Source organism: Puntigrus tetrazona, chromosome 6, assembly GCF_018831695.1.
Source record: "Puntigrus tetrazona isolate hp1 chromosome 6, ASM1883169v1, whole genome shotgun sequence".
Taxonomy (NCBI): Eukaryota; Metazoa; Chordata; class Actinopteri; order Cypriniformes; family Cyprinidae; genus Puntigrus; species Puntigrus tetrazona.
The window spans coordinates 5814339-5936838 of record NC_056704.1 but is presented as its reverse complement, the minus strand read 5'-3'; the positions used below and the strand labels follow the sequence as shown (position 1 = coordinate 5936838).

Genomic DNA, 122500 nt, shown 5'->3' with positions numbered 1-122500 from the left:
AAAACATTAACTAGAGGAGCCTGGGCGCTCTCTTCCCTCTCCATCAGCCTGACCATCTGCTCCTGGCTGTTTCACACAGGCTCACATTGAGTCACCCTGGACTCCATATCTCTCAAGTCAAATTCATTCAAATAAATTACCATCACTACCCCAACACTTCTGGGTAACAAACACATAAAGCCATTCGACACGTGCGGCTGTTATTAGTTTGGCAGCGAGCACAGCAGTGCTGCGTTTTCCATACAAATGCATTAAATCAATTAATACAGTGTGAGGCACATTGTTTTCTTCCACATCTGTTGCTTCTGTCGAGCCCTACCGCGAAGCTCACAGGCCGCACAAGTGCAATAATAAGACAAAAGCAGTTTTGCTGAAAGCGACACACTCGTTTATAGCAGATGTGAAATCAGAGAGCTGTTATTAGATCACAATTTCGTGTTCTGCTCTGATGATGCCGAAGGTTACCTCCACTAAAGAGGCTCCAGGGGCCATGTGTTTCAGCCGAAGATCATTACAATACCACTAATGAAATATGCAAGTGCCTTCAGGCCGCCTCACAGCCTGCGATTGGAGGGAGAAAGTATCTTCAATATCACCAATTAGACTCAGAAATAGTGAGGTCAACATTCAATGTGCCCAAAGCAATTAGAAGGATCTTTTGTTTGGACAGTTTACTGACTGATCTGGCAAACAAACATAAACACACCTGCGCAGAACACATGGACACGCACACAAGTCTCATTTCGCAAGACGTTTAAGCTACATTTTAAAATGCACGAATATAATTACGCTTAATATTTTATATACGCGTTAAATGTATTTTATCCCAGGCAATTGTTGATACAGTTTATTGTGAACTCCTGTGACGGTTAACCCCCAGCCGTTATTACGGTCTTCGGTGTCACATGATCCTCCATAAATAATTTTAATATGCTGCGTTTAAAAAAATGATGGAGAATACGATTGTGCTGCTTAATATTTTTACGCAAACTGTGATACACCCCCCCCGCTTTGGATTCCGTGATGAATATAAAGTCCAAAAAAGCATTTCAAACGTCAAAACGGTCTATTGCACGATTAAGGTGGTGTATTTAACACACGAATACACTGTGAGTAACAAAACATGCATGTGACAGAAACACACACAACAGCAAACAAACAAAAAAAACCACGCTAACTACGCACACACACACACTCTCAAACAAAGACGCTGAGCGAGAGTCACAGCATATTTGTTGGTGATGCAGATGTCTGAGTTTGAGCTGTCAGGGCCTGTTTTTCACACACAGAACAGGATTAGTTTCCATGGTGCCGGTGAACATGTGGCAGGTGGTTTTGGCTCTCGGCTTTGTACTACAAGCAGAAAAAGCCACCGGTTTTGTCGCCGTCTATGAGGAAATCCCAAAACGACAGCCATAACACAAAAACTAGATTTCGGAGAAGGACGCGTCTGCTATGCATCCGTTATCTATAAATATTATTTTTATATGCTAAGTTATTAATCATTTATATGTGCATTTATTCTTTCATTCCGGTAAACATATCCATACTGCAACCTCTTTGTCTGTTGCATTTACATAAAAGATAGAATCTTTAAAATGAATGCAAATGAGAAATTTGGCAGTGAAATTGGTCTAACTGTTGCGCTGCGTGTCTGTATGGTGGATATTATATTCAAGGTGTGTAAACTTCACCGAATATAGTTCCAAGGACAGGTGACTGGTTAACAGCCCTGGAGATGTGCGTCATTCAGGCGGCTCTTGTTTTCCAGAGCCTACCTGACAACATGAGGATGCTAATGCCAACTCATAGAGACACAGAAAGAACAGGAGACGAAGAGTGTTACCATGGAACAGATGGATTTATGAAAGAGACGCACACACACGCACGCAGAGCTTGCATACTAACTGACCCCGTCGTTCACACACGGAATGAGATACACACTAATAAACATTCATCACACACACACACACACAGGTATAGGGTGTAGCACGCAGACAGCAGGAGTGGGGGCAGATGTGTAAACACTACCTGTTTGTTCTGTGTAATGGCTGAATGACCGGGGAAGTGAGAAGCAGGTGATGGTCCTGGGGACTACATGTGTCAGGCTAGGGATTCTCTCCAAGAGTGGGTGGAGTGAATGAGTCTCAGGGGAATAAGAAAGGGTTTTATGTATATTATGGATTGTTCTGCAACTTTTGTCATGTTTTTGAAAGAAGTCACTTTCATATGCTCACAATTTATCTCATAAAAATCCAGTAAAAACTGTAAAATAGTATTCCATTTTAAAATGTAAGCCATACCTGTGATGTTTCCACTTTAAGCAGCAAAACTGTAAAAAAAAAAACATTAAGCAGCGAAAAAAAAAAAACAATAAAATAATTTCTTGCACACCGACTTTAAATTGAAATGATTTTTGAAAAACAAATGCTAAACATTCAGTTAGATTGATATTCATATATACAATAATATATATATATATATATATATATATATATATATATATATATATATATATATATATATACTACTTATATACTGTATATATATATACAGAAATCAGTTATTTTAAAATGTATTTACTAATATATATATATATTTACTAAACTATATATATATATATATATATATATATATATATATATATATATATATATATATATATATATTTATTTTAGTGTTTCACTTTTTCACAACAAAAATAACAAAGATAACGGAAAAGAAAAAAAAAGGAATTACAATAATAAAATATAAATTAACCCAACACCCTATGACAGAACATGGAGGGACAAATGCATCCAAAGGCAAATTACAACTTAACTGGACAGGTAACACGTAGGCAGGATTCAAATTCGTAACTATTAAAAAGTCACTTATATGATATTCAATGATCAATTAGACATCAACGATGATATTGATGATAATTATTGCACAAAAAGGCATTATTCTGACGAACCGGCTGTCAAATAATACTTTAGGTACTATATTAAATACATTATTAATGTACACAGATCACGCTCTATTATTATTAACTTCTGTCAGGTTCATAAAGACCTGGCTGACTCAGTGAGCTGCTTTGAATGGTTATCTGTGTGTGTGAGAGAGTAAGCTGGCCTGTGATGTAAATGGACTGATTTTACTGTGAAATGAATGCAGTAGTGATGCAAGGAAAGATGTGATTAGCCTGCGGCCTTGACTAAGCCTGCCAACTCCTCTGTCTCACCAATAGAAGCATAGAACTGCTTTTATACTTATTTCTACTTCAGTTCAAGATCAAGCATCCATTTGACTGTTTCATCTTCATAATAAATTAAAAATAATATTAAAAATAAGTGTAATAATAATTCATATATATAATTATAAAAGCAAATGTAGGCCTATAAACTGCCCAATATGCACAATGTTTGTTGGTCTTGCATTTTTGGTTGGCTTGTGTAGATAAGAACCTAATTGATGCCTGTTCTGTCATTTAACATCTATTCATGTGATTAGAAACTTCACCACCTTACTGTAACAACGTCCAAAATTCATGCACGGTTGTGATTTTTAATTGATTTTTTAAATCATGTACATTTTGTGACTCCTTTGACTCATTTTATTTCATTAGCTGCATTTTATGTAGCCTAAGCCCACTTGGCAGAATTAAAGCTTATTTAAAAATGATACATGATTAAGCGAACTAACAAGAGAAACGTATATCGTTTTTTGATCCTTTATCCATAACAAAAGAGCTAATTATATATAGGTACAGTATTTTAGGTTTTAATTAGATATAGGTTTTAATGTGATTAATAAGTAAGATAATTTAACCCCTGGGACATAAAAGTTAAAGAAACCCCCATATAGCAGATGTATAAACAATAGCATGTTGTGTCCACCCAGAAGCTCATTTTTCCAAAGCACTTAAAAAGCTAAGAATGTGCTTGAAGAAATATTAAACATGAATATCTGTAGTCTATCTGTAGGTGGTACAATGGTTGCACCTCCACAAAAGATGAGGGCCATTGAACAACAATACCTTTTGTTTGGACTCTTACAATAGTGCATCATGTTCCTGAACCTCGGAGAGGGAACCGCTTCATGGATAGATGGTCCACTGTAAAAAAACCAAAACCAAAAAAAAAAAAATTTAATACAAGATTAGCCTTTTTGTAACACTTGTTGCTGGAAATACCTGTCAGCTATGATTGGTGACTTTGATATCTTTTCAAGCAGATTATTATTTCTACCCCTAAACCTGCGCGGCATCACCTGACAAGAAGCCAAACAATTAACAAGCTTCCCTGCGAACTGCAAAATCAGTGATTTGAGTCATTTTCTGCCACCGTTTTACTCTTTCTCGAGCGGACCCCGTGTCAGTCTGCGGTCGGTGGACGCTGCGAGGCCATTTAGAGTGTGTTAACGTGTCTGTGTTAAACTGTATGGCTGGGCCTTGTTTTTTTGATGAGTCAGAAAACTGAAGCTCCTGTTGGACAATAACAGGACTTAAGCTCTCTTTTGACAGCCGTTGCTGAGCTTGCAGTCCCTCTGCACATTCTGCAGTAACTGCAGTGACAGCGGCTATATAAACGGCCCGTATTGGACCGACCCCCAACGTTAATTACGCCAAATCTCTCCCACAAACTGCATGTGAGTATGGGTCGCCGTCACGCTGGCAAAAAAAAAACGACACCATAAACCTCATGAAAGCGGATTTAACCGTGAAAATGGATAAGATGATGCTCATTTCGGACGCAGTCATTACGGATCGTCGCGATTTCTGGAGATAGAGGCCTTTGTGAATCTTTCCATGGACTGAAAAGTCACCCATTTCTGGGGGTCGCTAAATGAATTTGCAAAGAAATGTTGGAATTGGGTCATTTCAGCCATTGCTGGATTCATAGGGCCACATTACCTATGATTGCAAACTTAAGCTATTTATTTCCTCTGGTTGTTTTAGAGCAAAGCGAGGACGTTGTCAGACAGGGGACATCTTGTCACAGTTAAACGGAGCGCGTCTAATTGTACAAAACGCATTAATTCATAACTGACAAACAAAGCGTCTCTTCCGTTGCCTGTAATCTTTCTTTTAATAACGTGACGCTAGCAGTAAAGCGCTGAATGGCCGTGTTTGAGATCTGTCAGGTGAGGCCAGGTGTTGTTGTATTGTTAACCTTATCCCTGTGTCGCCAGTAGCTGGAGAGAGCAGACAGGCGGCCATCATGAATCAGAGAGAGCAGATGGAGCAGCGGGGGCAGTGGAGGATCACAGTGTGGGAAGAGGAAAACTTCCAGGGCAAGCGCTGTGAGTTCATGCTGGAGTGCCCAAACATTCTGGACAGGGATTTCCATAAGATTCGCTCTATCAAGGTGGACAATGGCCCGTAAGTGTGTGTGTGGAAATGATTTTACTCAAGTGTTTCACATGCATGTCATTTTTTGATGATATGATAACACGTTGCTAATTATTGCAGCTGGGTGGGTTATGAGTACCCAGAGTATCAGGGTCAGCAGTTCATCCTGGAGAAGGGAGATTATCCTTGCTATCAGTCTTGGAGCGGAAACAGCAGCTACCGTACCGAGCACATGCTTTCCTTCAGACCCATCAAGTGTGCCGTGAGTTTTGCATTTATTTACACATTTATTTAGTATTGTTTTAAAATGACATCTCGCGCAACTCTCTCTCAAAACGCGCTTTCTGGTCCTGATTGTGGTCCTCTTTCATCTCCAGAACCACAGTGACAGTAAAATCACCCTGTACGAGTGTGAGGACATGATGGGACGCAAGTTTGAGATGTGCGATGACTACCCCTCTCTTCAAGGCATGGGCTGGTGCAGTAAGGAGGTTCCTTCTATGAAAGTCAACTCTGGAGCGTAAGTCGTCCTCCATTTGTATCGGTAGGCCTAGTTATATTTGCATTACTACTTTCTGCAAACAGATTTATCTCAATAACAATGTGTTTTTCTTGCACCTACCGCAGCTGGGTGGGCTACCAGTTTCCAGGTTACCGTGGATACCAGTATATCTTTGAGAGAGACAGACGTCAGGGAGAATACAGGAACTATAACGAGTACGGCACCCAGGCCCACAGCAATCAGATCCAATCAATCCGCAGAATTCAGCACTAAGTCCGCCCCCGCTCTTCTCCCATTGGCTACTGTGTATCAAGCGATAGCATGATATTGAGACGAAGTAGGCAATAAACGTTTTTTTTTCAAACTCCAGAAAAAAAGAGTGTGCTTGTCGCCATTCCTTTGATTTATCCAAACCGTGCCCAGACAACTTTACGTTAGATCGTTAAAAACTGGAGTGTAATTATTTTATAACAAATTGACAACAGCTTATAAGGCTACCCAAGCCTTTGTACTTACAGTATAAAGATTTAGCATATTGTTAACACAGCTTTTCAATTCACATTAGACATTTTTAGATTTAGATTTTAGATTGATTTTATTTTTTAGTAGATTTTTTTTTTCTTAATGTCAGACATAGAATGTATATTGTTCTTGTCGGATTGTATTTTATTTTCAATAAACAAAAGCACGAGATGACGGCTGTTAGTGTTTCTGATGTGTGCAGTGTTGCCATATCTATTCAATTTAAGCGTTTATTTGATGGTATAAATTTAGACAATACTACATATAAGTGGGTCATTTGATCAGATGTTGCGCATCACCTGTCTTTTAAAGCTGTATGATAGAGGGAAAGATTGACAAACCACTCATAATTTCTGAGAAAGATATTTCGTTCATTTCTGAACGTCACAGAAGTTTCCATTTGATTTTGTTAAGAGTGTTAAGAAAACCAAGAAGAATTAAAGAGAATATGAAAATGTAGTTAAGACGCATGACTGAAGCACAGCTACGGCGGCTTTAAAAACAGCACGACTCAACACGATCGGTTACAAAGGAAATGTAGTATTTTGATTAGCGAGGAACATTCAAATACTAAGAGACACACAAAGTGATCGTTTAGCGCCCTCTGCTGGTCGCCTTCATATACACAATAGGCGCAGACCGAAGTCTAGCAATCATTTAAAAACGTTTCTAACATTTTTATTGGTTTAACTATTTGCAATTTGCTTAAAAATCCTTAAAATATTCAGGAAAAATTACAAAAAAAAAAAAAAAAAAAATTATAAAAAAAATGATACAAAAATGCATACGACAGATACAGCATCCAGGCAGACCAAGAAATATATAGTAATAGTAAAAAAAAATATTACAGTAAAATAGCTATGCAAAAGGTTATGATTGGGACACCATTTCTGAATATATTAGTATTTATATTATATGAAATTGTAAAGCATATAATTTAAATTAATATTTCATTCGCAAATCTCCCGTGATGCCACACGATGGCGTCCTTGCTGTTTGCAATATTTTGTCGTGACACGTTTTAGATACAAAGATGAAAAGACGTTTTATTCCTTTTTATTACACTTGGTATACACTAATAAACGTGTTGTTAATTATAGCTACAACCAGTTTAGTGTCATTATGCAGGTGAAAATCAATTCAATATCTCAAAGTCAGTCTCATCATCCAACTAAATCTAGTTAAAATTCTGTTTTCAGTATTCTTCTTCAGCAGTGCCTGTAAATGAAGATTTGCTGAACATGTACTCACCCTGAGATCTTTCAAGACGTAGATGAGTCTCATTCTTGATCGGAAAAAATTTGGAGAATTCAGCGTTTCAAAACCTGCCCAGCATTAGATCAAATGCAGTGAATGGGTGAGAAAAACATTAGCTGCAATAACCTACTCCACGAGTAATTCAGATGACTTCAGCGCACCATTAGCTTCCTGTGAGGTAGAAAGCTGTGTGTTTGTAATGAACAAATCCATCCCTGTGACATTCAAACTGTTCAAACACCAAACTGTTGTTCTATACGGAAAGTTGCATTAACTGCAAAAATGATTTTTTTCTCTTGAATCAGTACAAATACGTTAAAGTGCCCCTATTATGGGTTACGAAAGGTTCATGTTTTGGTTTTGGGAGTCTCAAACAATAGGTTGCAAGTGTGCTAGCAGGGATTGAAATGAACGTTTTCACTCACCAGTCAATTTGGCTACTAAATTTCAAAATTGACAGCCATTCATAAGTTAATTAATTAATTTTGCTGAGTGTGTTATTGTGCTGATATCTTAAGGACTATTATGGCCAGCTGACTGATTTTATATCTGTATATACACACATACATACAAGGGGTTGGACGACGAAACTGAAACGCCTGGTTTTAGACCACAATAATTCATCAGTATGGTGTAGGGCCTTCTTTTGCAGCCAATACAGCATCGGTTCCTCTTGGGAATCACAGATACGAGTCCTGCACAGTGGCCGGAGAGATTCTGAACCATTCTTCTTGCAGAATAGTGGCCAGGTCACTACGTGATGCTGGTGAAGGAAAACATTTCCAAAGTGGCTCAATAATATTTAGATCAGGTGACTGTGCAGGTCATGGGAGATGCTCTACTTCACTTTCATGTTTGCTGTGTGTATTGGTACATTATCATCCTGATACTCGTTACCGCCTTCAAGATACAATGTTTGAACCATTGGGTGCACATGGTCCTCCAGAATGGTTTGATAGTCCATGGCAGTGACGCACCCATCTAGCACAAGTATTTGGTCTTGGGAAAGCCATGGTATAGCAGCCCCAACCATCACTGATCCATCCTCATGCTTCACTCTGGGCATGCAACACACCGTAACTCTCTTGGTTGTGGGAAAGACAGTGAAGGTGGACTCATCAGAGAACAATACATGGTCCACATTGTCCACAGATAAAGATGAACCACTGAAACCACAAAGTAACAGTAAATAACAACATCTTCAGAACACAGCTCTCTGATCTTCCCATGGGCAGCAATGTAAGGGTTTGTTCACTAAAAATTTAATTCTGTCATGAATTACTCATCCTATGTTGTGCCAAACTTAAAATTAAACAAAATAATATAATTTTGCTGAAATCGGAGAGCCATCTGACCGTCCATAGACAGCAATACAACCGAAATGATCCCAGATCTGGTAAAACAGGCCCATGTAATATTATTGGTTCATCTTTCGCGACGCTAAAATACTTTTTAAAATACTTTTTTACTCAAAGAAAACAAAAATAATATAATTTCCCCTAAGTTAAGTCTTTTCTAAGGCGTATTAATGCAGAACTGTTGCATAAAATCAATGTCTCATTTGTAACCATGCAGATTCTTAAAGAAAAAAAGCACTCTTTGTGATCTGTAATGAATGTGTATGTATAATAACAGTATAGAAATATAGAAATTTTCTGCTCACTTATCTTGAATTATGTGATCGTTGTTAATGCATATTATTACTAGACTGAATCATGCAGTGAAAGAAGGCACTCTAAACGCACGGCAGGCGTTGGCGGGTGTTCATTTCAAACCCTGAAAAAAGAATAACTCAAAAATCAAATCCTTCTTTTGACAGACAATAACTTTATACATGTGCACTTTCAGATTGAACACTTTGCAGGATGTGTTCATTTGCTAAGAGCTGTGTTAACTGTCTAACTCTCATTCTGACGGCCCCCCCATTCACAAATCTATATCGGTGAGCAAATGATGTAATGCTAAATTTCTCAGTATCTATTCAGAAGAAGGAACAAATGCTCTACGTCTCAGATGCCCTGGATACATTTTCAGCAAACTATTGCTTAAAATTGATACCCGAATGTCCTTTAAATGCCAAATTTAATAGAAAAAAACGCTTAACTGATTCAAATCAATCCTATTACACGTTCTGCTGTAATTTAAATGTCTGAAAAGCTTCCGAGGATGCTGATGCTGACTCATCGACCTGGTTAAGACAGAATGAGGCCTCTGCGCTTTAAAGATCTAACGCTGCACCTGTTGCTACACTTATTATCCCAGCCATTACACAAGTCTCTTCATCAGGAGAGTTTAATCAGCCGTAAACAACTCAGATCACCCTTTTACCAGCAACCTATCATGCCTAGCGCCCACCAGCCCCAAAAACCTACTCCGAAGCCTATTTTCCTCTCCGCCGTACATCCATCATTACACCGTCCCCATTCATGTCCTCATGTTCTGTTCTGTTCTGTTCTGTGCTCTGAACAGTACCAGACGTTCCCTCTTCTTCCAGCTCCTTCCCAGCTGCTAGTATCTTTCACTCTTTTTTTTCTGTTACTGCCGCTGCTGGCTGCCATGGCAACACTCAGGCAGTGGCGCTCTAGGAGGCAGAGACACTGATGACCCAACACGAATCACTCCTTTTTATGATTCTGTCATTCACTTTTCTGTCATCTACCAATTAACGGTAGTCAACGGAGCCATTTTTTAAATTCAGATTCAATTTAGCATTATAGATATGTACATAATTTCATCATTTCAGTATATCTCCTCAAAATACGGTCCAAAATGGATATGAAGGTATTATTATATCATATTATAAGCATCGAGGTTCACTCAACTCTATACATATGAAATGATAGGCTAAAAGTAGGCTAATTTCAATAAAAAAATTTACAAAATGTATCCAAATATTTTTATGTAAGTTTAAAATAAGTTTATATATGTGTTTTATGTTTGATAAAGAAATCTTTGTGAAAGATCATGTAAATCGATGAGATCTTTAAAACAGACTTTCACTTTATATTTCCAAATGATTTGTAAGATATTAAAAGATATTTTATGATGGGTAAAAACACATAGTGCAATACAGTGATAACTGAGATGAATGTTTCTAAAAAGCTTGATGCATCATATTTGCTACTCAGGTTTTAACATGATTTAAATTTTTAAATTTTATAAATGTATACACATGCATACAGATCCACAACCTAAAGAACCACTTTTAAAATTATACCAATACACCTTTAACTTTATCATATGATCAGGCGTGTACTAGATTGTGTCAAGATTTTTCAGTGAAGCTGTGATCATTTAGAGGCATTAGAACATCTTTAGAGGGTTAAAGACCTTACAAAACCCTTCCAAAAACACGCTCATGTAACCCGCTGCTCTGTCCTGCCCTGACTTGCCCTGTACATACAAGCTGAATCCTGAAGATGCTGAGTGAGCTTATGTTCAGGGCTTATATAATCATATCTCTCAGCTCTGAGACTTTATTCATAATTGCGCCAGGTGGGAGGAACAAGCCTAATCCCCATTGAGTCTCACTGTGGAGCATCGGGAATGTTCTGCGGGGTTCTGAAAGGCCACGATGAGGAGCAAAACACATTAACATGGTCACTTGACATGAAGAGAAAGGGACGTATCGGGGTACAGCTGGTGGTCTTTTCAATGCGCAGTGTTGAATCAGAGCTGGGGGTCCTTGAGTGCCACCTATATTATTAATGTTACCAAAGTAACTGATCTTTAATAATAACAAGTGAGTCTTCTGATTCAGTCCTTATCCTCATTTCTGTTTGTATGAAATCATCAAAGCTGCATTGATGACTCCCCCTCTTTCACATTATCTAATCATCGTGTGGGCGAGTTGTTTTTGTTGGAAGTCCTTGGCAAAGTTTCACAAATGTTGTGTCAGGAGACAAAAATGACTGTTGCACGGAAAAAGAGTTCGAATAATATAAATAATGTTGCCTCATTGTTTATTTTGCACGAATGCCTGCATCATGCATTTGTTAATAAAAGCTTAAATTTAGTCCAAAAAAAAGATGTGTGATTTCACGACATGGGCTAATGATAGCATGTAGTGGCGTATATATATTTGTTAGGTCTGTTTTGTTTGTTTTCAAACCTGTTTATGTGTTGACCCAGATGTTAATTTAATACTAGATGTGGATTACGTCTTCCACTCTTAGCTGAGTGTCTCGGAGGGGCTAACTGCATGCACAGGGAGAACAGAGTAATCTCATAGCCAAGATTAGCCCATACCAATATAGCCTGTGGAACAGAAAGAAATAAGACCCCTCCTGAATAAGGTGTGAGGCGCAAAAATATACAAACTATTGCTAATGCTGCGCTGACGACCTAAAAATTTTTTAACTCGGATGATATAAGATACGTCAGTCTCTTGTAAAATTACATCAACAGGGACATTCTGCTACGAGGATATATATCATAGCCCACTTGTGTCCTGCCTGCTTTTGGACAACAGATTTGAACAGCAAACAGCCGAGTTTACAATACAAAGCAATCGTTCACCCAAAAATGAATTTCTGTCTTCATTTGCGCACCCCTGAGCAGTTCCAAATCTGTATGAATTTTTGGTTCTGCCGAACCAATATTTCGAAGAAAGTTTGCAACCAGGCTGTTTTGGGCTTCCATACCATTGACTTCCATAGTGGAAAAAAATACTGCGAAGGTCAGTGGTGAACCAAAATATGTGTATGCAGAACAAAATTCATACAGATCTGGAACTACTCGAGGGTGAGTAAATGATGACAGAATTTTCAGTTTTAGATGAACTGTTCCTTTAATTGTTGTTTAGTTTGGAAGCATATGCAGAAACTTATGTCCAGTAATTCTATGTCAAAATTAGATTAGATTAGATTATTTATTTAAGTAAAAAAAAAAAAAAAAAAAAAAAAAAAATATATATATATATATATATATATATATATATATATATATATATATATATATATATATATATATATATATTTAAGCAATGATGACACAGAAAAAAAAACACAATTAACCCTGTTTGTTAGATATTGATTAAAAAAAAAGGAAAGTGAGTTGTCCCCTTGAACATCTATGTCCTGAATACATGTTGCTGGACATGGATTGCGTTAAGAGCAATACCTTTAGCTTGTTGTATAGTAGTTATCTAAAACTAGCAAAAGTATGACAGGTAAGTAGCCTGTGAATCCATTTATTTATTTATTATCATGTTTCAGTGGAAACCTGAATGGTTGGAACAAAGTGAATCTCCCTCCCTCTTGTCTATCTCTCCTACAGTACCTTCTGAACTCAGTATTAATCATGCTTCTTTACAATGTAGCCTATGGCTTTTTCGAAGGACCAATCCCACAAGTTATCTCTGGGACAGATACAAAGCCAAAGGAAACAGTGCGAAATATTAATTGTCGGCTTCGTCCTTTCTGCTGGCGTTTCCACGGCAACCACATTCCTACGGCAGCATCCGCCCGCGGTTGCCACGGCTCCAGCAGACAGCGGTACACGCTTACATAAACCTCTTACTTAACAAGAACGATCTTCACGTTGGAGGTTCATTCAGGAATAATGCTGCCTAATTCACGCTCGCTGCTGCATTTCTTCATTGCATACGGCTTAAGGGGCCATGCCAGCTCATTAACATCCACATCTGCAGCATCACCGCTTCACTGGCAAGAGCATCGGGCGAACAGGAAGGGCATTTGTGCACAGTAATAATGATAGGTGATATGTCATAGGCACTATATTGCAGCTAAAAAAATAACTCTAGGGCGTCCGGTTATATATTAAGAGACAGCTGTTGTACAAGATAGACATATCCGCGTTTCTCAGCCCACGCTAGATGTGGATCAGACCCTTTTACTAATATAGCCGTTGCCATAGAGACGGAGCGGAATGCGCCTGCAGAATTCCTATGGCCCGGTTCTGCAGCCTTCCGTCACAATGACACTTCTATCAGACTGCACCAAAATCCAGCCAATCAAATGTTCGAGCTCCCGAACCACGTGCTTTATTCACAAATTCTGGGGGTTCTCTCGTTTCAAACCAGCTGCTTCTTACTCGCTCAATGACTCGTGCACCCCTGAGGCAATTTTCACACTTAAGACGTTTCTCTTGAGGACTACCTGTACCGATAGGAGAAAGCGAAAAGTAGCCTATGTCAGTGCCCTGAGTCCAGCGGCGTCAGCATTTCTTTTCTAAATATAATCGAACATATTAGCCCCACCGAGAATACTGAGAACATTACTTTACAAATACTTTACTTAAACGTTATTAAAAGCAGGCCCTTTATTATTATCATTAAAAAATAAAAATATTTTGAATATATTTACAGCCTATCAAATATAGTAGTATATATTATGTATTAAATATTAAAATGATTAAAAACGCAATAAATGAATAGGTTAGATAATGTTAAAATTGATATTTAAATCCCGACTTTTATCGGATTGCATTGCAAACCTGATCATTTGATTACTGAGGTAGGCTAATCAAATCATCTCTTCGTGTTCGTTATGCGACGGGCAATTGTTAAAACTGAAAGACCAAGCAGAATATTGATTTTAAATTTACCGTAACCTCTGAAACGTGATATGTTAGAGTCGTGTAGAGGTTTGTAAGCAAATCGACCAAGTTCAAGGTCCCCCCCCCCCATATGTAGTCACGGACTTAGTTTCCATAGATACATAACCCGCATCTAAGGGGCCTGTTGACGAAAGTAACGAGTTTCAGCACCACGGCTAGCAACCGGCCATGAGTGAAAAAAAGAGCGGATACGTATTTTTAGTCACACTTAGTCACGAACGGATGATTAAATGTAGGTGTATGTTGTCCGGAATTAACATAAAGCAGTTTTGCACAGCTAGACGTAAAGTGCAAAGCCTCCGGTGAATCCACGCACTGGATTTACGCTGTTACTGCGCCGCTTATCCGACCGATTATCTTCAAGCATATGCGGTCCTTCGCCTGCACAGGAATGACGTAGACACCATCCCCGGGCTACGCTGTTGCTTGTTCTCGTGCACGATTCGAACTCGAATTTTACCGATGATCGAATTTTGCTAAAACATCAAAAAGCGATGGTTTTTAGTTCAACCAAACGAGCCAGATTTCCATCCGCGCGCAGCAGAGTCGCGCCAGCGCCAGTCAATGTCAGCAAAACCTCGTTCATTTATGCATAGATGAGAAACGCCAAGAGGAGACTTCAATCACGAACCGATGCGTCGGCTGTCCCCCTTTTCACCACCAAAACAATAAAGAAGCGGCAGAGAGTCTGGGGGGGGTGTATTTGTATTCATATATTTTCAAATATACAATATAAAACATTACGTTTTATACTATGACAATTGGCACATATGACTGTAGAGAATCGTTTTGTTGTAAAACAGTACATTCAACGTTCAGATAGATAGCATCAGGCGCCACAGGAGACGAGAGGAGAGTGTCTGTTGCAGGCCAGCACCCCGGACAGCTCAGCGTCGGTGACAGCATCGTTTCTCAAACTAATAGAAAAATAAGACCCCAACACTGACGCACAAGCTAATAATTTACATCTCTCGCTTTAGCTCGGCGCCAGATAGCGTTAATTTTTCTTCTTCTTCTTCTTCTTCATCTTCTTCAAAAACCACAATGGTGATACGAGTAGAATATTTTAAGCATGCATTAAGTAAACTATGAAGAAACCCCAGATCGCGCTCGTGACATTCACTGGGTCATGAAGGTTGTATTTTACACATGTATTAACGTAAACCCCCTCTCATGGAGGTGAGGCGAAATCCCCCTGTCCGTTTCCGAATAAACCAGCAATAGAGTGAAACGCTCTTCACACCTTCAGCAGTCGGGCCTTACATTCATTTCACCCTTGAAGGAAGGGTGTGGAGAGGTATCAGAGAGCTTCTCTCTCCCTTCGACGCGAGCCAAACTTAGCGGTCCAGGTTATTATTCCATCTCCCGTTCGTATCGCTCGAGCCACCCTCGTTCTTCAGGTCTTGGAAGACCTCGGTGAAGAAGTGCGGGTCGGAGTTGATCTGCAGCATTTTGGCACTCATTTTGTCAATGATCCGCAGGGAGCGCTCCCAGAACACCTCCTTGTTGGTCTCCACCAGGAAGGGCTTGAGCGGGTACGAGATCTCGTTGCCCATGTAAGAGTAAGCCAGGTACAGGCAGGTGAGAAAGGTGGCCTGCAGCTCGTACTCGCTGGAAATATCCTCGGTCACGGCCTCCCGGCAGAGAAGGTAGACGAACACCAAGTTGGCGGGAGTGATGAAACCCTGGTCCTGCCAGCCTTGGATGAGCAGCGAGCGATCGACGTTTCGGAACCACAGGATGATCTCATTCGGGCTCAGCTCTTTGAGTTTGTAGCATCTCCTGCACATGAACTCGCTCAGGCAGCGGAGGAGCTCTCCCGTGGAGGCTTGCACGATAACCCGTCTGGGCGAGATGATGGAGCGGCTGCTCGGTTGCCGCTGGACCGACAGGAGCTGCTTGCCGTTCTGCGATGTATTCTGGGTTTGACTGGATCGAAGGCTTTTATCCGGCACTGTAGGGACTGGCACTGCGAGTGGCCCGGGCTTTGTCTTGCGCTCGGAGCCCGACTGAGACTTCTTAAGATTCTCGGTGTTCAGTTGGTCGACGGGGTTAGCGATCTGAGAAACGGGTGGGTTCGGGTTCACTTTCTTGGCACTCTTCTTCTTGGCCGAGGCAGCGACCAACCGCTTCCACGTCAGAGCCGATATCAGCACCGAATGGCGCTTGAGACTCTTCTCCGTCTTGCCGCTAGCTCCATCCGTCTTCTCGTCCAGAATCCCTCCTTTTCTGGACGTGGGGGAAATCGACAGCACCGTGCCCATCTTTTCCACAGACGACCAACACCCACCGGCCCTTCGGAATGCGCTGTCTCGCCTGTCAGTGGTGCGACTTCAGAGTCACAGATTCGCGTCCATTTATGTTTCGCGTGACCACCGGGGATACAGCGGGGAGAAACAGCCGTTGAGATGATTAGGTTAGCGTACCTATAGGTGATAATCGATGCTCGCCTCGGTCACTCGCCCGCGCTCCGCCACTCCTTCTGCATCCCACTGCGCGCGCAGCCTCAGACAGCGGGAGCAATGGGCAGGACTTGTAATGTGTAGCCGGGCAAAAAAACTAAAGGTACAGACCTGTAAACCGGGATAAGCCTACTCCGTCTGCCAATCCCGACGCTACGTGAAACGACTGATGTCTGCTTTCACCAACCAGGGGAGCTCGAAACGCGTTTGCCCACATCTTATACGAGCGCGTATGTGGGTTAGACGGTCTCTTTCAGACTTCTATTTTTACACAAGCGCTTCAGAGAGTATTTGTGGAAAACAGTGCGTCTCATAATTACAGCTGTTCGACATTTTTATTCGTTCAGCCAGCAAGGTGGCTCACCAGATCTCTCTGACGGACACAGGCACTCAGTCGGTCCCCCAGATTTGTCTCACGGCTGCCTGCAAGTTGCAAATAAAACACATGAAACGCAGAGTTTTGCAAAAAGTCAGTCAGTGTTTGTGAATTAATTGTTATAATTAATAGCGATTTCTGAGTGAAAACGCCAACTGATTTTTACTGTAGAAAACCGAAAAGAGAAATAAGGACAAAAAGTAGATGATAACAAAAACCTTTTTTAGTTATATATTTGTAATTCCATTTCTCACTGCTGATTTAGATCATTCATACTTTTTTTTAAATCATTATATACACCGTTACACAAATATAGTGGTACAGGTGCATTGCTTACTGTAACCTCAGACACTTTTGCGGCATTAAAGAGCCAGGTTTATGCTCCACCTTGTGGACATTCACTCGTAGACAAGCATAAGATGACAAAGCACACTTTCACGTTGCTGTTATACACTGTAAAAACAGATAAACCCACAATTGTTACCTTAAAGAGATATTTCATTATTTATTTATTATTCTTTTATTGTGATGTTATATAGATTGTGAGTAAACATGGAGACAGTGTTTTCTATTGCTCTACAACGTATCGTTTTGAGTGATTTAAATTCTCATACATCTCATACACACACACACACACACACACACACACACACATATATATATATATATATATATATATATATATATAACATTTGAGCCCTCATTGAATCTATTAATATGTGCTTTTGTCAACATATTTCAGAATATCAAATATTCTAACATGAAACACATTTTTAGGTTACCATTTTTCAGTGTAGCCTACTATAAAATGTATGTGCAGGCACAAAAGAAAATTACAGGAAGATGCAAAACAAATGCTTCATAATTAGACCAGCACATATTCTACATCAGTCAGGTAATAACTGCATCTTTAGGTTTGCAAGGCACCTGTCAGTCAGGAGTTCAGCACCTTGGACAGTACTGTCACTGGGTCATTTTCAGATACCGAGGATACACGAACCACATCACTTTAACTTGGGAGTGTGTTAGAGAATGCTTGTATCTAAAGATTGTCAAGGTCAACAGTTTATGCAACGATTTTTTTAAAATGTAGCGAAATGCATTAATGCAGTAATTTTCTCCTAATAAAGGTCCAGCAGGTGGCAGTAAGATGTATTTATCGTCTAAAGCAGCTATGGCCAAGTCTACTTATTATTAACATCTTTGGGCTTGCCTTTAGTTTTAGGCAGTCAAGGGGTATGCTTGGAGTAGCTTATTTAAGCATTGTTTTCCCAAACCAGGTCTCCAATTTTTGGCTTTTTTTTTTTTTTTTTTTTTTTGCAAAACCTGGCAACACTGCTCCCACCGGACTTGCCGACTTCATATCGCTCAGTCTTGCGGACCATCCAAAAATGCACGTGAGCAAGAGGACGATAAGCACCTGCTTTCACAAGCCTTCGTTCTGCAGAAGACACTCCTGTACACGGGAGAGAAAGCAATCGTGCCCTTTCAGCTCAAACACAACTACTAGATAACGGTAACGGAGTGGACTTCACAAGCAAAGGCTGACGTCCTTTCTCACGGAACATCTCTGGCACTGAACCTCACAGCACCAGTGAAACCGACACTGACAGTTCTCCTCGTATTCCAGTGTGTAATCTGCGAATCCTTTCCCGCAGCACAGGCTCTCACAGCCTCCGTTACCTGTCTCTGTGCTGTTGCACACACGGCCCCGCGTGCCTTCAGTACCTGTCCTTTGATTGGCCTGACAGAAATCAGGTGACTCGGCTGAATAGATAAGGACATTAGCATCCAGGGGAGGGGTATCCGGGTCGATGGGGACAAGCGATTTACCATCATTCCCACCCATCACGCGGACGGCCTCATGGAAGCTCTGCATGAGGCAGTCACCGACCTGACGGAAGAGAGGGATCTTCCTCCAGCAGCTGCGGAGAGTGCAGGAACCGGAAAGGCCATGACATTTACACTCGGTCCGCATTTGTATCCGTACGGCCTGTGTGCACGTAGAACAAGAGAGAATCAAGAAAAAAGACGACATCTGCTCTGTTTATATGTCCTGCATTTCATCCAGTCTGATGTAAAGCAGCTCTACAAAGCTATTCAGCTCAATTTAGCTACAAATAACCGTATCATTTATGCAAAAAATTATGGCTTGACACCAAATTGCAGAACTACATTTATTAGCTGAAGAAATGATTGTGGGGTTTTACTATTGTTATCATTTATTTTGTTGTTAGTACAACATTTGTTAATTGTCTTTTTATTTTAAGTAAACTAAATGAATTACTAACAATGAATGAATAAATGAATAATGAATAAAAACTTATAAACCTGCATTAAGTAACATTTTGGCTTACATTTTTGGTAGTAATTTCTGTATAATAAATATTGTTTTCACTTTTTACCAAATGTACATGTATTTTGTGTCACGCACACACACACACAAACACACACAGACACAGACACACACACACACACACAGACACACACACACACACACACACACACACACACACACACACACACACACACACACACACACACACACACACACACACACACACACACACAGACACACACACACACACACACACACACACATCACATACAGGCACAATATGTTGAATGTTTATAATATATATACTATGAATACTACTTTTTTTAAAGGCTATATTATTATGGTGAAACTAAAATAAATAAAAAAACTATATAAAAATCAATTGCAACTAAAAAGCCATCAGGACTGAAACTGTGCTAATGTGCAATGCGAGGCATCACTGTCGATTCTGTTTTGTTGGCAGGATCAGCGGACAAAATATCTGGGAATATTTTGCCTAAAATGGAAGCGACTCAGTGTATTAGCCTACTGTTTATTAAACCATTACGCAAAAGCAATATTACACTTGTCAATGGCTGAATAATACTCAGCTGATCTCCGGAACAACAGCACTCTTGCTTTGTGTAGTATTGCTTAGATAAAAACAACACATTTTATTTGTCTACATAAGTGTAAGGACGAAAAGCGGTGGACGTGTTTGTAGTTAGTCAGTCACCGCAGTTAGAAACAGTAAAGCCCAAAGCTGAATGGACCGATTGGAAAAATAAAACTCATGTAAGGTAAGAGAACAGACCATAAAAGAAAAAAAAAGTGAAATCCTTCTGTGTTCCGAGGCAAACCCAGAAACGTAAGCATACCTGTCTTCCTGCCTCATTGTTGTGCAGGTCAATAAGGGTCCTGATGTCACTCTTGCCTTTTCGCTGCCTGGCGTCCATGAACTGACGAGACTTCTCGTAGCCAAAGTCCACATCATCTCCACAGCCCCCCCATTCCCAGTGCCCGTCTTGGACAGGTGAAGCCCGGACGACTACCTCCTCGAGGGAAGTTTCAGAGGAAGTCTGAAGGGTCACGCAGCCGCACTGTGGCAGCGCTCCCCGGCTGCAGGCTTGCGTTACTGCATGCAGCACTCCGGCAGCTGTGATAGCATACACAAATGCAGTTTCCCGGATATCTAGAGAACAGTTAAAGGACAGGGCAGAAATCTAAAGTTTGTCTGCATACAAATTTTATATTTTACCTCACGACCGTCTGAAAAGACCTCATGGTATGTGTTTGATTGCGATCTTTATCTAAACTCTTGTTTCAGGACAACACCCCCATCTTTACTTCTGAGATCGCTTAAATATCTGAGGAATTGCCACATTAACAATAACTCATTTAGCCAATTCACATTCCTCACACATCTCCGTTGTCTAGACCTGCCTCAATACACGTTGACCTGCCAAAAAAGCATTTTTCCCCTTAGTGTAAAGGATTCCACAAAGACACACTCGCTCTTGGGATCAGATTAACATGCACACAAGTCTAACTTAAAAATGGCTGTATTTGGCAATTGACGTGTCATGTTCGGATTTTAAAAAGTGCAAACATAACAAACGAAATGGGTTTATTGGCAAGACACCTCATCTCAGCCTCATATAGACACACGCTCTACAAGGTAAGACGACCTACTAACAAAATAATAAGCTCTGCTGCTTTTTTTCCTCGCTTTTTTCTATTTTCATGGTCAAATTGATACAATCATGCCCTCTAATGGTCATACAGCTAACTACATAGTGTTAACGAAGGTCATTCATTAAAGATACAGTTCGTCCAGAAATGAAAGCCCTGGCATCATTCAATCAGTTACCTAAATGAACTTCATTTAAATGTTAGAATGTTTTTATTGTGCGTGCAATGTTTTAACTGTATAAGTAAAAGTGGCGAGGAGCTTTTGTATTGTTCCTCACCTTGCTGCAGGATCTTGGCCAGGTTTCTGCTCTGGCTGGTGCAGTTCCATCGACGACCGAGGAACTGATGTTGGCATTCTCGCATTCCCAACCGGGCACCTTTGGCCACTTCTTGAATGATCTCAGGCTGAGACTGGCACATGTCAGCATGTCTGCCCACCACCGTTCTAGTCCTACGGCAGATGCTATTAGGATCCATCACTAAAGGGTTGCCACTCACCCTGGTGAAAGAAATAGGTATATATAACTGAATACACTTCCAACTACCCGAGACACGCTCACACACAAACACTGGGTTCAGTCTCATAGTACCTGAGTGCTTTCTGCAAATAAGAAACTTGAAAACTGATGACAGTTTGCCCTTTTTTTATTTAATGGGGAGTTTTCAGGAAATCTACAAAAATGGATTGATCTCTCTCTTCCATCCTCTCATCCTTTAAGTCTCGACCCTCCCTCTTAAAGTTATTTGCCATTAACAAACCAGTTTTTCACATCTTTCACTGCCTCTTGTTATTTAAAAAGGCCTGTTGAACCTGAATGCAAAGTCATAAATTCCTGAGTTCGTTGGTGCAATCTGATTGCCTCAAAACAAAACAAAAAAGTTTTCAGATAACTATATCTGAGCAGCTTAATAACAACGATATCAACCGGCCTTACCTTCGTTGCAGAGGCGCGAGGATCGTACTGAAGATAATAAGGAACGAGAGGGCTTTCTTTTGCATCGAGAGCATCATCCAGGGACTTAAATCCACAAACGGGTCAAATCTACCTGAAACCGTCCCACTGTTTTCGTGCCCGTGTCTTGCAGACGAGTCTTTGCGTTGGCATCATATCCAGCGGTGATTAAAAACAGCACGAAAACGTTTTGAATGCGCCGCCGAGATTAAAAGCGCGCGAAGACCATACGGTGCGCAAAGCAAGAGGACGAATCATCGCTGCTTTTAACTCAGTCCAAAAAAAGAGAGCAAAAAGCTGGCATCAAATAAGCATGTTTTCCGAGAGCCTTGACTGAGTAAAAGCGCGCGCCTCGCTTCTATCGTATCTTATTAACATCTATTGGCACGCGCGCATTCCACCTCTTGTTGACGTAGCGTCAGAAAAATCCCTGTCAAGTCAAAAAAAGTCCAGGAGTTTGTAAACAAACCCTACATGACACTCGTTCAGCTGATGTAAACCCGCACAGCCCTTGTTTGTTTTGGAAACAGAAACGATTCCCATGGATTAATGTCAACCAGAAAACCCGTCCCGCTTTGTTTTCGTTTTATTTCTCGTTTTCATCAGGCCTTAAATTTAAATGAGTGTTATGATGTCCAGCTGTCGTTTCTGATATGTTTTTCATAAAGTGTTCTCTCGCCTGTGTTGACCTTGGCGGTCCTCTTGGCCCTACAGCTATATCAGTATCCCTGCGTTATCAGCCAGAATTTGTCTGTTAGAACATTTTCGAGCCAAACGGAATGAATTTCAGACGTCCACGCCAAACCATCTCTTCACATTTCGGGAGCAGAGAAAAACTTAAATTGACTTGTTGATTTATCATCTTGTTTAGAATATCAAAATAAAACTAGTCTTTCTCTCAGGGCGATATTTGGATGCACTGGGAAGCCTTTTATGGCCATTGATGTTTTCTTGCATCTGCCTCTCTTTTTTTGCAATTAGCTGGAGAGCTTTATCAACTGGCAGACACACAATATAGAAAGGGGTGCTTCATTTACGAATTAAAAAGAATTGCTTAGAAATTGCTGATATGATATTTCTAAACCATATTTACAGCTTATTTTTTTCAGTATCGATGCAGTATGTTTTGGAAGCAAAAACAGAGAAAGGATGTATGGAAACTTGCAAGCGTTTCTCCAAAATGCTTGCTGTATCCTGAGCCAGTGTCTCTGGGTGAAATTCCAACATATCTGGGAGTTCAAATTGAAAGTACTTAAAGGAATAGTTCACCCTATTAAACGTATTCTCAGCTCATCCTATTCTTTTTAATCATATAATCAGATGTGGAGAATTTTAGCAGTGACTCGGTCAGCAAAAGTGAATGGGTGCCGTCAAAATGAGATTTCAAACGGCTGGAAATAGTAGGGATTTGTTTTCTTGATTCACAAGATGTTAACAGATGTACTTGTGAATGATTGTGATGTTTTTATCAGCTATTTGAACTCTATTCTTATCTGACGGCACCCATTCACTGCAGAGAATCCACTGGGGAGCAACTGATGTAATGCTAAATTTCTCCATGTCAGTTCCAGTGAAGAAACAAACTCATCCAAATCTTGGATGGCGTGAGGGTGAGCAATTTTTTTTAGCAACTTTTCGTTTTTCACTTTTAAAAGTTTGGTCCTATTTATTCAATGAAACAGATAACAACGGGTTTACAGCTATCTACTTGTGAACATAAAATACGCTTGTCAGCGATGAGCAGAGCATTCTATGCATCGTGACCTTCTTGTTTATGATATGCATTTACGATATAATCTTAATAATATTAGCTACAAAGGTAATTGGACACAGTTTGCTCTCGGAAAGGATCAGGATGGAAACCTAAAATAAAAGGCTCTATGTCAGTATGGCTTTTCAGAGTCCTGCAAATAACACTGGGCGCGTTGAAGAGGCAGAAGGCTCTGCGATCATGTGATCCGGGCTTTCCGAGGGAGGTGGAGGCATAGTGGCATTATTTAGTAAACTGCCATACATTCCTTGCGTTTATCCCAGAGACAGTAAACAGCCTCAGCGTTCAGATGAAAACTGTGAGCTGTGAATGAACAATGCCTGGCTCGGGGCCCCATACACTATGATGGCTTACTGTGAATACCACAAGTGTGTGCTTGGACAATCATCTCCATCCACTCGGAAAGGTCTTTGACCTTCAGATCCATCCCTATGGTTTTATTCATTGCGCATTTTTGGTTGAACAAGTGGACAGTCGGAGGGAAACGAACAAAACGGTGTCGTGAAGCCTGTGCGTAATGTGGTTTTTAGCTCGTAAAATATGGAAAATGAATAAAAATTCTTCTCAAAATAATTTAAAGCTCCCTCAACATATATCTGCCTTCGCATTATGCTTTAAAACAATGCAATAACGCAAAGTATAGAAGCTTCTCTGCAAAAGCACATCTATTGGAAATCACACAATTTAAAGAATCACTGCCACCTAGTGGAAGAATAAAAAGACTACATACTTCAGTGTACTTGTCAGTTTTTAATATTCCTTGATGAACTTTGAACTTTGAGAGCTTTATACACTATGTACAGCAGTTTTGAAAATGACAAAGCTGGTAACACACACACACACACACACACACACACACACACACACACACACACACACACACAATCACACCAAATATAATATTTCCATTAGGATTATATTGTTTCTGACTAAAGGCACTTTAAAAACAATAACCATTATACTTCCAAAGTATGATTACCCATGGGAGAAGACTTCATGCTCCGCTTCATCTGCAGAAAGTAAAAGCGTAACAAACCCAACCCGCTGTCAGAATATTTACTGTTTTAACAACCACATACAAGGAGGAAAATGTTTTCTCAGTAACAACCGTGGGACAGAAAGACAGCGCGGCGCAGCTCTGGGGAGACCGCTGTGTTCTTCGGTCGTAGCCGCAGGCGTCAAGTAGAAGGAACAGATGTGATGCTCCAGGGGAAGACAGAATGAAAGAGAAAGCAAGGTCTGAGCTGTGTTTTTCTGTATATTGCACCATGTATGTGCACATTTAAAGTCTGCGAGTAGTAGTTACTTGTCCATGAATTACAAATTTATGGGAAGATTGGTGTGTGTGTGAAGCGTGAGATTGTATATTTGGAGATAATGTGAACCTGATAATGATATAATGATAATGATAACCCCTGTTTTATAGGGACCAGAGGCTACTTGTTTACTTATTTAACAATCTTAATGCAGAAAAATAAACATTTCATTTTTGGTTAAAACAAATATTTAGAATAATTAATGTTCTTAGCTTTTTTAACGTAATATTTAAAATATTTGAAACCCAGGATGAGAGGGGTTTTTTGTGTTTTAATTTGTAGATTGGCTTAAATATACTTCTGGGGACTTAAACCTCAATACACAGAATACACACAGACTCACTGAGGTCCCCAGGTACAAAAACATATAAATCATACAGAATTATTATTAATTATTTATTTGAGAAAGTAAAAATGCAGAATGTTTCACGTAAGGGGTAGGTTTAGGTGTAGAACATGCATGTTGTTTAATATAAAAAACATTACTCCGCTACTAGTCACTACAAGGATAGCTGACCAGACTCTCTGTTTGTGTGTGAGTGTGAGTGTGAGTGTGTGTGTGTGTGTGTGTGAGTGTGTGAGAGTGTGTGTGTGTGTGTGTGTGTGTGTGTGTGTGTGTGTGTGTGTGTGTGTGTGAGTGTGTGTGTGTGTGAATGTGTGTGAGTGTGTGTGTGTGTGTGTGTGTGAGTGTGTGTGTGTGTGTGTGTGTGTGTGTGAGTGTGTGTGTGAGTGTGTGTGTGAGAGTGTGTGTGTGTGTGTGTGTGTGTGTGTGTGTGAATGTGTGTGAGTGTGTGTGTGTGTGTGTGTGTGTGTGTGTGTGTGTGTGTGTGTGTGAGTGTGTGTGTGTGTGTGTGTGTGTGTGTGTGTGTGTGTGTGTGTGTGTGTGTGTGTGTGTGTGTGTGTGTGTGAGTGTGTGTGTGAGTGTGTGTGTGAGTGTGTGTGTGTGTGTGTGCGCGCGCGCGTCCCTGCCTAAAGCGTCCACATGTAGGATTACATTCACAGCCTCAAACACAATAGTCGCCCTCTAGCGAGACAAAGAAAGATCATAAACTTTCCAGGTCAAACGCGGTTTCCTCGCAATATCCTAGGGCAAACGACCAAATTCGCTTTTACCCCTAAATTACAGCTCGAGTTAATGATAGGTTAGTCGCGGTCTTCCAGATGGCGCCTCCTCCGTCCAAGCCTCTGTCGAATGGCGGCAATCAGCGCTTAGAATTTGCATTGACTGACGTCTGGCTAGAAAAGGGGCGGAGTCCGGAGCGACGACACGTCAGAAGGCAGCGGAGACGGTCGCGCCTGTCTTTATAGGTGCGAAGAGAGAGAGAGAGAGAGAGAGAGAGAGAGAGAGAGAGAGCGATTCCTCAGCCTCGTTCTGCTGAAAGCATCCCATCGTTGTACTGAAGAGCGACTGAAAGCATGAGAATTGCAATGTTAGTCTCTCTCATCAGGCCGAGCGGGCCGATTATAGTAGGCATCTCTCTGGGATTCACTCTAAGTCTCCTCAGCGTCACCTGGGTTGATGAGTCCTGCGACTCCGACCGGATGGGAGCCGCCGACGAGATGCTCGTGGGGCCGCCTGGGAGCTCGAAAGGGGCCCGTAAGCCTAGTTCGATATCCACCGGCACAACTGACAACGGAAATGTCGACGAGGACTTTGAGCCAAGAATAGTGCGTTATGACAAGCCTGCCCAGGAAGGTCCTCCAAAGAAAGTTTTCAGGTAGGTGTAAGCATGCAGCTCCACCAGTGAGTCTATATGCGCATCCTGACTCTCGGGTGTATTTAAAGCGTGCGTGAGCGGCTCTGAGAAGTAAAAAAAAGGAAAAAAAGAATAATAATAATACTGTTATTGTTATTATTAATAATAAAAACAGCACCTCTGACAGATTCTAATTCCTGCAAGAGGACTGCAGCTAAAATAAAGTTGGTTTGTCTTTTATGCACAAAAGAGGGAGCGTTTTAGTAGGGCGTTTGCTATTTAAAGAGCAAAGGCTCTGATCTTTGCCCCTTGGCCTCTTGAAGCTGATGCTCCTAATGATGTCGTCGGGTCACCTAAAGCGTGCTGTCAGTCACGGATCAGCGCTTCAGTAATCTGAACTACCGCGAGAGCGTCAGCGAATCAGCAGTGTGCTTAAAGGAACACTACACATTTTTTTGGGGGGGGGAAACGGGCTCATTCTCCAAGTCCCCCAGAGTTAATAATTTGAGTTTTAACGTTTTGGAATCTATTCAGTCGATCTCCGGGTCTGGTTATAGCACTTTTAGCACAGTTTAGCATAGATCATTGAATCCAATTACACCAGTTGCATCATATTTTTTCCTATTTAAAACTCGACTCTTATAAGGGAATCAGAAAATAAGTGCATAATTAATTTTGCAACGCATAATCGGCACATTTTAAACGTAATATTGCAACACCAAATGACAATTCAAATGTGTGGAAAAAAGAAAGAGATTTCAGAGTGGCAGAACATTTTCTATTTTCTTAAATACTATATACTTATATATAAAAATAATGCTCATATAAAAAATACTGCCAAATCAAATCAATATTTACTCACGTAGTGTTTGAGATAAAAGTACTAGGCTACTTAATTAATACGAAGCCTAAAATGTGTTTTAATGTCACTATGTGTGAGGATTGTATGATCTTTAAGTAATATTGGTCTTTAAATGTACACAAAGCGTACTTGCAATACCCCAATTAATATACTTAGAATAGCTTATTTCCACAAAATGAAAGTGCATTAAGTACAAAATTAGTTGTTCTAATTTAGCATAATGTGAACTTAATAAAAATACCGTTCAGTTGGACTTTTAGTACACTAAACTGGTGTATCTAAAAAGTACATATATGTAAATGTATTTTTAGTATACATAGCATGACGTATATGTATTTTAAATACACTTTAGTAAATATTTATTCTTCACTAGGGCTGTATCATATGTTTCATATTTTGGTTTGTCCTATCACTACGAACTGTCATACGGAAAGAACTGCATGTAAATTATTTTGGGTTTCAAGGGAAAAAACGACTTGGATAAATAGTGACACGACTGCTGCCTATTTTCGGCTTCTGTTTGTGGTGTCTTATAAACGGTTGGGTTGGTTTATTTAAGCAACTGACACATCAAACCCAGCTGTGCTTGTGACTTCCTAATGCGACTCTGCTGTGATTTCTTCTTTTATCCTCAATCTTTCTCTCTCTAGAGCCAAATATGCCAGCACAGAGCTTGGAATTCGTGAACGTCTCTTTGTCTCTGTATTTACCTCCAAAACCACCATAAGCACTTTAGCTGTGGCCATCAACCGGACCCTTAACCACCACCTGGATGGCAGGCTCGTCTTCTTTACAGGCACTCGCAGTCGTAAACTCCCTAGTGGAATGTTAGTGGTGGCCCATGGTGAAGAGCGCCCGGTTTCAAACATGTTCCAATCTGTCCGATACCTTCTAGAGCATCACATTGCTGATTATGATTGGTTCTTCTTCGTCCAGGATGATACCTACACCCAGCCGGGAAGGTTGAAGACCTTAGTAAGCCACCTGAGCATGGACCTTCAGCTTTACATGGGCCACCCTGGAGAGTTCATTGGAGGTGAGACCCAGGGGAGGTACTGTCACAGTGGACCAGGATTTCTACTCTCCCGTGCTCTACTTCTGAAGCTCCAGCCTTTCTTGGAGCAGTGCAGAACTGACATTGTGAGCATCAGACCCTGACGAGTGGCTCGGTCGCTGTATCATTGATTTTGCTGGCATCAGCTGTGTGGAGGAATATGAGGTAAGAGGTTATGATTAACTGGAACACAGATTTGGGTTATGACATCTATGCAATATTTTCATCATTTACTCAGCCTCATGCTGCTGTTGAACACAAAAGTAGATACTGTATGTTACATATATTACATAAGGGTGAGTAAATGCCGTCCATCCATCCAACCACCCATCCACAGAATTTTACTTTTTGGTTGAACTACTCCTTAATATTCACAGAGAACCAAGCAAAACTGCATTCTGTTTTCATGTTTATTTTTTGATCAGTATTCATTGGAACAGATTTGTTGAAACATTTAAGCACAGTAATCGATCCTCTGCAGTGAACGGGTGCCGTCAGCTGCTAAAAATGTCATTAAATTCAATTCTAGATTTTAATATATGTAATAAAAACATCACAATAATCCGCGAGTAGTATACACAACTCCAGTGCAGTGTTTGGAAGAAATATCCATCATTGAACCTGTTGTTATGTGGATTACTTGTGGATTATTGTGATGTTTTTATTAGCTCTTCAAACTCTTAAATATGTTCTTATAAAAGAAACAAACTCATCTAAATCTTGGATCGCCCGAGGATGAGCTTTTTATTTATTTATTTGATTTTTAATGAACTATTCCTCTAACTGTATTAAAAGTAAATCCCCAGCATATTGTATTTTCGACCAGAGACACTGGGATAGGCACAGCATGGGAGGTTTGGAAAATGCATGGATAGAAATGAAGCGCCACATTTCGAGGTGAACTATTCCCGTCTCATTGTTGTTGGTCTTCCTAAAGAAATGCTTTAAATCTCAACACAGACTTTTCAACGGAATCAGATCCGCATCGGCTTATTCCCTGTAATCACTAAGGCAGTACGTTTCTCATATCATGAGATTCCAATTAGGCCCAAGCCGAAATCCCAGAGCAAATGTGGCTGAGAGAGTTGTGTGCTGAAATAAACTGTAAGGAGGGGGGGATTGAGGGCCTGAACTATGTACAGATCATCCTGGTAAATTCTAAAAACAGGCCTGTGTTGATAAAGTGGACTTTTCATGTAGCTGGTTTCCCTTAGTTGGCAATGTTTATGCTGGTCACAAATGACTACATTTTTCACCTAGAGTCTCTAGTTTCGACAGGAAACCACATCACCCAAGGGTCCGTGCTTTATTGAGAGGGTGTGCTGTTATATATTGAGGGGCTGAATGCATCAGGGAGGCCAAATAATCAATAGTTCACAGTATTTTGAAAAATCTGAGGCAGGTACATTGATACACTCAAACAAGCTCACAGTCATGTGGAAATACTCTGCATATGTTCAAAACATGTATCGCACGTAATCCGCATCAGAGACAGTGTAGAATTTTGTGTGCTTGGTCAAATGGCGTAGGTGTGATAAGCTATAGTTTGTGAGTTATGGCTGCTAGCTTATGCTTTGACATAGAGGCGATGGAACACTTTTTCTTCTCTTAATCACCAGATCTGATTTCAGTCAGGTTTTCTGCATGACAAATAGCATTGAAAAGTTTGGGGTCAGTAAATTCGTTTTTAAAGAAAGTAATGCATTGAATGAAACCGATCAAAAGTGACATTAGGAATGTTGGAAATGACTTTAGTTGTAAATAAGGTTTAAACAAATGTTGTTTTAATTTTATATTTATCAAAAAACTACTATACCACTTTGCATTGATAATAATAACAGCACTACTGTAAACCAGCATTTCAGAAGAATCACGTGACACTTAAAATGCTGCTGAAATTTTATCGTTTTTTATCGTTGCTGTCATGAGAATATATGTATATTTTTATTTAAATTAAGTTATTTTAAATTGGAATAATGCCTAACAGTATTACTGTTTTACTGTTTTGTTTTGTTTTTTAAATAAAAACACATATTAGCACAACAGTTAACATAAGAGGCTTCTTTCAAAAACATTACAAAATCTTAAATCTTTAATTGGTGTTGTAGGTACTCTGAACCACATGTCTCATAGAAAATACATCTGTGACCCATTGACAGGATTCATGTTACAGGGACACAAAAATACAACCATGCTTTAGATTTACTGTAAACCAAACAAAGTTGTTGTTTTTTAATCTTTTAAGCAATTTCTGAATAGCTTATTTTATTTTTAAAAAGCAAATTGTAAGTTAATGCTAAAATCATTGTAGATTCAGGCTAATTAAAAAATCATATTAAACGATTTCATTAAAAAAAGTAGATTAATTGCTGTAAAGTGGAAATAAATTAGCAGTCTTAAAGTTTTGGAAGCAAACCAGTTAATCACAAACCCAACCCACAGTATAACTAGCTTTCATTGGTCAACTCAATTACACAGTCAGCTGTCAAAAAAAGTTTGGGCTTAAGGTCAGTCTTCAGAAAAATCATGGATGGATCAATCTGTGACAAAAATGAATGGCCTCTATAAGGATGTAGACATGTGTAGATCAGCACAGCATGCACTTAGAAACATAATGTATTAGAAGCAGATAAAGCTAAATAAGAATTTAATAAATACTTATTGTTGTACTGTAGGTAAACAATATGATAAGTAAATAATATTCAAAATAACGATTTCTTCTGTGATCCACAAAGAAACCAAAATCACTGGCTCTCGTTAGGTGAGCTATCAGTCTCATGCGGAGGCAATACATCATTAGACTAGTTTAGGTCTAGTTGTTCAAATTTAGGTCTTTTGAACATTTACGTAAAAAGCAGTGACCTGAACATAAAGCATCAGTAATTCACACAGACCTGAACATGCTGTTTGGATCCAGCATAAAACAGGTAAGAGTCCAGAAACCAGGATTACTTTAATGGAATGATGTACTTCTTCTGCTGCTGAGCCACAAAGTAAATGACTTCCTGTTCTCGGCAGGCCAGCTGCAGACCTGCTGCGATTTGTGCAGTTAATTAGCATGGTTACAACAAGACATTAAACAGCATTACTGCAAATTGCAAAGGTCTGCTGACTAAAGCTGACCAGAATTAACCTGGAGGCGCTGTCTATGAAACTATGACCACATTCTTGTTACACTGCCAAATGTTGAGGCATGTAGAAAACAAGATACGTGTAAATATATTGATGTAAAATAATATATTTTGCTTTACCTCAGGGCCTGAATTATAATTATTTTACGATGGAAAACAACATGGACCTATCCAGAATGGAGAATGATGGATTCCAGAATGCTCTTACAGTTCATCCTGTGGCAAGCGCCGAACTTGTGTATCGTCTGCACAAACGTTTCACAGAAATAGAACTGCAGAAGACATATGAAGAGATCGAAAAACTACAGGTTAGATTTTCAACTTCTCTACAATAACTTATCTTACTTCAGCACTGCTTTTTAAGCAGACGTTGCTTACAAAAGCCATCAAAACCAACATCTGTACTTTACGTGTATGCATGCTACAGTACAGTAAAGTGACATTTAGCTTGTCACTTGGGCAGTACCCTCACCGGCAGTACCCTCACCGGTACATCTTTCTACCTTATCTACCCATAAAGTGGTGGTTCTAATATTTTTTTATTTGTTAAATTTACAAAGGTGTGGAGTGACTTCTGTGCCTTTTTTATCCAATCAAACATACTGTGTTTAAGAGCAAAACTAATTATATTTGTAGTTAAAAAATCTATTTTGAATTACAAAATAATAAAGTAATTGATAACAAAAATCTTTGCACTGCAAACAAATGCTAATATACAAAGCAAAGAGTTTTTTTAATTACAGTATTATTAGTTTTCCCTTTATGTTTGACTGAATGAAAAAGACAAGAAAGTAACTCCATAAAAAACCCTCATGACTTTTGTTATTTACTCGATAAGAAAGGGTTCATTGTTTTTTTTTTTTTTACCTTTTTATACAAAAATTTTTAGAACTTATAACTTTACAAATTTGAAAACATGATGACATTTTAAGATTATAGTCTTTGCATGACTTTTTGAGGCCTAAAAATCACATCTCAATATATTCAGGTTTTCTAAAGCCACGGTGTTCTCTAAAGAAAATAAAACATTTATAAAGAAGAAGAAATACATTGCTAAATATTTTAGCTGCTATCTTGAACTCTCCTTGAAAGTTTGCTGATGCTCCTGGCTAAAAACCACTGATCTAAAAGGTACTACACTAAACTTTAATATACTTATATGTGCTCTTAAGAAACTAAAATGTACACTTCAAAATGATTGAAAGGTATGAAGGTGTACTGTGGACCCAGTGACAAGCCTTTCTTGTTTCTATGGATTTTGTCAACTATTTATGAATCTTACTTTTCACCCTTAGTCTGAGATAAAGAACGTCAGTGAACTAGCAGTGGATGGAAACAAGAGTGCCTTGTGGCCCATTGGCATCACACCTCCCTTTGAACCCAAGAGCCGCTTTGAGGTACTCCGTTGGGACTACTTTACCGAAGATAACCTTTTCTCCTGCGTGGATGGAGCCCCTAAATGCCAGCTCAATGGTGCTGATCGAGATGACGTGACTGACGTCATCAAGGTCGCTGTTGAAGAGCTCAACAAAAAATACAACCCTTTTGTACAGCTGAGTGCTCCGCGGCTGGTGAATGGTTACAGGCGTTTGGACCATACACGAGGGATGGAGTACACCTTGGACCTGCAGTTCCAGGCAACGACTGAATCTGGTCACCAGAAATCTATCGCTCGTCGTGTACACCTTGTGCGACCCCTCAGCCAAGTAGAGATTATCCCCATGCCTTATGTCACCGAGGCTACACGTGTCCACGTCCTCCTGCCTCTCACAAGTTCTGACTCTTATGCAGCGCTCCGCTTCTTGGATCACTGTTCCTCCAACTTGTTTGAGACCGGCGAGAATGCAGTTCTTAACTTCCTCTTCACCTACGAACCCGCCGAGGCCCAAAAAGTGGGTACAAAAGATGTCTTTGCAGAGGTCAAGTCTAAGATCGCCTCTGTCGAGCGTAGATATCCCAGCGTGAAGGTGTCTTGGATCAGCATAAAGACTGAAAGTCCGGGTCTCCTGCGGATCCTGGATATTGTATCTAGGAAGCATCCGGTGGAAACCCTCTTCCTCCTGGTCACCGTTGACACTGTACTCAACTCAGAGTTCTTGAATCGATGTCGTATGAATGCCATCAGCGGCTGGCAGGCTTTCTTTCCCATCCATTTCCAAGATTTTGACCCCGGCGTAGCTTATCCAGACAAGGTTCCTCCTGCCACACCAGACCTGGTCAGGGAAGCGGGTCATTTTGACCGAAAAACCTTTGAAGAAGCGTGTTTCTACAACTCTGACTACATGTCCTCACGCACTCGGATGTCTGGGGATTTGCAGGAGAACGAGGAACTGCTGGAGAGCCTGGATCTTTATGACGTGTTTGTGCAGTATTCGGGGCTGCACGTGTTCCGTGCTGTCGAGCCAGCTTTACGGCAGGCATATCGCAACCGGACCTGCGATCCTAGGCTGAGTGAGGACGTGTTCCACCGCTGTCTTCAGAGCACTCTGGAGAGCCAGGGATCACGTTCCCAGCTTGCCTTGCTGATATTTGAACAAGAGCCAGGGAACAGCACCTGAGGAGCTTCCAAACAAGCAATAGTGGGGTAACTGTAGACTGGATGATCCGTAGCAGCACTTCCTCTCCATTTTAACATCTGTCAACCAGTTCTTCAGTAAAAGCTGTTTGACTGAAACCAAAGAGAAACTTTCTGAAAAGAACATTCTGAGACATGTCTAGAGACACCTTTTTCGTGAGCACTTGACTCACAACTGTTAATGCACTACAAAACAATTCATTCACTGTGCTTTTCGGAGTTATTGTAGAATTTTTTATTGCGGCACATTTCTTTAGGATGAATTGCCATTGTTTTTGTAATTCTTCATTGGTAAATGCAATTTACCTCACAGACTTGTGGAGTTGAGCCCTAAGTATACTTCGGTTCTGACAGATGCTAGCATATGTGTACAGCCGAACTTCATAGCCTTTCAAAACAACTTCATTTGATGGCATGCACACACGTTTCAACTTTGTTCAGTATCTGCTCTATTACTTTCTAGAAATTATAACAGATAAAAAATGACTTTGTACTCACTTTAACTAGAGTTGCGGGAAATAACCTTCTCACACAAGTGGCATCGGCTGTTTTTGCCTTATTCAGTATTTTGTTATTGTTGATCTTTTTTTCCCCGACTGTGAAACAAATGGCCTGGGCCACTTTTGCCACCTCGTGGACAAACTAGTAATGCAAAAAAAGTAAGACTCTTGTGCATTGTAAGCATACAGAATTAGGCTAAGTTGGGTACATACCTCAAGATAATCTCAAGATTTAGTTTGTGGTCTCTCACATCTTGTTTAAAAATCTTTCAGTGTGTACCCAGCCTTACATGGTTGAAATATTTGCCAGCGTACATACAATATACAGATTTTAGCGTGTAACAGGCTAGGTCTGTAAGTAGCCTAAAAAGGAATGTGGAATCAGTGGAATTTGTGCTGAAAAACTACATTACCCATGATGCTGTATAGCTGGTCCACCAATCAGAGTTCTCATGAAACTTAAATATTTATGTATATATTCATATTTTCTAATATTTACAATGTTTCAGTTGTTTCAAATACTTTTTGCATAAAATGGAGTTTGCAATATTGGGATTCACCCTGTAGATGGTTGTTTTTAATGGCTAATAGCGCTTTAACCAAAATGTTTTTTTTCTTATTCCATATCGGAAAAATGTCTATTAAATATCTATAATGAAATTTGTCACACACTGTACACATAGCATGCTTCTCTCCCCCCTAAACCAGTACAGCACAAATCCCACCCAAAGCCAATTCTAAAAACCTATCCATTTTAATCCATCCATCATATTTATAAACTGAATCCATGAAGTCTTGAAGGTTTTGTGCTTAACTGTCTCAAGAAAAAAAAAACCTATCAATATACTAGTATTGGTGTTAAAAATAAAGTATACTTGGGGTTAGTGATGGAGCTGGAAAGGGAATGTGAATAGAATGTTGTTTTTTTCAGTAATTGTAGTGAAAGGAATTGTTTTGCATTTTTATTGTGTCTGCAGCTGAGGGCAGAGAGGATCAAGTATGTTTACAACAATACTGGACAGTTCAGAAAAGGCGAATGCATAAAGCTACTTCCACAATGTATTTTGCATTATTCCAGTATTCTGAATCCACCCATGTTAGAAATACATTCCAGTATTCCACCCACACTTCCTTTTCCTGTGAGCTGTGGCTGTCTGGGACAAACTAACTATATTGTCCATGTAAAAATCTGTGCCTTTATATCTGCTCCTTCACAGTCAAACGCTTCTCGGCTATGCAACCAGCAACCAGCAATCAAACGAACACACAAAAAAACACTTTTTAGTTTAGTTTTGTTTTGCACATAAACCAAATATTTATAAATATTTAAAATGTCCAGTTTTTTAGTTTTTTTCCTCGTATGTTTTTTGTTTTGCTGTTACAAAAAGATGTTCGAGAGAGCAGAGTGGCAGGTGATGGGCTCTGTGGAACTGACATGCTGTAATGAGATTATAGAGTTAATGCATCACACTGCAGATGTTTACAGTGTGCTCCGTTCTGCTGCTAACAGAAATGGTTACAGATGAAGAGCTTAAAAGGCTCTAATTCTATTTGTCGAAAGTGTGTCAATGTCGGCGACGGCACATTTTCATAATTATTATTATTGTGTGGTCACAACCTATTTGCTCACACATTGGATTACAGTCATCATCCTGACGTATTCTTTAAAAAACCCCAACTCTTTATTCACCAAACACTTCCAAAGTAATTTGCAGAATTGCACGATTATACATAACGTTTCTACCCTCGAAAGTCCACTGTTATGGAGTCACCAGACCTTGACAAGTTCATACAACCCGGTGTTGATAATACATAATAGTTGTTTGTGTTTTAATAATAAGCCCACTAGATGGCAGTAAGAACAGTTTTTTTTCCTCCTTGAGAAACTGTCCTCATGTACGAGGTTAATTGTGGAAATTCTGCATATTCAATCAGAAGGCTCTGGCTTTTGACCAGTCTCCAATACATTATTCAAGTCACGAAATTATAAAAAAGGGAGAAGAAGAAGAAGAAGAAGAAGTCAAGATGGTTTTAAGGTTATACACGGACAGTTTGGTTTAATCTGTAGTCAGTATTACTGTGTATATAGTCTTTTTAAACCATTTTTTAATTATTATTTAACATTTTTTAGATGGAAATGATGGATATTCAGCAAAATGTTACTACAAATTGAAATGTGTTTGTATTTGAATGTGCTTGTATTTGAATACAAAATAAATATCACCTCTACCTTTTTATATTCATATAAATATGTAGTTATGTTTTTATTTGATTTTCTTTCTTTATTGTTCACTAGAGATGATTTCAGCAAACGGTGTGCTCCAGTGTGGCGTTTTTCCATGTTTCAAACCTAGAGACAGACTGTTTCATTATAAGGACCACAGCACAATGGAGAAGTTACATAAGACTGAAAACGAACATAACACCTACTCACAGAGAAACGAATGGTATATTTTAGCTGTTCTCCTACCGAGAAGCCTCATTATGTTATTAAGAAATGTGAAAAGGTGAAATGGCGCAAGCACTGTACATTACCATAAGAAGAACCACGCAGAAACCCAACTTTTTTTTTTTTTTGCACAAAGCAACAACTGTTTGGTTGCGTCATCTCTTATATCTTTCGTTTAGTTCATATTTGTCCTGTCGAACGGGTAATTTACGTGGAATGCGACATCCTGACCGATTGTGATCCCTTCAGGTCCTTTCTTCTTTGAAATCTACGATAGGTCCATCCAGATGGGAAAAAAAAATCAACAAAAGCACATGTGAAACGCATTGTGTGGTTTCTTCATCTGGTATCGACTTAAACAATGAGAACAGTGACGGCGTGACTGGTTTGAGCCGGTTTCACATGAGGTCCTGGATTAGGCTTTGGCTGTAGCTTTATAAGTGGGAAAAAAATGAAATTTGTATTTCAGTGTACAGGGTCTGTTCAAGACCCCAATTTCAAGTTCAGTGACATGAAAAATAAATACAGAGAAGAGGCGTCTCTTAACAAGCGAAGTCCTGCTGTACGACTGCTTGTGCATTGTGATGATTTGGTAATATCGAAGTTGGATGTGCGCCGTGCGGTTGAGCCACTTCATTAGCTGCCTGTTAACAAACGAATGGCATGATGCGGATCATCGGTTATTAGGTGCAGCGCATATATAAGCCATCCAAAAACACCGGTTTCTCTCACTCACCTTGACTTTGACTTCTTCGAATCTCACCGTAGCTATAGTTCCGGCTGCCAGCTGAGCTTTCAGGTTCTGCTCTCGTAGGTTCTTTGTTCTCTGGATCTGCTCTTGGATCAGGTTCCGTTGGTTCTGTGGTTTCTGACTCTTTTTTGGTTTCAGGAGTTGCTTGATTTTGCATTTGACAACCTACAGAGATAAAGATTAAAAGCAGACTGAAAGGACAAGAGATGGTGTGTATTAATGCAAGTGTGTTTACGTGAAAGTCATGGGACTGTCCTTTCGCAATGAACTGAAGGTACCTCATAGATATAGTCAAGTATTTCCAGTATAGTCAGAATACTGGCTCCAATGAAGAGCCCCATCTGTCCACCAATATCTCCTGGAAATGGAAACCAAACAATGATGACAGAATCAAATTAAGTCTTTTCTAAATAGATTTTTTGGCACCTGTACTTTACTTCATTTTTAAAAGGGGCTTCAGCAGCTCTATAATACTACACAAAAATTGTGGTATTTATCAGACTTTTGTCTCAAAGTGAACCCTGCATGTTCCTCACCAGTATGATTTTCAACACTGACTTTTGACTTCCTTTATTTGACCAAAAACACGAGACGTTAACATGAAAAGCATCTCCTCTTTTCTTGCCTAGTGGAAAGTGAGTGAAACAGGTTTCAAATGACCTGATTTTCATTTCTGGGTGAACTATCCCTTTAATCCTTCTTTGAGAAGATGGGCATGTCATGCTTCTGATGACCGTAACAGATGTTTAGTGTGTGCGGATCGCAAACCTACCTAACAGACCGGCAATGTCGTATGCTTTCTTCTGTTCTATTGTCTCATAGTTAAGGGCCTCAAAGAAAATATCCAAGATGAGAAAGTTGTCTCTGTACAATGAAAAGTTTAATAAAAATGTTTAATTCCCTGCAGGGAAACAGTAAGGAAATGAGCCTATTATTTTTTTTTTGTATTAAGGAAAGAAAAGGATTAGCACCAAAAATTGTAAAAAAAATAATAATTAGTAGAAACCACAGAATGTCATTATAGAGCAGTCTATTAAAATATTTTTTTCCCTATTATTGAGCCAGTGAATAGAAGACCACAATTACATTTTTCATCCCATTATATAACTGACAGAATTTGGACAATAGGAAACCTGCTATAGCTATTAGAAAAGCTGATAGAATTTGTGAGAGAAGCGTGTTTTGCAAAAATAAATAAATAATTAATTAATAAAAATGCTGTGCAGGTATCCTTGCAGAAACACATTTAGATTCCATTGGAAAAACTGCTGGGTTTGTTTCCTCTCTGGTCTGTCTGAGGGTATAAACTATAATATTCGAATATGTTCAGCAGAAGAATGAAGACTACCCCATGAGACTGTGTGTATGTGTGGCCGTTTATGCATTAGACGTACCTGATGTATTCCTCCGATTTCTGGTATTTGCGAGAAAGGTAGCGAGCAGAGCCCCTGCTGGGGATTTTAACCATAGAGAGCTCTTTTCCATACCGAGTCAAATTACAGGGTGTCTCGCAGGGGCATGAGTCACCTGTGCTCTTCTGGAGTAAAGCTGGAAAACAAGTGTCCAGAAAATATTGATAAATTACATTTGCTGAGGACAGGAACTGCAATAAACGGTGGTGTTGTTATCATCAATAATCAAGCTCTGAGGGCGTTCAATATAGTTTTAAATACAATATGGAGATTTTAAAAGCACAGTGACTTCAAATCAGTTGTGAATAATCACTGTTTAAATATCATTATTTTTGAATGGTTACTCATTATTTACATGGGGCGTAAAAAGTACAGATGTCACAAATTGTACTCAAATATCCACATTTAATAAAGTATTCAAAATATAGAAAATAATTGACTTTAAATTGTGAAAACAAGACATACAGAATTTCTTTTTCAATTTTATTTTTTTTTTTTATGAAAAAAATATTTCAGCTGTATTTAAAACTCTAAATCCAATATCCTAAAACTTGTCAACTATATATTTTCATGAATAATATTCTTAAATCATATTCATACTTAATTTCATCTACTATACATCAATGGCTATTTTAAAAACACATTACTATAGTTCAAAGCCTATGTCCGAAAAGACTAGTTCACAAAAAAAACAAAAAAAAACATTAGTCATCAGTTACTTATCAGTCACATTTGATTTGGATAAAGAAAATTACAAATATTTATTTTGAAATAAATGGGAAACGATTTAATGTGACATTCATGAATTTGTAATAGAATTTATTATTTTTACCTTGTAAATTAAAGTATTTTAAGAGAACTCAAATCAAGTACATAGCAGTGAAGTACATATAAAATATATCAAAACAAATGTCTGGGTTTTTATGTACATACAATGAAAGTCTAAATGTTTTGATATGGACCACACTGACTTTCACAGCTTGGAAAAAGCTGTTCTTCAAAATACCTTCCACGTAAAATCATACAAATTACAGGCTTATAACAACATGAAGGTGAGTAAATAATTACAGAATTGAATTTTGCCATGAACAATCCCTTTAAATTTGACAATTATTTGAGACCATCAATTAGCATTATTATTTACGTGTTAAGATGTGTCTGTGATGATCTTACCTAAAGCCTTGTCAACACACTTGAATTTACTGGGTGTGCAGATATCAGCACTGCCTGTACAGAGATATTTGATGTTTAAAAAAAAATTAACCAACACATCAGTAAGAGAGCTTGCAGATGCATGCTCCACAAAGGTTTCTAAGAAAGCCACTGACTCGACAGTGAAACAAGGAATGCTGTGATGCAGCTGCCAATCTGTCAGCAGCTTAAAGAACAATTTTACAGATGAGCTGTGTGGTGGTGTGACAAGTACCAACACAGCATATTTGTTCTTACTGATACACAGTTTTTATGACAATCTCCCACTCGTACTACAGCACGCACCTGGCATATGAACCATCCTGCAATTGCACTCTCTCTGCACCTGTGTGCTCTCACAGTGCAGTCTGCAAGCACTGACGCTGTAGGTGTCGTATCCTGGGATCACAGGCTCAGATGAAGCCCGGCAGTTTCCCCACGGCTGTGGCAAGTATGTTAGCTAGAGAAACAGCAGACATTTAGAAAAAAAGTCTCTACATCTTTGTCTGCTTGAGTGCACCCTATGGCTCTGAAATACTAAGCGCATGCGGTCTCAATTAAAAAATATCCCAGTCAGCCCTGAAATCTTTTTGACTTTTTGTAAATTAGTTCCTAACTTAAAATGTCTGGAATTCAAAAGTTTAGTACAGCTTGCTGTTACATTCAGACCTTAAAAGTTTTTGGTGGTTTTACCACAGTTAAACCTACCCTTTGTTCCTGACAGGACACAAAAGTTTGGAATCCTGGAGAGACCCCAAAGCCCAGCTGGTGGATGTATGGGGGTTCATTCTGACTATGAATCTGAACCCGAATACCTGCCTCCAGTGTCGTCTCATCTGGAAATGGACAGATTATATAGGTAAAAAAATCTGACACGGTGAACTGATGTATATTTCTTATATATATTCATTTCTTATATATATATATTCAGTTCCCTAATGATACCTCACACTTACTGCATCTGTTAAGACACTCTAATTTATATACCTTTTTTCAGAAATGCGGTGTAAAGGCACAGCCATTAGTTTGTGCAGTAACTGAAGAAGGGAAGCAATGGTTAGGTAGCAGTGCTGCATGAGCCTATTGCAATTAAGCCCACCAGAAAAAACCCTCTAATTAACAACAGATGAATACGTAGCTGGCAATCTATAGAAACAAAGAAAACAACAGCAAGACAAAACCAAAAATAACCTGACCCCTAACACTGCAGAAGTGCTTCAGCTCTGCAGCTGCCACAGTCACTCTAAGTCTATGCCTCCCAAAAGTTTTGCCACAACCTGGCCTGCCAATCTGAGCCCTAAGGGCATTCCCGTTTGGCCAGACGCTACCGCTTTCTCCAAAGTGTAAGGAAACCCTGCACAAGCTAGATTTGGACGCAGTGCCACTGGCAACATCCTGATATACAGGACAGAAAGAGGAGAGGCCACAGCTAGACCACCCCCCTGGCAGCCTCTCTTAAGACTCCTATCACCTTGTTCCAGGCGCCCGAAGACAATGTGTCTGTTGTGATTTCTGGCCGCTTTCAAGTGCCCAAACAGCCATCCGCTGTTATAGTGGACAAAACAAAGCACAAACATTTTCAAAAAGAGAGAAAATGTCCTCTTCCATGTCTCACAAGTGCCCTGTCCCTGTGAGGTGGCCAACCAGTCAAACTAAGCCAAACTAATTCAGAAAATCTGGGAGATCTTTGGCAAAGCAAAGGACCTCTTAGAATCAGAAGACAACTCTCATTGCCCAATTAATTATTCAAAAGGCAGGGGGGATGTGTTGGCCCAACTGGCCCAACCTCCTCATTTACGCATTTTTCCAAGAGCTGATGGAAAAAGGGCACTCCTCATCCATGCTCAAGAACTATAGCAGCTTCCCATGCTCCAGGATTTATGTCTGCTCCGCCCCGTCAGAGTCAAGAATTTACATTGAGGGTTCCACGCCCTTTAGGCAGTTGGAACAACTCTTTGGTAACCACACAAAAAAAGGCACACTGTCACGAAGCAGAGAATTTCTAGGTTGATAGTGATTACTCTAACTCCTTGGGCCTACATTGCCCCATTGGAGTATGAGCCCATTCCACCAGAGGTATCACCTAATCTTGGGCATGGTCTAGCGGTGTGTCCATCACAGAGATTTGTGTGGCGGCCTGCTGGGCCTTGCTTCCCACATCTGCTAGGTTTTACAGACTGGATGTCCATGCCTTGCAGGCTAAAATCCTTTCTGCTTAAGTGGGCACACACTTGCTTTATACAGAACCAGCTCTGAGCAAGAGATTTGGCCATAACATGCTTAAACTTGCCAGGTCTGCTTACATGTGTGCTCTTGACCCTCATGCAAAGCTGAGGCTGAGTCCTCTGGAATGATCACCCAGGCCCGGCATGACCTCTGTGAGTTTAGCTCATTTTTGCTTTAGAGATTTACTGTTATATTTCCCTTTGGACCCCAGATGCTTAAGGCAAGTTATATATGTAGTCATTCCTCTGCCATAGCACAGACTGTACTTGTTACCATAGCTTCTTGGTACATTCAGTATAAGTGAAGTATTGATAGGGAATGTGTCTGGTTACTTACATAACCTTGGTTCCTTGAGATGCAGGAACGAGTACAGCATAGCTGTACTATATAGCTGAATGACTCGTTTCTGTCAAAGTAATCGGAGTTAAACTGCATTATTGCTAAAAAAGGCTCCAGGTAAGAAAAAGAATACTTTTTCCCATATTGTCTTAGCAGACGCAGTACTCATTCCTGTATCTCAGGGAACTGAGGTTCTGTTAGTAACCAAATTTTCTGGGTTTCTGCATAAATTGCTAATTCAATTTTATTTGAAAGTCACAAATATCAACACTATAACACAATATTTAGAAACTGATAATATATAAACAATCATCATCTTTCATTTCATTATTGAGCATGCTCATTAAACTTGACATACGTGAAAGTGGAAAAAGTATGTGAAACACTAGGCTTCTTGCGTCAATAAAGGCCAACTATTAGCAAGTCCAATCAAATAAAATGATTATAAAGGTGTGGTTTAGAGCTTAACTGACTTATATAAACACCCAAACAGTGTGAGTTTGCTATTCACAAGTAGCATTATCTGATGTGAGCTATGTCTCAGAAGACCTACAATCAAGAGTTGTTGATATGCATGCTGCTGAAAAGGGCTAGAGAGTGATCCCAAAGACTTCAGATATTCATCTGCCCTCAATTATGCAAACTGTCTAACTATGGATAAGTACTGTTGCTGCTTTCTATAGAAGTGAAATAATGCAGAATGCTCAATGAGGTGAAAAAGAACCCAGCTAAAGTAACAGCAGTTCATGAGTCTATCATACATAAAATATATAACAGGCATGGTATCCATGGAAGGACACCACAAAGGAAGCCACTGCTTTCCTAACAAAGCATTGCAGCATGCCTAAAGTTTGCCAAAGACCACAGCATACTGTACCAACATGAAAACATCCCAAAAGTGAAGTATGGTGGAGGGAGCATGATGATTTGGGGTTACTTTGCTGCTTCTGGACCAGGTCCATTTACTACTGTTGAGGGGGAAATTAATTAAGTTTATCTACAGGATAATCTCAAGGTGGCTGTCCACAAGGTGAATCTCAGAGAAAGCTGGGTGATGGAGCAGGATAATAACATTGAAGTAAATCTACCTCAGAACAGCTTCTGAGAGATAAAATCCACCTTTGGAGTGGCGCAAACAAGTCCAGAAATATGGTGGAATGACCTCAAGAAAGCCATTTTCTGTAAGAACTGTTCAAAATTACTCCTTGACATTGTACAGGTAATATACAGCTACACAAAGCACTTACTTGTGGCTATTGCTGCCAAGTGCCAAAAGTGTTTCAACCAGTCATTAAAGCAGTGTTTTTTTACTTTTCCCACCATCACTTTATATGTTTAATAAAAATCAATAAAAATTGAAAGATAACAACTGTTTGTGTTTTATAAGTTTAGAAATGTTGTGTTTGTCTTGTGTGTGTGTGTGTGTGTGTGTGTGTGTGTGTGTGTGTATATATATATATCACAGAAATAAATAATATTTTAAAATATATTCAAGTACAAAACAGTTATTATAAATTGTAACCATATTTTTAATAGTACTTTGGTCAAATATATGACTGCAGCCTTGGTAAGATTGAGAGACATTTCAAAACCCCAAAGTTTTAAATATTAGTATACAAAGAAAATTAAATTGTACAAAACCATCAGCTCAGCAGTAAGCAGTGAAGTGAATAATACAACTCTTTAAAGTTTTTTACTACAATCATTAAGTGAGATGCCAAATGGCAGCAATTGTGTTTATCACTTACTGGTTTCTCTCCAGATGGGCAGATACTCGTCCTGCTCAATATCAAGCATCAGCTCCAGTCCGTTTCCTGTGCCACCTTGCCTTACACGCTTGGGTGATGTCTTGTTTCCATTAAATGTGTAACATTTTCCATACCGTGTATACACCTGCAGACCACAGATACAAAATTATATTACACATATTTGCACTACTGAAAACACCTCAACGTCAGTGCTTCTCTGCCTAGTCTTTCTCACCCACAAAGGTGTTAGCAAACGGCACTTCACTTCTCTCAGATTTCCTAACAATACCAGCACCCATGAGGTATCCACTATCGAAGCAGCATCAACTGCATCTTTCCCTCATTTTGTCTCTCTGTTCTGCCTCCATCAAGTAGGCCTGGTTGGAAACTCAATAACTGCCACAAAATAAAAATGCTAATGTTAATTTCAAGTTTATAAATCACATTTCATACTCAGAATTATGAATTAATACCCGCAGAAACAGTGGAATTGGCAACACTGGCAATATTGTTTCTGCCATCTAATAAAAAGTAATGAATAATAACAAGATTTCAACCATCGTTCTGACTTTTTCCTGTCAATTGCAAGTTTGTATCTTGCGATTTATAAACTTGCAGTTAAGAGTTTATTTCTCGCAATTCTGATTGGTTTTTTTTTCTGTCAAAGTCAAAATTGAATCTCAGGACTGCAAGAAAATAATCAGAAGTGTGAGATAAAAAGTGAAAATTGCATGTTTTATTATTTTTACATTTCTAACCAATGGTGGAAACAAGTTTCTATACATTAAAATCGTTCTCAGACAGAACATAAAAGAAATCCAGATGAATGTATCTCATATTCCAATCTTGCCAAAAAGCGATGGAGCAAAGCTTGATGCTGTTGCCCCGAGGAAACTCTTTTGCACCTTCTACTCCCTACTCAACCCTCCACCTACGCTTTCCTCTCTCTCTCTCTCTCTCTCTCTCTCTCTCTCTCTCTGTCTCTCGCTACTAATGACAATCTTGTGAATATTGTGAACTTCTAAGTACTCACACATCAAACCGCTGCTGCACTCTCAGTTGTGGTATACACAACCTAGCACAAAGGTAGTCAAAGGTCAAGCTTTATCTTGTTTTTTTCCCCTACCATTATAGGAAGCATTTGCTTTCTAGTAGATAGCTTTCCAAATTGCATGCATGCCATCTGTTGATAACAATGGTCTTATATGCGATGCTAAAGCAATTTTGTAAGTTGCCCAGGAAAACAGCATCTGCTAAATACCTTGAACGTAAATGTAAGAGAACACTTTTCCTTCTTCAAAAGGCTAATTTAGTCTGTTCAAATAGCTTTGACATTGTACAAAATACTGTGCACATCTGTCACTCAAACACAGATTTTCAGATAAACACAAACACGCAGGACATCAATTATTTTATATCTACCCAGTATAGCAGCAATTTTGCCAATGTCATGCTGGTTAGGGTTTTATTTATTATTTTATTTCAATGCAACAGTCCCCCTGAGAAAATCAAATACTCATGTAGAGCAGAAAACTTCACATAAATCATTCTGATAACAAACATACAGGAGTGTAAGAGTCTATTATGACCAGAGATTGTTCACAAAAACAGATGTGGCTGATGGAGGAAGCACTGTTATGTAAATGTACACAAATATTAGAGAACGTGACTAATAGGCCAGCCGTATGGAACAAGATCTACATAACATACAACTTTTTGTAAAATATGAATAGATAGATGAATAGATAGATAGATAGATAGATAGATAGATAGATAGACAATACAAGTCCTGATGTTGGTTTACAAAATAAATATACAGTAGATGTTGACTTATTTTAGTTACATGAATAAAAATGTGTTTTGTAAAACGGCAATAAAAAAATTACTGCGCTAACAGTTTTTACTTGTGTAATAAGATTTAATATGTGTAATAACACATATTAAATCATATAATAACAGATTAAAAACAAGCCCAAAACACAGACTTTGCTATTTCCAGCTGTTTATAGAGTGCTCCGAGGGTAACACATTTTTGTAGTTTGGGTTTTTGGTTAAATGACTAAAATAAGGCCTGTGGTAAACATTAGCTCAAGATGTGCTTTTACTTGAAAAGTTACTGAACAGGACTACAGAGGTTATTGGGGACAATCACAATCATTTTATTGCAAAAATATCAACCAGAAACACGGCATGTCGCAATCTGTTACGAATGCAGGCGAGTGGACTTTCGAGTATCTTGTCGTAAAACCTGTCGTTTGAAACGGCAACATTTGAGTTTGTAACGAGTACGTTTTCAGGCGTGGGTTTTACTGTCTACTGTTCACTAGTATCTCTGCTCAGGGTAGGGATGAAGATCCCATTAGGCAAAGGTAGGCGACTACCTTGGGCCCCCAAATGCCCGCTAAAATGCTTTTTCATATACAAGATGCGCATAAAGCGCGGACACGCTAAAGGTTTCTTCGCGTTTATCGGTGTTTATCACCACGACAACCGTCTGCGTGTCTGCTTGTAGCAAATGTTATCTGAAATAATCTGAAAATATTATCTGAAACTGACTGCCGCATGAGCTCGAGGTCTCTCTCTCTGTCTCTCTCTCTCTCTCTCTCTCTCTCTCTCTCTCTCTCTCTCTCTCTCTCTCTCTCTCACTCTCTCTCTCTGTCTCTCTCTCTCTCTCTCTCTCTCTCTCTCTCTCTCTCTCTCTCTCTCTCTCTCTCTCTCTCTCTCTCTCTCTCTCTCTCTCTCTCTCTCTCTCTCTCTCTCTCTCTCTCTCTCTCTCTCTCTCTCTCTCTCTCTCTCTCTCTCTCTCTCTCTCTCTCTCTCTCTCTCTCTCTCTCTCTCTCTCTCTCTCTCTCTCTCTCTCTCTCTCTCTCTCTCTCTCTCTCTCTCTCTCTCTCTCTCTCTCTCTCTCTCTCTCTCTCTCTCTCTCTCTCTCTCTCTCTCTCTCTCTCTCTCTCTCTCTCTCTCTCTCTCTCTCTCTCTCTCTCTCTCTCTCTCTCTCTCTCTCTCTCTCTCTCTCTCTCTCTCTCTCTCTCTCTCTCTCTCTCTCTCTCTCTCTCTCTCTCTCTCTCTCTCTCTCTCTCTCTCTCTCTCTCTCTCTCTCTCTCTCTCTCTCTCTCTCTCTCTCTCTCTCTCTCTCTCTCTCTCTCTCTCTCTCTCTCTCTCTCTCTCTCTCTCTCTCTCTCTCTCTCTCTCTCTCTCTCTCTCTCTCTCTCTCTCTCTCTCTCTCTCTCTCTCTCTCTCTCTCTCTCTCTCTCTCTCTCTCTCTCTCTCTCTGTCTCTCTCTCTCTCTCTCTCTCTCTCTCTCACTCTCTCTCTCTGCGTCTCTCTGTTCAGCGATCTGTATTTTCAGCTAAAACACAAGTATTTCCGAAACAATGCACAGCTATTGTCTTTATCTTACATATCTTACATTTGATTTTATCAGACAACGGCACAGTAATAAATTAGGATTCAAATCTTGGAAGGTAAAGCCGGTTATGTAGTCTTAATGGGTCGTGTTTCAGTTTTTATTTTACATTCATCCCGTTGTCTAAAAACAAAAACAGTAAAATATATAAATGAAAATGTTTTATTGGGAATTTAGCTGCATCAGATTACAGTAAGTGGGCACAGAGAGGCAAAGAAATGTAATAATAAATAATAAATGTACATTTTTTTATGTTCAGGACAAGTGAGCTGCGCTGTTGTGGCGAAAATGTAGCATAAACAGGTTTGTGTCAGTAAAAATAATACTACGTAGCATATTTTATACTTCTGACTCATCGGTTTTCTTAAAAAAATGTTTTAAAGGTATCTCAATGATTAAAATTGTCTGCTAAATTAATAACTTTCATGTAAATGAAAGAATCCCACTGTAACATGTACATATGAAAAATGTCCAAACACTGGACACAACTATACGTCAGTTTTTACATTTAAATGCTGAAAATACATAAGTATGTGTACATTTTAGTGCCTGTAAAAACGTATATTTACATTGTAAAGAACAACATTTTACATAAAATGCATACGACTGATCATGAGATCACATTGTATATTCACGGTCTTTAAAACTATTTTAACTCAGACTTTCAGGGTTAATACTGGACATGACCATTTGGAGTTTAATTATCACGTTAGCCCATACAATTCCTCTCTTCAGTCGCCAAATGTAATCTCTCTCATAATGTTAATTAAGACTTTTGCCATTACACCATTTAAGATATTTGTAACGATCTTAAGCTGGACATTTTGACATTTGACAGATGACATTTTTAGACTTTTTAAGAACCCGCAGGGACCTTTGGATATTTTGAAAAATTGATTTTTTTCCTCTACCCACTGCCTTTGACGAGTAATCAGCCACATGACAAATGTTACTAGAAACTAAGTGCCCAGGAGCCAAGATGGCAGCATCCAGGTCACATGCCTCTGAGGGGCCCTGCGATTGCTGGGCAACTGCCATTAAGATGAATGAGAATGTTAATGGAAAGCTTTCTTCAGGCATCATACACTTTCTTGCTCAGTACATAAGAAATGTTTGTAGTAAAGTGTTTATTTGAAATACGTACAAATGCAATTATTTAAACTTATATCCACTATAGCTAACCTCTCGTGTGTGACCTAAATTTGTCTGGACAGATAATTATGTGCATCTGTGATAATCCACAGTGAAACAGTAAGGATTAAATTACACTTCCTGCAGGAAGACAAATATTGACCCATTAATCTTTTACCCTTTCTTTCTACAAAATGATGTCTACTTTTTCCCTATTTCAGAATCAAGTGCTTGAGCATATGATGTATGCGCAACTTTTATAATATTATCACTTTTTGATATGTATATATCATCTCCCGTTTCCAAAGTGCAGCTAATTGTAAATACACACAGTTGTTCTGCAGGGTTATTGAAAGGACAGGAAAGAGAAGCTTAACCTAAGGTTTGATTTAAAAATCAGGAAAAAGTGCTTCTGTATAACAAAAATCCTTCATACAAATGCTATTCTCACTTTTGTATTAAACTAGACAGTCACTTCAGTAGCTTATTTAATAAAATACTAACCTCATATAAAAAACATGCGACATTAAACTAAAAACTTTCGCTCTGACTGAAGATGCATGAGATATAAAGTTTGAATCAGGTTAAGCGTAACTGCAGAAGTGTGTGGGTATGAAAAACAACATGACTGGCTCTCATGTAAGATACAAAGAGATGGATGTGAGATGCATATTTCATGAGTAATCTGCTAACTGGGCAGAGGTAACATGCGAATGTATTCCAGTCAGAAGATGTTCAGGTTCAAAGGAAAGAGAAACGAAACAAGAGAGAGAAAGTCTAAGAGCAAGATTAAGAAAGAGAATGTGACAGAGCGTGTGTGCGCCTTACATTAATTCTTTCTGACAGCAGACTTACGTGTAGTCTTTAATTGTGCCTGCGGCGATGCTTGTTATTGTTACTGAGCGGTTTTCCTTTCGGGTGTTTGTGAAGGTGCTGCTGACGATAAATACATATCACAACACTAATGTCTCACTGTAAACCTCAAACGGCGCGAACATTTCCTCAGCATCTAAGGCCAAGACTGTATTATTTTCTGAGTCCTATACTCTTTACCTTCACTATTAACGGTTAAGGTGCACAAAGGGGGCACGGCAGTGCTATTGAGTAGCCATTTTGGCTCCTCAAAAGACTTTGAATCGAAAAACTTCTTGGAACCATTGTGTTCCGTGAACATAACAGTCTCGTAGAACCAGAGCACATTCAGCGCAAACCCAGCGTTAGCTTTGGTACTATTTACTGTATGCTGCATTTGAACATATTCTCGTAATATAGCAAATATCGTTTTCATGGTTACGACAAGTTAATTGGCTAAATGTAGTTTCTGAAAACAGACAAAAATGAACACATGAGACATATGGATCCTGTGTGTGTGTGTGTGTGTGTGTGTGTGTGTGTGTGTGTGTGTGTGTGTGTGTGTGTGTGTGTGTGTTACTAACAGGACAACACTGTTGCCAGCAGGACTGCCTCAGGCGTTATCTTTTGTTTACGATTTTCTTTTTCTAATTAACTCGTCACATTTGTTAACACAGCATCGCATTCCTAGCTCCTTATTACAAGCTGTTGTTTTTTTCATTCAATTCAGCGCAGTCCATAACAACTATACGTTTTTTTCATTCCTTTTCAAATTATGCAAATGAATTATAATACTTTTAAAAGGTTACGAGCAAGTTGGGGTTATATTACTGCATGACTAAAATATTCAAACCCAAACCATTTCAGACACTTATTTTTTAAAGCAATAATTCATTTTATTGATTAAAGAGAATTAATATATATATAATTTTTAAATGATGGGCTTGGGACACAATGGACACCGAACTTAAAGCGCCTTGATGTGTTATGAAAGGCTCGTATTTTGGTTTTTGGAGTCTTAAACAACAGGTCGACATGCATGCAAGGTCATTTTTTCCTTTTCTTTTAACATGCATTAATTTTACTGTTTAACAGTTGATTTTTCCAAACCCCTCCAGTGATTGGTCCATTTCTGACCAAGTCGAAAAGACCAACAAGTCTTAAAGGACCTTTGATAAACAAAAGTCTAATGGTTTGGAATAACATCATGGCAAGTTATTAATGTTAGAATTTTATTTTGTTCCTTCAGTTATTTTAAATTTAATTTCAACCTTAAATTTAATTTGTCCTGAGTGAATAAAATAAAAACTAATTAATACAGTTTACAGTACAATGTACTAAAAGTCACTTCATTTTTTTTTTTTTTTTATCTGAACGAATATTACAAGAATCTTGTTAATTAATTGAAATATGTCCTTCATTCATTCTGCCAAAAACTTGAAATGGCAACATTGTCCGGCACCAGTTCACACATCCTCCTACAACAGAAGAGCAAACACACACAGGCATGTACACATATCCACAGCCATGCTGTCTTGCCTCGGGTTTTCCGCTCCAGTGATCTGAACAACTAATGAAAAATGGTAGTTCCGTTCCATGTTCTCTAAAACCCTCCACAGACACAGATATGTTCACCAGCTGCTTGACTGCCCACAGATTCGTGGAGACCCGCACGTCATTGAGCCCCGCGATTCGAAAAAGAGCATCTATCTTTCGTTCTTTCCCGAGCCTATAACGTACACAAGTCACGAGGATTGCAGAAAGCAACCCAAAAGAAAGCATTCATCACCATTCACAGCCTGGATTGCGTGCACGCTGAGGTACGGACCCAATTTACCATGATGAAAATGAATGTGGATGTGCAATTAAAGTGTAGATTTGTGAATGCAGTTTTGTAGCGTAAGAGAACGAGGCTTTTCATTCACATGATTTGGGTCCCTATTGAGAATCACGGCAGAAATGCGCAAATAAGACGTGTCTAAGCATATCTGATTAATTAAAGACTATTTTAATTAATGAACGTCATTAGGCTAAAAGCTTGAACGTCTGAGGAGAGCACCATGCAGTACACTGGAGGTGAACAGCCTTGAGATTTTGTCGAAAAGAGGCAGGCAATTGTACTCGCACTCTCGCTTTAAATAATTAATTTTTATTTGTAGCTAATTCTACAAAGCAAACCAGTAATCGATTGCAGCACAAGCCTTCTGGCCCCATTCTGCTTGAGTGGGCTAGCCGTCAGTCATATCTGTCCATCATACACACCATCTGTAAAGCATGTATGTGCCTGAGAATATCTGCAGGGATATGTGTGCGTTCGCTTTGCTTCAGGTTGGCTTACATTGACCTGCTTCATTTTCCACCAGTGTGTGTATGTTTAAAGCTGAAGGTTATATGGAATCTGTTCCATCATTCTCTCGACCTCATGCTGGGGTTAATCAATGCACAACATCACACTTAATGATCGTTTGATTGATCCCCTGCTGAGGTTAGAACCTCTCTGTCTCTCTGCCATCCTGACTCACACATCCCGCTGTGTTTAGCACTGCATCTGCTTACCTTATATGCAGCGTGTGCTTTATACATTATAACTACATGCTCCTGATGTGGTTCTTTAATAATTAAGGTGCATGATTATAAGCTTGTTTTGGTATTATTCAATGCATTTAAATATTCCGTTTTCTTTTTAAATATTTATTAACTTAAAAAGTTTGGCCTTGGTATGATGTTATAGTGTTTTTGAGCAAAGCAGTGCTGCATTTATTAGATCATAAATACCAGTAGAAAAAAACACAAACATTTAATGCATTAATTATGCCTTGTAATACACTGACATTGTATAATGTAGTGCACAGCCTCATGAATAATTGTAATCACGGTAAGACATTATTTATAATTTATTATAATTTATTTATTATTATTTATTTATATATATATATGTGTGTGTGTGTGTGTGTATAACATAGTGTTATATATAAGTAAAGTGATAGCAATATATATAATATATAGCAATATATAATATAATTGCAACTAATGTAAGCAATGTTAGCACTATATAATATAATTGTAACTCCTCGGTTGATGATTCCTTGCTGCTTTGGTGCTCAAGACATTTTGAGAGAACTGCAATTTTCTCACAATTATTTAATGAATAAAAGGCATAAAAGAACGGCATTTTCATGAAAATTAACATTTAGTAACATTATAAATGTCTTTGTTGACACTTGTTGTCAATTTAATGTATCACGGCTGCTTTACAAAAAACAATTTATTTTTTAAAACTGTGCGCACAACATTGATTCATTTATAAATACAAAAAAATGAAGAAATGCATTAGCTAAAAAGACAAAGTGGCATTTCTCAATCAAAACACTGCTGCAGGTAAAGAAAAGATTAGTAACACCTCAGTATAGGGACCGATTCTCAGTCTTAACTAGTTATTATTTAAATGTTACGTAAAAGTCAGAGCTAATGGTTTGTTAATAGCAAGAATTGAACTTGCTATTAAAATTATTTTCATTTCAACATTGTCATGTGGACAATAGAGCATGCACAAACAGCACTGGTTTTTGTTTATTAACAATCATGATCTCCTACAGACAAACTATAATGACACTATGCAAAACACTGATGGATTCCCATAACTTAATAACAATAAATGCCTCAAACTGAGTCTAAACAACCCATAATCAAAATGTGATTATACCTGTCTGATTGCTAATGAGTGTGCATGAGCATGCGTGTTTAGTTTACTCTTCTCGTGGCAGGTTTAAATCTCTCTGCGTGTTTCTGTCCTAGAGCTGAATGTTTTGAAAGTGTGTTCTCATTTTGCCCCGGGCGGTTTTAGACATCCTGGAACTCAGAGACAGATGTTGCATCAGAGCTGGAGGGCTTGCTCTTTTTTTTTACTGCTCAGAAACAGGCAGGTGTTGACAGAAACCCTACTTAGTCTTTTAGATTGAATCAAATTTGGAGACATTGTTTGACCAGTTTCTTTTTACGTACGGTAGGCTCTGTTTAGATATGTTTACCTGCAGTCTGAAATGAAATTTGTCAGTGTGCAATCGGAAGGATGGCGAAATGTACGAAAACATCTCGGTGTCCCACTTTGAAACCACCTGGATCACATTCCCTCTCTTTTACTGTCTCTGTCGCTCTCTCTCTCTCTTTCTGTCCTTATAATGACCTCTCACTGGGACAGCTTCCCATTACTCACATATCTGTCTGTGTTTGTTGTGTGTTTTTTTGGCTATGTTTTTCGGAGCACAAAGATCAGCGATCATCTCATCTGTCAGTCTCGGCCCTCGAACCTTTCATTAAAGAGGTAATGTCCCATCGATTGACATAAAGGTTAGACCTAACAAAGTGTCAGTTACATCTCAATGTTTGTTACACACACACACACACACACACACACACACACACACACACACAGAACGCTATACCGCAGACTAGAAACAGCAGGAATAAAATTCTGCACATGTATTGTCCTGTCTGTTGGGACCAACCAATCGGGACGCTGCACTGACATCACAGAGAATCAGCCTAGAGTCAAAAGAAATGTCAGCACTTCTGTCCTGTCGCTGAGAGGAGGGGAAATGAGATATGGACCGAGCACATGAATCACATCGGAGACTTTTACATATAAGACCATAAAATCTCCACATTTACTGCTGCATGCGTAGAAGATAACAAAAAGGAGAGCTCTATATTGCTTCAATTCCTTTTAGCGAATCGCATACTCACGCCCGACATCTTCAGGGCCCCGAACATTAAAACTGTCGGAATTTGTTTTGATCTAAAAATGATTTCCGTCAGCAATTTAAAACCTGTCTGAACAAGAGCGTTTTCCACCACATATCAGGAAACAGATCAAAGCACCCAATGACAGTGTGGAATCTTTTGTGTTTGTGTCGTGCATAATGCGTCCGCTTGGTGACAGGTCATTTCTGTGTAATTATGACAGCTCTGGTTGGTTACGACCATTTGGGTGACGGAGGGTGTCAGCATACCCCGGTACCCAAACTGCCGTATCTGTGATATAATGGGTTATTTACACTGATATGGGGGGGGGGGTGTTTATTAAAAGAAAAGACGATGAGAAACAAAGCAAAAAGAAAACAGATAAAACAAAGTCAGTCGAAACAACTGTGCACTATTAAAAACCACTGATTTTCACGGAAGCTAATTGACAACAACTGGATTTTTTAGTTTCATTCAATGAATAATTTATTACTTAAATGGTCCTTTTATTCAAAGTTATGCTGAGTTTTATTTATTGAAAGCAGTTAATTATTCGATTAAAAAGTACAGTACGAACTTGTGAGATAACATTGTGAAATTCTATTACAGAATTTGAATGTATTTTTTCATTTATGAATCGTTTTGTTATTTGTTCATGTGATGGCTGAATGCTCAGCAGCCATTGCTTCATTCTTCAATGTCACATTATCCTTCAGAAATCATTTTAATACATAATAATACACTGATGTTATCAACCTTTTTTTTCTTTCTTTCTTTCTTTTTTTTTTTAACAAACGGAAACACTTCTCTTCTCACACAGCACCTGAAAACAGCCAGACCCTCTCGCATGTGTCTTGCAAGCTGGGGACTATTTTCCACAGGCGCTGTGTGATATCACTGCACCTGCTGAGGCAACGGTACGGCAGCAAACCTCCTTGATTATTACGCCGGAACGAGAGTACATTACCTAGTCATATCAGCCTAGGAAACAGCAACTTTTAATTTTCTGCTGGCCTTACTACACGATATAGCTACAGAAGAGTCAATATTGAGTCAAAATATTGAAACTCTTTGGTCATTTTCGAACTCGATGCTACTGGTCTAATTGGATTCAATGATCTATGCTATGTTGTGGTAAAAGTGCTATCGCAAGACCCGGAGATCGGCTGAACGGATTCAAAAATGGTAAAACTCAAGAGTTGGAGGATGAGCCTATTTCCAAAAAAGTGGAGTGTTTCTTTAACTTCTGATTGGTAAATTAAAGGACACAAGACACTAACCTCCTGTGCTTGTTGGTTCAACCAAGAACAAAAAAAATCACATGAATATTTAATCACTTTTATGTATGTAGCGCTTTTAACAATACAGACTGTCAAAGCACTGAACAGCTTCAAGTAGTAGAACAGAGTGATAGCCGTGTATAATGACAATATTAAACACTTCATTTTTTATTAAATGCAGAGACTGTCTGTGTAATTAAATCTACGATAATCGCTAGAAATGAAGTGTCCCCAACTTAGCAAGCCAGAGGCAACAGCGGCAAGGAACCACAAACCCAATCCGTGACAGAATGGAGAAGGAAAAAAAAAGTAAATAACCATTTAACAAAAAATTATTTTATTTAAAACATTATTTATAGTTCTCTGTATCACTGTGCAAAAAGAGACCTTTGAAATTGAAGTAAACCTCAGTCAAGAACATGCTGTCAGTCTTATCACAATGAACAAATATGGACAGGGCAAAGACAATTTAATTAAATGTTCCTGATCGCAGCAGATTTCTCGGAATTGAAAGAAATGTCACAGATAAACCTCCCATTCTAATTTTTCACTAAATGTTGGTTTATTAACAATAACATGTTCTGCAATAAACAAATGAACTTTTAATCCAGTTCTATTTACTGCTTCGTTCATATCTCCGCGGTTACATATCTTCTCCGATGTATTTGATGCTGACAGTTTTGGCGAGTAAACAGATGAGCGTGATAGTACGATATTTATCTAACGAGTCTGATATATTGTGCCGTCATTACAGTTTATTTTCGAGTGTGCGGTTAAATGCTCACACATGCTTCATCAAACAAGCAATCAGAATTGAGGAGCAGAAAATTTGTTCATGCAGTTAGTTTGCGCATTCAGAACTGTTTACACAGAGAATGTCAATAAACCACTTTAGATGCCACACAAAAACAAATTTCAATCCATTGATGAGTCTTGAAAAAAAACAAAATGTCATGTGTTCGTCTTTGTAAAGATTCCATAAAAATGTCTATGCGCCAAAAAGGCTTGAGCGTCGTACTTACAGAATAAACTCTCCGGACACCTCAGATAATGAAAGATGATTAGACGTTAATGAGATGCCAATTGAAAGTGATTGTATTAATAGAAGCAAAGTGATTTCCTTTTATCTCGAGCACTATTTGATGGAGATGTGATTAGCGTTTTAAATCATCTCAAGGCAGTGGTGAGTTCATCAGATCTCTCTCACACGCTTGCTTAGTATCTATCCATCCATCTCTTTTTCTCTTCTCCTCTTGATGCCCCTCAATTTGCATGTTGCTGAGTAATGGGAAACGTTACATTCATACTAAAGCAACTTCAAACACGCAATTGATTTTAGAGGAAGCCCAGAATGTAATCTCTAAATCCTGTTGCTATACTGAGTTGGCCTTTGAAGTTGTCATGAGCGAAAAAACCATCTAAGAGGAATCATCATAAGTCCAGAACAGAGGGAAAGGACAGGATCTGGAGCTCACTGCTGCCCTGTTATTCCTACTGCAACCGAGAATCATACAGCAATGAATAAGCCAAATTAATGCATTTTGTGATTTCATCCCTTGAGCTATAATCAGTATATAGCACTGTGTGTTTCTGATATATTTATATATTTCCATGACTGCGCTCGCAAGGAGATGAAATGACAATGGCCACTGTGCGATCTCAGTTATGTTATTAAAGTCACACGGTGTGCATTTTGCAAAACTGACCTGCATTTAACCTTCCGAGGATTTGTTCTTTATTGCTCCGTCTCTTTATAATCTGCTCATATTCATCATCTCTATCTCATCTTTTCATATTTATCAAATCTATCTTGAATAACTTTTTCTTGAGTCTACAGCATCCAGAACTCAGTAGTTAAAGAAGAGTAAAAAAATTCATCTGAGTGAATGTTGTTTTGTTGTGTTGGAAATTATGATTTATTAATTGTTACATTAATAAATTGCGCTGATAGATCAAAAATACGGTTATAATAGCACTACTGTGAAACATTGCAATTTATTTGAATATATTCTAAAATATTTTTTTATTTTTTGAACATTTCATTTTCATCAAAGAATCCTGAGTATTATTAATCTGCAAAAAAAAAATTGAGCACCAATATTAATTAAGCATCAAATCAACATATCCTGAACGGTTATGGAACACTAAAGACTGATAAAAATAAATGAATAAAAATAAAATCAGCTTTTGCCAACACGGGAATAAGCTGCATTTTAAAAAATATTCAAATAGAAAATTATTCACAATATTGCTGTTTTAAAAATTGATTTGTTTCAGAAGACATTTATAAATCGTAATTATTCCAATCTTTTGGCCCCCACTGTATAAAATATCCAAATGTTATCATTTGTTTATTATAAAATATGTATTATATGTTCAATATTGTATTATTTTTTATAATTAAGTGTGCACAAAACCTACGGGGCTTCAGTATGTATCTCACATTGCTCTAGGGAGTAAGAAGTGGGTCTGAAATCCAGGTGAGATCAGTGTCCCCCTCACAGGTGTAATGCAAAAATAACTCAGTAATGCAATAAGCTTGTCTCAGAGACTTACCTAGTCACTAATGCTATCACAGATCCTGCTGAGCCAATCAGAGACACAATGAGTCAAAACACCAGTCATCTACCACATCACTGATTTGATTCTACAACGCTTGATATTGGCTATGAGAATCAATAGAAGTATAGAGTGCTCAGAGTGCATAAACAATGTGTAGATTACACACCACACCAGGCATCATCCGAGTGAATAACCGGCAAATAAGCACCTGAAAGCTTGCTGTTTCAGCTCAGTTTCTGTCTTAAATTATGCACACATGCCCTGTACCCTGAACACGTTCGTGTTTTTCTATAAAATACAATGTATAAATATTTCATGAGTTATTGTTCTCCTTTTAAACACCATGTCTGTTGCAAATTGAAACACAAAGGTGCAATAAACACATGGATTTATTAATGTTTAACTAAAGACTGCTATATACAGTCACAAAAGTTTTTTTATGGCATTTGTGCTTTGTTCCATTCATCAAACAGCAGCAACAACAAAAAACTCCAGTAAGAAAACAAGAAATCCGCATCCGTGCAGACACACTCATACTTTAGTAGCTGCAAAAGCAAACAATGAATTCAAGAAAAAATGCACAAACTAGTTAAATAAAAGAAGTGACCCTCGAGCAGTTTACGGCTGTGATGTACAATGTAAATTGTGTAAAATGGATGTGACACACAAGAGCTGATTGTTGGAGTTTTGTCAGAGACAAACCATAGAAATTCACTGAGAAGTTGAGAAGGCTCAAGGAAGATGAGAAGAGAGTAGCTGCAACTAACTTTTATCCGCATATATAAATATATAGATATATGCAATTTTACACTTTCAAGTGTACTTTATAGTTCTATATAAGTCAAGAAGATGGCATTTATATCATGATGCACAATCTTTAACATATTAGCATTGGTCAAATATATTTATATAGGGTATTTATTTACCCTATATTTAAAAATTAGAAGATATAGACTACTTTTATTGTTTATTATTTTGTCACCAATATTTTATTTGTGGATTGATTATTTACCTTGATTTCTCTAAAATGTTTCTCAAGCAGGGAACATTTGAGCTGTGTTGCTGTCTATGGAGGGCAAGACGCTCATTCTTTCTTTTTTTAGTTGTAAAGAAATTGCGTGTTTTTTTTTCAGGTTTTCTCACCAATGGACTTCTATGGTGTCTCTTGTCATGGACTCGTGGACAGTTCACGATCTTATCCCCATCTCTCTCGCTCTCATTTTCCTTACTGTCTGTTCTATCTCCAAAAAGGCGAAATACCAAAAATACATTTTCCAACAAGCACAGTCTGCTCTGATTGGCTAGCTGACACAGTGCACTGTGATTGGCTGAATACCAAGAACGCAGCGGAAATGTAACGCCCCTTACCGTAATAGTGCGTTCGGCTTTTAAAAAATAAATGTAAAGACAGTTAACAGTTCTTCGTGTGACCATTTGGGCTGCAGTGTGCAAATATTACCACTTCTTGATGTAGACAAGTGTTTAAAGAAGGGGGGTGTGGACAAGTCACTTTAGTCTTTAGGGATCTTATCAATGCACTAACAGCTTGTAACACCCCAAAGAGAAAGGCTTGTGAAAGACTTGTGATACAAGCAGAGAAAGTCTGATCTGTTGGACCAATCAGGATAAAGTACTCAACTGATTGTTGTATCTACAGTAAGGTCTGTGAAGTCTCTCGTGCATTTCGCTGTCATATTTTCATGTTAATTAAAAGCTCTAAAACGCAAATCACTTCAATTTTTTTGTTATGTACAGTCATTCTTTATGGTTTTAATTCACCTAAACTCACTTTAAAATTCATTTATTAACATCAATAAATTACTGCGGTAAATTCCCATGCCAATCATTCAAAAAGATCATTTGTAGTGTAAATTAAAAAACAACAACAACAACAAGATTGCAGATTATTTTCCTAAAATGTGTTTGGCAACCTTATGTGAAACTCATAACTATTCAAAAATCAAAACACCACAGAACATTTGATACAAAACAACAACAGCAGTCCAACACAGTTCACTTTCGTGACGTTGATCGGAAGAAATGATTCACATTCCCTGGACGTAGACCAGAAGCCCTCAATTACTCCTCCACGTGAAAACCTGTTTCTGAGATGAGAAATAAAACAAATGAATTTAAGTAAAAATCTGTTTCTCGGGTGGGGAAATGAAGGAAGCGAAACATTATCTCAGTTTGATGTCTCATGTTTGAACTAAGTGAACTGTAAAAGCTCTGTGAAAGCCAAAGAGTTTGTTAACATCACCCACTGCGTACACATTAGTCATCCGCAGTCTGAGACTACAGCTGACATATCTGCTGCTGGGAGATTTTGTTGTTTTCTTTTCTGTTCTTTTTTCTTAAAACTACATTAGAGATAAAGTCACATATTTAAGGGGAAACAGATGAATGGAGAAAGAAAGGAAAGGAAGTGCGAAGTAACTCTTGGTATAACACTCTTGAGATCTCTAAGTTATTTGTTTTAGTGTTCATCCAAGAGAACGCGAGATAATCTCGCTTTTAATTTATGGTCAGCGAGCATAAGTGTTTTAGTGGCAAGTATGTGTGAGTGATTAGCTAAATCCAGTGAGTGGCAGGAAGGAGCCATCTATTGCCGTCTCGGTGGCAGGGAGCCCTGATGAATGTTTCATGTGAGTTTCACTAATCTATGCCACTCTATTGTGGAAAATCAAGCATGCAAAATCATTACCGAGCTAAAGGATGGAGGGAAAAGAGAGTACTGATCCATTGACCTCCAGTGGGCTTGTTTATTCTTGCTTCCCCAAGGTCGTTGTGTGGTCATTATTTACAGAAATGATTACTGCTGACTTTCTTGTATGCCAAAAATAGTAATTACATTTATCTCTGACAACCGGGATGTTGCAACCTTCGCACCTGAACCACTGGCTGCTTTAAAAACTTCATCTGGTCTGATTTGAATGAAAATAGAATGGAAATGCAAATCGGAAGTGTTTTCTGAGTGGCACTGTGGAAACAAACTGGTCTACGTATAATGCATTTTGACTACTGGATGAATAATATATCGTTATAAAGCATCTAATTATTGTTGAGTGCATGAAAATGAGATCTGTATCTGTATGAAAAGTTTTCATTTCTCTCCTAGTTAAAGGGGAAACTACAGGTCTACAGAGTTTTTGACAGACATTGAAAAACTGTGGTGATGTTTTATGCAAAAAAACTACCTTATATATTGGCAGCCATTAATTAAATAAATATGCGATAATATATTGTTAAGATATTAGAGACACTTTTTAAGTGAAAATAAAAATAATATATTTTCTTCTATACATTTTAGTAATACATGTATATACAACTATGAGGTATATATGTATATATGATGCATGTGTGTGTTTGTATATATATATATATATATATATATATATATATATATATATATTATATATGTATATACACACACACACACACACACACACACACATATATATATATATATGGAATATAAATATATGAAATGTGAAATTATGTAAACAATAAACTGAAATATGACTAAGTTTACAGCTGTATTATTATTTAATATAGCTTCATATATTCTACAATATTCTTATGTTTTTGTAAGGCCAGGAGCATTAATGTCACAAGAGGCTGTTTTTTTGTTTAGAATATTTAAGGCATATTTTTACATAAATATGTAAATAAGTATATATTTAAGATGCATTTTGAATCAAAAAGATAAAATACTTAATTAAAAATACTTATTGTTGTTATTATTTTATGCACTTGAAAATGACTTGATTTTCTTGTGGCAAATGATAATCCTGTTTAAATTGATATAGTTCAGTGTTCATCGATTCTAAATAACATGGTCATACTTTAGGAGTGAGGGTGTCAACAAAGAGTTCATGCAGTTTGTCACTCTTAAGCCTTTACAGTAGCCTATTTTTTTGCACTGAAAAGAAATTCTAATGATTTTAAAGGCTCTTTAATCGGTTCGTTCTAAGAGATGGACAACCAGGCAAGCGCAATTTTTGTGTAAGAGCCTTAAAAAGGGCTATTACAGTCTCTGAAGACAGGAGAACAGATAGATCAGCCTGAAACTTACAGAGCATTTGGCTTGTAGAAAGAAGTCTATCTCACGTCTCTACTGAATATTGATCTAAAAAGCTTAGATGGTTGAAAAAAAATGAAGGCGCATTTATTTAGCCCCAGATCATCCAGTAAATAACCGGATACAAAATCTACCAAGATTACAATAGTTTATGCCAAAGCTGGCTTACAGCTGGGTGGTGTCAGATGTGTCTGTGGTTTATCATAACACAGAACAGACTTTTGCAGAAGCATTATTTTCAACAAGAACTGTTCGATTTCACAGGAAAAGAATGATCCAATACTGTATTAAAACCATCAATCATTCTTCTTTTTTTACATGACAGGCAGGTACATTTCAAAATAGATAGGCTGTCATAGCTCATTCCAGTAATGGCACAACAATTTAAGCAAATGATTGCATTGACGATACATAAAAGTCTTTCTCACACTGAACTTCCTTCGAAGCACTAAGTTACAGACAATACAATTAATTTTAACCGAATGCAGTTCTGACCTAACTTTTAAGTAACAAGCGGTATAGTAGCACTATTTCATCTCCGTGCAATGAGATGTCTAGAGATGCATTACTGCATCAAGCAACTTCACATTCTGCAGGCTTTAAGACTATAAGATCCTGCTGCAATGTCAGAACGTAACAAGGGCTTTATGTCAAAACTGTGATGCGTTAACCTCACAGGTACTGTATTAAATGTGTTTCGGCACTACTACATGACCTGTTGACAAAACAGGCAATCGTAACTGAGCAACAAAGGAGGCTAATGACGGTTCAAGATCTGAAGACATCAGAGACATCACAGCTGCTAGTGACAACAGAACAAACCAAATGTGAGTAAAAATTGGCTTTGGTAATTGGATAACACAACAGCTGGCAGCAGTTTTAGCAATTGCAACATAATAAAGGGGTTAAAACCCAATGTGCAAACAAATCGGGTGACTAGTACATTTTGTATTGATGTGTCTAAATGATAGATCAAGCCAAAGAAATAAAAACAGACATATACTAAGTGTGAAGCTGAAAATCTTTTTTTTACATTGTAGTGGGGCAATATAAAAATAATAATAATGCAAATACATATAAAAAACTATATCTAAATGAATATAACTATTAAAATCTTTAAGGTTTAAGGTTACTACTGCCAAAGTTCAAGTTTATTTAAAATACTGAAGATATGTAGAATGGGATGTTAGTCTCTTGACCTATAGCTCTTTTAGTACACATGGGAAAACAAACGCTTTAATAAGCGCAGGTTACAATGTCAATCACTGTCAGCAATATGCACCAAACTGCAATTCTGATGCGCATATCCATGTGAAAACAAAGCAGAAATTTAGTCAATTTTTGGGTCATGGGGCAATGAAAATTTATACATACTGGCAAACTAATTTGTGAACAGGATAATAAAGTAAATCACCCGCCTAAGCCTTCACTGCTGAATCCCATGAAATTACATGGTAAATGATTACATTTCAAAACTCTGCATAAGAAACCAAGACTAAACTGAGTGAAGGAGGCAGCAGAGAAAGGGAAAGGAGTAAACTGGTTGAGGAGGGATCAAACTCTAGAGAGAGCTGATATCCTTGACAGAAGTCTCATGATCTATATCACGGACATCTCTCGTATCTAATCCTGTTTAGACTGATAGCAAGAGCCCTAAGAGGAAATTACTGACTGAATTACAACAACAACAGCAAAACTAAAGGGAATTACACTATCGTGACAAGCAAAAAATGTCAACGTAAGGGAAGGAACTTTCTTCAGAGAGTTGAGCGCGTGTCTCCTCAAGGCTGATTGGGCTAATGCAGGAATCATGTCGCTTGTCCCTCTCCTGAATTTTTCATCCATTCTCTGGCCAAAATAAGACTCAGCATCAGATGGGACAGAATATGATGTAACAGGAGACGAAAGCGGGGAGAGAGAAATGTGGCAGATCTCAAATTGAGATGGCAAAGAACTGCATCGTTCTACTGTCTGTTGCCCCAGCATGGAGGTTAGACACAGATGGATGGGGCTTAATTTCCTCTTTCCAAACAAATCGTCTAGCTGTTAGCTGTCTCTCATAGAGAAAACACTGAAGGAGGTATTCACCAAACAAAGAGAGGCATGCAAAGAGAAGATATTCAAGCCAAATAAATGATCCTGGTAGTCAATGATAGCCTGTGCTACTCACCACGCTGAAGTCTTCGCTCGAGCAGTTCTGCCCGCTGAAGTTGCAACTCTTCAGCATGTCTTCCAGCTGGTGGCCAGTCCTCTGGAAAATGTCTAGCATGTCAGGGGGTGGGTACTGGAGCTCACTTGGCCGGTGTCCTTTCCGGCTCTTGGGCGGCAGGCCGGTGAGGTTAGCCAAGTGGTAGATGTCCGCGTCGGTGAGGGCTGAGAAGCGGAATCGGTTGACGTTGCAGAGCGTGATGGCCGGGAAGGTAAGTTCACGGCGGGTTTCTTCCTTCATAGCTGCGAGGTGAGGTCGCTCTAGATAAGTCGCCGTGCTCCATGTCGCCTGGTACAGAAAGAGACCAAGCGAGGCCAACAGCGCCAGTCCCCAGAGGGTCTGTCTGAAGCCCAAGCGCCCCGAGGTCCCCAACACCCGAGCCAGACCGTGCAGCGAAGAGGAGCTTGCGAAGGACGCCAGGTCAGCCATGCCTCCTTTTTGCCGCCGAAGGCCTTCATCTAGCATAACGGTTCCGCCTCCTTCTGTCGAGGCCCCCTTGGCTTCGTCGCCTTCAGCAAACTTGATTTTACAAACAAATTCGATGGGCATGTGGTTGGCCAGTGCTGTCCTCTGCAAATGAGCCTGATCCCTCCTGCTGATCTCTCCCTGAGCCTATGCTCTTTTTCGTTTCAGCAGCTTTATTCTACCACGCTGTGACTGTTAGAACATTTCCCTAAATCTTCTTTCTCTGAGATTGTTATTCTCTCCCGGACCCGGCTGCTCTCCTATTTATAACAATATTCACCTTTATCGGCTCTGCGTTCCTTACTTTATCTCTGTATCATTCTTCCAGTACTATTTTTGACTTACTTTTTCCACTCTGTCCATGAGTCTCTCCTACCTCCGCACCTTCCCTTCAGATTCTCATCTCTCTCTTCTTCTCTTCCATCCTTTGCTTCCACTCTCTCCTTCTTTTCTCCTTGGTTTGTGCTGTTTGAGGAGCAGAGTGCAGATGGTGAGAGGAGGTGCTTCGTTCGCCGTGTCAGTGCCCCAGGATGTGCCACAGCCGTAGACTCCAGAGAGAGTAGAGGCATGAGCCGGAGACTACGAGAGAAAGATGAGAGAGACACACACACACACACACACACACATGTGAGTTCCACAGCTCTCCTCAGCTGCTCGCTGACGAAGCTGCTGCCCGAACTCCTCTCGCACACTCAGGGAAAGAGAGCGAGAGAGCGATGGAGAGAGTAAGGGAACCAGAGAGAGCGCTGATATGAAAGACAGGGAGTACAAATGCTGCCCTCTCTACATGCCCTACAAGAAAGAGGAGGGGAAGAGAGAGAAGTGGAAGGAGAGATATTTAATATTACATGAGCAGAGAAGGCAGGGGTTATTTCCCCTTCAGTGGAGAAGAGCTGTCCCAACCCACACTAGAGCTTTTATTTCTCTCACAGCAGCAGGTTGTTACATCCACTTACAGCGGTCACTCACTGTCTCCACCACGACACTCTCTGGGTTCTTTCTTTATCTTTCTTTTACTCAGCAGGTGTGAATGTGATTGTACTGTAGGTAAAGTGGAGTGCAAGAATTCGCTAGAAAAAAATGCATCACGTTTGGTACATCCTTCACGGTTTAAATTTAGCCAACTCGGCAAGTCTGGTGCACAAATAAGGCTCACAACATGGTTTGAGAAAATATAAATAACAGTTGACTTGATTCATGCTTTCCAGCCTGATTTGACAATGTTCAGAAGAGCTTCTTTTGTGCTTCAACGGAGGCAAAAAACAACAACAAAGTCCACAAAAATTTGTTTGATACCTTATGGTTAGCAACATAAGAATGTTACATACTACTTGTATGTTCCATTTACACATAGATTTTAGTCAATTTAAAGTATAGATGAATTGAATCTCAATATAGAGTAACGTAAAGTAGATCATGCATAATGATGTAAACAACCAAAAAATGCCTTAAAAATGTAAAACAACAACCAAAAAAATGCTACTTGTAATATATTAATGTACAACCATTTTAATCGCTTAATATTATATGCATGCTTTTGCACATGAATCCAATATTATATCCATGTTTTTATGTCTATATGTCTTAATATCAATATTTATGTCTTTAAAGTAAATGTAGTTAAATGGTATTTCTCAATGTTTAAGCAAATGTCGAAAAATGTATTGTAGCTAAAACACACTTTACATATGAATGATATTGCCCTCTTTTACCATTTTAAAGTCCCTTTTTATCATGAAACTCATTTCTTATAAATTCAGCTTGTGTAAACATTAATTTCTACTAGTGTATATGTATGTTCTATGTTATATGTATGTTCTAACATCAAAACCCAGAACCCAGATTTTCTTATGCACTTTTATAATAAGGTTTTTCAGTTTATGAGTAAAATAAAGTTTACCTATACTTGGACATTTTGTAAAATATAAAAAGCACACACTCACAACCCTAATGGTTAAATTAATGTAATTGCTTATTACAAACATAAAAAGCATAACCGCATCAAGCATGAATTTTTAGCATTAGTGTGTGTAATTTAGAGCGTTGCATCGTCAAGTTACCACAGACCGTGTTTTACTTGCAAATTAAAAAAAAAAAAAAACATTATAAAAACCCATTGGAAAATCACGAGGGAACCCACGGTGAATAAGAATTCTGGGTTTTGACGTCATGGTTGCAGCACTCTGTTGTATACTATAATTATATTTGCTTTTCATGAGAAATTGCTTGCGATATCCCTCATTTATAAGTTGCTTTTGCTAAAAGTTACCAGATGAACAAATGTGAATACATGTATGAAGTAAAATGATATGCTTATACTGTGTTTTATCTGTTTTGCATGTCTGCATTTACGTTTGTGCATGCACATGAGTCAAAGTTGCACCTATTCCCAAGTTGTCTATTCCTCTCTCCCCATGCGTTCTGTTTCCAAAGTGTTGTTTGTGCTGTTGTGTTAGAGAGTAACAATGTGAGACTAATGGTGGTGTTAATGAAGACTGAGAACATTGTAACGAGTGTGAGGCGACTCCTGAAGATCAATCTCCCTCCCTGCCGGAAAAAAAGAGACTGACAGACCATTGATTAGATAGATGCGAGAACAAGTGATTAAGGAGTCGTGTGATCACACACAAACAAACACACACACACATACCAAAGCTCAGCTGCACACATTTAGTGTCTTTGAAAAAAGCCCATTAGATATGCATACAACAAAAATGCATGCAATAATCATTAATAGTCTATTATGAACAGAGATAAGATGAGACCGAAAAGGTGCGATTAATAGTTAAGAACCACGAGGATGCTTTCTATGTACGAAGTGAAACACTGTGCTTTCGAAAACGTTGACTTGTCATCCGTCATCTAAAGGCAAATGCTTTGTGTTATATGTATTATGTACAGTTCTGTACTGCAACAAAACTGCCCACCTGGCTTTTCTACTGAACAAATGCATCCATCTTAACAGAGAAAGCATTAGATAATCGGAGGCCGCCGGGGTCTGCTTTTTGATGACCAGCTATTCAAAAGCAGCTCTGGGTTTTGAACAGAATTGGTCCTGCGAATCAAAGTAATTTAGTCAAACAGCATTTCATTCAAAGAAGAACACCGAGGTGAACCTCGGGGCTGATTTTTTTGAGGACATTTTGACCGCGTCCCAATTTCGCTTAGCCTGAACATAACTCTCGCCGATTTTTTTCTATGAAAATTCTCTTTGAGTAGCAGCCTGTCTAACACGCTCGAGACGTTCCAAAGCTTCGGCGGTGACAGACCTGAAGACAGAAAGTCCATCTTATATTTATGAAGAGATCTGAGAGCAAAAGAGAAGTGGTCCCATCATTTATCCTCGCTGTGCGGGGAATGTTACGTGTTGCGCTGCGGCATACAAACACGCAAAGACGTGTAACGAAGACTTGACACACCAGGCGAATCTCTGAGTCTCACCAACCGTCTCATGAATTATTAATCTCCCCCCAGGAAGCAACGCTGACAGTGATCCACGCCTCCTCCCTCAACAAACACGTAATCATACACACACTCGGCTTGAGAAAGATTTAAGGTGAAAGTAAGTGCTGCTTCACTTCTCCTTGGCGCTGCTCTGATAGCGCCCCACTTCTGACTTCTTTCCACGCATCAACCGCTCTAAGCCACTCCGACTGACAGAGAAGAAGTTTTAAATGCCTCTCACACATGATTTACTTTGCGATGACTCTCCCTGAACGGCTGTCCTCAAATATATTTGGTAAATACAGAGTGAGAACATCAGATTTGGAGTGTGCTGTGTGTGTACTTCATGTCCCAACAATGTAAATAAGAGATTAATTGGAAAAAGTCAGCGAGTTCGCGCTTTGTGATTGACGGCTCCGGTGATTATAAAGAAAGGGTTTTTCAGTGCTGTTCAAATAAAAACTTAGAAGTACAAAAACAATTTGAGTAACGCTTTACAATAAGGTTCATTAGTTACGAATAGATAGCTAGCAACGAATAAATAGTGTAATAAATGCATTGTTAATTGTTTGGTGATACTTTATTTTATGGTTACACCCATTGCTTTTTATCATGCATATTACTATAGTAGCCATTTCTTAGCACTAATTAAGCACGTATTATTCTACATGACCTTATACATTCCCAATCCTAGCCAATACCTAAACTTAACCTTACTAACTATAAGAAGCAAATTAGGAATTTATTAAAGGAAACGACATAGTTCATAATTCACAAGTGTCACCATTCTAAAGTGTTCCCATTTGTTCATGTTAGTTAACACTTTAACAAATGACACCTTATTGTTAAGTGTTACCACAATTTTGTCAGCAATGTTTTGTCGGCTTGGTTTCAATAAATTCTGCTTTTGGACTAATGAGAAAGTTTGAAATCTGAAACGTGCGATATAATATACTGACCTCGTATATATGTCAAATGATCATGGAAAATTTGATTTATCAATTTATGAGCCCTATAAACGCCAATATTCTTTTCCTGGTCTTCTCTACATTTCCTGCTAATTTCTTCTGGAAATAATGGAGATGCTCTTGTGATTTATTATGCTACAGTTTAGTAATTGTGGGCAGTAATTTAACCAGCTCATTAATTCTCATTCATGTCTTTAACAATAACAGACAAGAGTGCGATGAATTGCAGAATGTAGGTCATGAGACTCTTGTTCATTGAACAGCTTGACGTCTCACAATGTCTGTAACTAAATCACCCAGAGTTACCTTTGGAGAGGCACAGGTATGAATGAATGTTAAGTGATGGTGGATATTCTGAATAAGCTGCTCCACGCGGATGTGCATAAATGAAGTACTCAAAAATATTTTTGTTCAATTTACTTTAAAGCAATATTTTTTTTATCAGTTAATTAATTGCATTGCCTGTTAAGTAACCCACTTACATTTCTGAAAAAAGTAATAATAATAATAAAATGCTTATTTAATCCAATTGTTTTTGTACTATATTACATTTTTTGGCTAGAATCAACTGAAACCGGGCAGGGCTTCCAAGAAATAACATCAAACGGTCTCAGTAGTGGTGCACTGATATGAAAATTTTGACGTAACATCCCCGGCATGCTGTGAAGATGCACACCAGCAGAGATGTATTCCCATTAGCTTCATGTATTTTGGTCATTCACACAAATCAACACTGCAAACGCATAAGCATTCACTGTACAAAAGCTAGTGCAGTGACTGGTCTACTCCTGCTCGTACGTCCCACCAACACCAATAAATACAATTAGTAAAACAGTTAAAAAAATAAAAATAAAAAAAAAATCATAGTTTTTTGTTGGGCGTTCCAATTGATCTCAATCAAACTGCAGTTGGGTTATTTTGACTAGGATAAAAAAAGAACTAGAATAAAAACTAACTATAACAATAACACAATAAAAACGTTTTTTCAAACTCTGTTGTAACCTAATGGACATGAACCAGTATAGATATTCAAAATGCTTTTCCCAACGTTTTGTTTAAGGTGCATGTTTGAAACCATCTTGCCCACAACCTGTCATTATCGATAATCTGAATGACGTGATCTCAGTCAATGCTCTCGTCTCAGTCTCCTTGCTTCTTCCGTCGTGAAGAACAGCGAGATGACTCAGAGGGAAGTAGCAACAAGAAAGAAATGAGTGGCAGAGGAACTAAAAGAGTGGATTATGAAAGGAATGAATGAGTGTGGGGAAAAGCAGAATGATGTGTCCTGCTGTGCACAGAGTGTTTGAGTGAAATGTGGCCCTAATATATATTAAACACAATTTACGAAACGCATAAATGGGCTTTGGTGCAGTTACGCAGATGTCGTTGCTGTAAGAAAGGACCTGATTTTCTTTTTGCATCATCTGAGTATTTGGGGTGAGTTCTAATCACTTTGATCAACCCAGACAGCTCGCATAGAAAAATGCATCAGGCTTTGCCCTATTCTTTGATCAGGCAATGTGCAATTCCAGGGTAAGAAGATTCTAGTGTCTCTTGGGAGAGAAAATCAGTTACTATCAATCACACCTGAGACGTACAACAAAGCAGCTATGAGCAAAGCTACTTCTGAAACTCTGGATTTATATGTTCCTGTTATCTGTAACTGCTCCCTGCTCATTTCCAGGTGTCTAGGTGTGAGATTGAAGACAGTGAGCTGAAGCATGTCTAGTGCACGCTGGTTTCCCTGAATACTAGATCACGGTGTACGGCATGAGCACTTAACAAACATGTTTATCACCAGTAGGAGTTAATTAATCTTGATGTAAGTGAAAGTGTGGGTGTTTTAAAATTTTGCCGCCTCTATTTGTTTGTTAACCAGACTAGCATTTTAGCTTAAAATAGGTTTGATTTAGAAGCTATTTTATAGTCTGACCACAAGTTTGGAACGCTTCCAGATTAAATAAATGATAAACACGCAACTCTACTCAGGCAAAGTAGATATATATTACACACACTTAAGAAACATTCTCTATGACCGCCTCAGTCAGAGTGATGGAAAACAACCTGTCTGTCTAATTTAGGAATCAATCTCCTTCTTTCCTCACACAGGAGAAAGAGGGTTCATTAGATCACCCCATGCCACTCCAAAACTGAGGTGTTTCATATTTATGCAAATGATTTCTGTTTATCGGACTGCCTCAGGCACCATGTCTAAATGAGAAGATGAATGCCATTATTGATGCTCGCAATGCAGGAAAAAATAAAGAGGTGCTGAAAACACATGAATATATTAACTGGGAAAATCTTTGTGGACAATTTAGCTCTGAACACACTTCTAGCCTTTTTCTGTGAGAGTGAGAAAGCTTTCTGGAATATGATGAGATCTTTTGTTTTCTTGAATCACATTGTTTTACAGGTTAAAAATCACGGCATAATGTTTGTGTTTAGGGGCGACTATTAGCGTTCATCTCGCTTGTGATCTTGTGCTCATCTTTTCTTACTCCGTAATTGAGAAGATTAGAATTGTTAAAAGCAGAATTTATTCTCCTGTCTGCTTTTATCTGATAATAGCAATACTCTGGTAGAGAGAACCCAGGAGGACAGTTGACTGAACATGCCATGAGTATATATATATATATATATATATATATATATATATATATATATATATATATATATATATATATATATATATATATATATGTGAGCAATGTTTGCTCACACTCATCAAAATAGGTCTATTTTTTTGCAACCACATCTGTAGCCTACATCTTTCTACACCTTGGGGGACCATCACATCATCCTTTAGGTTACAGAAGAAGATGAGTAAGATGATTTGGCCACACAAAACCATTTTGATTTATACAAGCCTGTGCAGGGCTGGCCCGAAGCTTTTCCTGGGGTGTACTGTCAGTTAAAATATATTCCCCTTTCCATCTATCTTTCTATCTATCTTCTCTTCCAGTCTGCGCATAGTCACTCCAAACTTAATTTGTGTGGACACAACAGGCAGAGAGAGGATACTTGACTTTGAACAAGGTTGATGATGAAATGGTATTTTGCAGTGGCCTGTTGAAATGTTTTCTGGCCTTGGGCATGCTGTACTCTAAAGCAAATAACTGTAAAATCCGTTATTATTGAAGCTAATTGTTTTCTGTAACTAACAAGAGAATGTTGTAATTTTGAGAAAACGGTGTATCATGTTGATGCAAAACGAGTGAATAAAATCGAATTAGCCTAAGCAGTGACCTTTGAGACAGATTACACACAAGCACACACAGTCCACTGCATAATTCATGCTCTGTGCGTTCATAAAAAATGCTCCTTTTCTTTAATTCTACCTTAAATCTACATAATAGATATCTGATATTAATCTGCAATTTTAAAATATGATTCAATACAGTAAAGGCTCATAATTATTGTCATTTAAAGGTAGCCGTAGATGAATGAAATAAAATTCAAATAAAGTTTTATGTCTTTTAAGACAAATGACAGGGCAGATTATAGATTAATAAAGAGTATTCTCTTTGAATATGACCTCTGAACCATTTTGCCATAGTGCATTATTTGTAAAATAATATATTTTGACATTTTCATCACATAACCAGCTCCAAATGTTTAGCTTTTCAGCTGAAGTAAACTTGCTCAGTAGCTCACCTGGTACAGTGCTGCACTTGCCCTACTGAGCACTGGGGAATCACACGAAACAAAGTCACAGTAAAAGACCTCAAGAAAGAGCTAGAATGGCATGTTTGCTTTAGCGAATGCATTTTACCTCATTTTTGCTTTTGTTAGCACTATCGGTTATATTTTATGTAGACGGTAGGCTACATAATTGTTTTTGCTGCGATATACAAAAAATTCTTTAGACTATTTATTTACAAACTGCCATGATATCATTACATCGACCGATGCCAGATTCACATTCTGTTTCGGATCAAATTTAACACATAATTAGCAACACTTACTGAACATTTCAAATTGAAAATTATGATAAAAAGTATATAAGTACATAGTAGTATAGTATATAGTGTATAAATAATTTGCACAAATGATGTCACTATCTGGTATTTCCTTCAGAACAATATGCACCGCACACGTTGTTGTTGCTCATTGAGAATACATGTATATTACATATTATAGCTACAGAATTTTAGAAAACTCTAATAATTTGTTCACTAACAATGTCAAACAGTAGAGCTTTATAAAAGAGAGCACTGTCATGCAACAGTTCCACCACTGTTTGAATAATTTATTGTGTTTGACAGCACATTGCTTCTTAAGCATGCTCTTTGCTGACACTTTTTTGGTCCTTGATAGCCAATTGCACTTGGTATAATTTTGGTATATTTGAGGCCTGAAGGACGGTGGTGATTTGATAGAATTTCAGATTTCAAAATTACTATAAAATGTGTAACGCCTTTAAAAATCTGATCAATTAAATGAAAGCGTGGTAAACATTTTTCTAAGGCGGTTTTAACGTGACCTTTGTAAAAGAAAAGTTCGCATCAGATATCAGTGATGTGAAATATGTTAGCTTTAATAAAAACTAATAAACTCAATCATTTAAACATATATGATAATGTTGATATTTACTCTTATTTTCAGTTTAATGGAAAACATTATGATCTAAACAGTGCGCTTTGGTGCATGTACATAAAATATAGCACATATATAACATAAAATGATCATCAATTGCAGTAAATAAGAGTAATTTATCATGATTTTTCATTAGTATTTATTTATCGATCCTTAATCAAAGACTGTGATATAATAAAACACCTGCTTTTTGGGGAAAAATAGATAAACTGATAGAATAAACAGGTTCACATTTATAGGATTTCAACACAATATTGAATCGTTAAGGGAAAAGAGCACATTATGTGACACATTACTTTATGGAGACCGTATGATTCACTATTCTGCTTTAAGAACAAATGGTCCAACTAAATAAAGTTGGCTACAAACCTACAGATGGCATCTAATGTGGACTTTACTCTCTAACTAAAGTAAGATCTCATGAACAGCTGGTGCAGCCTACCTTAGCCAGGTAATTTTTGACCAGACAGTATAGTATATAAAACTAAATAGCAAATAATGACAATAAGCTTGTACAGTACGTATGTGTAGAACTGACATTAATACTAAGTAGCTCCCTGGTAAATCTACGTCTCAAAGAAGGCTTTTCTTAACACTACCAGGACTCATGCAACATGACGACACGCACCTGCACACTAACAAGCACCCAGGTGCAACTTCTCACATCTTCAGGCAGTCCTTCCTCGCTAGCAGTCCGTCCGCGCTTCTGCAGGCACCGTGCGCTGTAAATTGCGAGCTATTAAGTGAGTCATCTCCCTGCTCTGATTTCACTGACGGGAAGTCAGTCTGTGGACACGACGAGGGAAAGCACACGCACAGAAACACCGTTTCCAGATCCGTGGCCTCCAAGGGAGAGATTCTGGCTGCAAGCCCCCACACACTCCCAGCGTCCTCTCTGGTAATGGCTTTGACACTGGGTTCAGAGACACAAAGAGGACATTACATAACACAAACCCAAGCACTTCATCTCCGTCAAACACCTATAAGCCAAACCAATCACAGCAGTTGTGAAAAGCTCAGACAATAAACAGTTATAGTGCTGGTCCACTAGTTCTACGATGGTTACAGAAGCAAGAAAATCAAACACGTTAAATCAAGCACACAGAGTGCTGTGTTTTGAAACGCTCAAAACAACAATATATCTGTCACTGTTAAACGTCTTCTCCAACATGTTTCTGTTGCACCCTAAAATCATTTTTCAAAAAAAAAAACCGCAGCTCTCGTCTTGACCTATTATTAAGATCGAAAAGAAGGAGCGGGGGACAGATTGAAAGAAGGAAGAGAGCACAGCGCGAAGAATAGCGTGGAAGATGTCATTAAACTGTTGCGTTATATTGACCAGAACAAGCTAAACTCACTCACGGCCCGTTTTGTACTTAAAGCACTCAAAGTGCTACATTTCATATCAGGCTGTCAGTTTGAAAAGCGAAACTTTAGACAAGTAGCCTTTAGAAAACTACTAAAGTCTTGTTAAAGAGTCCGCAGCTAGTGGACTTCACTTGCGTATCAATCATTATTGATGTTTTAAACAGATAATGCATTGCCTAAAAAAAGTTTTAGACCGGGTTCCACGTCATAGGCTAGCGGCCTTAACTAAGGTGTTTTGAGAAAAGAAGTGTTTTTCTTTAGCCAATAATGGAATAAAATGTCTGAGAAGAGAGAGAGAGGACAGATTCACGTACTCTTGATCTAACGCGTTTGACCTCTTCTCTCTATCTGCGGTTCCGTACTCAGTTGCTGGGCTTCAGTGCTGGGTCATTGACTAAAACAGACACCCAGTTTTCACAGCATGCTGCTCTGACTGTTAAACAGTCACTGGGGGGAGAAAGCCATCGATTTTCTGTCACAGAAACACACAAACAGCATCATCTCAATGCCCTGATGACTGATGGACACTCGGTGTGCCGAAGGCTGGTGTGCACAATCATATACACCTGTACGTACACACATACACAAGGGTACACAGAAATGGATGTGTAATAGTTCTCGATCATTTGGTGGCCCCACTATTATGATATCTGATTTACCATTTTCTCTTGTTACTGCAAACTGTGTCTAGAGGAGGAATCTTTTGTCTACTGAAAGCCTCTGAAACACAAAACATATGATAATTTGACATTTCATGCCTGCGATGCAAACTGATCTATATTGACATTTGCCATGAAATGTTACGCAAATATGGGCACAGCCGGACCATCCATATCAATGCAACTGTAGATTCAATTAATTTTCTCATGAATAAAACGGATCTTAAACCAAAATGACAACACATAGCTTCAAGCAAATTAGAGGTTGCTAAAACACTTAATAACTTGCAATTACCTTTATAAATTATGCCTATGGGCAAAGGCAACACTCTAAGACATAAAAGAGGAATGTGTGTGTGAAAATGAATATATATATATATATATATATATATATATATATATATATATATATATATATATATATATATATTCGTTTTCAGGTCCAGACAGAAAGGTTTAGGTTTTTAATGTTAAAACAAAGAAATGTTAAATGAACAAAAGATAAGATACTGCACTGATTTAAAAAAAAAAGAAAAACTCATTTGTGCAAAAGGCCAGATTTCTAAACATCAGAAGGACAATTTTAAATGGTATTTGAGGAGACTTCTCAAGTGTTAGCTATATTAAGTTTGTTCACATCAGTGCTTTTGCTTCCGTTATCATCATTTCGCTTTCCTTGCTTGGCTGCCATTCCTCCACGCCTTCACAAACATTCAAAAAGCCAGTAAAGATACCGGTGGGAAATGCTCCTAATCCAATCACAAGTTGTACACTAGTCCCAAGGCAAATACTTAGTGAGCTTACTATCAGGTGTTTTCTTTAACAACATCTGCTACAAGGTCTTTAGGGATTTGAATACTGCTCTGGAACTGGGTGCTACAGAGACTGAGGGTTTCCTAGTTAAGTCAGAGCACTGGCTAGGGCCATTTTTAATGCTCTAATGTATTGTCAATATTATTCTATTGCGCTGAAATGCAGCCCCTAGACATTTTGGGAGTCTCAAACAACAGGCTGAAATTTATGTAAGGTCAAAAACATTTTAGTTTTCTTATAATAGCATTTATTTTTACCTTGTTTGTTCAACGACTCCCAACCGATTTGTTCAACGATTAATTTGTCAGTGTCAAAACACCTCCTGTTATTGGTCAATTTCATTCAAAACAGTGTTTGTGAGCTTTTAACACATTACGATTTGTTACAATGATTCAGTGTCGACTCTTTCTTTTGAGAGGCAATACCTCATGCACCTTCAGATTTAATGCTTTGCAGGATGTTTTCATTCACTTAAAGGGTATGTTCACACTTGGTGTCTTTTCTGACACCAAAAAAGAAAAAGTTGACAACGGTGCTTTTTCGAAAATAAAAACGCTGGCAGCGTCTGATACAAATAAGCAGTCGAGAGCTTCTTTTGTTGTTATCCCTGGTGAAAAAAACAGCTAAAACCGGCTGGTTGGCTGGTTTTAGCTGGTGTCCCAGCTCGGTCTTAGCTGGTTTAAGCTGGTCAGCAGGCTGCTTTTAGAGGAGTTTTGTGCACATTTCCAGCCTGACAACCAGCTAAAACCAGCTAAAGCCAGCGGCATATTTTAGACTAAACAAAAGGCAATTTGAAGACCTGCTACAAATCATTCCACCATTAATTGCAAAAAAACAGACAGCTGGTGGTGGCTTTTTATTTTACTCCATTGGATTTTAATGTAAAACAAACACGGCAGCTTCAAAAAAAGACGCCAAGTGCGAACATAGGCATCTTTTCGAGTTGAAAAAAGTTAAATGTTAGTTGTTCTAAGGTCTCGTTTAAACCACATCTCACGACTTTGTAGCTTTCCAGGCAAGTCAATCCAAACTATCTGGTGTAGAACATATTTCCAACATGATAGAGCATTAACTTTTAGTGACACTACTCGAATATTTCAATTATGAACCACCACAATAAGTACCTGAAGCAATACACAATCAACATATATGTACCACTCACTGGACGTTTTACTTTGAAACTGCAGCGAAACGTGCAGCAAGATACGTAATAACGGTGCTGCAGAACTGTATTTAGAGGCACGTATTTCCAATGAGCCTGGGTTTTGAATTGCTGAACAAATCGTTTGGGAGTCTGCGTTTTTTTTTCCCTGCGGATTTAGGCTACTTTAATGCTCTTTCTTTTGGGTGTTTTTTTACATCTGCATATGAAAGTGACTCCAGTAATGTTATAAAGGTACAAAAGCTGTCACTGAGGCGGTACATTTTGAAAAGGTACATGTCTGTACCTGAAGGGTCCATTTTGGTACCTAAAAGGTACATATTAGTAGGCTACTTAAAGTGTACATATCTGAACCTGGTGCGTCGAACAGCAACGTTAGATATACAGTGAATCAGTATGATATACCGATTCACGTCAACCAGCATCATCTGAGACCTTTTTCAACTTCTTTAGGAAGTTTGTGAAGGAAATTACCTTAAAATGACCTTGGTGCATTGCAACCCTAATAAATCTGAGAATTCAATTTTAAAAAAAGAACCTAATCACGTCACAATAAGCAGCAAATTGCACAATGAACATGGGCGTTTAATTAGTGATTATGATTGCAGGGGGATGAAGGCCAAACACCAGCAGCTAATTACAGAGAAACACAAGAAGCCCTGCAGCACTGCTCAGTGGGAGAGTTTGACAAAAAAAAAAGATAACAACAACAAAAAAACACAATATGCAGATCAGAAGGAAATTATGTTAATTAAAAGTGATAAGGTTTTGATTAATAATGTGTTGATTAAGTAGAGGAATGAAATCCAGCAATTTGTATGCTTTTTTTGTTGTTGTTTGTTGTTTTTTTTTTCTGGCAGAACTGACCATTGTGTAAAAAAAATGTTTCTTTTTTACAACGAGGACGCATTTCTGTTAGCTTTTTGCCTACACGTGAGTTCCTGTATATTTGGGGATGGTATTGAATAGTTTGGGTCAGTTTGCTTGTCGTCAGCATTATTTTCAGCCAACACAGCATTCAGAATGGATAGCTTTTCTCCCTGATTGAATGGTGGTTCATTATGCATCGTTAAAAATATGCTTTGCTCGCATAGCGGAATACTCTCAAGAGTTGTTCTTCAAGTCGACTTTTGAGTAGTCACCTAACACCAGAGGTCAAAGATCGTATATCTGATCTGATAATCGTGACACTTTTTAACATCAACACCATATTTTGTGTTTTCTTTGTTTTCTTTCGTTATCTCTATTAAGAAATGTTAAGATATTTTGCAGTGTCGACTGTGGCAAATGTTTCTTGTTACATTACAGGTATACAAATGGAGGCAATGAAGCTTTTCTAAAATTCCTAATGGTGATAATCGTTGAAAAGCTGAGCTGAAAAAATAAGGAAATTTACAACGTTTGAGATGAGGGAACGTCTTTTTGGACAGGTTCCCTTATTGTTAGGACACATGATTTCAGTCGATTTTATCAGAACACTCCATTCCCTGGTGATGACCATCTATGGCAGTTTAAAAGAAGAAAAGCGGGGTGGGTACAAAAGAAAAAACAGCTGTAAAAAGAAAGCAGACACTTTGATTTTCACTGTATATTCAACATGACAACAATTTTAGCAAGTTGGCTAAAGTTAGCATGCATATTACTAGCATGTTGGCTACATATTAGTATATTTAAAGCACATGATGATGTCTTGTTCTGCATGACCATATTTTAGATCCCTTAATTCTTCTGCATACCTAAACCTGACAACAAAAGTAGGTAACACCTTAGAATACTGATCCGTCATTAATGAATAACTACACAGGAACAAATGACTAATGCACTATTAACGTTGTAGTAACTACTGTATACAGGGTCATAATTATTGTGAATTATGCATAATAAATAATATATCAAAATTAACATTATGGTAACCCACTAGTAATGAGTATTATCAGTATTCTGAAGTAAAAATCATCATAGCTCCCTAATATCAGCTCATGTCGTTGTAAGCTTTTGAGATTTATATATGGTTTTGGAAAGTAATGACTTAAGTGTTGCTACATCCTTCTGAAGAAACTATTAGTTATCTGAATCTGTATTCTAAAGTGAAGATCATGGTAACCCACTAATAATGATTTAAATCTAGCCAGGTTAATTACTATTCAGTAGTTATCATAATCTTCACTTTAGAATATTGATCCTAATAATTAGCAACTCCCTCTGAAATATTTGATAATATATGAGTTATTACTACCACGGCCTTCACTTTAGAATTAATTATACATTATGTATTATACATATGTTAATTATCAACCTGAATACTGTAATTCTTAGTAGTTAAACAAATAATAGCCACTGATTAGCTAACTGTGAACTACCACATTCGACTAAGTACTATTGCTTACTAATTCATTAATCAGAGTTTCTCGTTAGTTAGTAGTAGTTACTAGAGTGCTAATATTGTGTTACTCAAAAACGTTAAATACAAATTTGCACACAAAAACAGCTTTTTTGTATGATACTGTTTGCTCACTTCATGCCTCCAAGCAACAATTTTACTTGCCAAACTGCTACGAAAATAATAATAATAAATAAAAATAAATAAATAAACTCCATGAGGAAACTGAGAAGTCTTAAAAGCTGTAATTGATTCCAGTTCACAGAGAGGGGCTTTTTTTGGTATGAGACTATTGATTTCTACCTTTTCCGCTCTGTGAGGCCTGGCAGGGTTTTGCCAACATCCCTCTAATTATTTTTAGTCTAAAACAGTACAGAGAAGGAACAGACTGCTAAGTTATATGAAAACTGTGCCTATACGGTAGCATACACCAAAATATATAGTGTTATAACAAGATTACCCAAATGTAATGGTATTGAAGCACAAGCAGCAAGAATGAGGTACCGTGCAAAAGACAATTTAATTTTCATAGAAGAAAGTTGAAAGGATGTACCCAACTATAATTCTGATAAACTAGTCATTAATATGATCAGTCATTGAATGATACTGAGGTAAAGATCAGGTCTTATGAGAAACTAGAAGACAGGCTGATGATAGTTTGGGAGCATCTGCATGTGGCCTTGAGTAGAAAGTGCACAAAGTATGCCAAAGGTCAGAAAGATCCCAGGGCGGATTGTGTCCAGTCAGGGAAAGACAGCCAGGGTAGGTCTGACGAATTGGATACTGTAATAGTCTCTGGAGCTTTGAAGGGAGGACAATTATAGACAGGTAATGATGAGGGTAATTTTGCACTCTTCCAGACCAACATGGCAGCACAACCAGGGTTTAAATTGCATAGGAAATCACCATCAGTAGTGTAAGGAAGATGCAGTCCCACCAACACGACCTGCAAGCAAAGCACAGCCAATCAATGGGAAGATGACAGGACAAACCACTGTGATCCTAACACTGGCCCCATTCCAAAACAAAGACAAGTCCTAGCATGGCTAAAATGTTTCTAGGCTCTTGGCTCAGTGTGAATATCAGACATTAGAATATAAATTATTCCACAAGAAGGCAGCACAATGGCAAAGTGCTTTAGTATATATTGAGTTTTTGACCCTTGTAAGTATAAGAGCATTTACTTTCACGGTAAGGGGTTGGCAAAGGACAGTTGGAAGCAATATTGTTAGACATAAGAATGAAATGGAGAATTTTTTAAATAATCTAGGATTTCAGACATAGTCAATGTGAAATTACGATGGGAGAAATCTATTCACAGCTCCCTGTTCCCTGTCTTCTGGTATAGCACTGATTTTTTAACATCTAAGGCTCAGGTATTTCCAATAAGCCTTAGATTTACATGTTAAAATCAGCGCTATACCAGGACACAGTGAATAGGGCGCTCTGAATATGAGTACAAACTGTGCTAAAAGCATTCAGTTACATCTGAAACAGATAAACGTGAATATGACACAAAATTGTATTGTGATATATTCACAGCGATTCAGAAATTAATCACGGTAGGTCAAAAAAAACCTTAAAACCCTACCCTAAAGCTAACCAATGTCGTTAATAAATGTAAATGTGAGCTAAAAACACATTTACTTAAGCAACCGTGTCATTTCAGCTGGTTTCTGTAAATTATTGAGTTCTTTTATCATAACTTGTGTTTCATATGACTCATACTGTTACAGATTTTGTGCCGTTTAGGTTCTTCCTGATTTTCCTTATTTGGTCACCTTCCTGTTCTAGTTTAGTTTAATCACTAATTCGTCCCCATGTGTGTTTTCACCTGTTTCTGTTCTCCTAACTGTGTCTGAAAGTCATGTCTGCCTCATTCAGTTTGTCCATCCTTAATGCCATGAATGTGCCAATAATGTGTTGAAGCTTGTATGTTTGAGAATTAAAAGAATCTCTTTGTTGAACGATTGCCATGAGCCTTCTTTATAACACTACACATTACACATACCTGTGTTTGAACACTCAGCATTGCTAAAAAGCTGTACAAGGTATAAAGCAAGTTTACAATATCATATAAACATATATATATATATATATATATATATATATATATATATATATATATATATATATATGGAGCTAGTTATGTGGTTGAATAAGCATCAAAATGTGATACAGGTACATTTTTGATGGCATAATATAAGAACTACCATACAGGAAACCATCCAAAAATAAGTATCTATTGAGTAATAATCTGTTTCTGTAGCCAATTTTATTTTTATATCAACTACAGTGTATACTGCAGGTATGTTTTGAAGACTGAAGTGTATGTAGATAGCTGCACAATTTTCCAACGAGCCTATGATGCCTTTAACATATGACCATTAATTTCCACTTGATTACAGATTTTTTGAAAACTAGATGTATTAGTTTATTAGTAGCTCATTCATTTTGACTTTCAGCATTTGTGAGATGTATTCCATCTGAAGAGTTATAAGTTAACTTTTTTTATTAAAATAATAGTCATTTTGGAAAGCTGCATTGTTTCGTGAACTGACGTAACAGGCAGCAGATGGATAAAAGTTAAAACTAACAAAACTGATGTAGAGTTTTCTTTTCATATCCATATGTTTTAATCTAAGCTAAAAGCTTCCCGCACAAACATGTCATCAGACTTGTGTCTGTTAAAAGCAGTTTGTTTGTTTAAAAGCTCCGCGCGTACAGAGACAGGTGAGGCATGAAAAAGCAGATTGTATGAATCTCAATCTAAGAGGATTAATTAAACATCCCGACCTGTTCTTGCAGATCTTACGAGACATTTGTTCTTATTCCACCGGCTTTCCACATCATGCATGCTCATTTATGAAAATTTTGATTAGTGATGTAAATTTGTTTATTTTACATAATATCCTGCTTCCACCTATCCCATCTTCATCTTTCTCAACAACTGAGGAACATGCGAACCTCTCCTAACACTGGCTGCACTGAAAATTTAATTTAGCAAGATAAAAAAAAAGAAAAGAAAATGCTCTTGCTTAAAAGGTTTTCTGATGGGCAAGATCACATGATTATCAGAGAGGCAGTCTTTAAATAAGCAGATGTTTCAGAATTTCAAAAATGATTCCTCTGCTCCTCAATAATACTTTAAGTGTACATTAAGAGGATTTTAGTGCGGTAGAAAAGAACTTTAGGGTAGAAGATTATGCCGAAGATGCCAAGTCTGTGGAGTGTGGTCTTAAAATTCACTCAGAGTGCAGATTATCTGGGTTTTTCACTAACACGGATTGCTGTTTAGTCTGACTGCAACAGTCAGATAAGTCTATAATGCAAGATAAGTCTAGAGGCTAATTGTGTTGATATGTGTGCATGAATACGAAGCATCTCACCAATCTTTCACATTACCCCAATTTACATCCATTGCTCATTCGCATGGAAACATCGCAATACTCGTGTTTAGTGCTAATAAGTGCATTAATGATAGGTTATGTTTTTAAATTGGGATATTATTTAAGATTTCAGGAACCATAGGCAAAGGTTTAAAAAAGTAGACTAATTTGCAGATCTCTGTTATGCAAGCTATTAGATGAGCCAGTTTAACCTACGGCGGTCCTGCCTGCTGTAGAAAAGCCGACAATGCTGTGTAAGTTAGGCCCTTACGCATCACTGCTCACTCTCACTCTCTCCGTCTCTCTCTTTAAGTGCTGTCACCACTTTAAAAACACATTATTTTCTCGTCAGCAGACAGACGGACACAATTTATATTTCACCATCTACCTCCAACTGAGCCATTAGGAAGGGCAGTGAGTGGGTGAGGCAGGAACTACAGTTAATGCTCCTTTTTAAATCTTTTAAAGCTTGTGTTATGAAACAGTCAAGACAAGCCCTTTGTTCTTACCTCCCGCTAGTTTCCTAAGGGTTGCTGCTGAAGCACCGTATTAGACGCTTTAATTCCTCTAATGAAGAGTTAAACACAAAAGTAATGGCTGAAGATTCGTCTCTAGGGTGCGAGCGTACAGTGTTCAGTTATCCTGTTCCGTTCATTGACCCACGACGGTTAAAACGCGCGTAAATGTGTGTTTGCATACATGCGCATTTAAATGCATGTATGTGTGTGAAAGGAAAGGCCCCGTGCTTAGAAATATCATGCGAAGAAGTGCCAAAAGTTATATAGCATGCCTCATTAGATTCAATTACAGCGGTATTTTAACCAATTAAAGACTCATCACAATAGCATAAAAATGTATGAAAGTTAGTGATCGGAGTATAAGACTTATAAGGCGAATGATGCCTGTGACCTAAATCAAAATGCTACTCCAGACAGGCACAGGGGTATGATGTTTCTGCTAATCATACAATGAACCACTGAATATAGGATTAGAGCTGATGGATAAACAAACTGCCAGTGGGACAATATAAAAGCCTCACTAATGTGTTCACTGTTGCAGAAATGTCCTCAGATAACGCAGTGCCTTATTAACATAGAACTCCAATTAATGAGGGAATATGTCCAAAATAGTTGCATATCAACTATTTTGTTTTTTTCTTTAAATACAAAATCATATCAAAGATAACGTATACGGGTTGATGTGACAGGGGTTTTGTGTATTTAATGCGTAACGCTTAAATTGAAAATCTTCAAATCTTCATGCATGAAAACCCCTGACAGTGAATAACATTGATGATAGCATTACAACGGCACCTGTCAAGGGCTGGGATATTTAGCCACGCATGTGTACAGTCAATGCGAATTTAATGTTTTGGACGAATAATGATAGCCTGATGGCTGGGGTCAGAGGATCTCACAAATGTCAAGTCTTTGTGTTTTACGTGGTATTCAGTTAACGCCTGCCGAAAATGCTGTAAGAATTGAACATCTGGTGAACTGGCATCAGGTAATGGGTGCCCAAGGCTCACTAATGCACAAGGGAAATGTAGGCTAGGCCATCTGGTCCAATCGCACAGAAGAGCTGTTGTAGCTTGAATTGCTGAAAAACTTAATATTGGTCATAATAGAAAGCTGCCATCAATGCTTGCTGAGTATAGCTGCAGACCAGTCAGAGTGCCTATGATGACCCCTGTCTACTGGTGAAAGCGTGTACAATGAGCATATGAGCATCAGAACTGGGCCAAGGAGAAATGGGAGAAGGTTTCCTATTCTGATGAATCAGATTTTATTTTTGATCAGGATGGCTGGGCGAGTGCGTATTATTTACGTGGGAAGAGATGGCAGCAGGACGCACTTAGAAGGAAGTAAGGTAAACCTTGGGTGCTGTACATCGTTTGGATGTTACTTTAACATATACCACCTGACCTACCTAAAGATTGTTGAGGAATATATTATACCCTTTCAAGGCTGTGGTCAGGGGGAGACTGGGACAAAATTTCAGGCAAAGAATGACTTTCAATTCATACCAAATAGCCTTTATTTATACAGAAGAGATCTCTTTGGCAGGAGCGTGCTGGCCAAAACGGGCAGCAATTCAATCAGTTTCAATACAGATCACAAAACACAATCAAACTAAAATCAACTACATATCACAGAGTCAACTTCCATTTGTCGAAAAAGTATTTTAAAATGATCCAACGACAGCACATTTTGTCATTTCAAATTCGATTTAAGACGATTCCAGTCAGATGGAGCTGCATACATAAAGGCCTTCTTACCTAGTTCAGATGGTACAAAAGGAACAGAGAGAGTGTAACAATTTTGTGAATGAAGTAAATATTTCTCAGCTATTTTTTTCGTGTATAAAACACAAAAGATATAAAGGCAACATCCCCAGGATGGCTTTGTAGATAATTAAATACAAATGCATGCAATGATGTTGGACAAGAAAGCCTGTTCCAGTTCACCCCAAAGATGTTCGATGAGGTTGAGGGCTGGGCTCTGTGTGGGACAGTCAAGATCTTCCAAATGCATCCAGCCTTGTCTTTATGGGCCTTGCTTTGAGCTCTGGGGCATAGTCATTCTGAAATTTCAAAGGGTCTTTCTGAAACGGTTCCTGGACGTGTATCATCATCCAATATGTCTTGTTATGCTTCAGTTGACATCTCCCAGACCGGACTCACCCATCAGTCTGCCAAACAGAGAAGCATCAAGTCATTGCCCCGAAGAAGAAGTTCGCAGTCCAATAGCATACACCACTTCATTCAGTGCTTGGCATTATAGATGTGAGGCTTGCACGTAGCCATGGAAACCCATTGCATAAAGCTAATGCCAGTTTGAAACTCTTCAGCTATGGATCAGCAGAGCATAGTCAACTTTTACGCACCACGCACTGTGGTCTTCTTCTTCATGGCAGAGTTGTTCCTGTTTCTAAACACTTTCACTTTCCAATAATACCCCTTACAGTTAACTGTGGAAAGTCTAGCAGGGATGAAATTTTAAGAATTTACTTGCAAAGGTGGCAAACTACAGCTAAATTCACAAAAACCCGTTTGCTCAATATTTTGCAAATGTGTACAGCATATGGGCGCTTAATTTTATTTATTTATTTGGCAATTGGCTAATTAATTAACAGCTTAATTTACAATTCTTTTGTCCGTGTTATTTATATATTGCTACCATTTAAATGTTTAGGGTTGGTAAGATTTTGAATATAGATCATATTTTGAAATATAGATAATGTTTATGCTTTATCAGAAGCACAGTAAATATGATTAGAATTTAAAAGAACTGCTTTCTATTTTAATACATTTGTAATATACACAATAATGTATTACTGTTCTAAGTATATATACAGTAATGTATATGTACCGTTCTATACAGCATCGGCCACCCACATTCATTTCCAAACCTCCACCCATTCATTTCACTTATTTCTTCTCATAGCGGATTTACTTTCTATTATCAGAACATAAGCAGATGAATAGAACACACTATTAAAAGTACAAAGCTGGGAGATTCTAATTAAAATTCAGACTGAGCCATGGAAACTAAAATCCTTACAACTCAGAACTTTGACAGGGACCACTGATGAAACTGAAGGGGTGAGTTAAGCGCTGAAGACTAAAGTTATTTACACTGAAAAGAAGATAATCACGCCTGACACCTTCAGATCTCTAATCAAAGAAAAAGAGATTGTAAATATCCTGATGGGGAGAGATTCTCCCCCCAACTTCACACACTCCGGAGCTGTCAGATTAAGTGAGTAGCCTATGTCGAGAAACGTTCTTAAAGAAGGCCAGAAAAAGCTATCTCATCAAAAGAGGACAGCGAACCCAAACGAGGACCGCTGCACTGAGCTAACATCTAATACATTTACAGGCGTCGGACGTAGCTCGTAGCTCGTGTGAACTTAGTTTATATGAAAAAAAGATGAGGAGTGCTGATGCACCAGTACTTCACTGGGTTGCAGATCATTTTGGTCCCAAAGAGAAACCAAAGGAAAGAATGCTAATGTTACATACGGCATCCGAGCTCACGGATACTTATTGTGCATTGCTCACAGAGGTAAGCGATTTCGAGATTTAAGATTAATATCTTTTGTGCGTTTCGAATGCACGTTTCATCCTCAGACGTGTTCAAAATATGTCTGTTTATTGCATTTGGTAACACTTTCCTCTCATTAATGGTTAGCGAGGTAGTTCTTTAGGTATGGGTTAGGATTAAGGGATATAACATGGTCACAGAATAAACCATTTAGTGTGCTTTGAAAGTACTAATAAACAGTATAAGATAATAACCATGCTTATAAGCCACTAGTTAATAGCGAGAATAAGTCATTATAATAAAGTGCTAACATGCATTTTTATTCCACGTTTCATCAGGTGCCCTTTTTTTTTGTTTGGTCACGATGAGCAGAGACTGCAAAGTTTTCACCTGCGTATTATTACTGAACACTATTAGTTCTCATAAACAAACAGTAATACAAATTACAGTAGAAAACAAGACTTCCTTTCAGATTTCTTATCTGAAATTCTCTTCGCTTCAGGCACCTTTTTCCAGTCTCACGTTCATGCTTCACACCTTTGAAAAGCCATGGTTCCTGCTCTCTTTTTTTCCTCTTTGTACTTGTCAGATGATAACACCTCATTTGCACACTAAAACATCGCTGGTGATAAAAATCTACATTTCGGTATGCACTTAGCATCAACACAAGTTTGCTTGGCCAGCAAATCGTGTTAACTACCCAAGTAATACTTTAGTTACTTTAGTTAACAAGTTACCGCATTAGTTCATACTTTCTCAACGGTGTGTGGCATGTTGTCAATAAGCCAAAAGAAGGGACACTTTTTCAATCATGGGGATTTTTAAAGTTGAATTGTGACTTTTGACTATGCTAATATTTGCAGATTCGAGTTTGGCTATTTTAAGGTGACATAAGCAACATTAATGGGGGTGAAGACTGCTGTCTATGCTACTCTACCCAATGCATTTTTCTATAACCATATGTAGGGACAAAACACTGCACATGTATGGTTTACTGGTTCCCTTTAGCTATGTAACATACTCAAAGGTTTAAGTGGTTATGCATTTAAAAGCCACTCTATTTTTCCCATGTTTTTCCCACCACTAGGCTATTATTTTTTTATAATCTGACATGAAAAGGCTTTGAAAAAGAACACAGAACTCTATTTCCAAACTGGAATTATGTGCTGTGTCTGAGGAGAGTGAGAGTAAAGATAAAGCTGCAAGAATCCACTCACAAAGGAGCCATTAAACCTCTTCTGACCCGCTCCACTCTGTGAATAATCAGCATGTTTACAGAGGAAGGAGGAGGCTGTCACCTTTCTGAATTACATATTATCTGTATAGCAAAGAAGCATTATTTCAAATTTATAAGGTGCTCTGTGGTTTATTCTAAAGGAAGAAAAAAAACAGAATCCAATCTTCTGTCGGAGGTAATGCAAGCCTACAATGCAATGGTCTTCTGTTGTAATAAGTTATGTATCCTGACTGTAAGGGCAAGCTAAACATAGTTCGGTGTAGAGTTTATTTAAAAAAAGCTTAATTGTTAATCAGATTAACTACCACTACAAAGGTTAACCTAAACAACTTCATGTCAGCATGTCTCATTTCTATTTATCTCATTGGCTCAAATTCTGCACGGGCTATCAAAGTACAATTATCATTATGTTATTATTTCTGTGTAAACTACATGAAGTTTATAGGCGTGTGCGCAGACATGTGTTGTTTCTTTACAAAGTAACATCGCCAACTACTGGCCTGGTATGCATAATACAGGGGTTTAGTCGTTTTTGAGAATTTTTGGGATTTGAACATTGTTGTTTGTGCATTAAAGTTCTCAAAAACACAAAGGAAAAAATCTTTCTATTTTAAGTATTTCTTTGTCCTGTAATTGCACATTCAGGCAATACTTTAAACAGCCAAAGTTACTTTCCTTTGGTTATTAGCTTTTACGGATAGATTCTACCTAGCTACTTCACACAACATTGCATTGAGAAAAGCAGAGTGCATTAGTGCATATTTTTCTCTCTTAATTTTTCCTACAAGGATTTTCATAGAGATTTTGTTAAATAAGACCAAACATACAAGCAATTTTTCTGTTGTAAACTCCAAATAAAACCTTACATCTCACAAAAAACCTTGATGATTAGCAAACAGTTTATCAGTATATTAAATGATATCATATGTGATAAGGTGGTTCCTCAGAAAAGCAGTTCATTAAACACATTGAAGCCTCTCCTCCTTTGACCTTTGTCTCCTTGCCAATGTACTGCTGCATTATGCTTTTTTGATAACCTTGAAGGCGACCCCTTGGGGAAGGGCTGTGCTTCAGAGGTCCTTTGGTGACACTAGTTTGCCCCATTCCTGTGATTGGTGGACATCTTCCTGTAGGATTATGGGTAGTATAGTTCTTCACTAGGAATTTGAACCGTTGAACTTTTTTTTTTTTTCTCATGCAGGTGCAGGTTGTTAAAGAGGTATATATTTTTGAAAAACACTTATGATAAATTATTTTAAGTTAGAACTCATTTATGCCTGGAAGTATATAGCTATGACCAGAAAATAACCATAAATTAAATTTTGTATCTTTCAGATAGTTTTATAAACCCCTACAATAAATGTACTTTAACTTTTTCAACTGCGCATTTAAGAACGCCATTATAAAATCCATTATATTCTTTTTTTTTTTTTTTTTTTTTTTTGAAAACTAAATTTAATACTGACATATTTTGCAGATGCATCTTAACCCGATTAATATAACATTGTTATACTTTCTAACACAGATATGTAGTCTCTTCTCACTGTTTCCTTCCAGTCAGACTGGTAACTCATATGGCCCTCAATAATTTAATATATGTAAACTTCAGTAACACATTCAAAGCATTATGACACATTCAATTAAATTCTTCTAATCTTTTAATTAAAACAGACGCATTAGGCTCAATTTGCGCTCACAGGGTACTTGTCAGTTTGTCATAAAACTCCAAATGTTCTGTTTCTGTTTTTCTGTTGCTAGATGATTTTAATACATGGTTGCAACAGAGAACAGAAATAATTCAGGAACAAACATAAAACTCTTAAAACATTTTTTTGGTTTGTTTTCTCTCTTTTGTTAAAAAAACTAAACCTTATCTTTTCCATTCCTGCCAAAAAAATGTCTTCATATCTGTCAGTTTCTGTCTCATTCTTAATTTTACTCAAAAGGCAATTACAAATATGTGATTCCTGTAATAAAACAAAAATAAAAGTAAAATCTAGTGTTGTATTATAATCTGTATGTGCATAAGGCTGGTGTATCAACTTTTTTATATGAAATACAAAATATAATATCTCATTGAATCATATTGTTCCCCCTATAATACAAACCGCATAAGTGGGCTCTCATTTTCTCATCAAATACTTAAACATTAAATAACGATAAACAATAAACAATACTTGTGCAATCTTTAGACTATATACTTTCTACATGACCCAATGTTCAGTGTTTATTCAGAAAGACAGTCTTCTATAGGATGATCTGGTTTTGGAAGCTCCTGTTGAGATCTTTATGAGGTAAGACGATAGAGTTTCGAATGATGACCTCCGATGGAATATTCACATTGCAGCCTAGAAGAAAAAAAATAGAGAGTATAGAATGTTAGACATACTTCCTGTTCTGGAAAAACTGTTACACACATATACCTGCAGAAGCAAGATGATTGTTAGAACTTCTTAAGGAACAGCTCCACCTTCTGGAAAAAAACAGACTGTACATATTTATGTGTTTAAAATACACATTAGATCATCAGTAATGCAGTTACGACATGGCTGTATTATATGTGCGGCTGGAGCAAAGGTATATTTATATAGCAAGAAGCAAAAACACATAATATTGGTCGAAATTAACGATTTTTCTTTTATGACAAAAATCATTAGGATATTAATTTAAGATCATGTTCCATGAATTTATTTTGTACATTTTCTATCGTAAATGTATCACAACTTAACTTTTGATTGCCAAGAACAATCAAAGTCACTTAGTATCTCAGCCAAAGAACAACAGTTTTCAATACTAATAATATTTAAAAAAAAAAAAATGTTTCTTGAGCAAAATCAGCATTTTACAAGGATTTCTGATGTAGAAGGACACTGAATACTGGAGTAAAGGCAGCTGGAAATTCAGATTTGCCAAAGGAATAAATTACATTTTAAAATAAACTAAAACAGAAAAGACATGTAATGATATTTCACAATATTATTTTTCCTTTTTTTTTTTTTTTTTTTTACCAAATCTTGGTGAGCATTCTTTAAACAAAATTAAGAATGTTTTAAAATGTAAAACATTATTATATTATATTATATTATATTATATTAAGTTATCTATGTTTCCACTCGTTAGATCTTCATACCAAGAATGGTGATGGATGGGGTTAGACCTCCATCCCTGAACAGAGTCTCGCTGTCAATCTTGGCATACGGGTCGTTGGGATTGGGGTCACTCGGAGTCCCTTCTACTCTTGCCCATTTCCCCACTGTACTGTCCCATCCAACAATACTGTTCAACACACAACAGTGATCCTGAAACAGAGAGCCGCGTGTTTAATAATAACCAACGTCACATTTCCTGCTAATGTCTGATTGCCACTGCAGCGATACGAACACAGGGGTGACCCACTTCACCTGTAACATGGCTCCATGTAATATAATGGACTCCCTCACTCTTACACCTCCTCCAATTGTCACCCCTTTGCCGATGGAAACATTAGGACCCAACTGAATGGAGAGAAAGAAACTGAAATCAGTGCAGAAGCATATATTTACTGCATATAAGTTGTTGTCCATATACTTACCACAGCAGAGGGATCGATGTTTGCTGTAGGGTGTATATAAACATCCCCTGAAGGGGGTAAACAAATATTTAGTGACTTTGTACCTGCATATAATATCAAAACAGCTCAGAGAGAATTCTTCATGTAACATACCGATTATTTTGGGGGTTCCATGTTGGTTTGTAGCCAGTCTTTCAGGATGTGTCTGATGATACTGCTTGAGGTACAAACGACTAGCATATATTGCTGACCTGTGTTACGTTACATAACAACATCATAAGAAACAGTGACAGAAAGGGGAGATGACAGGTAAAAATTGAGAGAAATGCAGATTTACCCTGCAGACTTGATCTGACTCCAGAAATGCTGTGTTTTGTAGACAAAGAGTTTTTTCTGTCCTGCTAGGGTTGTAAAGATGTCCTGTTCTAGCCGAAGCACCTCTGGCATCTGCTTGCCATTAGTGAGTTCTTCCCTGTGGAAAAAAAAAATAACTCATTTCAGTGCAAACAGGTCAGGCTGACCTATTATTATACACGTAAATCTGTCCGGTGAAGACTGCAAAGCGGTTTAGAGGCTGAACTATGTCAGTGACACTCACTGGATCCTCTCCTGCTGGTTCCTCTGGAAAACCACCCCAATATGGCCAAAAATATCCGGAGTGAACAAATAGATCCCACAGTTGATAATGTCACTTACAAAAGTACTGGGTTTCTCCACAAAATGGAGCACCTGAAAGAAATGAGTGATAATAAGCTTAATGTGAAAAAGCAAGTATCTTCTTAATGGCATTTATTGAACGGAGTACTTGTCCATCAGATCATATGAATTAGTGTACGTGGAAGCAATCATGCATATTTATACATTCATACATATATAGTACCTCATTTGTCTCATGGTTTTCCACAATGCAGCCGTAGTTTAGAGATTGTGTTCTATTGGCCTGCAGTGAGAGATTTAGAAAAATCCTGAAACCATTTACCACTGTTTTCAACATAAATGTTTCTTGAGCACCAAATCAACATATTAGTTATGATTAAGTATGATTTCTGATGGATCACGTGACACTGAAGACTGGAGAACACTTGCTGAAATATCGGCTTTGCCATGTGATATATTACATTTTAAAATATATTCAAATATAAATTTGTTTTAATTATTTTTTAATAGTAGTATTTTTATAATATTATGGCTATTACTGTATTAATGATCAAATAAATGAGGCTTGATGAACATAAAAAAATTCTTTAAAAAAAAAAAATGTATACTAGATATATTATATTATATAATTGGGGTCTGTCAGTCAAATAAAATTCTTAAGTCTTAAGTAATTACATTATTTGTTGATTAATTAAACTAATTAAAGGCTAATTAAATTTGGCAGTGAAATTAGCCACGCAAGATAATTTAAATCCATTATTGTGTTAAAAAGTATCAAAAGAAATATTTTTTTTGAGTAAATATAAAATGTATTACATGTAAATGTTTAATCTACAATGGCCCAACATAAAAAGATCATTTGAGAAACATCTCATATTTTTGGATCAGACAATGAAAGCCACTGGTAACCGAAATAGCTTAATTACAAAAAGTCTTTAAAATACCTTCTTTTATGCTCTGTACCCACTCTTGATTACTAAACATAAACCTACTGTAGTTCCAAGTAAGACTCCACAATGATTCTCGCCGTGCTGACGGTGGAACCGGAGCATTTCCTGCAAGGGGAACTCGGAGCACACGTCAGCATTCATGAGGAAAAATGCAGCAGGACCCCCAGACAAGATCTGGTCACGAAAGTGATAGATCCCACCGCCTGTACCAAGGGCGGCGAACTCCTGCAAGTACCTTCAAATTCAAAAAGAAATAAATTGTGTGATCAGGCCTACGTATTTGACCAGTTTAAATTACAGCACTGTCAGATAAGACAAAATATCAACATAGTAGCAATCATACATTTTTCTAAATTTGAAATATCTGATCTGAACTCGTGTCTACCTTATTGGGATTTTAAGTTCCTGTTGTGCAGAAGAAATGAAGCGGTTTAGCTCATCGTTGGGCTGATAAAAACCTATTAGTATGATCTCTTTCATATCAGGAACCTTTAAGAGAATAAAACATGGACAACTTTCAAGACAGACATTAATAAATGTGAAAAGTGTTTAGCTTCACTCTTAACGTGTCATCTACACACAGTCTGTAGTGTCTTACTTGTGCACAGGCTTCTATGTGATGCTGCAGCATGGGAACTCCTGCCACTGGGAACAGTGGTTTGGGCACCTCGAATGACAGGGGGCGGAACCTGGTACCTGTACGCAGGGCATTTTTATTTAATGCGTTTTAAACAGGTTTTGATATCCACGTATTAGCATATTTGCTCGTTTTAAGACGGTAGCTCTGTACCGCTAATTTGAGTTTAGCATATCAGACTCTATCACGTAGCTACGCCTTTTGCGCCACGTCATCATATGTGATAATGTTGTTGAGGTAACGTTCATAACATTCGTAGAGTTATAATAATGACTAAAATCTCACCTTTTTGAGGACCCCCAATTAGGATAATCGCTTTTAGCATGTTTCAGTTATGAGGCAGCTCGCGCTTTACGACGATTAATACCGTTTTAGTACGCTGATTATTATATCACGTCTAGTTTTTTATTATTACTGCATGTAAGTCTGTCTAGGAAAATAAATTGTTAACGGTGTTATTTACGAAATAAAAATCTGCGTCTAATTGAGTTGTTTTCTGAAAACTTTAAAACTTGTTCAACTTCAAGCATAACCGACCAGTTTCTTTTAATCCATTCAATACAGTGATGCGGAAATGCGTGCGCTCTAATCCCGCCCACTGTGACGTACATGCTGCACTTACCAATCAGGTCGTCATTCTGGAGATATAGGTCAACTTCTGTACAGTGGTCCAGTGCGTCCATATTTAGGTCAAACAAGCATTAAATAAGATTTAATAAAGACCACTATTCCAGCCTCATGATTTTCATATATTATGGACAGATAGCAGAAAACCTGTCTTAACGTTTCTCTCTCACCGCATTTAACATGAGAGCTGTTGTCTTAAATTTTCTGCCACAAGATGGCAGACCTAGTCTTTTTCCCCAATCTAGTTTTGTTTACAACTGTCAGTGACCATTATGTTTAAGATAATGAAGATAATAAATACAAACAAGAAAAAATTATGAAGAAGTAAAAAAAAATGATAATAATATTCTAAGTTCAATACATTGCAAATTGTTTTATATATAGGGAAGAGGTTGCATCACTTTTTGCATTTCCTTGCATTTTTAGAGAGAGAGAGAGAGAGAGAGAGATTGTGTCTTAGGAACTTCATTTATAATGTTTAGTCATTATCTTGATGACTCTAAAATGTAAAATCACGTATAAAGTACTAAAAAGGTCCGAATGAGTGTGCATAACTTTTTTAATCATTAAAATTTTTTTCAATTTATGTTTATATATATATATATATATATATATATATATATATATATATATATATATATATATATATATATATATATATATTTTTTTTTTTTTTTTTTTTTTAAGGTAGAAATTAACAACTAACATAAGCTGTGTGTAAGGAAGCAGGGGGGTGTCGTTGTCAGTATACCAAAGCGTACTAATGGCGGTATAGTAGTAACAGCCATGAATCATGAAGTGATGATCCATTTTCAAAGTGAAATGTAAAATATTATATATTACCCGACAATATTCTCTGAAAAGCGCCATTGTTAAACAGTATGCAGAAGCCTTGACTCGTGACTGGTATGAGAAGTTCTGATTGATCTGGAGGTTAAGTCTTTATGGACATATAAGGTTCTGGTCTCAGAAGAAGAAGGACCACACAAGCTGTTCTGTAAACAGTGTCCCCTTGCTTGTCTGCCCCAGATGAGAGCCTCTCCATTCTCAGACACAAAGCATATAGTAATGTTCTTTTCACACCATGGATATTAAGGGATGCCCCCTCTGCTCTCTCACACCCACTGTTGTTTTACTATTTCAGAATGTGTCATGGGTATCGTCATAATTTAAATGCTGGTGGAGGTGGAGATGAGAGTTTATTATTGGTATAAGAAATCTCTAACTTGACTTGTTTATTGCTATATTGTAGGTAGTCCATGGCGTCACTGAGACTAGCTATCTTGTTAACCCTTCAGTTGAAAATGCAGTTTAGTCTTAATGCTCTAAAACCAAAAACATTGACTGAGATTCTAGTTTTGATCATATAATTTGGCAGATGCTTAAATGTTTAAACCATGTTAAAGAGTAGAGTCAGATCAAAAGATCAAAGTTTATTGGTGCATCAAATATGAAGTAATAAAAATTGTTTGGCTTAAGCTTACTGTGAAATTACTTGATATTACTCTTTCAGTACATATACTCTCAGTATCCTAATATATCCTACTATTATCACATCTAAAAGGTAGAGTATCCATCTCATTCTTATACTCTTCGTTCTAGAACATTCCTGCTATTTTTTCCCAGTTATTTTCATTCAGATGCAAAACTGCCTGAACATCTAAAATACTTCAGGTTGTAGCTTTAAAAATTTTTTTCTGAAAGTTTGTTACTTCCATTCAGGCGTCATCTTTAGCCTGTTAGATCTTTTTAGCGTGATAAACAATTTGAATGAAGTCATGTGTTAGTAATCTGGGTGTTCTTTATGTAATGGTCTTTTGAATAAATAATTATTGTTGGCCTGTTTCTGTTTTTGAATGTTTAGCCAATCTAATTCCTACAATAAACGCAGCTTGTAGACAGTCACAGTTTACCAGTTTGGGGCCTGTATAAGTACCGGCAAGGTATGTGTGAAATGTTGACTTTAAACTTAGCACTTACGTTATTAATTTAGCTTAACTTTATAAAGGTTGATTAAAGTGTTGTTCTGAAGTTACTGGTTTATTCCTTTCTTTTTTGAAAGTGCTCTTTATTTTGCACGATTAATGCTTTAAAAAAAATAGTATACTCTTCTCCGTGTTATATGCTTGATTACAGTGTAAATAATAGATGAGCTTATGGATTCCAAGCTAAGAGAGATGTTTATAACAGAGTGAAGCTGTGGAAATGCTCAAGGATATAGCATAGAAATGGATGGCAGTTAAAAATTGCTAACTCTTTCTTATAAGTCTGGTTAATGTTCCTGCTCCAATGCCGAAGATAAACTCCCAGAACAAAGCAGTGATGGTCTTTTCATGATGTATCCTTTACCATTGTTTTGTTGTTAACAATAGAATCTGGAATTTTGCTGACCGGAGTTTAAATCCCACACAATAGTAATGGGTTTTTCAGCTTTTTGCAACACAAAATGAAACCTTGTTTTTAAATCTCCTATTTAAACGTATTTCTAATAATCAGATGTCAAGCTGCATCCGATCAGACCTTTGAGTAATGACATTAAGTCCTGTCTGATCATTATGGTTATCTCTAAGACCACTAGGATCGCCATTGAGGACTGTACATTTACAAAATATAAGGGAGATTAATTTAAAGATGCGAGTTTGACTGTTTCATACCAGCAGCAATGGAAAATTCACTCACCAATTCACCTTGTGATGAAGCAAAACAGCACAGGAAGCTATTTTATCTAGGAGACATTCCCATGATGTGTCCATCTTCCACACACACGCACGAGTAGAAGAGTTACAGAGAAGTTCATAGCCATATAAGGCTGCCCATGTAACATTTTAACATAAACTGTTGCAGACATGCAAGTCAACTATGATTGGTGAAATGCGTCTTCAAAATGGCCCAATGAGGGCTCTCACATTTATAAAGAGGACAAAAAGTTAGGAGCGTCCAAAGAAACCTCCACGGGATAATCAGAACGCTTATTTTCTGGTTTCTGTTCTGATTCTCATTCTTTTCAGATTATTACAATAATGTATCAGATTCTGATGCTATCTTGCCCTCTGTTTGCCTCCTAGCTCTGTTCTGTTGTGCTGATGCCCATGCACTGGAAGTGTTTCCCTAATAAGGCAATGGTGCTCCCCCCTTTGATGCCACACAGATATGAAATGTGTTCCTGTCTCCAATTAACCTATTATAGAATGGAGTCTAAGCTTTTAAACAATCCAGTTCCACTCCCCACCCTCACATATCTCTCTCTCCTTCCTTCTGTATGTCCTCTCTCTCTACCTCTATTCTCTCCTCCTCTTTCATTCTGGTCCAGAGGGGTTGTCCCAGCAGTGGTTTGAGTGGGGAGAACAGAGAGTTGCACAGTGACCACAGACAGAGCAGGACCTCCACAAAGTCACTGGACCAGCGGGATCGTGAAGGAATCGTTCATACAGCTGGACATCAGTATTCATTCACAGCTTGAAGGAACACCTACCAAAGGAGCTGAGAGGAACTGACGAAAGGAGCTTTCATAAATTTGGTTTTAATTTCTAGAGGTTAGCAAAGGAAGCCAGATGACAGACTTTAGGGCAGCTCTAAAGCCCCGCTCAGGGCCTAAGGCAGGGTCTGAGATCAAGACAAGCACCCCAACAAAGGTTGACTTTAGGTCACTGCTCAACAAGAAAGATGGTTCACCCAAAACACCTGCTGCCACGCCACCTCCGAGCAGCACAGCTTCAGACTTCAGGTCCGTCCTGAGCAAGAAGCAAGCACCGGAAGCAGAGAAGACCGAAAAGAACGAACAGAATTCGTCCAAGCTAGCACCCAAGACTCCACAGAAGGAAAAGAAAGCAAAGTGATGTCAATGGCGTAAATGGGGGTGCAGTTGATAAAAAGGTTAACACAAAGGAAAACGCAACGACAGAGAAAAAAACCAGCGGCACTGATGCAGGGACAACTGAGAAAAAGGAGAAAGTCAGCTCAGAGAAGAAGACAACTGATGGACAGATAACAGAGACAAATGACAAAAAGGCAAAAGTTGTGAATGGAGGAGAGAAGGATGCGGGAAAGCTGCCCGTTTTCAAACAGCCCCTCAGTGACATCGCTGTGGTGGATGGTGAGAGACTGAGGTTAGAGTGTCAGGTGACCTCTGACCCCCAAGCCGTCATCACCTGGATTCTTGATGGGAAAATTGTGAAGGCATCCAAGTTCATTGTCTTATCACAGGAAGGTATGAAAGTAGATACGTTTTACGTATCGGTCTGCAATGCGAAATACTACTGATCTTATTTCCTACGCAGTTCTTTATGGCTTTTGATTAACATATGTTTAAATGCGACAGACAGTTCCAGTGAAAGGTGATAACACTGGGTCTGTAGAGTTACTGAATGACGAGGACAGCTTTAAAACCTCTTTTCCGAAAGTCCCTACTTTAGTGTTCTGAGCTGTGTTGTAAATCACATGCTGAGAGGAATGATGTTAAAGCTGAGGCAGATTCATTGCCAACTGGAGCACTCAGTGAGTGTTATCTTAGTTCTTTGAGCTCATTCACATTAGGTTATTTGATCTGAGGGTTTAAGTTCTCTCTAACCCCTTCCTGTGACACGAGACAGAATGATGATCTGGGTCACAATTAGAAAGTTCTGAAATAGCTATAGAGGATTCCCTGTGAGTCTAAATTGAACAGGGATGTGATGGGTGTCCCTTATGTTATCCAGTGCTTTAGGCTGTTGGTTGTTTTGGTCGATTTTATGTTTAAAAGCAGGGTATGGATTTATCAAAATCTTCTTTTTGTTTGTAAAAATGTTCAATTTTGAAAGTGCAGTTCTGAGATATTGTCTTAGGAAAATCTTTTTGACAGGTTTAATATTAAACCAAATAAATTCATTGCACACCTTACTTTTGGGGGTTAAAGCAAGTTGGGTGTTATGGTAACTTATTACCTTATTTATACTTAATAATAGGAAATCTAATTTGTCTTAGGTTTTTTCGCTAGAACAATCTTGAGAAAAAAGATAAGAACGTTCCTAAGACTTGTGTTGGCAGTGCAAAATATTATTAACTTATTTCTTAATTGTAAAAACACTAACCGATAGAAAATAACTTTTCTTACTATTTTCTTTTACTATTTAGATATCTGTGGTCATGTATTTACTAATATTTTATGATAATGTAATCATTTGCCTCAAAGTTATTTATTTATGGAGAAGAATTTGAAGAATTTAAAGCCTTTGGTTAATACAGACAAAATGGTGCAGACTTTTCCACTATTCCATTTATTATATACACTTTTTTATTTATACTATTATTTATTTTTGGAAATCAAGTATCCATTTTTAATCAAGCTTCAATAGGTGTACCAATAACATACCTGGCATAAGAGCTTTTACAATGTATAATCCCAGCATTTAGTTTTCAATTCACAATAACCTTCTGTCTAAAAACAATTAAATTGTCATATACTCAATAAAATGCTACCTCTTGTTTCACATCAGGTGAAAAGTGTTCACTTACAATCGACAAGGCTCTACCGGAGGATGAAGGACGCTACACATGTAAGGCAGAGAACGCACACGGTAAAGCAGAGTGTTCCTGTATGGTCACTGTAGATGGTAAGTGTCTTCTAGACCTCTCCTTATGCATGTCATTGAAAACATGTAATATTAAGTGATGGTGCAATATCAATAACCCAGTAACAATGCTACCAATGTTAACGTCCTCCTAAACTCATAATTAGATTTATGTGAAATAAAAAAGGAGAAATTATTGTTTAATTCTTTTTTTTTTCCGCATTCCTCTAGATCCCTCAGACCCATCAGCAGATAAGAAAAATAGGAAGAGCTCTTCTTCAACTCCCACTACAGAAAGTGAGTAAGGACATACGTCGTCTCCTGTTTACTTGGCATGTTTATAAATGGATAAAATGTCAAAAATCAACCTCATGTCATAAAGGAGACATTTTGAAGAATGTTCGTGCTGCTCTCTTCCTCATTAAAGATGCTCTGAAAATTATACATAGAAGCAGTCCACAAAACTCATGGACAATATTCATGGTCAGCATGAAAAAACAAACTCCTGAAAAACTACTGTAGAAAAAACAAATAGTGTTCATGCAGGTTTCAAAATGAGGATGAGTAAACACAGAAACACAGAAAGTTCATGTCTTGTTGAGAGCACCTTTAAAAGAGTATCAAGTCATTCATTCAACTAGAGCTGAGTGGTAATATACTTTACATTTTGAGATATTCTATATATTGACTACATGAGTATATGTATGTGGATAAATGTGGACATATATTCATATAAAGCTGTACATGCTTTATATAAAGAGCTGGGCAATAATATACTGACATTTTTGTACATTTTTATTTGTATTTGGGAATCCATTGTTTATATTAAAATACTTATCTACAACAAACATTTGCAACACATATTCAGTCTTGTCATATTGTAAATGGGCCTTGTGTTTTACACCACTTTGAGGTAGTAAGCATATCTTCACCATTAATGTCTATTTTCTCCTTTTGATGTCCTTAATCATCGGGAATTGTTGGCAAAAGCATTGTCTTCTACATATTTAGTGAACATTTAATTCCAATTTGCCTTTCAAAAATATTTGTCATGTGAGACGTTGACCTTATAGACAGGAACAATGGTCATCACGCGCACTCTGTATAGACTCCCAAAGTGGATTTCCATCACACAGTGTCTGATGGCAGATTGTATCTATAGTGCTCAAATGGTTTGCCTGTTTGTTTTGTTCCGCTTTTAACACAATGGTTACACTAGATCCTACATTTTAATCCATGTGATCACGATAGAGTAGAAAATAAACTCAGCCGATTGTGTTTTGGAACAATAGGCAACCAGTTGTACTGCTGCATTTGGTCTTCTAGTATTTCATAAGCATAGCAGCCTCTAAGTGGCTCACATTTACATTGCAGTTATGTTCTTAATAAACAATGTCAAAGTGATTTACAATTTAGTGCATGAAAAGCATGTTACTGGCAAATACCAGAACGGAGAACATTGTATTCCCACAGTGCTTGTGGAAAAAGTTCAGGTGTGTCCAAGCATAAGAGAGAAAATGAAAGAGAGGAAAGAAGCAATAGAAGACGAAGAGAAGGCCTAAAATGGTAGACTTCATGAGCTGAAACACATAAAGATCTGACTGTCCTCTCTGTCTTCCTCACCCACGTTCTCCCCCTTTCTCAGTCTCTCTGTTTGGAGTGTGCTGGAGTATTAGTGGGGTTTACATGTTGCATTGTTTCTTGACGGCGATCAAACCTTAAATAAATAGTGGAGAGAGAGAGCCACTGCTTCCTGGATCTTGGAGACCCTATATTTAGCATGTCCGTATAAGGAATTCCACACAGACACCCTCTTTCTCTCTCTCTCTCTCTCTCTCTCTCTCTCTCTCTCTCTCTCTCTCTCTCTCTCTGTCTCTCTCTCTCTCTCTCTCTCTCTCTCTCTCTCTCTCTCTCTCTCTCTCTCTCTCTCTCTCTCTCTCTCTCTCTCTCTCTCTCTCTCTCTCTCTCTCTCTCTCTCTCTCTCTCTCTCTCTCTCTCTCTCTCTCTCTCTCTCTCTCTCTCTCTCTCTCTCTCTCTCTCTCTCTCTCTCTCTCTCTCTCTCTCTCTCTCTGGATGCTGATCGGGAGCAGCAGTTTCCTTAGAACTCCTGTCAGTTCTCAGTTAAATGTTGACTAGCTGTTTCCTTTGAAAATGCGCCAAATGAAATATCAATAATGTAACTCGGGGTTGATTGCTGGAAATTTTGATATCTGCATTACTTGTTTATTTTTACTATTATTATTATTATTAATCAATTTATTATTATTATTATTATTATTATTATTATTATTATTATTTATTATTATTATTATTATTATTAAGGAAGAAAATAACTCTTGGGTATTGCGATATGATATAATACACACTGTTTGTGACTTTTTTTCAAATATGCAAATTAGGCATCACATTCTTTAATATTTATTTATTTGTTTTATGCATACTTGACATATAACAAAAAGCAATACATACTCCACAGAAAATCTTTTACAGCGTATGGGATTTTTTTGTTGTTGATATAATAGTCTCTATAATACAAACCTCTATAAAAACAATCATTGCTATCATATAACATAATTTGTCTTTCTTTTTTTTTTTACATGAAAGTAAACAGTAGTTTAGAATATCTTACGCTGTGTTCTTTAGAAGAATGAATACTATGAGAATTTTGGCTGAACTGTCCCGTTCATGGAATATTTATAATAATTATATGTTTAGCTAAAAATATGCCGTAGATGCTATCTTATGTAAATACATGCTCTCTCTCTCCTCTGCAGATGAAGCCAGAATAAAGAAGAAACCAGCTCCCCCCAAACAGGGTAAGATAGCTCTCCCATTATGCCTTACATAACCATACAGGCTCAAGGAATATTTGACCTGAAGGCCATGTACAGAGACACGTTCTTGTGTGATAAGATGTCTTGCAGAATACTGATAGCAGACAGACAGAGAGAGAAAATAAGAAATAACTATTATGAGAGTGGTAAATATGAACCTATGTTTGCTTATGATGGCATGCAGGTTCTCCGCCACAGTTTCTGCAGTTCCTGGAGATCAGAAGATCAGGCAGGAGAAAAGGTGAGCTGTTGGGCAACTTTGGAGGACAGCACCCATAACTTGCACCTGGCTCAAATTTAAAAAGCCGGTAGGAAAAAAAGAAAGCGTTTGAACAATGACGAAATCTAATGTCATTCTTTTTGTGATCAGTATTGATTCACAGTTAATGTCAATGTCAATGTTACATAAAGTACTGGTTGATTAACTGATATTCAGATAAATGGAAAATATTTAATTGAACTTTCAATAGTCATTTTGTTGTAATATAGAAAAAACATATTGAATGATTTTATTTTAGTAACTCATCTAAGCTTTTAGTTTAGAGAAGAGTTGTGAAATATAGCAGATGTAAACTAAATAGTCGCTACTGTTAAAATAAATGACAAATTATTTAATAAAGTATTTTGGATAACCATTTAATGTAACACTTTAGAATAGTGAAGACTGTTGATTATTAGCATGCCTTATTATTAACATACTGGCTGTTTATTAGTTCTAATAAAGCACATATTTTGCATGACCATATTGTACATCCCTAATCCTACCCGATATCTAAACTTAATAACTACTAATAAACTTTTAGGAGTTTATTGAAGCAAAGTCATAGTCAGTGTTAACGGTAAAACCTAAAATAAAGTGCAATGAATTTTGTATTGTACCCTACTTGTTAACAAGAGACTGAAGGTTGCATGAGCATTTCTGTTATTCGCTGCCCTTTCATAGTGGGAACAGACTCATCATTCATCGTGTTCAGAGACCAATGATTTATTCATTGCTGATTCGCTAAAGTATTCGTAGTATAAAACATATAAACTGATATATTAATGTATAAAATGAAGCAAAGATTATGCAGAACTCACTTAGATAATGGCGAAATGAGAATAGCATGGCTGTTGCCTATTGTGTTTCCTTAGGTAAACTTTGTTAAACCTACTGAACAATTACAGTAATAAGGATCAGTTTAGATATAATATATATAATATATATATAGTTTTGATATAAAAGTGGTTAAAGAAGAGGTGAATATCAAAAAACGAAAGCCCTAAAGGCCTAAAGTTTTTTATATTACTACTGAGACACATTGCATATACTTCTCCTTTTTAGATCCAGCCAGGAAGTGGGGAATTTCCATAGAGACCATGCAGAGAACAGCAGCCACCTGACAATCGCAGCGAGTGACCAAGATCACTGTGGTTGCTATACTCTCGAACTGCAGAATAAATTTGGTACCAAGCAGGTTTCACTCAACCTCACCATCGTAGGTATGGGAGTAAGAACGACAGGGAAAGACACATAATAAGAAGCATGAAGGAGGAAGATCTGATTATGAGAGACTTCATTTACCACTTTGATACAACATAGTAATATAAAGAATATTTACTAGTAGGCTAGTGTCTTAATCATACATGATTGCTTTGTATATAACTAATGCTGACCGCTTTAATGTATATCTGTGTCCCAGATAAGCCAGATCCCCAGCCGGCATCCCTGCTGCCTCTGACATCCGCAAAATCCTCGCCATTCCCTCTCCTGGTATGGTCCCACTTATGATGGTGGCAGCATTGTCCAGTCCTACAACCTGGAGATCTGGAATTCAATCGACAACACGTGGAATGACCTCACCTCCTGCAACAGCACTTCATACCACGTCCAGAACCTTCTCGCCGATCGTCAGTACAAGTTCCGGCGTTCGAGCTGTTAATGTGTATGGAGTCGGAGAGCCCAGTGCAGAATCTGAGCCCATTACATGGGGAGGGAGGAGGTAACAGGTGAGAAAGAGCATCTGTGTAACTGTGGCACTACTGATCGAGAAAGAATCTAAAGCGGACCAAAAATTCTTATACATTTTCACTGGGCGGTACCTTTTCAAAAGGTACACTTTTGTACCTATTAGGTTCAAATATACAAGCTTTTAGTATTAATATGTACCTTTAAGGTACCAAAATAGACCCTTTAGGAACAAACATGTATTAGTTTGAAAATATACCGCCCCAGTGATAGCTTTGTACCTTCATTGTATTATGCATTCGTGATTTGACAAAATATATATATACGCGCTTTCTATGACAAATTGTACTGTCATCATAAAATTTGAATGACTTTAATTCACTTTAATGATATAATTTGACTTTATTTTAATGGTCCCTTTAACACATACTGTTGTACTCATTAGAGAGTTAGTGGAGTATTAGTAGACAGGTAAGATTATGGTTAGAAACTCAAAAGTATAAAAGTGAGGATGCACTGCTTAAAAAAGTAAACCATTTAAAAACATTTATATTTTTTTTCTCCAGAGAAAAAGGAAGAGGGGAAGTTGAGCCACTGTGTCTGATGATGATGGTATGAAGTCTCAAAGCTAGCCCACCATTCCATCCCTCCTGAATCCAGAGTTTACTAACGCGACTCTCACATGGCCAGTCTGATACATATCCTGTTCATTTCACAGATGAAGAGAAAGAAACCAGAATACAAAAGATGTAAAGGCATTAAGAAAGACTGCAGTGTGAAAGACTTCTATGATATAGAGGACCGCTTAGGAACGTAAGAGATGCATTATCAGTATAACATACCATTTTAAATTGGCTTTTTTCTCACAGTTCTCATTGCCTTTCTCTTATTTATTAAAGGGGAAAATTTGGTCAAGTCTTTAAACTTATGGAAAAGTCCACCAAGAAGGTATGGGCAGGAAGTTCATCAAGGCATTATTCTTCAGAAGGAAAAGGAAAATGAGGCAGGAGATTGACATCATGAACAGCCTCCACCACCCCAAACTGGTGCAATGCGTGGACGCCTTTGAGGGAAAATCCGACATGGTCAGTATGGTTTTGGAGATGAGTCCCTATCTCTTCAATGTCCAAGCAGAAAGACTAACATGGTACAGGTTGACTGAATAAAGGCTTTCATGAGAAGTCCATCAGATACTTTCCAGTTTGGGAGTGGTGATTTAACTTGGTGTATCCTGGTGTTTGAACTTGCTTTGAACAGGCTGTAGTGTTTGTTAGTTGTTTTTTCAACACCTTTAAATCATTCCAATTGGTTTAGTTTTTAAGGCGAGAGTGGAATGTAAAACCAGCACTCTGTGATGGGAGAATGCGTGTCACATGTCCTTATATAGTGAGATGGAGAAACACGGGGTGGAGAGAAGAAAGCACAGATGCTCTCCACTTCAGCTTGGCAGCCATGATGGAAAATAGCCCAGAATTAAATCTCCCTGACTGTAAAATAATTGTTTAGCACTCTAGACAGTGTTCATCTGGTTGTTAAACGGAATGTGCATAAACAGTTCTAATGCATTGAGATTGCATTCTGACAGTGACTGGTTAGCGCCCTAACAATAATGTCATTGTGGTCCCCACTGGCTGCAGGATTTCTGAGGTGAGTTGTTTGAGCGTAATCGTTGATGAGGATTTGAGCTGACTGAGCGAGAGGTGATTAAGTACATGCTGCAGATCATTGATGGAGTGGCAGCTGATCCTGGCTAGCAGGGCATCGTCCACTTCTGACCTCAAACCTGAGGAAACATCATGTGCATCATCAAGACAGGAAGCAAGACTGGACGCTTTCATTGACTTTGGACTTGCGCCAAGGCTGGGTAAATGAGGTATAAACAACCTGCAAAAAAACAAATAAGCGCTCTGGTTTTCTGGGCACAGGTTTTAATGTTTCTTTATTTCTGCTTTCTAGAGGATTCAGGCTCTCTGGTTGGTTCTGTTTAAACTCCTGAGTTTGTAGCCCTATGGAGATTAACTATGAAGTTTTCTACTCAGCTACCCAACAGATACATGTGTATATTGCGCTTCATCTGGTTACATTCTGGGGAGTGATAAATCGCTTTCTTCATTACTGTCAGTATCACTCTCCAATAGTCGCTAAAAACTGTAGTATCCAAAGGTACAGTAATCAATGCTGAGGACTGACTGGAAACATTTCTTAAGGTCGCTTATTAGTTTTTGACAATCATCATGCTTTGCTTTGCTTCAATTTATCACATAAACACAGTTTTGATTCCTTGAGGTAGAGTATAAAATATTTAAACTGGATATGTGTTAGTTAATTTTATTTTGGTTAAAAGAGGTTGATAGCCCCTGTGCAGTCAAATGGCAGATTTTTGACTTTTACCTTAATTACTGAAACAGCCATTAAAAAAATAAATGGAAAATAAAATCCTTTCTTAATCAATGGACCTTGTTAATAGGTGGAAATCAGTCCTGACTAAACTTGACTTCAATCAATTTTTTAAACATTGGCACATGAGAATGCCCTGAAACTGTTCTAATCTCTCTATCCAATAAATATTGTCTATACTCAGTAAACTGTATGACTTCATTACTTATCTCTAAAACTATAGCATTTTAGCATTTTTTTGAAAGAACATCAATTGAATACAATAACACCATAACTGACAAATAATGTATATATACAATAAAAGGAAGTGATTTATTTTGATCCAAAATACAGTTAAAATGTGTACATTGTAAAATGTTGTTTGATGTTTGGGCATTAGTTGTTTTATATTGACACTTAAATGTAACTTATTCCAGTGGGGGGAAAAGTGTCAGCACTATCTTTCAAAATCATTCTGACTGACTGATTGATTGATTGATTTAATTTCCTTTGATCTATTGTTACATGTAAGTATCTCTTAGGGAAACTGTGATACAATGTAATTGATATTTTGTTCAATTTAATGTGTATCCCTGGTGAATTAAACAAACTTACATAATATATATGTACAAATATATAAAATGTTTCTGCTTTGGGTGATGCTTTTAACTTGGTTGTACCTTAATAGACATCACATCTTGATTGAATGCTTTAACAGAATCAAAGATTATTGCCCCTTGTTTACTTCTCAGTGTCTGGTGGTCTCTCTCCATTCATGGGAGACAACGATAATGAAATCCCTCTTTGAGCAATGTCACCATGCCACCTGGGATTTTGAGGATGAGGCATATTGATGAGATTTCAGATCAGGCTGGTTGACTTTACAAGCAGTCTCCTCAAAAAGGACATATGAGGTGTGGGCAGCTTCTGGAAAAGATTCTGAAGAAATTCTGGATTCTAGACATACTATGATTTTTATAGGAAATACCAGCAGCTGCTCTAAATTAATCAAAACTTTTTAGCACTGCAAGTAAGATGCACATTTTCTGAACAGTGCATCCTGGCACTGTGACCCTCTTGTGTCAAAGTGCTAGTTAGTAAAACTATATTATTGCAGATGGTGTAATTATCACTCAAATGTATTACTTCATGCCTCATGTTGGATAAAAGTATTTTAAGTGATTTGATCTGACTCTGTGGACCCTATAAATGCTACCTGCAGGGCCAGGCTGGACGGCGCCTAGTGTTTGGAGTGAATTGGTCTAAACAGACAATTGTAAAAATATGGAGGCTAAACAACTGTCTCAGAGAGGATGAAGAACATATATCTTGATGCCACTTTTTTGGTGGTGGTACATGCACAGGCGCTTATTTAGATTTATATGTTAGATATAAGAATTCCATTTCTATGGAGTTATTTGGGAAACTGTTTTCTTTGAAGTATCTTAGTATCTATGTTTGTGGGAGTGTCTGTGCAGTAGTAGGGAATCTAAAGAGTGCAGCAGCCATCTCCAGGGTTCAGTTCTCCATGGGAATGTTAGGAGTGAATCGCCCAAAGAAAAGTCTCTCGACTGACTTGCAATGGTCCAGTGCTCAATTTTTTATCAATGAAGCTATTTATGCACTGGGTGCTGGGATTAGGATATATGTGTGATTGGGATAGCCAATGACATTAATAAATGTTTGATGTCAGTTCATTGGTTCCATCTTTCTGGATGACATTTTTTCTCCCTTTTAAATTTCAAACCACATCATAAAATGCTGTTTTGTTCAATAATAGCTGAAGGAGATAAATGAAAAAGTTGGAAAGTAAAGTAAGTTATGGTAGGCAGTATGGAGGGCTTTATTGTCCCAATAACTATAGTATCTATTTAATAATTTGAATCAAAAATTGACTCATACTTAATAATTTGTTTCTGTTTTATAACACGTTTTCAATACTGAGGTGCAGATTAATGACATTTGCAATTAAGTATTAGTAGCAGAAAAATGCTATTTGTAATTTCTAAATATATGCAAGTATTTTCTGTGAGTGTAAGTAGAGTCCATAGTTATTTGAATGGGGCTAATGATCTATGCTAAGTGATTATGCTATTTTCACAATTGATGTCATTACATTTTTTAATATTGATACTGAAATAATGCATGTTAAAATGTCATATGTGTTAAAATATGAATTGTACATAAATGAACGTGGTGTGTGCTTAGAAGAGCTTCCCTGCAACCCTTCCCTTGAGAGCGCGGAGGATGAAAAACCAAGATTCTGTGGCCCCAGCTTCTCCGTCACACAGTGACGGAAGTGGGTGGAAGGCAGTGCTGCTCGCTTTGACTGCAAGGATTGGAGGGCAATGACCTCTAAATTCCGGGAGGCTTTGGCATTTCAAGTGGGACAGACTTACTAAAATGGAAAAATTAACATGAGAACGCAATCTTATGGGGGAGTGGAAAGTTCTGTTGGCAATGTGCAATAACCAACACGTGGATACAGCTGGTCATTTCTGGTAATGAACTAATGAAATCTTTTGTCCAACGGTAAATAATTCAATCTCTGCAAAAGCAGCTGTGATGATGTCTGTATCACACTACAAGAAGTTGTGGATAATAACGATGTGAATAAGCTTTTACAATTTTTTTTAATAAATTTTTAATTTAATAAATCTTGAGCAGTAGTTTTAGTGTGCTAGTATAAATCTATATATTTATAATTCTTCTGCTCTTAACTCCTCAAATTTAAATACAATTTCTTTACCGCCAGTATTAAAATCAACTGAATGCATCCTTGCTGAATAAATATATTAATTTTCTATACTGACTTGAAAGAAACACATCCTTACTGTAGCTTCTGTATGAAAATTCCAGGTTCTATTTAATCTCCCATTATTGTGGTTGGAATGCTAAAAAATAAATATCTTTATGGTGTCTAAACATATCTAGGACTTAAAGTGTGGATTTCATTAAAATTAAGAGTAAATACTTTAATCTTAATGGCAACAAAAACTCTGCTCGTACAAACTTTGTACATGCTAAGAGTATCAGCTATAACCTCATTATATTAGCTCTCCAACTTCCAAATCTCCATCAGTCAGTTAAATGTTAGTATCTGTTATATTAAAAAGTAGTTATATCTCCTTTTATTGATTTAAAGTCTAACTAGTTAACTTTTCTCTAATTTACTGGACTACTTCTATCAACATTTTCCTTCTTTTAATGTGGTGATGTAAAATAACATTTGCTTGATAAATTTACATCATCGAGAGCAGAAAAGTGAGCAAATCAGTGCTGGTTATGATTCATAATGTTTACACTACTCTGTGTATTGATATGTAAATGCTACAGGAAGCTCTCTTACGTGTTAATCGCTGGTAGACTCTATTGCCGTTCAGTGAGTTGTTGCACACATGATTTGATTTATTACTGACTCCCCGTCTTCTAAACACGCGCTCACCCAGACCCCGGAGGGTTGTGTGGTACAAGGACGACCTGTCGACAAGGAGACGTTGGCTACCTTCCAGATTGACGGCCACGCAAGAGGATGGCCATACTGTAGTCTGGGTGATCTCTGAGAGGTCTTGTCCTGATGATGACGCCATACACCCGCAAATGTCGCACGGTCTGGGAGAAGCCACCAGGTCGTGGCTGAGCTGATGGTGGAGTTCTGGGCGCAGGAGGAGGAAGGAGAGGGTGAAGGCTAAGTGGGGAGGAAGAGTGATTGAGTAGGAATGAAGGTGGTACAGGATGCGAGCAATGACGGAGAAGTTAAAGGCTGAATAACATCGGGAACTATGAGCCATCTTTGAAACATTTTACACTACTTCCCATCCTACGTTTTTACACCATCTTCATATTTCTTCTTGCAGCCTAGAATCATTTTGGAAAGAGCGACTGCTTTCGGTGAAACTATTAGTTTAGATCAAAGATATTCCAGCTTTTACACATTGTGTCCAGATTTGATTACGCCCCGATCATAAAATCCAAATGTGATAAATAATATGTAATATAGCAATGGAAATTATCTACCACTTGTGTCTTTAATTTTGGTGAGTCTGCAATGCTTTAAAGTGAGCATTTAGACATTTTGTGGGTCTGCACTGCAGTGCAATCTAGTGGTGTATAAACGTACAGCAAGCTTTTCTTCAAATAAAAGTTCAGAATCTAGTTCATATGATATTGGGAATCGTATACTTTCTGGAGACTTTACTGTATGAAGATATCAACTGATGATTATACTGTTATGTTTTATTTGGTTAGTTATAAGTAATTATTGCTAGCAATGGACTGTAGTTAACTTTGTCATCATTAAGACTGCCTGTATAGTTTGCACACAACGATTTTGTCTTTGAGTTAATCTACTTGCATGACGGAGTACAACGAGGAATTTCTTTGTGCAAAGAACTGTACTATAACTTCTCATGGTGATATTTATAACCGCACAGGCTTCAGCTGCCTTTGAGTGTTCTGTACCCACTCTCTGAGAAATGTAAATTAGCTGCATAGAATTAAAAACTCAGAGCTGCTTTTGTCTTATCTTTGATTTTCACTGCACATATAATGTTTTTAAATCTCCCATCACACCAGAAGCAGTGTAATGGGCAAACACAGAACATACAACTAAAAGGTAACTAAGTGGCCCTATTTGTTCTATTTTCGTTTATTCCAAGCAGTGATTTTCTAAACAGTGGATATATAAATAAAGTGCATCCTTCTGAGCTTTTGGGTGGACATTTATGTGTTATTTGTTTGTCAATATCAAGTTATTTAGAGATGCAGATTTCGTCATATTTCTGGTCACTCTTTCTACTTTAGGCAGTCAAAAGCTCCAGCGTGTCTCTTGTGAAAGTTAGTATGCTTAACTGGTACCTGAACGTGTAATTTCAAATCTGGAATATATTTTTTAAAAACTTTTAATGCAACAAAACAATTCTGCTGTACTTCAGAGAGCACGTTTGCATGACTGGTTCTACATTTACCACATGTTGATTCTATATAGTTACATTTAGGCCTGGAGAGAAAACATGCACTTACAGCAAATAAATAAACGTGTATTCTCCCTAAAAAAACTGTTGACACTGTATGACTTCTTTACTGGAATTAGTTGAAATAGTTGTGATTCCTTCCATGTCTTGAGGGAAAGACAGATGACATCACAGGAGCAATTTACTAAATTTTAATTAATAGGCCTATTCGGTTGACTCAGCAAAATGCTACTAATACCAATATTAATATATCTATTTAAGATAATCTGATTCATTACTGCAAATATATTGCAATTCTATTTTATTATAATTAATATAAATTAAATTTACTTATAAGATTTAAAAATCTTTCTACAGGAACACTTATTATATGAACTACCACTTTCCTCCACAAATTTCTTAATTTGCTGCTTATTAATAGTTAGTTGTTCAATTTATATACTGTGTGAATGGTGAAAGAGGTCATGTAACATGGGAAGGCGTTACTAAATTGCTAACATTACAGTAATAAATTCATGCTAATAATCAACTAGTTCGAAACCCTAAAATTAGGTGGTTGGCTAATATTCATTAGTAATTTTCTTTTCTTTTGTACGCAAAGTTGTTATAGCGGAAAACTGTGGCTATTTAAAATGTAATGTAACCTTGCTCTAAAATAAATAAATAAACATAAAATGGATCAAATAACGTCGATTATAATCGTTATATGAACACAGACGTTCTGGCTGATTGCCACAGTAAATGTAATACCTCGAAACGTTATCATGGTCGATACATAATGTCGCTTGCTGTGAAGTTGTCCGAACTACAAAATACTGGTATGTGCAACAGAACAAAACATTGCCTCCCCTCGACTCTTGTAAAGCATGGCTTTTTGGCACTCCCAGCGGGGATTGGCGCTGGTGCGCTTCCCATTGTGTTTGGGAATTGAATGGGGGGAGTTTGGCGTTTTGTCGAAGTCCGTCTGTTATCATCCACACAGCATGGATTAACTGGCCTGCCTGAATCTGGAGCATGCGCGTTATCATGCCGCAACCTTCCAGCGGTATTTATTGTGTATGATACAGATAAATGCGCCTAGCTCTAGAGTTGCTGCTGCCGAGTGAACGATGCTCAAACAGGCCCGAAAATGAACGGGAGGGCCTGACAGATACGCCGGGATTAACAATCGTAGGGATGTTGACAGCGAATTCTCCCATCCGATACAGAGCCTGGCGGGTCTGCATCGATGAGGGTGTGTCTGGTCGCCTATAAAAAGCCTGCACTGGTCTTTTTGCTGCTGCTTTTGCCTCTTGATTGCATTTTGGTGCTGGAATATTGCCTTTTCTAAAGTGTTTACCGGGTCGCCAGCACTCAGACAGCAAACATGGGGAACAAATGAAAGTATGGATGCCAGCCTACAGGATTCTCAGGCGAGGTGGAGCAAACCTCCTAAACTGCCCGCGCTGACCTCGCCGAACTGGAGGAGAGATTTGCGATCGCACTGGTAAATTTGATCTCCATCCTCAAAAGCCGTACTGATGTAATTGTACTGACGCGTACAACTAGTATGGAAGCGGCAGCCCACGCCAGCGTTACACGCCTCATGCGCTTTCCGCTTTCTGGCAGTGTACATTGCTTTGATGCTGTTTGAGCACGAGCATGATAGCTACGCTACCGCACCGCGCGCGCGTTCCTCTTTATCGTACGCTTTTCGTCCGTTTCCAGCGGTCGTAGGATTGGCAGTGAGCTGTAACACGCCGTGCTTTCTGCAGGCGGTGATTACGCAGTTCGTGTATGATTTAAGGAGTCTGTCCTCATCCAGCCAATGCAACGTGCCTGTAGGCCACTGCGTTCCATGCATTTGCTTTTCAAATATGCGCTTTAATGCGAGCAATAACTCCTGCGGCGTCAAAAGTAAATGCACTTTTAGATACAGATAGAGCTGCGATGGCCTTGTTGGCTGATGGCTTTGCTTGCCATTGCAACAACCTGTCTGATTGTTAGTTCAAATGGGTCGTTCCTGAAATGCTCCTGTTTGGTTTGAAGGGCTCTTCAGATGATAAGTCTATTTGATATCTATCCTGGGTGGATTTAATTTCAATCAGAATCCAGCTTTCCAAATAGTCTTATTAGAATTACATTTAGAGGTACAAATTTCTCTCAGAGACTCCTAAATTTCCTTCGAGACTGTAACAATAATACTAAAGTGCAAACTACTCTGTCTCGTGTGTTAGAAAATTGATCTTTGGATTCAGACTCCGCTTTTCTTATTGATACTGGGGCTTGCTCACGCCTGCATTTACTCACGCAACGGATTTAAAAAAACACATTCTTTTGACAAGCTCTCTCGATGCGTAAGTTCTCTGGCGCCCTTAATCAATGCAACTTAGAATAGGTCATCTGTTGCTTATCTCCCTGATTGGATTTTCAGGTGGGTCTTCCTCCCAGATACTACACACTCGCCATACATTAGAGACCTGCCTCGAGCCTCGTGGATCTAACTGTGTGCGCTGAGAATCAAAAGTCTGCAAATCAGCATAACTGCCTCCATGCCATGTGTGTGTGGGCATGTCTGTCTGTTTGTGTTCATGCCTGTGCTTAGCGTGCCTTATAGAGAAGAGAAACGGAGCTGGGAGGAATGCAAATCGTTAATGCTGCCTTCGCTTCTCAGATTTGCATCACAAATTCTGTCCTAATAGAGCGCTTTTGCAGCCCAAGTCTCTTCTGCACTTCTACACGCTAAGCACTGCTGCTGTGTTTTCATTTGATGTACCAGACTTTTGATTTGCAAGAGCTTTTCTCATTAATCATTTAATCAAACTTGGGCTTGGCCTAGCTATGCCCAAATAGAAGAACGGAGGAGTGACCATACCATGCGTGGAGGGGGACAGTTTCAGATAATTAAATTCATTTAAATGACATTTAAATTGACGCAATAAATTTCTAAAAATTGGTTTATCAATCCATTATGTTATTTAAAAAGACTTGTAGGTACAAATAAGTATGATATGATTTGGCAGGTTTATTAGAGTGTAAAATCATATGGAGACATTGGTATAGATCTCTTATTCTTGTTATGCTATGTGCTTATTAAAGTAATTACAAAAGCTAGGTAATAGCTATGTATCTAACCCTGAACTGATCCCTACTCAATTCTGCTTTAACTCATCTCTGCAATTAGTCCTTTATATTGAGTAGGATCTTCTTAAGTGAAGGGGTATTACTTGAAGTACACGGAAGTAAACATTATGTCAAAATTAAGTGCACATATGACAATTTTTACTAGAATGCACATGGTAGGGCCAGTGTTAGTGTTGTCTATACTGGGTCCCATCCTAAACCTGCTTGTCTTAGTGAGTTAGTTTATACAATAGTCCTCAGAGCAACCTGGATGAAGTGATGAGTTTTTATCTGAAAGAAGTCAGTGTTATATTCGATATAGCAAGTCACAGGAAAGAGATGATAAAAGCATCCCAATAATCTACAAGTTACAGTGGAATTTGTCTTGAGAAGTTAAAAGCTTTGTGTCTTATGAATACGTGCACTCTTTACAAAGCAAACCCACACACACCTTATTTTGATTTATTATACCAAAAAATTATTCTTTTAGTATTTCTAAAATAAACCATCTAAGTTAAGATGACCAGAGCTATTTTGGACACGCCAGCAAACATGAACTAAAATGCGCTATCTCTGAATTTAAAAATGTATTTTACTTGTAGTACATCTTTCATATGCTAATATAATCAAGTAAATTTAACTAATGTATTTTGTAAGCGTGATTTAGTCTATATTTGTAAGGCCCAATAAAAATGGCATAGTGTTTTGCTAATAAGTACTCATATAATAAATTTTAGTATATTAATTGGCAGTTAATAAATCGATTGTCTGGACTCAGATGTATTTATTAGTAGTTTGACTAGCTTTGGTGAGTAAGTAATGGAACGTAAATCTTCCAAAATCTGTTCTAATACAAGAAACAAACTGAAGTTTACGACATTGGCTTTTTAACCATTTCGCTCTTTTATGAACTATTCCTAGGAGCCACTGTCATGAACATTTCCATTAAATGTATACCTTTTTACCGATGATATTTCTGCAATAAAATTGCAGCTATTTATTTTCAGGTGTTATTGTTGAAGAGAAGAAAGTTGTTCTTAATGGTGATATTTGCAAACTATTTAGCTGAATCCAGATTTGCAATTTAGATGAGAGCTGGGACAAAATAGTAAATCTGTTGCTGCACACCGCCCGTGGACGCCTTGCTTTTGAGCCACGGTATAAGAAAATCTACTAAGGCCTCAGGAATCCCAGAGACTAGCTATTTAGCTTTTCGCCGCTTGCGTTTTTGACTAACATGTTGGCAAAAGTAGAATGCCTTCAAACGTGTGAGAGAAAAAGAATGTTAACGCTTCCTTTCTGTCTTCCCAGAACTTCTCATGAACCTTCCTCCGATAAAGTGAGGCTCCTTAGACAGTATGACAACGGAAAAATGGGAGCTGATATGGATCAGGTGAGAGAGTCCTCGTGTACGTATCCGCATAATGAGTCTCAGAACAGGCCAGAGAGCACCTTTACAGAACTGCTAGTTAACCTTATCTCAGCCAGAGGATGTTACAGGCTGCCCTTTCAAGAGAAAAGTTCCTATTTGTTAACTCTATAAAGCCTACTGTATCATATTTGGAGGCAGACAGGTTTCATTGCTCCTAAATGATCAAATACTCTGAAAACCTGTCTCTACTAAGCATCACGTCTCATCCGATTGACAGTTTATGTTTATGTGCTAAGAACATTTGATGATAATGATTATGATTTTGATAATGTGTTATCATTTCAGTTAGGAGTGGATGTGTCCTTTTTCTTTTGCAAGTAAATCTTTCTATTTGAATTACATTTGTAAAACTGTAAGAATAACTTTCATATTGTTTGTGAGTATTTGCACTGAAGCAACTTAATTATCAATGTTTTTTTGATGATGGAGTTAGAGAAACTACATTAAAAATGTCATTATCAAATATGAAATGAGGCTTTGTAATGCCTCTTTTTAATATAAATTAATGCTTGATATTTAATGCGACACTGATGTGTCACAAGAACTCTTAGTTCTATCAGGTGCTCTTTTCTGGTTTCTGGTTTTTATTTACTTGGGAAAAAAACGATAGACTCTTGTGATCTGTCAAATGATGTATATAGACAAGCACTGCAAAAATATACTGGGTCTTAATATTTATAACAGAGGGAGTTGCTTTATTGCAATAGTACCACTTCAAGTAAAACGCGCCTCTCTATATCTGAATTTGTATCAAGTCACCAAGGCACACTGACGTAAGGAAAGCAAGAATATGGCCACTGTGAAATGTTTGCTGAGGAAAGAGTGTAGCCGCCCATTGGTCTAAATAATGAATGATCATATCTCGTGATTGCCATGTATGCTTCAAGGCTGCAGATGGTTCAGAAGTGATTGGTGAAAGCGAGATCGTGAGAGTCAATGATTGAATTAGACTGGGGAGTGATAAACTGAACAGAAAAGAGGGTTTGTTTGAAGTAATGTTTTGGTGGTTAAAGCCGGGGAGGAGAGGCGTGTTTGAGATGACACGGAATATAGCATCATTTATGTACTGACAGGAACGACCCCAAGTGAAGAATCTCCTACATATATCTGTGAAGTTTCAGAAGCTTCCTGACCCTGCCGTCGCCAGGGAAGGTGAGTTCCCTTCATGCATGCAGACTCTTGTTAGTCATATATTGATAGATCACAAATATTTCAAGATCTAGGAACTTAAGACAGTTAGTATTTGAAAGATAGTATGTATAAGTGTATGTGGCAAGATGCCTTAAAGAATGGATACATGAAAACTATTGCATATTTTTAAAGCTTCATTCTAAGTTAATGGAATAAATACCATCCTCTTAGATTTTAAATGGTCATCTTAGAAAATCTCATTGAATAATGAAGCCAAACTATATAGCACAAGCTATTCAATAAAACTTTGTATCGTAGGGGTGGGCCTCTCCAAATGGAGTCGTGGATGGCATCAAGAGAAACAAGCCATAAAATGTAAATTGTGAATTAGGTTTTTCTTGGATTTGCGCATGTTTCTTCCAAGGTTATATGTACAGCACTCCGCGTGGGTAAAAGATCGCCAAGATCACTGCAGCTCAAAAAGGATGTAAAAAACTACTAACAAAGCGGTTCAAATGCGTGCTGAGGAAGTGATTTAGATTCACTAATGTGCTGATTTATAAAAAGATTGCTTTCTTGAGCTAGAAATTTAGAAGGCGGCTCCAAGAGTCAACCCAGGTGCTCAGAGAGCTGGAGATATCTCTTGTACCTGACTACATCGGGTGAGCCAAGTATGTCTAACGAATCAAACCTCAAGGTAACATGAAGTGATCTACCTTTGAACTGTAGTGGCTCTCTTTGAGGTATTCCAATGGATGTTAAAATTGCTCGTCTGATGTCTTATGTAATGTCTTAGGTGGGTGAGAGAGGGTTTCAAATGAAGAAAATAAAGGGCTTGATGTTCTGGTGGGAGTACCTGTCTTTTGCCCATGCTGTCACAAGTAGCCTCTTTGCTTGTCAATCTGAATATTTTTCCTTTCCTGCTGCTCCTGGTTTCACTTAACTCATGCTGTGAACACTTTGCATGAAGTTGTCACAACAGTCGATCACTGAAATCTTTCAAAAGAGAGGGTTAATTAAATGCCCTATTTGGCACTGGATACAATGTTTGATGAATATAAATGAAAGGTTTGTATTTAGATAGGTCAGAGGAAAGTAACATTGAACATAATGAATCAAATTTGTGATCACCATCGTAGCTTTAAAATACAATTCTGCATTATTTAAATAAAGCTGCCAGGTTAATGCATTTCACTAGTTATGTAAAAAAATCAATATATTAAAATATTATAATGCAGTATATAAAACCTGTACATAAACATACATTTCATACAGTTTACTGCTGATATATGACGAGGCAAATAACTCCAGAAATGCAGTTATAGCTCTATAATCTATGATATTGTGTACAAAATGCCCCTGCATAAGTTTATTCTTTATATCACTGTGAATATGAAAACTGCCACTCAGCAGAAAATGCTGCCAGGAATAGTGTGTAGTATGAATAGCAAATGTGATGTTTGTGCCTACAGTCCAGTAAAATATGATTATTAAGATATTTTGAATATGACATGCTTTGGCTTAATTTTTTCCAACGTAAGATATTACCAATAAAGCTACAGAAGAGCTGTTGGAGCATCTGCAATAACGTAGCAGTGTTTAGTTTTTTAACAAACTTCATCATTTTCACAAATGATGTAAGTGTAATGGTTCAGCGCTCATTCATAGAGAGAGTCATTTATTTTAATTATTAAACTAGTTGTTTAATAATAAAGACATCTACCATCACCTGCAGGCAGTTTGAGTTTCTTCTTTAGAGAACAATTCTCATTTATTGAAAAATACACACTAAGACATTGAATACTGACCAGTAACAACTGTCATCTTTACCTAAATTTATAGTTAATTAATTAATTAATTAATCTCTGCATCTAATGTTATTAATTTGATTAAAAACAAGTAATGCAATTGATAGTCCTAATATGTTAATTCTTGCAGCCAAGGCATTTTTTATATTTCCATGCCTTTTAAAAGTAGTTAAATAAAATGTAACATTATAGGAGTTGTAACATTGGATGATACGTCTAATGCAACTTTGCATGGGTGTCCTATGTTGTAGGTGTAATGAAAAAGAAATGGAAGCAATGCTAGTGCTTTTAATAAAGAAAGGATTAAGAGTTGCTAGTCGCACCTAATAAGTAGCAGGATTATGAAGCTGACTATGGGGATTTAACTATATGCCTGGCTAAACAGATGAGTACAAAAGTTAAGACTTAAATAGATTTGTCTGAACAGAGTGTTAGAGGATCCATATCAAAGGCAAGAGCCATGTTAAAAACTCAGCTCAACTCTTTTTCTTTATTTAAGTTCTCTTAATCGGCACTGCCGAAGACGCGCAAGTGGTTTCTGGATCTTAATAGTTTGCTGAAGATAATAAATGAGCAGACAGATAAGAGGATACTAAATGTGCAGTAATGTAAGTGACTAGATTAGAAAAATGCTGGAATAGACTATTAAGAATTCTACAAACAAGCAGCAGTTTGGTAGTATAATATAAGATTTTATTTGTAGGATGATCGAGAATTTCTGTATTAGTAGAATTTGCTGTGGTTCGAGGAAATACATTTTGTGTGTCAAGTGCAAAGTAAATGAAAATAAAAGACTATGTGGTTTTAATAATGTTAATTTCAAGGGAAGTATATACAAGTGGAAAATAAGATCATTTAAAATAGAACCTGTGTAATAATCACTTCAGAGATTTTACTGTTGTTTGGAGCGTTGTCCCTTTAAAAGAGATAATCAGTCTGACAGATAGGAGCTAAACTAGACTTGTCCGCTAACAGCACAGGATCTCAAGCTTGTTTAAAAGATGGTTTTGCAAAAGCTGGGCCGCACATAGTGCATTAGCAGTGATATACCAAATTTAGAAGGCAAAAGCCGTCTGTTGCCTTGACGGCTGAGATGAAAAAAAGTGCATGAGCCTGATACGTGA

The 122500-nt window shown here is 37.9% G+C and overlaps 7 protein-coding genes across 8 annotated transcripts; 3 read left to right on the top strand and 4 right to left on the bottom strand.

Annotated features, from left to right (window-relative positions):
- The first annotated feature begins 5201 nt into the window (after window positions 1–5201).
- cryba2a (crystallin, beta A2a) lies at window positions 5202–6509 on the top strand. The gene is made up of 4 exons (XM_043242472.1): window positions 5202–5362; window positions 5453–5594; window positions 5710–5852; window positions 5960–6509. The coding sequence occupies exons 1-4, from the start codon at window positions 5202–5204 to the stop codon at window positions 6105–6107; spliced, it is 594 nt and encodes a 197-aa protein (XP_043098407.1). The 3' UTR covers window positions 6108–6509.
- Window positions 6510–14890: 8381 nt separating this feature from the next.
- cdk5r2a (cyclin-dependent kinase 5, regulatory subunit 2a (p39)) lies at window positions 14891–16721 on the bottom strand. The gene has a single exon (XM_043241024.1). It carries the CDS (start codon window positions 16454–16456, stop codon window positions 15530–15532), a length of 927 nt encoding a protein of 308 aa, XP_043096959.1. The 5' UTR covers window positions 16457–16721; the 3' UTR covers window positions 14891–15529.
- A 248-nt stretch (window positions 16722–16969) lies between these two features.
- On the bottom strand, window positions 16970–22399 carry wnt6a (wingless-type MMTV integration site family, member 6a). Of its 2 annotated transcripts, none has more exons than XM_043241021.1 (4): window positions 21975–22399; window positions 21318–21538; window positions 20226–20539; window positions 16970–19023 (listed from the first exon to the last, which is right to left on the bottom strand). In XM_043241021.1, exons 1-4 carry the CDS (start codon window positions 22049–22051, stop codon window positions 18562–18564), a joined length of 1074 nt encoding a protein of 357 aa, XP_043096956.1. In that variant the 5' UTR covers window positions 22052–22399; the 3' UTR covers window positions 16970–18561. The 2 variants fall into 2 exon arrangements, with proteins under 2 accessions (XP_043096956.1, XP_043096957.1); XM_043241022.1 differs by having other exon boundaries at window positions 20226–20503.
- Window positions 22400–26094: 3695 nt separating this feature from the next.
- On the top strand, window positions 26095–35701 carry chpfb (chondroitin polymerizing factor b). Its single transcript, XM_043240977.1, is given in 5 exon segments — window positions 26095–26797; window positions 28289–28790; window positions 28792–28857; window positions 31949–32131; window positions 33119–35701. Coding segments are annotated over 5 exon segments (2316 nt in total). The 5' UTR covers window positions 26095–26495; the 3' UTR covers window positions 34382–35701.
- A 146-nt stretch (window positions 35702–35847) lies between these two features.
- asic4b (acid-sensing (proton-gated) ion channel family member 4b) lies at window positions 35848–66485 on the bottom strand. The gene is made up of 10 exons (XM_043240978.1): window positions 65237–66485; window positions 45015–45159; window positions 41410–41537; window positions 41008–41161; window positions 40684–40737; window positions 39493–39646; window positions 38871–38962; window positions 38377–38456; window positions 38084–38263; window positions 35848–37991 (listed from the first exon to the last, which is right to left on the bottom strand). Exons 1-10 carry the CDS (start codon window positions 65822–65824, stop codon window positions 37890–37892), a joined length of 1677 nt encoding a protein of 558 aa, XP_043096913.1. The 5' UTR covers window positions 65825–66485; the 3' UTR covers window positions 35848–37889.
- Window positions 66486–91445: 24960 nt separating this feature from the next.
- Window positions 91446–96165, bottom strand: LOC122346479 (mannose-1-phosphate guanyltransferase alpha-B). Its single transcript, XM_043241121.1, has 12 exons — window positions 95885–96165; window positions 95561–95658; window positions 95348–95451; window positions 95005–95197; window positions 94236–94295; window positions 93954–94084; window positions 93693–93827; window positions 93509–93606; window positions 93377–93423; window positions 93207–93299; window positions 92936–93104; window positions 91446–92153 (listed from the first exon to the last, which is right to left on the bottom strand). The coding sequence occupies exons 1-12, from the start codon at window positions 95922–95924 to the stop codon at window positions 92053–92055; spliced, it is 1269 nt and encodes a 422-aa protein (XP_043097056.1). The 5' UTR covers window positions 95925–96165; the 3' UTR covers window positions 91446–92052.
- A 3612-nt stretch (window positions 96166–99777) lies between these two features.
- LOC122346765 (myosin light chain kinase, smooth muscle-like) lies at window positions 99778–104855 on the top strand (the record flags this gene model as incomplete). Its single annotated transcript, XM_043241618.1, has 6 exons — window positions 99778–99950; window positions 100042–100433; window positions 101698–101814; window positions 102004–102069; window positions 104547–104588; window positions 104791–104855. Coding segments are annotated over exons 1-6 (855 nt in total), but the record flags the coding sequence as incomplete, so codon positions are not given.
- Between the last annotated feature and the right edge of the window lie 17645 nt (window positions 104856–122500).

Bases quoted from the DNA above. Each gene is read 5' to 3' on its own strand.
- wnt6a (XM_043241021.1), bottom strand. From the start codon at position 22,051: ATGATGCTCTCGATGCAAAAGAAAGCCCTCTCGTTCCTTATTATCTTC. The intron at 21,539-21,974 runs GTAAGGCCGGTT...TTCTTTCACCAG, and splicing joins CTCGCGCCTCTGCAACGAAG to GGTGAGTGGCAACCCTTTAG. The intron at 19,024-20,225 runs GTATGCTTACGT...ACGTGCACACAG, and splicing joins ACAATGAGGCAGGAAGACAG to GCCGTACGGATACAAATGCG.
- cdk5r2a (XM_043241024.1), bottom strand. From the start codon at position 16,456: ATGGGCACGGTGCTGTCGATTTCCCCCACGTCCAGAAAAGGAGGGATT.
- LOC122346479 (XM_043241121.1), bottom strand. From the start codon at position 95,924: ATGCTAAAAGCGATTATCCTAATTGGGGGTCCTCAAAAAG. The intron at 93,424-93,508 runs GTATGTTACATG...TACCCCCTTCAG, and splicing joins TGGAACCCCCAAAATAATCG to GGGATGTTTATATACACCCT. The intron at 92,154-92,935 runs GTATGAAGATCT...TTTTTCTTCTAG, and splicing joins CCCATCCATCACCATTCTTG to GCTGCAATGTGAATATTCCA.
- cryba2a (XM_043242472.1), top strand. From the start codon at position 5,202: ATGAATCAGAGAGAGCAGATGGAGCAGCGGGGGCAGTGGAGGATCACA. The intron at 5,363-5,452 runs GTAAGTGTGTGT...TAATTATTGCAG, and splicing joins ATCAAGGTGGACAATGGCCC to CTGGGTGGGTTATGAGTACC. The intron at 5,853-5,959 runs GTAAGTCGTCCT...CACCTACCGCAG, and splicing joins ATGAAAGTCAACTCTGGAGC to CTGGGTGGGCTACCAGTTTC.
- asic4b (XM_043240978.1), bottom strand. From the start codon at position 65,824: ATGCCCATCGAATTTGTTTGTAAAATCAAGTTTGCTGAAGGCGACGAA. The intron at 41,162-41,409 runs GTAGGTTTAACT...CTGTTTCTCTAG, and splicing joins TGTCCTGTCAGGAACAAAGG to CTAACATACTTGCCACAGCC. The intron at 38,963-39,492 runs GTACGTCTAATG...TTCATTGTACAG, and splicing joins AAATCGGAGGAATACATCAG to AGACAACTTTCTCATCTTGG.